General features: G+C 40.5%; 5 protein-coding genes, 1 long non-coding RNA gene and 1 other non-coding gene across 11 annotated transcripts in view; 1 reads left to right on the forward strand and 6 right to left on the reverse strand.

The window, feature by feature from the left end:
- Positions 1–1,450: 1,450 nt before the first annotated feature.
- On the reverse strand, positions 1,451–30,725 carry nectin4a (nectin cell adhesion molecule 4a). 2 transcript variants are annotated; one of them, XM_034676170.1, is made up of 11 exons: positions 30,180–30,725; positions 22,473–22,670; positions 20,175–20,342; positions 18,971–19,249; positions 17,671–17,788; positions 7,771–7,925; positions 7,503–7,662; positions 7,029–7,104; positions 6,572–6,634; positions 3,960–4,136; positions 1,451–3,801 (listed from the first exon to the last, which is right to left on the reverse strand). In XM_034676170.1, the coding sequence occupies exons 1-11, from the start codon at positions 30,232–30,234 to the stop codon at positions 3,409–3,411; spliced, it is 1,842 nt and encodes a 613-aa protein (XP_034532061.1). In that variant the 5' UTR covers positions 30,235–30,725; the 3' UTR covers positions 1,451–3,408. The 2 variants fall into 2 exon arrangements, with proteins under 2 accessions (XP_034532061.1, XP_034532060.1); XM_034676169.1 differs by having other exon boundaries at positions 3,936–4,136.
- A 1,351-nt stretch (positions 30,726–32,076) lies between these two features.
- On the reverse strand, positions 32,077–43,914 carry fcer1g (Fc fragment of IgE, high affinity I, receptor for; gamma polypeptide). Of its 2 annotated transcripts, none has more exons than XM_034676845.1 (5): positions 43,686–43,914; positions 37,237–37,346; positions 35,521–35,568; positions 32,434–32,457; positions 32,077–32,314 (listed from the first exon to the last, which is right to left on the reverse strand). In XM_034676845.1, the coding sequence occupies exons 1-5, from the start codon at positions 43,750–43,752 to the stop codon at positions 32,261–32,263; spliced, it is 303 nt and encodes a 100-aa protein (XP_034532736.1). In that variant the 5' UTR covers positions 43,753–43,914; the 3' UTR covers positions 32,077–32,260. The 2 variants fall into 2 exon arrangements, with proteins under 2 accessions (XP_034532736.1, XP_034532737.1); XM_034676846.1 differs by having other exon boundaries at positions 37,237–37,328; positions 43,686–43,912.
- A 203-nt stretch (positions 43,915–44,117) lies between these two features.
- On the reverse strand, positions 44,118–63,983 carry ndufs2 (NADH:ubiquinone oxidoreductase core subunit S2). The gene is made up of 14 exons (XM_034676844.1): positions 63,842–63,983; positions 61,394–61,497; positions 58,529–58,719; positions 57,958–58,078; positions 57,501–57,613; positions 56,970–57,044; positions 56,798–56,875; positions 56,636–56,721; positions 55,692–55,811; positions 53,602–53,731; positions 48,921–49,016; positions 48,569–48,652; positions 48,121–48,178; positions 44,118–44,333 (listed from the first exon to the last, which is right to left on the reverse strand). The coding sequence occupies exons 1-14, from the start codon at positions 63,946–63,948 to the stop codon at positions 44,296–44,298; spliced, it is 1,401 nt and encodes a 466-aa protein (XP_034532735.1). The 5' UTR covers positions 63,949–63,983; the 3' UTR covers positions 44,118–44,295.
- A 1,379-nt stretch (positions 63,984–65,362) lies between these two features.
- kirrel1a (kirre like nephrin family adhesion molecule 1a) lies at positions 65,363–118,306 on the reverse strand. 3 transcript variants are annotated; one of them, XM_034677243.1, is made up of 15 exons: positions 117,999–118,306; positions 93,973–94,122; positions 85,799–85,948; positions 85,555–85,712; positions 85,317–85,467; positions 84,645–84,750; positions 82,819–82,967; positions 82,495–82,622; positions 79,626–79,752; positions 79,266–79,366; positions 76,039–76,255; positions 73,204–73,311; positions 72,832–72,959; positions 72,437–72,550; positions 65,363–67,962 (listed from the first exon to the last, which is right to left on the reverse strand). In XM_034677243.1, exons 1-15 carry the CDS (start codon positions 118,042–118,044, stop codon positions 67,246–67,248), a joined length of 2,550 nt encoding a protein of 849 aa, XP_034533134.1. In that variant the 5' UTR covers positions 118,045–118,306; the 3' UTR covers positions 65,363–67,245. The 3 variants fall into 3 exon arrangements, with proteins under 3 accessions (XP_034533134.1, XP_034533136.1, XP_034533135.1); XM_034677245.1 differs by having other exon boundaries at positions 72,437–72,514; positions 117,999–118,280; XM_034677244.1 differs by having other exon boundaries at positions 73,207–73,311; positions 117,999–118,272.
- Positions 81,996–83,093, forward strand: LOC117807837. Its single transcript, XR_004630036.1, has 3 exons — positions 81,996–82,088; positions 82,520–82,793; positions 82,861–83,093. It is a non-coding gene; the product is annotated as an uncharacterized LOC117807837 (long non-coding RNA).
- A 6,108-nt stretch (positions 118,307–124,414) lies between the features above and the next one.
- trnar-ucu lies at positions 124,415–124,488 on the reverse strand. Its single transcript has one exon. It is a non-coding gene; the product is annotated as a tRNA-Arg (tRNA).
- Positions 124,489–129,699: 5,211 nt separating this feature from the next.
- Positions 129,700–144,179, reverse strand: part of il13ra1 (interleukin 13 receptor, alpha 1) — a 24,876-nt gene continuing 10,396 nt past the window's right edge. Inside the window, exons 3-10 of the mRNA XM_034676078.1 lie at positions 140,436–140,562; positions 140,215–140,314; positions 134,574–134,773; positions 134,168–134,301; positions 132,813–132,942; positions 132,502–132,598; positions 132,335–132,413; positions 129,700–131,562 (exon numbers count right to left, since the gene is read on the reverse strand). Coding sequence (XP_034531969.1) covers positions 131,473–131,562; positions 132,335–132,413; positions 132,502–132,598; positions 132,813–132,942; positions 134,168–134,301; positions 134,574–134,773; positions 140,215–140,314; positions 140,436–140,562 — 957 coding nt within the window. The 3' untranslated portion in view covers positions 129,700–131,472. The remainder of the gene's footprint in view (positions 131,563–132,334; positions 132,414–132,501; positions 132,599–132,812; positions 132,943–134,167; positions 134,302–134,573; positions 134,774–140,214; positions 140,315–140,435; positions 140,563–144,179) is intronic.

A 144,179-nucleotide genomic window follows, 5' to 3' on the forward strand; every position in this document is an offset into this window, starting at 1 on the left:
CTGGATATCCCCAAAAAGTTTAAAACGTAAAAAAGTGCACTCTGGATGCCCCTAAAAAAGTGCACTCTGGATGCCCCCAAAAAGTTTAAAACGTAAAAAAGGGTACTCTGGATGCCCCTAAAAAAGTGCACTCTGGATGCCCCTAAAAGAGTGCACTCTGGATGCCCCTAAAAAGTTTAAAACCTAAAAAAGTGCACTCTTGATGCCCCAAAATTTACAAAGCGTAAAAAAGTGCCCTCTGGATGCCCCTAAATTGTTTAAAATGTAAAAAAGCGCCCCCTGCCCCTAAGCATAAAAAGGGCACTCTGGATGCCCCAAATTCTTTAAAGCGTTAAAAGGTGCCCTCTGGATGCCCCTAAGCATAAAAAGGGCACTCTGGATGCCCCAAATTCTTTAAAGCGTTAAAAGGTGCCCTCTGGATGCCCCTAAGCATAAAAAGGGCACTCTGGATGCCCCAAATTCTTTAAAGCGTTAAAAAGGGCCCTCTGGATGCCCCTAAAAGTTTAAAACATAAAAAAGGGCCCTCTGGATGCCCCTAAAAGTTTAAAACATAAAAAAGGGCCCTCTGGATGCCCCTAAGCATAAAAAAGAGCACTCTGGATGCCCCTAAATTGTTTAAAGTGTTAAAAAGTGCCCTCTGGTTGCCCCACCAATGTATAAAACGTAAAAAAAAAAAAAAAAAAGTTTGGATGCCCACATTTTCTGGGGGAGGACCCTCAGATTCCCCTCTTGTTTACCTCTGCATCAATACATTTTAATTAATCCTAAACTGTTCATATTTTGTTCCACCCCAACGTTTTACATTCCTCCGTTGTGAAACATTGATACGTTTAAATTGAACTGACTTGTCCCCTTTGAAAAACATATTAAAGGTGTGATCAGACAAAAGCGTATTTATGTTTTTACCTTGCGTTTACTTAAATAGTTTGTGCACAGGACTGTTTGTTTTCAATTCCAATCAGGTTAACATTTCCCCAGAATGATTCATCGTCCAGATATTTCAGTAAATCAAAGTCATATTTGGGACACAACATTACCTGAAGGCATACAGCTCTGAAAATTCCCCCATCTCCTCCAGGGACTGGTGTCTCTCCAGCTACAGGAGGCTGCACAGTGCATTAAGTTGATATCCTCTATTTTCAGATGGTTATCAATTACTGGTACTCTGTGCATGTGTGCATTGATTTTCACAATAATAGCTGGAACAGGTTTAGAGTTGTGAACTAAAGTAGTAAAAACCTGACTACTGTGATTAAATTAGAGTAAACAAGACGCTTAATAACTACATCAAAACAACATTTTCATTTCAGATACATTTCGAGGTGTTGGGAAAACGTGATTATTGTTGGGCTTCCCAGATTTTGGTCCGAACCAAAGAGTTGATGCGACAAAAACTCGACCAAGATTAGCAGACAACACACAAGGAAGGAGGGATAATGGGACTACAATATCAGAAACAGGTGTTTAATGGAGCACGTAGCTCATTTTGCAATCAGCAGCATGATCCAACCCTGCCCATCTGACAGTTCAAAATGTAATACTTACAAAAATGTCACTATACCATTTTCTAACAAACTGAAAAAAGTATCAGTGTACACACCCAAGATTTCTTAATGAATTTTGGTCTGCATCAAATAAAAACATGCACATTTATTTCAACCAATCATCACAAGATGTTAGCCCACATAGCCCTCAAAAGAAACAAAAGTCCAGACACGTGAAGGAGGAAGATTAGTTTCCAAAATCACAGCGGGTTGTAGAGTCTTTCATAGTTTGTTAGGTTGTAGGCTCGTTCAGGTCCCTGCACTATCCTGCAGTATACATCAGGGGGCACAGTCTACAACAAATACAAACTACATTCTCACAAAATACCCATCATCCACTCCTCTTACCTGTTAGGTGCTCGCAAATCACATTTAGCACATTGCCTCTGCCAAAAGTGTCATCTTAAAGCGACAGGTACATTTACAGTTATGTTGGAAAATACTAAAAGTTACAGAAGGTAAGGCAAAAATAATACTTCATATTTGCCAAAAGGTTAAAGATTTTGTGTTTTCCTATTGGCACATTGATTCCAATTACAGGGCTGTAAAACAACCCAACAATACTCAGCACACATTTAGTATAAACAAAGACGTTAAGTCATCGGCACACACATACAATACAGACATGGTTATGCCACAATGTCAACAATCTGTAACAGTTTATGTCAGAGACCTTGTGGAAAGTCATCTGTCTGGAGAATCATAAAAATACAGCCAGCAGGAGAAATTTGGCAAATCCCAGATACAGCATGCACAGGGTTGTGATGTAGGAGTCCAGATCAAGGAGCCATATCGAGCAGCACGATAACACAAATCAATTCAATGAAACAGTTTGACAGTGAAGTGTACAGTAAAAATGTCTGGCAGCATAACTAGCTTGCATCCATGTACTGTATGTGAGCATTCATGACGGCTCTTATTTTGTTTGTTGTTATGTAGGTTGATGAGGAAGGGGTCCACTGGAGAACTAGGACCTGACTGAACTTTTACATGTTTAAGGACTGTGTTATTGATTATTCAGATGAAAGTAATCCAAAAATAGCTGCAAAAAGGTTTTATAAAAAGGAAACTATTTGCACATATATACAAATATACACTTAGCCAAATCATTACACCTAAAGGTCATGTTCAGTTGTGTTTTGACAGTATGATTTCTTTATCTAATCCCAACTGTCTCAATGCTTTAGGCGGAGGCATGAGGACAGTAAGACAATACAGAGGTATGCATGTTTCAGGTGTGGCTAGAGAGGAACCAGCCCATGGTTTGGATCAGAGCCCACACTCTGTTGTGCAAGTAAAGAAACTTAACGCAGGCACAGTTACTGGTAAATTGAACAACACTGGAGCAAACGTCCACCCTTAGTACTCAGGTGTTGCAATGTACTTCTCTGGTGTACCAACGTCCACAGCTCCTGCAGCCGAGGTTACTGTTCCTGCATTTCCTGAATTGCTGTGCCGGGTGCTTTCAACATCCCCCACAAAAGGGTATGTGCACTACAGTCACCTGTTAGGTATGGCTGGTAAGAGTAGCCAGTGCTATGAGGGGAAAGAAATTAAGAAGCAAGGAATTGAAGGCTGTAGTAGCTGCACTGAAAATACTGCAACAACGTCTTTTTAATGTCCAGGTGGATTCAGACCACACGTCACCTACCGTCCTGTGGATGCATTGGAGCACATTTTCCTATGAGGACTTAGTTCTATTGCACTGTGTTCCCACACAAAAAAGAGGATGCATCATGTAGTGTTTTTGACAACCCACCCAGGACTGGTTCTTGTAGGTTTTGACCTGTAAATCCCCCAAGAACTACCCCCAAGCCCAGAGATGGCCCCTCTTGTAGTTCGGAATGTTAGTATCAGCTGCCTGCTAAACTATCTGGGCCTTGTGGATCAGGGAGGCATGAGGGTTGACCCCGTTGGGGCTCAGTCGAGATTTAGGTCTGAGTGTGCCATTAGTCTGCTGGAAGCGCATACTGTGACCCTCAGACACATGGGAGCTGTTGGTCTCACTGTCTTGATCATCAGGATGCTCCTGACTGGCAGGACCCCCCAAACCTTCATCCACTTCATCCTCATCATCTGTTACCGGAGGGTAGGTGCAGTTTGGAGGGGGATGCTGGAGAGTCTTGTTGACACTTCCTGGTCTTGATCCCCCTTCAATTGGAATAATCGCGCTGCCGTGCAGCTGTCTGACAATCTCAGTGGACTGCACCACTGGGTAGGGTGATGGCGTGAGAGGAGGGTGGAAACGGGTTTCCTGCTGCAAACAGAGCAGACACACTTCTTAGTTGCATCATCATCATCATCATCACCAGTTAAGTACGCAGAGGTTAATTAGTCAGGCTTTGACTTGCCCAGATAAAAATAAGACCCAGTGCAGTAAGACTCTCTTACCAAAGATATCGTGCTGTTTCTTACATATGTTTCCACTCTGAGGCGGTTCTCCTCATCTCTATCCAGAGGCCGCTCTCTCCCCCGCCGCGAGTTGTTGTGCAGGACTGGTCTGCCCAGGTAGTCGAACGCCCCTCCTCCTCCTCCTCCTCCTCCTCCCCGACCTGAGATAGTAGATCGGCTGTCTCGAATGTAGGCCTGTTCCTGTCAGCAGAGGAGAAGACACAGATCAGTACTCACACATACCCTGTCAATAAACAGAGAAGACTAGTGACAGAGTGTTAGGTCTATTTATGTGAAGCAAGCCAAGACCTGTAAACTCCATTTACCTCCATTTTGTTTAGCTACCATCTGGAAAAAACTACTTTCTTAACTTTATTCTAAAAATAACAGAAGAAAAAGATGTTTAGCATCGAATAGCATAAAGACTGGACGCCTGAAGGTCACAGCAAGCAAGCTAGCAAACAACAAACTATGACACAATGTGTAAGATCAGAACTTGTTGATTTAAACTCTGTATTTGGATTGAAAGGACTAACTAGACAAAGAACAACTCTTATACCTATATGCTAGAATCAGGAACTCCCTCTGTGTTTCAACAGCTGTGTAAACTCCACAAACACTGACACGTTCAGCTGAAGGTCTCCAGTTTACAGGGTCACTTTTAAAACCATAACACCGGGAGAGACGCATTCACTGAGAGAAGACTACTGTTACAAGCTACTAAATCAAGAGAATCACAGCTTCTTCTTTTGAAAAGTACACACGCATAAAAAAAAGTAGATCAAATTTTAAAAAAAGGAAGAAAGAGAAATCAAGTGAATCACAGATGTGTGTGATGTTATTGTGGACGGCGGGTGGAATAAAAACACTGTGGTTAATCTACCAATCAGACACGGGACCTTTGAAAAGTACGACCCCCCTAGCAGGGGCTTTTAGGGGGGAGATTAATGACCCCTGAACTGAAAATTTAGACCCTGGGTCCACCGATCGAAACGCACTTTTCTGGGGTAGTTCATGCGGTCAAAAAATGCCTTTATTAAACGGACAGATAGGAGCAAAACAGCCCATAACTCTTTCCATTTAACCTCCAGCAAGAAAGAAAGTGAACAAGCATATTTTTAAAATACCAAACTATGAGAAAATTGATTCCACTTCAGTGTGTTATAAGGTTGTTAGAGCTGCTGCATGGTGAATACAACTAACATTTGTCAGTCATGCCATTTTTTACCCATTTCCAGTCCTTATGCTAAGCTAAACTAATTAGGTACTAGCTATTCTACGTATTTATTAGACGGATGATAGAGTGGTATCTTTTTTTTATTTTTATTAAACCTTTATTTAACCAGGTAAATCGTTAAGAACAAATTCTTATATCCAGTGACGACCTGGCAAAAGGCACAGCATTTTGAGGGGTAAAGGGTCAGGGAATCCTCTCATGAAACATAAAATCTAGATTAGAATTCAAAATCCTTCTTCTGACCTACAAAGCTCTTAATGATCAGACACCTTCGTATCTTAAAGAGCTCATAGTGCCCTATTACCCCTCTAGAACACTACGCTCCCAACATGCAGGCCTGCTGGTCCTACCTAAAGTCTCTAAAAGTAGTAAGGGAGGTAGAACCTTCAGTTATCAGGCCCCTCTCCTTTGGAATCATCTAGCAGTCAGGGATCGGGAGGCAGACACCCTCTCTACTTTTAGGAGTAGGCTTTAAAATTATAGTTAGAGCTGGATCAGGCTTGGACCAGCTCTTAGTTATGCTGCTATAGGCTTAGACTGCCGGGGGAACTGGCGTACTGACACACTGGGATCCTATCTCACCCCCTTCCCCCAACCCCCTCATCACTTACTTTAACTCTTCCTGTCCCATTAAAGTTACTAACCATAGACCTTTCTGGAGTCCCTGAGCTCCCTTGTCTCGTAGGTTCCTCTGAGCTGCCGTAGTCGTCCTCCTGCTGTGGACGTTCCAGACTCCAGCTGATACAGACGTGCTGGACTCCAGCGGCAACAGCTACTACTACTCGTCTCATCACTATCACCGCTCCCTCTCTCTCTTATTCTCCTCTATCCCTCTTTCCAGACCCAACTCGGTCGAGGCAGATGTCTGTCTAACATGAGTCTGGTTCTGCTCGAGGTTTCTGCCTGTTAAAGGAAGTTTGTCCTCTCCGCTGTAACTAGCTAAATACTGTGAGGTGCAATGCTCATGGTGGATTAAGGTGGGGTCAGACTGAGTCTTACCCTGTCTTGGTGTTGGGTCTCTGTTCATAATTTGACATAGAGTGGTCTAGACCTGCTCTGTTTGTAAAAGCGTCTTGAGATAACGTTTGTTGTGATTTGGCGCTATACAAATAAAGATTGATTGATGAAACTCTTGGTAAGACAGAAAATTAGTGTATAGTCAAACTGTTAATTAAAGATCTGTGGAAACAAGTGGTGATGTTTGAATAAATATAAAACCTTAACAAGAGAAAAAATAACCACCAAGAAAAAGGAGCATAGAGCCTAAAAGCTCAATATCTGAGATTCACTGCATTCAGATTTGAACTATCAAGTCTCAGAACTTAGCCATCTGACATCCAGACAGTAAAGCCCCTGACCCTGACTTTGCATGCAGAGATAGATAGATATGAAGACTGACCCCGAGGGATGACAGGCTGGTCCTCATGGTCCCCTCCACTCTCAGAGGGATGTTTTCTTCCGTCTGCATTGAAAAGAAACAAAAAGTGAGATTTGAAATGAGAACAAGGATACGGACACGGTGAACATACCCTGAAACAAGTGTGCATCATCCTTCAAAAAACGTCCTCTCCCACTCACCCATCATCCGTAGAGACATGAACAACTGATTACCACAGCTATCTGACATTTATAGAGCACAGTATTACGTATTCATTATGTGTTCATAATGTATTCATCAAAGTAAAACTCCTGAAGAAGAACCCTTGAGCATGTGATGCTGCAAAAACATATGGGACCAGCATGGCTTTGATAGATGGTGTCATCCCATCCTGAGTCGTGCTGTGCGGGCGTCAGAGGAAACATAATATGATGCTGCAGTAGGCAGAAGTCTGAAAATAGTAATTTAATGATCATACCGCTCCTCTGACATCTGTGCTGACAGAGTTCATCCTCCTGAATGAAGCTTGCCTGGAGAGAGTGCTTATTTCCTCCCTGTGAGGAAGGAGAAACAGAGAGAAGAAGGGGAAACATATTTAAAGGATGGAGATTTAATATTTCAATTACAGAGCTCCATTGTGTATTTTTTTGAGGATGCAAAGATTGAATGTAGCTCACACTGCGCTCTTTTAAATTCCTCTTTCATGCTTGTGTTTGTTTCCTTGCCTCTGCTTGCACATCTCACACACCATCATGTATCCACTGAATTTCACACTTGCTGCCCTAATTCCATTTTACACACTCTACACTTGTAGCTGTCAGTTATAATCTGCTTAACTGACCTAATTTGCTTCATTCTTAGTTATTCTCTTTGGCTCAATCCCCCCTGGGAAGATCATTAAAGTTTCATCTTATCTCTTCTAAATTACATGTCGTGTTATATCTCAGCGTACTTCCTCTCCGTCAGCTCCCTCTTCAGCTTCTTGTTCTTGCTTTTGTGGTGACAGGTCACGCTGATGACGACGATGAGCATCAAGATCAGCAGCCCGCCAGCCAAACCTCCCACGATCAACATCAGCATGTTTTCCAGCATCGACTGCGCCTCATGAGCTTCTGTGAAGCAGAGCGTCAGGAGGTAAATTGGCAGGATTAATGGATGTATCTGTTATTACTATGGCAGGTGTGTGAGTGCGTGATGTTGATGACAGTGCTGTCATTTACCTGTAACACCAATCTCCACCTCCGCCTTCCCTTTTCCCACTTCATTCGTCGCCACACACTGGTAGGTGCCTCCGTCCGACATGCTCAAGGGTCGCCCAAAAGCTAGTGTTCCATTAGGGTGGGGGATCACACCTTCTGGCAGCGCTCCACCAATCCTGCAAACAGAACAAAAACACACTCAATGAATCTGTTTTCAAACAGGGATCTGTTTCTGTATCACCTGGGTTCAGTTGTTATCTTGATCTTTTGTGTTAACATCTTAAAATTGCTTAGTTTCGTGAGCAAAATTTCAAGAATATCCAACATTTTTAAGGATGAAAGATGTGTGCTAAAATTATTTTTGAATTCTTTGACGACCTGGCTCCTCACAACAGACCTGTCAGTCACCAACATGTCTAAATGCTGCTGCTGACTGTTTGTTTTGTTTTTATTAAAGGTGACATATCATGCAAAATTGACTTTTTAATGGTTCTCTACCTGAAATATGTTTCCCTGGCATGTCTACATGTCAAAAAAATCCATTCTGCCCCTGTTTTGATTTCTTCACCTTTATGTAAATGTGTGTGAAACGAGCCGTTTCAGTTTTCAGTGTTTTTGTTACGTCACAACAATATCCGGTCTGTCACGGAGTCAGATCTCGGAGCTTGTTCAGCCCATAGACTGTATAAAATAATACTGAATCCCCCCTCCGTTTTTCATTACCTGCACAAATGTGTGCTAACAAGGAGCTTAGGAGGGAGGCATGCTAGTTGTAGGCTGTCTTAATAAACACAAAGGTCGGTTTACTCCCCACGTCTGCAGATTTGAAGATCTAGTGGATGATTTTTATTTATCATGGATAAGTGCTAGCGCTAGTTAGCATAGCTACATAGCTACATGTCGTAGCTGTAGCTGTAGCTGTGTACCAAGACACACGTCGACATACTGATAAATAAAACAACAAGAAACACAGAATCTGTGACCAATCCTTCAGAAAGGTCCTGCTGCCTTTCTGGCAGAGGTCGGTTTTTCTCCCCACGTCTGCAGATTTGAAGATCTAGTGGATGATTTTTATTTATCATGGATATGTGCTAGCGCTAGTTAGCATAGCCACATAGCTACATGTTCGTAGCTGTGTACCAAGACACACGTCTACATACTGATAAATAAAACAACAAGAAACACTAAATCTGTGACCAATCCTTCAGAAAGGTCCTGCTGCAGGCGCCTCTCCGTCAGGATCAGATTCTGGATCAGATTCAGAGGGTTGAAGTAACGTGATCTCTGAGCAGCCGTGTATATTCAGCCAACATGTAAACATTAGATCAACGTGCTGGAGAGCCAAGGGCTCATCCACTTCCTGAGGGGGCGTGGTCAGAGAGAAAACAGAGTGTTCTGAGGAGGACTGAAGAACAGGGCTTTTCAGGCAGACCAAAATCTGATTTCAAAGTGTTTTTTTGAGCATAAACTTTAAAGACATGTTTTGGGGACCTCTTAGATCAATATATATTGATGAAAAAAGTGTGATATGTCACCTTTAAAGGTCCGAAGTCTTTGCCGGATTTTTTTTTAAATTGTGTGTTGTTGATTTAATGTTGCATCTTTCTGCTGCTGCCACAGTCCTTTTAAATGTCAAACAGAATTGAAATATCACGGACGCACTTTCAGTTTGAGCTACTACTTACAAGCTAAGCAGACAGGTGCAGCTAATCAGACTGATGCTAGCAGGCAACCACATCACAAAAAGCCAGCAGAGCGCTGCTTTTGTGTGAATCTCCCCAGACCTGTGGATGAAACTAAGTAAACTACAGCTCTTGCTTAACTGACTGCAGATCAGTCAACACTGTGGAAGACTCTTCAACAATAGTTTCAACAACAGCTTCACGCATGCAGGACCTATATGAAAACAGAAAGCAACCAAACTGGAACTCCTGAAAAGACACTGGTAAGAACTGCTTTACATCATTTATATGGACTTAGGTTTAGAAATGCAAAATGATGGGACTTCAAACATGGGATTTAAAATGTTATGAGCCTTGAAATGTATTGATTAAATGTAAATAAAGAACTCATTTGTTTTCAGCCCTAGTTTAGGGGGCTGTCAAATTGTCCGTGGTTCAATAAAGTTGTTTGAATCTTGAACCTTTAATCTTGATATTTCATACGGTCACTAAAAATCTCCATTTCCTCTCCAAGATTTAGAAACCTACTCATTCAGCTGAAAGAAAAAAATACAAAACTCATTTCTATCTGAACTCTTTAACCCCTTAAAGCCCCTGTGAGGGTTTTGACTGGTTATGAAACAGACTGGATTTCACAGTGATGCCTCATTATGACCCACAGGAGCAGAAAAGACCATCAACGACTGACTGAAAACTTCTATATTGCAGTTCTAATGCCTGTAACCACTGTGAGAGGGTTGGAGTCAGATGAAATCATACACTGCACCTTGGAGAAACAGCATGTCTTTACTTTTCCACAGCAGAGTGAGGGATTCAGGATCAGGGTCAGAATAAAAGGACCTTTGCTTGCACAGGACGAGATCTTTGCCCACAGGGGGCACCATAATCAACACAGACAGTTCCTCACTGAAGCTTTAACCCTAGCTTTGCATTTGGACGGTCTCTGATGTGGTTGAAGTTTCTGTAGGTGGTGCAGTTTCTTTGTTCAGGCATGTTGCCTGTTGCTTGGCCCGTGTCCACTATCCAGTCCTGCTGATTGTTTCAAACTAACCCGTAAAACCAGGAAAGCACCAGGTGTTCAGAAAATATTTTAAATCATTTCCTAAACATGTAAAGAGGGCAGCCACTTTTATTAAACAGGATTAATCTATGAGAATGATTAGAAAGATATACATTGATATTGAGAAATGTTGCATTACATTCTGCAGAGGTGTTTTAATAATGTCTTGAATTGGGGACTACCTGTAGTTCCTGGCAGTGTGACTCAGGGAAACATGTCAGTGTCTTAATGAGTAACACGGTCCAGGGTGTTGCCTCAGTGTTGTTGTTTTGACTGCATTTGATTTAATCAGCACTAAAAGACTGGATGCCTGCCTTTGTTGTAAACAGTAGCACATTAGAAACACCCTGTGCACTGACATTATGATGTGAACATACACACTGAAGTAAACCTGCGTCTCTACACTGTGGTTGTGTTGCATACAGTGCACTTTTTCAACACCAGGACAAAGGAGGAACTGTGTGTTTTTAAGTACGCAGCAGTCACACCTCTGAGATAACATCTCACACAGACCTACACATTTAGTTTCTTCTTCTTCCTCTCTGCCCCTCACCTCACATGGGCCCCTCCGACTACCTGCTCCCACCAGTTTTCCTCCCTCCTTATCAGGGAGGCTCATCCCTTTCCCTTTTTGCTCTCACCCCCCTCTTCCTCCCCCCTTCGTGTGAAACTGTCTCATCTGTCTGCTCCGAGCACAAGCCGCAACACGACACTGTGACACCAGCTATTACTTCACCTGCCGCCTTTTATTGACAGAGCCAACAGGTTCACCCACTGCTGCTGCAGCAGCCGCCGCTGCACATGTGTGTGTTGGTGTGAAAAAATGCGTGCGTGTGTAAGGAGAGGTTGATTGTAACTAGAGATTTTGAGGGCTGACTCGTGTGTGTGTGTGTGTGTGTGTGTGTGTGTGTGTGTGTGTGTGTGTGTGTGTGTGTGTGTGTGTGTGTGTGTGTGTTGGGTAAGCCTTACTCACAAATACTGATTTCCCAAGGTGTGTTCCTGTGACTAACAGTAAGTAATACTGTCATCATTTGGAAAAAACAAACTCATATCAGGAGGAACATCCCCAAACATTTAACCTATTTCATTGTTATATTTCAGATGTGCTTTTGCTTCATCTAAGCATGAGGAATTTCCCCCTCTGGGCCTAACTGTCACTTGTCATGATTTCAATCAGGAGCTATTCCTCTTCCAGTCACTTTTCAAGGCTCCCATGTTTTTTATTTTCATCCATCGCTCCACCACACCCTGATATCTTGTGTTGTTGCACCAAAGGAAATGTCTTACAGACGACACCAGGTGACTCAAGCAGAAGAAGTGGAACCCTGGTCTGGGTTTAAAGCCGGGCTGCTGCGATGTTCCACATTTTAAATGACACTCAAACATTAGGAGCTGTCAGCAGGCAGCAGAACCAGGAGGTGACAATGCCAGGACATGTTTGGTTAAGACATGTGAGAAGGGTGGAGCGCCATCCTCCCTTCATGGTTGAAGGTTCAGAATCAAAAACAACTTCACGAGTGAGCAGGAAACGAAGAGGCTTATACTAAAGACTTTTAATCTATTAAATATATCAATTCACAACATAACTTACATTTAAAGTTACACTTAAGCTGCAGACACTGGTGGTGCTCTGAGGAGTTTTCATGTTAACAAAAAAGGTTATTTTAATGGTTTTGTTATGTTTGGTTCCTCACTGAAATGCTTTGTCTGTCTCCTTGATACAATTTAAAGTAGCACACAGACTTCCCTATTCCAAAGCTAGACTTCATGCCATATACCCTAACACTTCCCCGCTTTGTGATGAATGTAAACAACACACTGGAACACTTGCCCATCATTTTTGGTATTTCCCTTAATTAGTCTCCTTCTGGAACCTTGTGTTTGATTATATATCAAGAGCATTTAATAAAACTATTACTCCAGACCCACTTCTTGCTATCTTTGGCTCAGTAGATACAAACCCCTTCATAGACAAATATTTTGGGCAATCTATTTCCTTATGTACGTTGTTGGCTAAACGCCTTATTTTACAAATGTGGAAGTCAGAAGCAAGTCCTTCATTTCAGCAATGGCTCAAAGATTTAAGGAATGTATTGCATTTGGAAAGATTGAGATACAAATTGGCTAACAGATAAAACACTTTCATGACAATATGGAAGCCCCTTTTGGATAAATGGATGACCTCTTCCAACATACCTCCCTCTTAAGCCACCTCACATTGCGCTTGAACCCTCCAAAAGGCTACTCAGAAGACACTTGTTTTTAGAGCTGCCACCAACCCACATTGTAACAAGGTGATGCCTGTTTTGTTTTGTTTTGTTTGTTTGTTCTGTTTGTCTATTTTTTCTTTTCGTTTTATATGACTGTATGACTCTTATATTTGTGCTGTAAATATCACCACCTCAATTACTGTCAGCATTATAGCATCTTTCTTTTATTCTTATTTGCTTGTTTATTTTCATTATGTCCTTCATGTTTGTCTTGTTTTTTGTTTTATCTCTGCCTAAAAATCAATTAAAAAGAAAGTGGAAAAAAAGAAATGCTTTGTCTGTCTTTGAGTTCTAACATCAGCATGCTGAGTTTATTTTCTTGTTCATTACATAGCTGATTGCTTCCTTATACTTTCAGAGGATCATAATTATGTTTACTTTATGCAGGAATGTGCACGCCATGTGCTGGAAACACCATGTGCTGGAAACTGCAGTTCTTCCATTGTCCTTCCAAAAGTCCAGAAGACCCCATGAACACTGTTCTAACATTTATATTTACAGCAAGCTGACCTGCTGGTTGGTCTGAGTATCTCATTTCTTTATTCATGCATGTTGAACAGGAGTTAATTTTTCTTATCACTCAATGGTTTGGACGATGTCAGGGCTACAAGTTTTGCATAGTTAGGCATAATTAGGGGCGTGGCTGACCTGACTGACACCTATCTTTATCACTGGATTATCATAGCCAACTTTTCTCTTCTTGTAGCTGCTGTAACATGATACGTTTTCTGATCCCCACAGGAGAAATTCCCGTATCTCACTGCATGTGTTGCCACATCTATTCTGTGGAATACTATCAAGATATGGAGGGCACTGTCAAGGCCTGATGAAAAAACAAAAACAAAAGTGTTTCACAAAGCCTCACCTTTTCACTATTGATAAAAACTTCACAGAGTACATTTAACTGTGGCTTCAACTCCTAGATTTGAATTTCTCCAGATAAGATTTTCTCCAGTAACATCCATAATTTATATGCAAACAAGTACATAGTCAGTTCTACATACAGCTGGAATTCACACTGGAGTTTCAGAGAACCAAACACATGCCTGAGGTAATTCTTATATTCCTGTACGGCTTATCCTCTCATATCTCATGATAAGAAAGTATGAGAAAGTAAAATACAATTAGTCTCTGTTCCATTTTGTTAAGCTCAGACTTGTTTTGTCAGACTTGTCACTTACTCAAGGTGGAACGCTCAAACTTCCCTTTTTTTCCAAAGACTGCGCATTTTTAAACGTTATTGACATCAACACACTTTAGCAGATTCACTGTGACTAGGTCTCAGATTCACAGTTGCTAGGTCTCAGATTCACAGTGACTGGGTCTCAGATTTACTGTACCTAGGTGTCAGATTCACTGTAACTAGGTCTCAGCTCTACCGTAGCTAGGTGTCAGATTAATTGTAAAAAGGTCACAGTTTTACTGTAACTAAGTCTCAGATTCACCGAAGCTAGGTCTTAGGTTCACTGTAACTAAGTCTCAGATTCACCGTAGCTAGGTCTTAGGTTCACTGTAACTAAGTCTCAGATTCACCGTAGCTAGGTCTTAGGTTCACTGTAACTAAGTCTCAGATTCACCGTAGCTAGGTCTTAGGTTCACTGGAACTAGATCTCAGGTTCACAGTACCTAGGAGTCAGATTCACTGTAACTAGGTCTCAGCTCTACCGTAGCTAGGTGTCAGATTATTTGTAAAAAGGTCCCAGTTTTATTGTACCTAGGTGTCAGATTCACAGTAACTAAGTCTCAGATTCACCGTAGCTAGGTCTTAGGTTCCCTGTAACTAAGTCTCAGATTCACCGTAGCTAGGTCTTAGGTTCACTGGAACTAGATCTCAGGTTCACAGTACCTAGGAGTCAGATTCACTGTAACTAGGTCTCAGCTCTACCGTAGCTCGGTGTCAGATTAATTGTATAAAGGTCCCAGTTTTACTGTACCTAGGTGTCAGATTCACTGTAACTAAGTCTCAGATTCACCGTAGCTAGGTCTTAGGTTCACTGTAACTAAGTCTCAGATTCACCGTAGCTAGGTCTTAGGTTCACTGTAACTAAGTCTCAGATTCACCGTAGCTAGGTCTTAGGTTCACTGGAACTAGATCTCAGGTTCACAGTACCTAGGAGTCAGATTCACTGTAACTAGGTCTCAGCTCTACCGTAGCTCTGTGTCAGATTTATTGTATAAAGGTCCCAGTTTTACTGTACCTAGGTGTCAGATTCACAGTAACTAAGTCTCAGATTCACCGTAGCTAGGTCTTAGGTTCACTGTAACTAAGTTTCAGATTCAAAGTGACTAGGTCTCAGATTCTCTGGAACTAGATCTCAGGTTCACAGTACCAAGGAGTCAGATTCACTGTAACTAGGTCTCAACTCTACCGTAGCTCGGTGTCAGATTAATTGTATAAAGGTCCCAGTTTTACTGTACCTAGGTGTCAGATTCACAGTAACTAAGTCTCAGATTCACTATAGCTAGGTCTTAGGTTCACTGTAACTAAGTCTCAGATTCACCGTAGCTAGGTCTTAGGTTCCCTGTAACTAAGTCTCAGATTCACCGTAGCTAGGTCTTAGGTTCACTGTAACTAAGTCTCAGATTCAAAGTGACTAGGTCTCAGATTCTCTGGAACTAGATCTCACCGTACCTAGGTGTCAGATTCACTGTAACTCGGTCTCAGATTCACAGTAGCTAGGTGTCAGATTAATCGTATAAATGTCTCAGATTCACTGTAAGTAGGTCTCAGATTCATCATATAAAGGTCTCAGATCTACTGTACCCAGCTGTGAGATTCACTGTAACTAGGTCTCAGATTTACTGTAACTAGGTCTCACATTCACAGTAGCTCTGTGTTAGATTCATCGTATTAAGGTCTCATCTTCCTTCTTGCAGACTTTTTATGAACACCTAAATCTGTTTTTATTTTGTGACAGGACCTTGCAGACAGTCAGAGATGGGTGCTTCCTTTTATGAGCCTTTGGGTTTCTTTCATGCCACTTGTGCATTTTGTAAGTAGATGGCTGTTTCAGTCTTGTTTCAATCTTTTCTTTTGCGTGAAAACAGAATGAATGAATGATGGTATAAATAACTACTGGAGCAAGGCAAAAGTAGAGCTTAATGTTAAGCCTCATGAAGACGTAAGAGATGCAATGCAAAATTAAAGCCGCAAGCGGCGATGCACGGGCCCTCGCACACCCGCGGCCGCCGCCTACGCGAGCCGCCGCCACATGTAAACCGTTGCCTGATATTTGCCATCACATGATGCGAAAGCAAGATCTGAGAGTATATACTGCCTCAGGTGGTGCAAATGTTCCAAGTTTTTGGCAGATTGCCAAGAAAACCTCAAAACTTGACAGTGTGCCACACCCACAATTTCAAAGCTGTATGTGCGTTTGATGCCCCGCCTCAATGCCTGCCATGCCCAAATTTTTTGTCTGATCAAAATTTGTTCTGATAATTTTTTCTCGTCAAGGTGTCTACTATAGGTTGCCCTTGGTTTGGACTGAATTGGAGAAAAGCTCTAGAAGTTAATAGCGAAAGTATGCACCCTTATTTTGGCCCCGTTTTTCATGTTCAAAGCTAGGTGGCGCTCTTCCTGTTGAGTTTGGGATATGGGTGCAAGAGGCTTTTTTATGCGTCCTGATGCCATGAATATGCGCCAAATTTTTCAAGCATGTAGCTCAAAATAACCCCTATGGGGAGGGGTTTTTGGAAACTGTAGGGGGCGCTAGTGAGCAAATTTTTTCAACTTTTTTTGCGAAACCCATAAAATGTCGCAATTTTTCCCTGAACTGACGAGTGTGTTGGATGAGGTGAGGTTACGTGCATTTTAAAGTCACAAAAATCAATTTTCCGACATTTTTTTTTGATGCCCCGCCCCAAAGTCCGACCAGCCACATCTTTCGTCTGAACGGAATGCCTTTACTTTGTATTAATCGTCAATGGGTTTACTATAGAATGTGTCTAGTTTGGACTGAATCAGAGAAAAGCTCTAGGAGAAATGAGCAAAAGTATGCACCCTTGCACGGACCCATTTTGGCCCAATTTTGCATGTTCAATGCTAGGTGGCGCTCTTCCTGTTGAGTTTTGAATATGGGTGCCGCTGACTTTTTTGTGCGTCCTGATGCCATGAATATGTGTAAAATTTTTCATGCATGTAGCTCAAAAAACTCGATGCGTAGGGTGTTATTTTTACCTCTAGGGGGCGCTACTTCGAATTTTTTTGCGAGACCCATAAATTAGTAAAATTTCCACCAGACCCGATGAGTGTGCAAAAATACTCGCGCTTTCATTCACGTTCAGGGGTCCAAAACTACAATCTCCTATAATATGAAACCCTTAGGGTTACAATAGGGCCTTCGCCACCATCGGTGCTCGGGCCCTAAAAATCCACCGTGTAAATGTTGATCCTCAAACAAGGCCAAGTTTCCTCACACAGTTTCTCAGACGTCATTCAGCCTGAGTTTTGAAGTTACTCCAACTGTGTTATAAACTAAAATCACTCTGATGAGTAAGTTTACTCGACAGAAACCAAGTCATTCAAATCAAAACTGATTCTGATGATTCAAACTGCACATCTGTTTTGCTTTGAATTATTGATATCTGAAACAGCCCCATATAAATCTCAAACACACACTCACAATAGAAAAGACCAGAAACAGAAAGAGCACTATACACATGGAGGCATTTTCAAATGGAGCTGATATTTCTAGTATAAGTGATCATGGTCGTACAGAGAGTGTTTGACCTGAGTTAAACCCCCTCTGAACTCCCTGTTAGCATTCCTCTCTGGTGAAATCATTGAAAAATAATCGTGTTAATTGCTCTCAAAGTTACGAGAACAGTTATTTTGTCCAGACATATCACTTAGTCACACGAGTACCAGACAGGCAGACAGAGAGGGAGGGGGCGGGGTCTACTGTACCTGATCCAGGTGAAACTCTGTGGTTTAGGGTTTCCTCCACTCACACACCTCAGGGCAGCATTCTCCTTACCCATGGACCAGTCTCCATTGAAGCCAGTCACCTCTGCGTGTGGAGGGTCTGAGAGGAATCAAAAAGAAGGACAGTATATTAGCAGCTTACCAGATTACTTTGTTTGTATTATTATAATGAAGCTAATGCTGAACAAGGCTTTTAGCTCATGTGGTTCTGAATGGAAGCTGTCTATGATTTTTACAAACAGCCCAAAACTCTGTCACAAAACTGAGCAACATCTTGCAGCCCCAAAAAGTTCATGTATTATGTTTTAATATAAGAAAAGCATCCAAATAATTTATCACCTTAAACTGACATGGACTGGAGTTGCTCTGATGTTTGGTTCTCATCCCTTCCTAAACGCCTCTTCAAGTATTTGTCTGAATCTGAAGCTTTGTATAGATAAATCTCCCTTTAATGGAAGGTATGGTTGGAAAAAGGCACGGTCACATTAGGGGATCTGTGTCATAATGTTTTTTAACATATTTTAAGGACTTTAGTGCAACAATTTGAAATCCCCAGGTTTCAACTTTTTAGGTACCTGCCACTCTGCCTTCTGTTAACAGAGATCTTTGGATCCAGTATCTGTGTATTATTCAATGATGATTCAGAGTCTGGGTAATGGGGCCCTTTCAGCTTTGAGGAGGGCATGGGTAAGGGGATCTAAACCTGACACTGGATGATGAGGGGTGAGATAGGATTTGTAAGAATGTCAAAAAAGTGTCAAGGTCTTTGTATTTATCCCTCCAGATTGGTTAGATTAGGGTGAATTGCTGGCAAAGCAAATCTGAGGAAGGTCATCTTAATTATATCTAATAGTACTGTCACAAAGTCCAAGAATTCTGGGTCAGAATACAAAATCATCTTTGTGAGATTTCAGTGACTCAAATAATGGAAGGAGATAAACACATTAGAAGTTGGATCCAAACTAATATTATGCCAGATTCTCTTTAGGGGATGAAAGACAGAGAGGTACCCTCAATGCAAGAATGGGCTGCAGAGATAGTGAGAGCAGCAGCCTTTGAAATAATGTCACAGAAGCGACTTTGAAGCATGAATCAATATACTGGAAAGTGGGGCAAATATTTAACCTTTTTGAGGAGACGCAAACTCCAAGTGTTGGCAATATGTATTTGTGCAGCTCTATTTCCCTCCGTCTTAAGGGGTTTGTTAATTAAAAAAACAAAGAAATGTACGAACATGAGAATGTCACTTCACAGTGTCTGTATTTTCCTGACAAATACTCACAGTGAACCACCAGTTTGTTTTTAATCCTGCGGGGGCTCTGTAAAGTCGGATGCCACACCAGGCAGTCCAGCTTCTTGCCGTTCATACTCCTGAGGGGGTGTATGGAGTAGTGTGACGAGACCGCCCCGTTGTCGGCGGAGCGATTGGTGGACTGGCCATTTAGGTCCGTGTCCCAGGAGAGGTTGGGAGGCGGGCGGGCTACTGCACGGCATGAGGCGGCCAGTCCGTAAGACTGTCCCTCCACCAGAATCACAGGGTCCAGGGAGGAGATTGGGAAGGCTGGAAGAGAAAGTGATGATTGTTTGAGGATCACGCAAACATATTTTCTCAATTGAATGCATTTACCAAAACAATTGTTTCGTTAACATCTTCTTTGCCCAAATTCTGAACTGCGCCAAAATATTCTGTACCTTGTGTTAATGCAATCTGATTGAGACAGACAGACACATGGCAGCTCTGCAGCTCATCTGTCATCTCCTGTGCTCTATCAGGCCCGTCAGGCTCCAATTAACAAGCTTGTTATCAAAGGTTGGAGCACTTCTTAAAAAAACAATACAAGTCTAAAACTAGTTCTGCTTAGGGAACCTTTAATCTGAGAATTCAGAGATTAAAGACAGAATTCTTACTTTAATCTCATGTTCAACAAAGTCAGAATTTTGACATTTGTTTCCCTCAAAATTCAGGGAAAAAATTCTGACCTCAAGTTCAATCTTCAATCTCATACCACAGATTTAATCCAGGATGTAATCTTGTACATTGACCCTTTAATATTCTCTGTTTTGTAGAAACTTTGAGTCTGTGACTTAAACGTTTATAGATGTGAGAGGGGGTCTCATTTTAGTTTTTAGAGTCTGTTCATCGTCCTGAAAGTCTGGTGTATAAGTTAGCCATAACATGCTTTAAGAGGGTTGTCATAATGAATGCTTTGATGATATGAAATCACAGTTTGCTATGCTGGTGATCATTACCTTTAAAGGACTGTAACAAATGGTTCACTACAAATGTGGAAAACAAATGATGTGACGTGATGTAAGGTGAATATATATATTAGTCACTCAGTAATCTTCATAAACCAAGAGGCTGCTTACAGTCATATCCATCCTCTATGTCACTTTTGAAAACACTATCAGATTCTCACTCCTGTTGCTGCATTAACACACTTTACTTTGCTGATCTTTTTCGACTGTATGACAGAGAGACTCACTCCACACGATGAGAGACACCTCCGTGTCAAAGTTGCCGGATGGGAAGGTGCTGATGTGGCAGATGTACTTCCCCTCATCAGAGACCTCTGTGCTCATGATGACCAGAGACGAGTCTATGGTTGGGTCACTGCTTTTGAAGCGCACATGTCGTGACCAGGTCCCAAATGCTGCAGACACAGAAAAAGGGGGACAGTTAAAAGACTGTGTGGGAAAGGACGTAACATAAAACATTAAGACTAGATAGTTAATGATAAACATCAAGGTTCTACATGTCACTTCTAGTTCCCTACACAGGCCTGCACTCCAGCTATAAATACATTCTGGGTTTATATCACTCTTAACTAGGGGGCATCACACTTGCAGATTGGTGCAAGGTTCACAGAAACCTCATTTTCTGATGTCAAAACATTCGGTAGAAAAAGCTGCATGTTGGAGTAGCCACTTGAGGCTGGCTCTGAAAGCCAAAACAGAAACCCTGACTGGCCCAAAATATATACACTACCAGTCAAAAGTTTGGACACACCCTCTCATTCAATGGTTATTATTTATTTTAATTATTTCCAACATTGTAGATTAATACTGAAGATATCAAAACTATGAAATAATCTGGTTTTGCCATAATCTGGATTACAACAGTAGTCAAATAGGGCTATCCATTGTGTACTAACCCTACCTCTGAACAACACAACTGATGGTCTCAAACACATTAAGAAGGCAAGTCATTCTACAAATGAACTCTTTACAAGGCTCATGTTCATTAGAAACCATTCCAGGAGACCACTTCATGAAGCAGACTGAGAGAATACCAAGAGTGTGCAAAGCTGTCATGAAGGAAAAAGGGGGCTACTTTACAGAATCTAAAATATAAAACATATTCTGCTTTGTTTAACATTTTTATGTTCATTCAATTATTCCATATATGTTCTTTCATAGTTTTGATGTCTTCAGTATTAATCTATAGTGTTTACAATCATTACAATAAATACAAACCCTTGAATGAGAAGGTGTTTCCAAACTTTTGACTACATTCTGGGTTTATATCTCACTCTCAATCAGGGGATGTCACATTTGCAAATTGGTGCAAGGTTCACAGAAACCTCATTTGAAAAATTCAGTAGAGAAAGCAGCAGTTGTTGGGGAAGCCACTTGAGGCTGGCTCTGAAAGCCAAAACAGAAACCCTGTCTGGCTCAAAATATGTATGTCAGTGTCTACAGCTGAAGTAAACATGTTTACAACCTAGGAAAAAAACTGTTTTGGTCCGTTAAGCTTTTATTTTTTCTATTCATGACAACTGTACTGTGGTTGAATTATAATATAACGTACCTGTTTTAATTACATAAGCACAAAGGCTTAGGGGCATGGTTGTTCTATGGCAGGGGTTCCCAAACTTTTCAGCCAACGACCCCCAAAGTATAGGTGCCAAGGACTCATGACCTCCACTGTCCCTCTAAGTGATTTAATGTGTCTTCATTTAGCTGGTCTGTAGAAAATGACCCTACCTATATGAGCATGTGTCTGTGTTTCCTGTGCTGTTATGAATGAACCTGCTGCTACTGATGCTACTGATAATTAACTGTTCACTAACCCGAAACTTAGGAGTCATCTGGGAAAAAGAAAGGCAGAAAACTCATTACATTTTATATTTTCAAGGTTTTATTTCAAATTTAGCTACTATTTTTTACTATAAAGGGTAAAATTTACTAATATTAGATAACTTAAAAAAAACAAACATTCTGGAAGACATCTCGCAACCCCCAGGGGGTCCCAACCCACACGTTGGGAACCCCTGCTGTATGGTATATCCAGAGTGTAGCAGACCGGACTGAAATTCTTATTTTTGGCACTAAGTAGCAGGAATACTGCATTTGACTTGTTAGCTATCTATCTATCTATCTATCTATCTATCTATCTATCTATCTATCTATCTATCTATCTATCTATCTATCTATCTATCTATCTATCTATCTATCTATCTATCTATCTATCTATCTATTGAATATTGTCAGAGATTATTATCAGTGTATTTCACAGACCACAGTTCTTCATACTCTGTGAGTGATACAGTTGCCTTATAAGGAAAATAAATAGCCTCCAACTAACACTCATCAACTGAAACTGACAAGGCACTAATAATACCTCATCAAGTCTGTGACGAGGGGCACCACAAAAATACATTTCTCACGATTGGAGAGAGGAAGTTAAACAGTGCGAAGATCGTCTTCTTCTTTTTGTTCACATGCAGAGGAGGATGTAAAGTCCCCATGACTTGTGCAAAACCACTACGGTCCCGACTGACCTGTCTGTCCATTTGTATGGTGTGCAGTGATGATCTGCTCCTTGTTGGCATCAGGTTTCTCCTTGTACCAGGTGACCTGCACCACGACGTCTCCATCGATTGGCTTGTAGCGACAGGGTAGGGTGGTTTCCTCCTCGGCTAGGGAGCGTAAAGGATCTTCTAAAGGGAGATCCACAAATCCCCCCTGTATCACTGGAACTAAGAGAGGAAGAGAGCCATGAGATTAAAAAATCTTCAATGTTTTAAAAAAAATAATAATTTAAAGATGAAAAGGAAACGAGGTATGCCTTCCAGGGATCCTAGCTGATGTGGGTAAACCTTCACTGTATATTGTATATAAACTTCTCTAGCTCAAAGGCTGCTGGCTATGGGGCGCCGTTTGTAAAGTTGTGCACACTGAAAATAACAGCAACCCTTCTCCACATTCAGCTCCAAAACATCATTAAAAATGTAGAGTGAATTTTTAAAAGTCACTTTTTTTTATCACATTTAGAGCAATATTTGTGATCTTCACATTTAATTTTGTTGTGAAAAATATATTAAGTTAAATCATTGTTAAATCCAAATGCTAAATATAAATATAAATTTTAAATATAAATCCAAATGTTAAATTTAAATCCAAATGTTAAATATAAATGTAAACGTTAAATGTTAAATATAAATGTTAAATATATAAATATAAAAGTTAATTATAAATGTTAAATATAAATGTTAAATATAAATCTAAATATTAAATGTTAAATATAAATATAAACGTTAAATATAAATACTAATCTATCTATATCGCAGAGCAACATTTAACATTTAACATTTACCATTTATATTTATATTTAATATTTGGATTTATATCTAGCATTTAGATTTAACGTTGAACATTTAGATTTAGATTTAGCATTTCGATTTTATAGTATTATTATCTTAAATATATTTGTGGTGAGAAAAATAAATGTGAAAAAGGTTACAAATATTGCTCTAAATGTGATAAAAACATAACTTAAAAACGTGTTGTGATATTTTCAAAGATGTTTTGGAGCTAAATGTTGCTGTTATTTTCGGTGTGCACAACTTTACAAACGGTGCCCCTGGTATGCTGACTGTGACCTTTCTCCTGCAACCTCAACCTGAAGCTACTTACAATAACAATAGCTCCAGGTGAAAAAGAGAAGATCAGGCGGTCATATTGTTTGCTAATTTTTGCATTTTACCACCAAAAAGAAAACAGTTCTTGGTATTGTTTTTTTAAACTCAAAAGCAAGTAGCTATAAGAGGAAATAGCAAAAAGTGAATTTGCAACATCTTAAAAGAAAACGCAGGTCAGGAGATCACGCTGTTTGGTAATAGACACATTTTTTTTAGCCAACGGAAATAGCTCTTGCTAACTTACTGACCTGAAAAGCTAGCAGCTACAAGGAAGAAGCAATTACAAGCATTGTGACCTTGTTGCTAATGCGTTATAACCTTTCACATTTAGTCTTTCTGACCTTTAGAGCTTCAAAACGATACCCACAAGCTACATATATTGCTACTACAGCTAGCTGAGTATAGCTTCTTCTTTGTAAGCTAACAAGATAACTAGCTTGTGCTCTAAATAATATCTTACACTGAATTTTTTTTTAATCTTATTTTACCAGGTAAAAAATGTTTGAGAACCAGTTCTCATTTACAAACATGACCTGACCAAGAGGCGCTAACAGGAACACATACACACACATAGACATATAAACATAGAATAGAAAAAAAGTGAAAAGGTAAGAAACATTGTGCGTGAGGTGTAAAAATGTAGGTGTATATAAAAGTATGCATGTAAGTAAAGTCTGAAGTGATCAGCAGGAGCAACAGTCAACTACAATCTGTTGAAGTTTTAACTTAAAGGTTGTGAGTGGAGTCAAAGTTGAGAGTTTGAGGGTGTTTTTTAAGATATTTCAGTCGCTAGCTGCTGCAAAACCAAAGGAATTACGACCAAAAATAGTAGAAGTACTGAGGATGATGAGCTTGATGTATTCACTGAACCTAGTGCAATATGAAACATGGGCGATGTGAAGAAGAGAGGACAGGTAGGGAGGTGTCTTGCCCAGGATTGACTTATATACAAAATGAAGCCAGTGGTGAAGCCGCCGGGTATGAAGGGAGGGCCACATCACCAATTTGTAGAGATCGCAGTGGTGAGTGTGGAAGGGTGCATTAGTGGCAAAGTGGATAGCTGAGTGAAATAGTGTCCAGTTTCCTGAAAATATAACATCAATAGTGCTGCATAATTTCTTCACCTTGGTTTCTCTCCAAGTTTTCAATAAGAGGTTGTTACTCCTATCTTTATCTGTATGTTAGATATGAAATGAAAGCAGGTAGTTAGCCTAGCTTAACCAAAACAAAAAAGCAGCTGTTTGAAGTGTACAAAAATGACCTACAGAGACAACTAAAGCTACCTAATGTATATCTTACTGCTATAAAAAGATAGATAGATAGATAGATAGATAGATAGATAGATAGATAGATAGATAGATAGATAGATAGATAGATAGATAGATAGATAGATAGATAGATAGATAGATAGATAGATAGATAGATAGAAACTTTATTAATCCTTTGGGAAGGTTCCCTCAGGAAATTCAGATTCCAGTAGCCAGGTGTAAAAAAGTGTAAAACATCTGGAGTACCAAACTTTGTCTTATCTAGAAACAAAAAACCAAGCTAGCTAACTCCCTCCATTTCAGTCTGTATGCTAAAAAGCTAACCTGTTACTAGTTGAGGTAGGAGATCTATGATTTCTTAGCTTCAGTTGCATGATGCCCTGGTGGTAGATCAAGAACGTTTAATGATAACACAATGACAGATAGGAACCTGTGTGAACATTCAAACTAAAGTTTTGAAATGTAATGTAAGAGGAGCAGAGATGGGTTTAGTGAGTCCACACTGAGAGACAGGAAAGAGGGAGGAGAGAGAAAACAAGTCGTCTATCAGTAAAGCTGAAAACAAGTCAAGATATGTGGCTTAACTAGTTGCTCGAGATAAGCTTTCAAAGGGAACATACAGAGGTTTACCTTGGTGTCTGGACTGTCCCAGACGTTCAACAAGGCCTCAGGAAACCAGTATACAAGACACAGTCTACACGCAATGTGGATTGTGTATCTCATACTGTCTCAATCCAAACCACAAATATCTCTCATTTTCTATTACAGTATTCTCTCCTCCAGGCTGTCTGCTTACAGATCAAAGCTGCTAATCTTTCTCATGTGCACAGACAATATGTCACTTTATGTGCTGTCCTCTAATACACAGCCTAGACATGGTGCTACGTCATCCCTGTGTATCAACATGCTGTGGCTCTTACAGGGCGTATTACTCTCAGAAGGGATAGCCTCATGTTAGCTTTGACGGTGTTTCTCTGTGCAATGAATTCAGCATATGGATTACTCCCAACACTGACTGACAACATGGCCGACCATGCATACCGTATCCTAACCAACACAGCTGGCCTTTTTAGCAGTCCCCGTTCAGTTTCAACTACTAGCATGCTAGTGGCTATCTGATGCTATGTGGTAAATTCACACCCACAAACTATTGTAACAATCTAACATCTGAATCGCACTGTTATTCATACTGTTTATGTTTTTAATAACCTGGTGCAATTTTATCTGTGCAATAACTTACCTTACTATCTATTCAGAAGGTAGAAGTGCACATAGCATGTATATATCTGTAATATTTGCTATATTTTATTTCATTTTATTTTATTTCATGTAATTAATTTATTCGTTATTCTATTTTATTCTATTCTATTTAATTTAATTTAGCTTTATTCTATTTTATTCTATTTCATTTTATTTCATTTGTTTTATTTTTACGTTTATCATTATTATTTTAATTATTATTATTATTATTGTTATCATTATTATTATTATTATCATCATCATCATCATCATCATCATCATCATCATCATCATCATTATTATTATTATTAATATTATTATATTTTGAACTATGTTAGTACATTGTTGTATTCCCGTCCCCTATTGTAAGCTGCTAGAACAAATAATTTTTCCCAATGGGGGAGTTATAAAGTATATCTAATCTAATCTAATCTAATCTAATCTAATCTAATCTAATCTAGACACAGAGGGAAAATTTTGTTTTCCTGAAATGTGATTCACTAAAAAATGATGCATACAGATGTCTGTTTCCTTATGTGCATAAATTAAGTGTGCATGATATTTTTCCACACACTTCAGCTTGATGCTAGTCATTTCACAGACATTACACAATGAGACTTTGGTTATGTTCTTACCCAGTAATATATCAGCACTATTTGCTTTGACTCACCGTTTTCAGGAAATGAGTGTAATCATACCGTCAACATATACCTTAACTCACCTTGCTTACAGGCACAGCAGTGCTTTGAGCTAAATGTTCATGCTAGCAAGCTGCTAAACAGGTTTAATGTTTTCCATGTTTTATGCTTTCTTAGCTCACATTAGCATGCTAACTCTTGCTATTTGGTAACATACACAATGTAAAGCTGAGCTGATGGGAACTTCAATAGTTTTACAAATATTTGGTCATTAACCAAATATGTTTAACGCTGACTGTAGTGCTAGATAAGAGATGAGTGATTGAGAGCATTGTCAAAATCTAGTCCTACAGACAGAAAGCTAAAGGATTCATCCTATAGGGACAACAGGTATTACAAAATGTTTAGGCAGTAAATCAAACCTATTTTCAAAGATAGAGAAAGACTGAGTCAAAAGTTTGGAAACACCTTCTCATTCAAGGGTTTGTATTTGTTTTAATGATTGTAAACACTGTAGATTAATACTGAAGACATCAACACTATGAAAGAACATATATGGAATTATTTAATTTTTAAAAAAGTGTTAAACAAAGCAGGATATGTTTTATATTTTAGATTCTGTAAAGTAGCCCCCTTTTTCCTTCATGACAGCTTTGCACACTCTTGGTATTCTCTCAGTCTGCTTCATGAAGTGGTCTCCTGGAATGGTTTCTAATGAACATGAGCCTTGTCAAGAGTTCATTTGTAGAATGACTTGCCTTCTTAAAGTGTTTGAGACCATCAGTTGTGTTGTTCAGAGGTAGGGTTAGTACACAATGGATAGCCCTATTTGACTACTGTTGTAATCCAGATTATGGCAAAACCAGATTATTTCATAGTTTTGATGTCTTCAGTATTAATCTACAATGTTGAAAATAATTAAAATAAATAAAAACCATTGAATGAGAAGGTGTGTCCAAACTTTTGACTGGTAGTGTATATGTTTGTGGTATTGAAACTGCATGCATAGCTCATAGGTGGTAGCTCAAACTCAAAGCACTTTGGTCATATTTTGTTCCATTTAATAAAATGCATATAACTCAACCTGGTAACTGAGCTGTATGAGAGAATTGACAAAGTAATCTGTGTTATTCAAAAACACTGTAGTGAAAGTATTTTCTGGTGGCAGCAGAAAGCAGGATGAGTCTGCAGCAGCTTAATTATGGTGCACTGAAAGAGACAAAATAGCACTCACTCAAAAATAAAACGTGACAATTGTTGACGCAAGTTGACAATGACAGCACTTGCAGAGAGACATGCTTATAGGCCATGAAGTGAATGTACTTCAACATAATCATGACAAATTAGTTTCTGCACAATACCAGCACCTTTTTTTTAAAGCTCCTGTGAGGAGTTTTTATCTGGTTATGAAATGGACTGAAATACACGAGTGACTATCTCTACATCTACATTTACTAACTGAAGCTGATGCTGGAGGGCAGGCGTCAGATTGAGTGATTACCTCCACAATGCCTGAACAGTATGTTTTACATTGCAAAGATCCACAGTGACTGATGTGTTCAATAGTTGAATAAAGGCAGAAGTAGACTTTTTGGAAAAACACTTTACAGAGGACAAATCAGCAGAGGGATACGAGGTATGACTTTGTCCACAGGGACAGTGGTCCTCACAGGAGCTTTAAGTGACAGATCTGGGGGGTTTCTACGGGGGCCCTTAAGGCCAATAGTAATAAATATTTCAAAAGCGCAAAATATATTTCAAAAAACACAAAAACATCTCACAAATCCCAAACATATGTATGTCCTCAAGTCAAGCTCCTCTTCCATCCTGCTAAACACTTGAAATGTAGCGCTGGCTCTGCTATTGCGGTATCCTGTGTAAACAGGAAATAATAAATGACTGATGCCGGACAGACTTGGGTTTAGCCAATCACAAACAAGTACCATGGTGCTACCCTTTCCGGTTTTGTGAAATGTATTTGGGATCTGTGAAATGTTTTGTGTTCTCTGAAATTTAGTTTTGTTCTGTAAAATGTATTTGTGTTTTGTGAAAGTTTTTTGTGTTTTGTGAAAGTTTTTTGTGTTTTGTGAAATGTAACGTGCGCTTTTGAAGTATCTATTACTTGGCCTTCAGGGCCACCGTAGTTTTCTATTCTGTATTATTTTAGTTTGTTTTGCTTTTATTGAAAGGACAGCTGGAGAGAGAGACAGGAAATGTGGGGGGAAAAAGTCGTGGACCAAATTGGGATGGGACCAGGAACTGATCCTACAACCAGTGCAACATGATACACCAAGGACTACATTGTCAGAACACCTGACATGTGATTTTGTTGACCCACAAAATCCTTGTGGAAACATTGGCAAATACTCCAAGTCACCTACGTGGCTAACTTAACTCTAGACTGCTTTATAAGTTCCACAGTTTCAGCGCTCACGTGTGGCAGCCTCGTTCTCAGCAACTCTTACAGGTGTTGCTTCAATACCTGCTGTGGGAGAATCTGTTCAGATATGTCAGTGGGTAGGATGTGATTCATGCATTTACCATCAGTCGAGATGAGTGTACGCTGCAGACAGGTGTGTTTTTCCATGAGTGTGTGTGTGTGCGTGTGTTTGTCACCCTGAGGTTTGAGCCTTCTGTGGAATCTGCCTGTTCTGCATTACTGGCATAACATTTAGGCTCTCCTGCCTTTTTTGTATGGGAATGAAAACGAGCTCATGCCACACTCTTCTTATCACTGTCTGTCTTGTGTAGCCTGCATTTCTGCAGATGCATCCATAGCTATACCAATCAATGGGTTAATGATAAAAAAGAATTGTGTAATATTATGAGAGAGTCAGTTTTAAGACTCTCTGAAGCAGATACTAAAGCACCACGAGGGTCCACACAGCTCCTCTGAATCAAGCAGGAGGGGGGATTGAAAAACAACCGTAACAGCAACCTGTTTTTCCTGAAATATTAGACAGCGCCTCAAGTGTTTTCTTTACCAGCACTATTCCAGCTGAAGCCATTCCTTAGAAAAGCTGTACACCTGCCAAGAGTGAGCAGAACTTTGCTTATTATTATGGATGAGATACAGGAGGCCAGCTTTATCCAACAAAAAAACTAAAAGTGGCTGCAAGTTCATGTCTGAGCTCCACCTGTCAGTTAATGTGACTCCAAACATTATCACACAGCAGTCAAAGGTGTAAAGCATTATGAGAACAGAAACAGGAGTAGGCCTATTACAGGACTATAGCTGAGGTGTATGAAATAAAGCAGAGTAAGGTTTCTATTTCATGGAATCCTCATGAGAACTACAGACGTGTTTTGGCCCTGAAGGCATCCCATAGCAGATACAGGACAGACATATTGTAAAGTTTTGGATGAGATTTTTGAATGATAGTTTAACAGACGACTTAGGAGAGAGTCTGACGCCTTCTTACCACAGATCCGGAGGACACAGAGACACAGAGAGAGTGTGTTCAGCAGAGATGTCATCCTCCTCAGTTACTTTCAGTTCTGCGCAAATTGGTGCAATTTCTGCGCTGGAGCAACGCACATCAGTCCAGGTGGTATCCTCAATGACAGGCATGCATGGAGCAACGAGGCGGACCCATGCCTGCTACTGCCGGATCATCTTGAACCGTGTGTTTTTCTTTAAAAGCAGGTCCCCTCTAAAGTTGTACTTAAACTCAGTCCTTGGAACGCGTAAATCCTTCAGTTTGGTTGCGTGTTGCTTTGTCAAGCGAGCGCCATCATGTTTGCCCTTTAGGAAAAGTAGGCGCAGCTCTACCTGCTTCATACACCTGTTTGTGCTACACCTCCCTCAGTCCTTCTCACCTTCCTTGTCGCGCACATACACACCCACCAACCAACACACACAAACGCACGCGCGGATGCGCACACGGCCGCGGCAAAAAAAGTCACCTTTCCGGTTTGGCAAAGACAACATGACAGTTATTTTCTCGTCTTTACTTGCTCTGCTCAGAGGAGAGGCAGGTGAGAAGCACGCATGGAGAGCCAGTTCAAAGTGAATATCATAAAAGGTAACCATACCAGGCTAACGCCAAATACAAGGCGCGTCCTCTAACTGGGAAAACAAATTAATCCTTTAATTCTGAAAAGGCTGCTGACAAATACCAGAAACAGGAGCTCCGAGTGTGCTTTCTTTCTTTATCAGTAGGACCTGATTATGGGCCGGGAACCATGTATTAGCAGCCAAACCACTTTCAGATAATAATTATTATTTCTTGTCTTGTTGTTTACCTTACAGGACTGGAGGTTAACCACTCCCTGGATAATCATTAGTATCAGGGAGGCAGGGTTACCCTAATTTACCCCCAACAATTTAAACAGAGGCAGATTTTAATATGAGGTTTGTGTGACAGCTCTGTGCTTCTTATGGGAGACATGTATGTTCAAACCTCTGCTGCAGTTTGCACCAGTCCTTAATTCATATCAGGTTCTTCCTGCTGCTGGGAGAAAAGTGTGAATGTGATGAACAAGTAAGAACTTCACGAGGACACCTTCACTGCCATCCTGTGGTGTGACGAAAACACTGCTGAGTATCTTTGAGGTGTTAATGAGGCTGTGCAGCTTTATCCCATCAGAGCTTTTAACATTAAAGCAGTAGGTCTGTCAGAAAGTATTTGAATAATTTATTTATTTATTTAATTTCATTGAATTGATTGATTTTATTTTAATTGGTTTTATTGAATTGTATTCAATTGATTGATTTTATTCAATTGATAGATTTTTTAAAATTGATTGTATTTCAATTGATTTTATTTAATTCCATTTAATTGATTTATTTTATTTTAATTGATTTTATTTAATTCCATTTAATTGATTGATTTTATTTTAACTGATTGATTTTATTTTAATTGATTGTATTTTAATTGATTTTATTTAATTCCATTTAAATTGATAGATTTTATCTTAATTTGTTTTAATTAATTGTATTCAATTGATTGATTTTATTCAATTGATTGTATTTTAATTGATTTTATTTAATTCCATTTAATTGATGGATTTTATTTTAATTGGTTTTATCTAATTGTATTTAATTGATTGATTATGTTTTAATTGATTGTATTTAATTTTAAGTATTCATATCAAAATCTTAGTTATTTGTTGCTGTCTTTTTCTCTGTCTGTGTTTCTTTGTGAAGCACTTTGGGGTGCATGCTTGAATCTATGAAAGGTGCTATATAAATAAAAAATGATTTGAAGAATACAAAAGGAGTATAAAGTATATTTTATTTTGATTACATTAATTTTATTGTAAGCATATGTTCCTTTTTTATTATTTATATCATCTTGCCTCGTTCTCTCCTCTCTCTCTCTCTCTCTCTCTCTCTCTCTCTCTCTCTCTCACTCTATTTATTTTACAAAAGCAAAAGAGAAATAAACTCTGACTCTAACAATCTCTCACTCTCTCAAAAGTGAAGCAGGTTATAAAATGCAATATTTAAATATAAAATAAATGCTGTTAATAGAAAATGCTTGAGTTGGATATCAGCTCTTCACTTCTTCATGCCGATAGTTTCATATGTGTCCTGGGCATGAGGAGTCAAACCCTGGGAGGGAAACAGAGATAGAAGATTAATAAAACTCAGTTTAGCAGTGAAATAATTTCAGTTTAAAGTGATCAACCATCCTTCATCTCCTCTAAATCATCCTCAGAGCAGATACTTACCGTGTAGATGCCCTCCTCAGCAACCTGTCAGGGTGAGAAAATAAAAGAGTACAGTGAGAAAACATACAAACTAACCAAAGAGGAAGTGACTTATTGCGCCTGAGAAAGACATTAAGAGTGTATATTCTTATGTGTCACAGTAGGCTGGGCTGTGTGCAGTTTGTGGCTGCTTATAGGAAATAAAGGCGAAATAAGATAAAGCAGTATAACCGCTGTTAGTTCCTCTAGTAGTGGATTTAAAAAGAAAGCACTTAGTGAGCTCATTTTGATAAAAAAACAGTGCCACACTATGACCATGCTTGCAAGAAATGTTAAATCATTTCTTTAAAATGTTTAAATCCAGCAGTTAAGACACCTTGGAGCATCAAAAGCCCGGCATTAATGTGAAGAATAGACCATTTATTTTTATTCTAAAAGACACACCCAGGGGTTTGACGTGTTTCCAGAAAGCGACCACTCACATCCTTTAACCCTTTATTTGGTCTTACTTGAGCCCACTTCTAAAAATGTCAATTTCAGGACAGCCTGACCGGGGAGTTTTACAAAGATGTCATTCACACACACGCCCCTCACAGCGTGAAGCTCCCCCCTAACAGATATGGGGTGTGTATGGTGGCCCTGAAGGTTCACTGAACACCAAAAATACTTCATTAAACACACATAATACAGAATGCAAAAACATTTAAAGCTCTTGTGAGGAACTTTCTGGGTAGTTTCGATTTTGGCGCCCCCTGTAGACAGTCTTTGGTGTTGACACACAAACAAAATGTTATTCTGCTTTCTTTACAAAGTCAAATGTGTCCCTCATTGAGCATGTTAGCTGTGGAACTTGTAAAAAGAAGAGTGCATCAGGAGTGTGTAGTTAATCACTTACACCTACCCCTCGCCCTCCCTCCTCCTCTTCTTCAGCAGTTTCAGACGTTTAAAATAATTCTAGAGAAGATAATAACTGTTCTTGTTAATTATGTTTTTTTGCTATTTTAGATCGTAAAAGGACGTCAGAATTGTTTGTTTCAGAATCAGCTGAAAACTCTTTACATGAGCTTTAATAAAACATAGAAACATTAAACTTAAGACTTCTGCTTCCTGATTGTATTGCTCCATGTATTTTATGTCCATGGCCACTTTCTCAAAGACTGTCATCTCCTTATGTAGCTTTAAGTCATTTATAATGGTATGGTGTTATTGGTACTTTTATTTTCTTCTTTTCTTTTTTGTTTGTGTTTTGGTTTCTCCTCTCCTTTTTTTAATTTTAATTTTAATTTTAATTTAATTTAATTTAATTTAATTTAATTTAATTTAATTTAATTTAATTTAATTTTACTTTACTTTATTTTATTTTTTGTTTAATCTTAATCTTTTTAGAGAGACTTTTTCAAGTTATATTTTTTGCACTTTTTGCCTTTATTGATAGGACAGCTGAAGAGACACAGGAAACATGGGGAGTAGAGAGTGGGGGAGGACATGCAGGAAATGTCACGGCCGGGAGTCGAACCAGCGACCTCTGCGACGAGGACTATAGCCTCTGTGGGGCGCTTAGACCGCTGGCCACTGGCGCCCCTATTTTCAACATTGTAGATTAATACTGAAGACATCAAAACTATGAAACAATCTGGTTTTGCCATAATCTGGATTACAACAGTAGTCAAATAGGGCTATCCATTGTGTACTAACCCTACCTCTGAACAACACAACTGATGGTCTCAAACACATTAAGAAGGCAAGTCATTCTACAAATGAACTCTTGACAAGGCTCATGTTAATTAGAAACCTTTCCAGGAGACCACTTCATGAAGCAGACTGAGAGAATACCAAGAGTGTGCAAAGCTGTCATGAAGGAAAAAGGGGGCTACTTTACAGAATCTAAAATCTAAAACAGATTCTGCTTTGTTTAACACTTTTTTAAACATGTTGTCATTGAACATATTCATATTCAGTGAAAAGGAAATATAATCAAGAGATGTTTAGTTTAACTAATTATTTGAAGATGTTGTTGTCTTTTGTTTCTCTGAAGGTTATCAACCTGATGAATCCTGCTGTTGAAAACCGATAAACTGAATGTGAAAAGCTTAATAAACGGAAACAAGCAGATTGAGTTGTCCTGAGCACCCTTTCATGTGTTTCAGGCCTTTTCAAGTTTGGGCAGGAGCTGAAAAAACCAAACATAACCTGACAATTATACTGGCAAGCAGAACAGTCTCTGAAGCGTCCTGATTGTGTGTGATCGCAGTGGACTAATGATAGAAACATCAGCCCTGCTGTCCTGTCACTCACAGGGAACTTTCTACAATTCTTAGCGCCTGCATTTATGCACCAGCTTGCCCTATTACTTCCAGAAGTTTTACTGAGAGGCTGGCAGGAAAAAGTCCAGATAAAGTGAAGGTGGAATCCTGGAAATGTCAGCCAATTTTCAGGAGCTTGGTAATGTGTGAATGCAGCATTTCTTATGATTTAGGAACTAATGATGAAAAGCTCACAAAACCTTTAAAGCCCTTCAGTTTATTCATCTGTTCAACAGGTTTTGAGCAGCCAAAATTTAAATTTGGCAACACATGCATGACTTAATATTACATTTTAAATTATTTTCACAGACCCCCCCAAAAAGTTGCATGGAACAATTTAGATATCCGTCATTTATAATGACTTTGAGGTAGAAAAAGCACAATTAAAACAAACCAAGAGAGAACAACGCTCGGTTAAAACTGCAGTGAAGTGGTTAGAGATCATTGTCTGTTTCTCCAAGTGAATAGAGAGCCTCAGTCTTGTGGGTGATTTGAGGTTACTTTAGTTAAACTAGGAAGTAAAAAAGAGTTAAGTCATTGGGGGAATATTCTGCAAACATTGTCTGGCCACCTGGTCTAAAGTCATAACCACAAGAGAGACAACGAGTTCGGTCAGCCTTCCAACTCCACCACTGTTTTCATTTCTTGCCAGCTTTCTATCTCTCCACTCTGACCGAGGCTGTGTCTCACTTCGCTTTGTTCACTCTGTGGTTAATTACTAAAAAAGGCTTGACACAAACCTTAGACCACCTGACACATTTCTATTTCAGTCACATGTCGACAGTGTGTGAGAGAATATTCTTACCTTCTTCCCCTTCCCTTCCACTCCTTTGGTCTCCTTTGCTTGGTGGATCTGCAGAAGAGAGTTTGAGAGATTACACAGGAGTCCTACTGTCGTTCAACAATCTATGGAGGATTAACTTGTATAATCTTCTCTTTAGTTCACTGGCATGAGAACATATTGGTACGCTACACTCTTAATACAACATTGATGCGTGGAAACTAAACGGTGGCACACTTTTGGAAGACAAAGCTGTAGTTTTAAGCAAAAGTTTATCATCCCTTTAAAGTAAATGTGAATAATATCACAACATAACCTTGACTTTTGTCTTCTGACTGTTCACTTCATGTTACCTGCAGCCCCCTAAGCCAAATTATTTAATTTCCTATTTTAGATTTGGATACAGTAGGGTGCGATTACAATATGACGAGACGAGACATCACAATATGATAGTAACATACAATCACATTGTACTGTATTGTACCACCTAAATCTAATATAAAAATAAAGACATCAGTCTAACCATCAAATAATTGCCAGAAAATTCAAATTCTTTGAACATGCAGTGTTTATTGAACCTTCTGACAAAAAAACTAACAGAAATTAAATAGAGATTTTCGTATATGAGTTTTAAGTTGTGTCATATTTGATACATCAGGTTTTTTTGTGTCAATTTATTGCTGAAAGTTTCTTATTTTTTAAACAAACTAAAACATATAAAAACAAAATTCCCTTCCCAAAGTAATTTCAAACCTAAAATTTGTTAAATTCCACACTGCACAACAACATCATACATATTCTGTGTCTGCTACACAACAATAAATGTATTTATTGTATATTTCTTCTCTGAATTGTTAATTTTTTAGTGGAAATCTGAGCTAAAGACAATTATTTACTAGGGAGCCATGGCAACAATCAACCAGTCATCAATCATCATGATACAGCAGGTTACATATATAAAAATACAATATACTGTACCTTATAAATATCTCAATTTATACTGTGAATATACTTCATTATGTCATTTAAACATGTTCTTAAATAATAAACAGACTGTATGTTACTTTATGGAATGATTAAAGTATGAAATGTGATAAAATGATGATTGACAAATGATTCTCCAAATAAATGTCCTTATATACCTGCTGTATCTATTTTGATACACACATTTACAATAAATTAAGCTATCAAATATTAATTAGTTTCACATTGCATCAATCCAGTAACTATTCCTCTTGAAGTTTCAGGAACAATTTGAAAGTTTTTTTCATCCAAATTTTTTCAAAATTGTTAAAAATATCCCTGAAAAACCTCGAGTGGGTCTCTGATCCACAGCTGACATTTTGGATGTTTCAAGTGACATCCTTCTGGTGCATGAGTTACTCACACCTGGTGGATTATCCGTGCACTGCATGTATCTGATTGTATACATCAGGTTTTATCTGAACAAATATATCACACTGATGATGTAGAGGTCTCAAAAACTGATGTATCAAATATGATATGCTTGGTGTTATACTAAAATCTAAGTTTTGAAATGTGAACGAAGATAACGTTTTAAACTTATCTGATTGTGCAACATCCTCTTTTCGCAGACGACACTGTGTTTTCCACCCGTGCTTTAATCATGAAACTGATCACTTTTTATCCCATTTTCTGTCTCAGCTTCAATGAGTGTCTTCGTGATGACTCTTTTCACATAAATATGTTTCTGCAAAGGTTAAAAATGTAAATGCAAACCTTGATTCTGCAGTAGAGCGCTGTGAGGATGATGCCGTACAAGAAGAGGATACCATCCAGGATGTAACAGACCTGAGGCTCTGCGAGAGCAGCTGTAAGGGGGGAGGACACTGTCAAGAGCAAAATCATGGATTACATACTTTTAAAAGTATACTAACAACTTATAGTTTAAAGCATTATATCAGATAATTTATGTTTCTGTGGTTAAATCATGACCAGTTCTTCCTCTTAGAGCTTCTCTTAAAATACAGCATGCGTTCATCAGGCTTTAAAAGGAATTTGTGATGGGACGATAACAACTGTGAGGATGACGGGGCTGGTTTGCTGTTATCCAATAATGTTGGTTTCATGTTTTCATGTTAAAATAAACAGAAAAAGAAGAACCAAACAACAACAGAAGCCCTTACGTCAGAAAATAAAGAGTCCAGGGCTTTTTAGAAGTGTTTTTTGTACGTGTGTCCAGGCGCTTATGTCTCTACGCTCTCTGTCTTTACATGGCTGCACGCAGTATTTCACAGCTCCTGGGGCAGGAAAGACAAAGTTAGACTAACCGTATGCATAGAGGAGAAGGACTTCCGGCCGATGTGATAGAGATCAAACTTTACTTAAGTGCACACAGAGATGTGCCAAGGACAAGGTGCATTAGAGTTCATATAGGATGCAGCTATGAGGATGTTGGGGTTTATAATATGTCTTGACTGACCCATTGATACACATCAGTCATGTTTCTTTGACATTTTCAAGGGGAAGTACGAGCTACTAAGATTACAGATCAGTATCAGCACAGCTCACATTTTTTAAATACACTAGACCTCACTTTGCAGCTGTTCAAACCAAAATAACTTTTGCTTCAGTGTTTCATGGAAGCAGGTGATGGTCATACTTTCTGACAATGTATATGAATTCATTATGCTTTCAACTATCTTGTCTACAGCTTTTCAGAAAACAAAGACAGGGAGATGTATTCAACATATTTTTAAAAAGATTAAAAATCTAATTTAAAGTTGATTTTTACAGAGACCTCAGAGTAAAGTAAATAACATGACTTGTGCACAGGATATAAACTTGTTCACTCAAGATAACATGACGTGCACACAAGATAAAAACATGTTCCCTCATAATAACATGACGTGCACACAAAATGTTAACTTGTTCCCTCATAATAACATGACGTGCACACAAGATAAAAACATGTTCCCTCATAATAACATGACGTGCACACAAAATGTTAACTTGTTCCCTCATAATAACATGACGTGCACACAAGATAAAAACTTGTTCCCTCATAATAACATGACGTGCACACAAAATGTTAACTTGTTCCCTCATAATAACATGACGTGCACACAAGATAAAAACATGTTCCCTCATAATAACATGACGTGCACACAATATGTTAACTTGTTCCCTCATAATAACATGACGTGCACACAAGATGTTAACTTGTTCCCTCATAATAACATGACGTGCACACAAGATATTAACTTGTTCCCTCATAATAACATGACATGCACACAAGATATTAACTTGTTCCCTCATAATAACATGACGTGCACACAAGATGTTAACTTGTTCCCTCATAATAACATGACGTGCACACAAGATGTTTACTTGTTCCCTCATAATAACATGACGTGTACACAAGATGTTAACTTGTTCCCTCATAATAACATGACGTGCGCACAAGATATTAACTTGTTCCCTCATAATAACATGACGTGCGCACAAGATATTAACTTGTTCCCTCATAATAACATGACGTGCACACAAGATATTAACTTGTTCCCTCATAATAACATGACGTGCACACAAGATGTTTACTTGTTCCCTCATAATAACATGACGTGTACACAAGATGTTAACTTGTTCCCTCATAATAACATGACGTGCGCACAAGATATTAACTTGTTCCCTCATAATAACATGACGTGCGCACAAGATATTAACTTGTTCCCTCATAATAACATGACGTGCACACATGATATTAACTTGTTCCCTCATAATAACATGACGTGCACACAAGATATTAACTTGTTCCCTCTCAATAACATGACGTGCACACAAGATATTAACTTGTTCCCTCATAATAACATGACGTGCACACATGATATTAACTTGTTCCCTCATAATAACATGACGTGCACACATGATATTAACTTGTTCCCTCATAATAACATGACGTGCACACATGATATTAACTTGTTCCCTCATAATAACATGACGTGCACACAAGATATTACCTTGTTCCCTCATAATAACATGACGTGCACACATGATATTAACTTGTTCCCTCATAATAACATGACGTGCACACAAGATATTAACTTGTTCCCTCATAATAACATGACATGCACACAAGATATTAACTTGTTCCCTCATAATAACATGACGTGCACACAAGATATTAACTTGTTCCCTCATAATAACATGACGTGCACACAAGATATTAACTTGTTCCCTCATAATAACATGACGTGCACACATGATATTAACTTGTTCCCTCATAATAACATGACGTGCACACATGATATTAACTTGTTCCCTCATAATAACATGACGTGCACACAAGATATTACCTTGTTCCCTCATAATAACATGACGTGCACACATGATATTAACTTGTTCCCTCATAATAACATGACGTGCACACAAGATATTAACTTGTTCCCTCATAATAACATGACGTGCACACAAGATATTACCTTGTTCCCTCATAATAACATGACGTGCACACAAGATATTAACTTGTTCCCTCTCAATAACATGACGTGCACACAAGATATTACCTTGTTCCCTCGTAATAACATGACGTGCGCACAAGATATTAACATGTTCACACTCTGATCATACTCTGTGTATGTAATAAACTTTGTTCCCACAAGATATTAACTAGATACCTCAAGATTACCACGTTGTGCGCATTAGTTATTATACAAGTATACAAAGTGTTACTTTCTGGGACCTTACGACTCATTTTATTTACATTATGTGCAGAATGTTAAAAAGGGTAGCTGACCAGTACGTAATCAACAGAGAAATGAATGAGTAACGTAACAGATTTTATTTTGTAGCATCATCCAATCAATCCTACGCAAGATTTTCTTGTGTGGAATTTCAGTGACTCAGTGATAATAAACCACATGAACAAAGACACATGAGGGTCACGTCTTCAAAGAAACATGGTGAGTTTTTTTCTCTATTTTTAGTTCCATCAATCGTGCCCAGTCACACAAACTCCACGCTAATTAGAAGCTTTTTATAATAAACACATCATTTTGATTACATTTGTATATGATTGAATTAGCAGAGCTTTTCATGCGATGAATGTTTAATCCCAAATATTTTACTGAACTATAGACGGTACTGACTTTATTTGTATGAACTCAGAGTGGTAGATTATAGTTTACTTTTACTTATTCTACCAATTTCTCCTGTTTCTTCTTCTTCTTCTTCTTATATTACATAGAAGAATTGTGACAAACCCTCTATGATGAAATTTCCTGAGAGCAGACGTCAGTTTCAGTTCTGTCCTTTAGCTTCTCATTTTCTTTAATATCTTGAATTCAAAGAAATGAGTCATCTCTCTAAAATCAGGGATTGAAGAATGATCTCCTCCATACAAAATGACTCTGGAGTTTGTCCCACGGATCAGGACTCTTTTAATTAATACTATTGGACAGTTTGGGGTTTCAGGTTATTCATGGACAGGAACTTGTTTCTGCGAACTGAGCGAGTGTGCGTGTTAGCCAGAGAGAGATGTGGTGAGATATCTACTTTAACATCTCCCCCCCGCAAGAGGAAACAGCACACAGTGTGCAGGCCACCGTAAATATACACGCAGTCTGATATTAAAATGAGAGTAATAAAAAGTCTGTTTGTGTCCAAATACATTACAACTATGTAGCAGAGAGCCTTTTCTGGAGGGCTGCATCAGGTGGTGGGATAACTAAAATATAGCAGCTCTCTGTAAAGGTGAACAACATTTAGGGGGGAAACAAAGCAAACAAACCACTCTTTTTTTTATATATATATATATATATATATGGCAATAAATTAACTGCACATTATAGATGATCTTCCTCTTTTAGAAGTGTTCATCAGTTCTGTTTCTTTACAAAATGATACTGTAATCTAAAGACTCCAGAAGAAGGCTGCAGTTTTTTGTGGCTTTAAGTTACTGTAAAAGTGAAATACTTCAGATGCATAAATAATAAAAAAAAAACTCACCTGAGTTTTATTATTATTTTTCAATTATTATTACTATTTTGATTTAATTTGTTTACATTTTTGTATTTATTTTACTTTATTTTGTTTACTTATAGATGTGAGAATCAATAAAAACATCTGTGAAAAAAAATATTACTATGAATGTATAAAATGTATTTATTCTTTCAATTTGTTGTTTTTGTCATTTAGTCCAGAAGTGAAAATTTGAATCAGAATTTCCCAGAATCCAAGTTAATTATTTGATTTTCTCTGTGCAGTTTAAATCTTTTAATAAACATAGTGAATGTATAATGAAGTAACAGTTAATATGCTGTCCTGTTAGACACTAAACTCTGTGAATTGGCCTTCATTGCATAATAAATGACCCAAATCAGGGGTGTGAAAATGGTTTCAGTTCAGGGGCCACATACAGCCCACGTTAATCTAGAGTGGGCCAGACCAGCAAAAACACAACATAATAACCACAGCTCTACATGTTCCCCTTTGTTTTAGTGCAAACAAGTACATTCTGAAAATGTTCACATTTAATGAACTATCTTTCTACAAAAACAGATACTGTATTTTTCACTGTGATGAGTCTCATGGTGGGCCGAATATTTTACTCTTTAAGTCCTGAAACCTGCTGCGAACACACCAAACACACAGGTTACCCATTCACCTGACACAGAGTGTAATGTTTACTGCAACAGAACAGAGATTATAATAATGAAGAAGGTTAAGTGGTCTATTTTGGACCCCCTGCTCCAGCATGGACAGTTTGCTTGCAGGGGTGCAGGTTTAGTGTGAGCGCACCTGTAAGGCATGCACATGTATGGTAAGCACACGTACAATATGTGGCTCCTTTCGAAGACTGTGGATCCACCGTTCAAATGTGACAAATTTACATATATGTAAACTTTAGTGTTGATTGGATCATGAAGCAAAACTCTAAAAATTCATCATAAATTTAAACCGAATTATGAAAAACTGCAAGTGATCAATTTTTGCCATTCTGGTGGTTTGAAGTAGTAGTTACTGTTATTGAAAAATTGCAGTTAATGTTTCTCTGTAACTGTTTTACTTTGAAAAGTCACCCCGCGGGCCAGATTGGCACCTCTGGCGGGCCAGTATTGAACTTTGGGCCGTATGTTTGACACCCCTGACCTGAATGATCCTGAAGAAGTTTAACATTATCAGTAAATCAAAGAACCTCAACCTGCTTTTTAAAGTCTATTACATTTATCATACTTTAACACATCTTTAGCCTGATAGAGCTCCTGCTTTTAGATTTGAATGCTGATTGTTGTTTGAAGAATTGAACTGGAACTTTATGTTTTTGCTTTTTTTTAATTACAATTAAGTATTTTCACTGGAGCTGGTTGAGAATCAAACCTTTGACTAATCGATTTCTGTGTTGTTTCTTTGAAACACATTTTAATAATGGAACTCATACATCAGAGTTTGTAACCCTTCGTCTGTGGAGATGATATATATTGTTTTGTACTGTTGAATGGTCTGGAACAACCTCCCTTTTATGTTATTTCCTTTGTCCTTTTTGTAAACCTGAAATTGTAATAAAAAGAAAGTAAAAAAAAAAAAAAAAACACATTTTAGTACGCCCTAAAAATCTGCTGCAAGGAAAAGCCTTTTAAAATTACAGAGTAAACTTTAGGAACCTGAAAGCTTTTGGAGGTATCAGGAGGAAGTGTGTGTGTTATGTGTTGTGTGCTGTGTGTTGTGTGTGTGTGAAAACAGGCTCAATAAGAGAAGTGGTTAAAAAAATGAAGAGACAGAAGCGGCATTACCCACCAGCCTCAGTGGCCGCTCGCTGCACACTAACAAGAACCAACAGGGTCGGCCTCTATTTTCACAGGAACTGGGACGTGTGACTACGTTTCTGCTGCCTGAGAAACACCAACAAGAACGAGGCCAGATGTCTAAAACCCTCAGCGCTCTACATAAAAACAACACTCTGACATTTCTTTAGGATTTTATATGGCTTTGTTTGAATAAACAAACATCATTTGAATCTAAAATACTTCTTCTTTTTACACCGACAGTCTATTACACAACCTGACAGCACAGGCTCTGTTCACTCACACTGATCTAAATTAAGTTTGTTGAATTAGGAATTAAATTGTGGTCTTAATTTGGAGGTTTTCAGACATTTAACCATCTTAAGAATCAAAAGAAACAAAAAAAAAACCCTTTCTGTAATTTCTCAATTTGACGTCCCAACTCACCAGCTCTCCCAAAACTCATCCCCAGAGTGACGGCGAGCAGCAGCGGGCTCCTGCCCCACACAGCCATGACAGCACGGGCTCAAAACACACGACCAGGCTCCTTCAGCGGGCAGAGATCAGCGAACACGATGCAGCTTCTGGCTGTTTTTTTCTCTGAGTTCTGATGAAAACTGTTGCGTACCTCATAGCCTGGAGGGGAAGTTGTGGTCTGAGCCTTTCGTCCATTAGTCTGAGATCTCGTCAGACCACTCCCCCCCTTCAACACTAAACCAGAGGAAGGACCCATGAGGCCGAGGGCTTGGTCTCTGCTGTCATCTTTAATACTGTTTTTTTTTTTTCTGCTTGTTTTTAGTTCAGTGAGGAAATGAAGAGTGTCAAAAATAACAAGAGCCACTCTACTCCTGTGGGACAGTGAAAAGCACAAAGCATGTGTTCGGTCATAAAATATTTATTAGGTTTATTTGGACATTGTACATCACTGATTATAAGAAGAGTCATCCGTCACAGCCCCACTGAAAGAAATGGTGAACAGGAAGAGGACTCGACTAAGAGATGTGTGACAGAGGTCGAATCCTGCTCTTCAGGGAACACACAGGTTAGCGGCATCACATTAACGGTCCACCTCTCCAAACACTATGTCCTGAGTGCCTGTGGGAGGAAGAAGAAGAGACTCAGCACCTCTTCTGGAAAGATGAATACTGCACAGCTGAGGTGTCGCTGTTGCTTGCTCCACATCAAGGTCTAATTCACAAGGTGCATCAGACCTTGAGGTGTGCAGGCTGGGTAGCTGTGCAGTGTGCTCTGTTTCGTGTCTGTGACCTGTGCGCTCTCCTCCTCATGGAGCTCAAATCCGTCCACACGGATGATGAGCTGAATTTGGAGGGGACACTTCCTGCTAGTTTATAGTGAAGTCAAGTCATGACTGATGTGATTCAAGTTTCTGTTTTCATAACAAAACTTCCAATCCAGTGCAAACCAGCAAGAGCAGCTGGTACAAGTTTATAAAACATGTCATGCATGTTAAAATGACCAGAGGTTTGAGCATGACATCACTTGCCCATCCTGCAGCGTGCTAACCACCAAGTTTCAGAAGGTGGTATAACTTTCTGACTTTCAGTCTTATTTCTGTTAACGCTGCTGTGTTTTGCAATGAGACTCGTTTGCATACAAAAAGGTCAATTCTGCCACAGTTAAATGCAGAATAGCTCAGAGCATAAATGATTTTAAAAGCAAACTCAAGATCAACCTTTTAAGTCTCGCTTTTAACTGAGCGTTATTCTTATACCAGTTTTATTTCACCTTACTTTATTTATTTATTTATCATCTAGTTCAAATTTTAGTCACTTTCTATTTAATTTAATTATTTAATTTATTTGTTTTAAGTATAGCATCTTATTTTCTTTTACTGGTTTAATATTTTAGTGTTTTATTATCTAAGAAATGTATTTTATTTTGGTGAGTTTAATTTCCTGTGTTGAGTTTTAACATCTTGTGTTTCCTCCAGTGTTTCCTCATTAAGATATCATGAGAGTTTCCTCATTAAGATATCATGAGAGTTTCCTCAGTTTGTTCAGCAACTTCTTCTTTATTTTTTATAGTTATTATTATTATTATTATTATTGTTATTGTTATTGTTATTATTATCATTGTTGCATATATTGTGTTCTTAACCTTAGGGTTGTGGGGTGGGTTTGGGGTCGAGGCTGAGGTTGGGATGAGGATTTATTTTTATTTATTCTTTTTTTTTTTTTTTTAATGTACAGCACTTTGTGTTACAATGTCATTGTATTAAAAGTGCTTTATAAATAAAGTCTGATTGATTGTTTGATGGTATGTTTTGAGACATGACTCATTTGCATACAAAGAGGCCATTGTGCCACAGTTGAATGCAGAATAGCTCACTTAAATATCCGCAAAAAGCACTCATGCACAGAGGTGCTGCTTGTTCTGCAGCGCTGTTTAGGATGCATTTAACCCTTTGCATGCGCTTTGTGATTAGACGTGTCTTTGGTTCAGCAGGTGCAGAAGCTGTGCAACCCTTTTAAGAATCAGGCCTTCAGATTTTTTTATTAGGGCCCGAGCACCGCTGGTGGCGAAGGCAACCCTAAGGATTGTTCTTTCTTCCGCCACTTAAAACGCATTTTTGGACCCCTGAACGTGAATGAAAGCGCGGATATTTTTGCACACTCATCGGGTCTGGTGAAAGGTTATTATAGGTCTCGCAAAAAAAAATTTCAGTAGCACCCCCTAGAGGTAAAAATAACATGCTACGCATAGAGTTTTTTTGAGCTACATGCACGAAAAGTCCTACACATATTCATGGCATCAGGACGCACAAAAAAGCCTCTTGCACCCATATTTGAAACTCAACAGGAAGAGCGCCACCTAGCTTTGAACATGAAAAATGGGGCCAAAATGGGTCCGTGCAAGGGTGCATACTTTTGCTCATTTCTCCTAGAGCTTTTCTCTGATTCAGTCCAAACTAGACACATTCTATAGTAAACCCATTGACGATTAATACAAAGTAAAGACATTCTGTTCAGACGAAAGATGTGGGCGTGGCAGACTTTTGGGCGGGGCATAAAAAAAAAAAGTTGGAAAATGGATTTTTGTGACTTTAAAATGCACGTAACCTCACCTCATCCAACACACTCATCAGTCCAGGGGAAAAGTGCGACATTTTATGGGTTTCGCAAAAAAAGTCGAAAAAATGTGCTCACTAGCGCCCCCTACAGTTTTCAAAAACCCCTCCCCATAGGGGTTATTTTGAGCTACATGCTTGAAAAATTTTACGCATATTCATGGCATCAGGACGCACAAAAAAGCCTCTTGCACCCATATCCCAAACTCAACAGGAAGAGCGCCACCTAGCTTTGAACATGAAAAACGGGGCCAAAATAAGGGTGCATACTTTCGCTATTAACTTCTAGAGCTTTTCTCCGATTCAGTCCAAACCAAGGGCAACCTATAGTAGACACCTTGATGAGAAAAAACTATCAGAACAAATTTTGATCAGACAAAAAATTGTGTGCGTGGCAGGTGTTGAGGCGGGGCATCAAACGCACATACAGCTTTGAATGTGAAGAATGACGCCCAAATAAGGGTGCATACTTTTGAGAGCTCCTCCTAGAGTTTTTCTCTGATTCAGTCCAAACAAGGCACATTCTATAGCAGAAAATTATTGTTAAAGGAACTCTGTTCAGACTAAAATTGTGGGTGTGGCACACTGTCAAGTTTTGAGGTTTTCTTGGCAATCTGCCAAAAACTTGGAACATTTGCACCACCTGAGGCAGTATATACTCTCAGATCTTGCTTTCGCATCATGTGATGGCAATTATCAGGCGACGGTTTACATGTGGCGGCGGCTCGCGTAGGCGGCGGCTGCGGGTGTGCGAGGGCCCATTCATCGCTGCTTGCAGCTTTAATTTTATTTATTTATTTGGCCCTTTCGCCTTTATTTGATAGGACAGCTGACGAGAGACAGGAAATGTGGGAAGTAGAGAGTGGGGGAAGAGATGCAGGAATTGGTCGACCGGCTAGGAATCGAGACGGCGACCCCTGCAACGAGTACTGTAGCCTCTGTATGTGGGGCGCTTAGACCGGGAGGCAACCAGCGCCCCGGGCCTTCAGATTTTGCAGCCGTGCATTACTGTATTTTCTTTTAGAATGGATTTTAAGATGATTTTATTGTTTTTTAAATCTCTTAATGGTCTTGCTCCTTCTTATTTATCAGATTTGCTTTTATCATATGAGCCAGTGAGAGCCCTCAGGTCTTCAGGTAGTGGACTCTTAATGGTACTTTAAATGTAAGAACAAAGACTCACAGTGAGGAAGCTTTTTATGATAACAGTCCTGAGGTCTGTGGAACACCCTACCTGATGATCTGAGGGCTGCACAGAGCATCAACATTTTTAAAACAAACTCAAGACCGACCTTTTTAGACTCACTTTAACTGAGTTTTATTCTTATACCAGTTTTATTTCACCTTACTTTATTTATTGATTTATTTGGTGCCGTGGTGCGCTTCCTGTGTGAACATGAGCATCGAGTAGAATGGGACTGTCTTGGCTGCACAGCCGTAACGTTACGCTGCGCATCCTGTGTAAATTGGGGGTAAAGGTGAGGGGAAGGTTTGCAGAAAATCTTTAGGACAAAGACACAGCCGTTAAAAAGAGGGCTCTCTAAAGGAGACAAAGTTGAACTCCTTAGCATCACTGATCTCTGCTGTGTGGGGGAGAAAGGGTGAGGCGTTCAATCCTAACTGCAGTGTCCTGACCGTGCAGCACAGCGAGGATACGATCATGTGTTTCTTGGCTTTGGTGGAGGAGGGACTTGTGCATCCAGAGGAAGGACTACAATTACTGTAGCAAAAGAAACCTTTACTACCAACAGCTTCACTTCTACAGTCGGATGATTGAATAATTTAATTTCTTACCAATAATAGCCACGACGTCAGCGAGCATGTGTCCTTTGGCCATTTTATCCAGACCAGCCTAGAAAGAAGAAAACACGTCTTAATAACAGCTCCTCAGATGAGCTCCTATCAAAGTGAATATTCATACTCTGTGAGATTACAGCCTGGAGTCAATGCACTTACATTTCTAACAGTTTGATTGTGCTGCTTTAAAGACGTTTTAGCCCAACAGACTAAATTCAACTGACTGTGTTCAACATTCCTTTACCCACGAGCTACGAGACGAGCAGGAAGGAGGGATGTGAGGGAGGGAGAGTTATGTACGCTGTTAAAAATGGTTCCATAGTGCTTGATAAAATATACTTAATGAAGTTAAAGTAGCCTCGAGGACAAGCCGTTAAACAAGCTGAATAATTGATGGTGGTGTGTTTAATATTTCACAGTGTTTTGTGAAGTTTGGAGTGTGTACCAAGTGAGCGAATCCAGGGGCTTTGATCTTGCAGCGATAGGGTCTGCTGGAGCCGTCTGATACCAAATAAACACCAAACTCTCCCTGCAAGCGACACACACACACAAAAAGACACACACTTTAGTAAGCACATTACATCACAACAAGTCCCAGGAGGCCCACAAAGGCAGGGTAATTAATTGGGACTGGGACACCTCGTGTATACTGAGGATCAACAGAGTACTTACAAAAGTAGGATTGTTGTTTGCAAGGATAAGATGATAATGATCAAGTATGGAGAGTCTATTGAGCCAACTTAAGATTATTTACTCGGGAAGATATCCAGATATTAAACACATTATGTGAGTCTCACCTTGGGGGCCTCCACAGCTGTGTATGTGGCGCCTGGAGGGACCTGGTAGCCCTCTGTGTACAGTTTAAAGTGGTGGATCAGAGACTCCATGGACATCTGGGACAAGACAAAAAAGATGTTAGGACTAAGCAGATGTTCTGACACGCCACATTTGATCCTTTTCAACAGTCAGATGTGGTTTTAATTATTAAGGGGATAGATATATATATAGATTTATTTTTATTTATTTATTTATTTTTCTTTCTATTTTATATCTTTATATAATTTACTTTCTGATTTTGTATGGGTTGAGGGTCAAAAAATGTCAAACAAAATGTTGTGTTAAAATTTTTTGAACCTGTAAGAAATGTATCTCATGCATGCATAATATGGACAAAATAAATTATAAAAAATAATAATAATAATAATAATAATTAATAAGGGGAAATAACTAACATCTCATCAGTGTTACATTTGTTAACGAAAATTATGGCGATAAATGTTTAATAATAAAACATTTTTTCAAGGTGAAAACGAGACTATGACAATCTAAAGTGCATGACTGATAATAAAAACTCTGACGAACATATGATAAGTTTTTGTTGACGAGACGAATACTTTAGTGGCCGACCGGACATTCAGAATCCATGTTTCCCCCGCTGTGCGTCTAATCTTTAGAAATAAAAGTGATGCATTTCTGTGACAGGCTGAGTTATTATCTGAGGTTGTTAGCTAACAGTGTTAGCTTGGTCGCTAGCTGCAGCAGGTGTGCTTTATGAACTAGCTCTCCTCACCTCCATGCATCTGTCTCATCTTCATTGATGATTTTTACCCCCCGGTGTGCGTTAGTGACAAAGACACAACCGGGGGACGTCTGTTTAATATTTGAGGTTTGACGTTGTTGCCGCCATCACCGTAAAAAGCTCCCGTCATCAGCTTGATTTAATCCAGTTTGGTGAAACATCAGACACATTTAGTAAGTATGGATCAACTCCAAGTCATCAAAGATGCAGATCCATTTCAGAGTGCCGTGAACTGACTGTCTGTCCAGTGCGCCTGTCACTGCAGGTGCATTCAAATGCAAATTTTAATGTAGTTTTTAATATATTCTAATTTTCCTTTTCTTTTCTATGTTTTATTATATCTGTCATTGTAATTGTGTTCTTTTATGCTTGTCTGAATGTTTCCAATGCTTTTAATGTTTTAATGTAAAGCACATTGAGTTGCCCTTGTGTATGAAATGCGCTATACAAATAAAGCTGCCTTGCCTTGCCTTCAAGGACCGTTGTAAATGTGCAATGCAGCCCTTATATTGTGTTCATGGTATTTTTCTGTGAATCATGAGACTCAAAATACAGTCACAGTGGTCACATCAAGAATGTTTTCTTTTGACATTTTAGCAGGGACATGCTGAATTATTTCACTTGAGATATTACACAAGCAAAAGTTTTAAAGGAGTGAAATGTTGACTGTTTTAACACTTGGTACAACCCTGATACCGTTATCTGATCGACTACATGAATCATTTTAAAGAGAGAAAATGTTCTGGTAAAAATCAAAGACTATAATGTTTTGAGTTTCCGTTGACTAAAACTAGATTAAAACTATAAAGGGCTGAAAAGACTCAAATTTGACTAAAACTAACAGGCATTTTCATCTAAAGACTAAGACTAGATCTAAAATAGCTGCCAAAATTAACACTGCATCTCATGATACATTTTTTCTCTGCCTGAATAGAAAACTTTCCATTTTCTTATTTTCCATGACGAAGAGTAAGTCTGAATCTGTGTGTCACCTGTCTGTTAACCTTCATGCGATGCAGCCACTGTCACAGGTCATACAGGCTGAGAGAAGCAGACGTTCCTTTACGCAAGGTGTAAAACTGGCAGGATGCATATCTATAATAAGACTACATCTCGTCAGCACAGTAAAAAAGTACGTCACTCAAACGTCAGAGTTTTAGATTACGTGTAAATAACACAACTTCAGGAATTTTATTTAGTTTTTAATGAAATCTCTTTGCTATCTTTCATGTTGTGGCAAAGTCTCAGGAAAAGGACTGAACTTCTGTTTAAAGAGGGGGTATGATGCTAATTTTTCACATCTGTGATTCACTTGATTTCTCTTTCTTTCATTAGTTTTTATTTGTTCTATCTTTTTTGTATGTGTGTGTACTTTTCAAAAGAAGAAGCTGTGATTCTCTTGATTCAGCAGCTTGTAACAGTAGTCTTCTCTCAGCCCACCGTGAATGCGTCTCTCCCGGTGTTACAGTTTTAAAAGTGACCCTGTTAACTGGAGACTTTCAGCCAGATGTATCCCTCATAAACGTCTTTAGACAATCATTAAATATCTGATGAGGATATTTTGAAATCTTAATAAAAACTAAACTAGTTTGCATTCCCAGGAACTCCCTCTGTGTTTCAACAGCTGTGTAAACTCCACAAACACTGACACGTTCAGCTGAATGATGCTCATTTTTAGGCTTTCCGTTGTCCACATAGTTTACTCACAGGCTTTATATGATTTACAGCTCAAAATATTCTTTACCTTTCTCACATTGTGTTTGAAAACCCTCATTTACATCCTCCGTCTGAAACACTACATCTCACCTACTACCTCTTTAAAGGCGTTTTTCAACCGCAGGGACTTTACCCCTGAACTACCGGAGGAACCAGGGTCTAAATTTAGTTCAGGGGTAGTTAACCTCGCCACTAAAAAGCCCCTGCCTGGGAGGGTAGTACTTTTCAAAGGTCCTGGGACTTTCGGGGGGGTCAGGGCCTGCAATGCTGAACATGTCTGATTGGTAGATTAACCGCAGTGACATAAAAAGCACAACATCACCGACTGTCTCACCAACCTCTGGTGGCATCTTGTCATGCAGAGAGTCTTATTTCCAAGAAGTCTTTAAACAGCTCACATCAGGAGTTGAATTAAACGTTCCTGTAGTGCTCGCTGAAAATACTTTTTAAAATTTGATAGCAATTCTTCACTCTGCAGGCCGGGAGTAGTCTCATGTCAAGGTAATCTACAGTCAGCTCTTTTAGCCATCTTCAACTATATCAAAGTTCCTCCAGTGTAAGGTTGGTTATCAAATCAAGATCAGACATCAGGACGTTGTTTTGAGGGAAGAGATGCTTCTCTTCAATTTTTCAACATTTGCTTTTAAACACAGCGTGTGCTGCAAGGAAATTCCATTAGCCTCTGTTAGCTGCAAAGAATGCAAAGAGATCTGATTTTATTTGTTCTGTCTTTTTTGTGTGTGTGTACTTTTCAAAAGAAGAAGCTGTGATTCTCTTGATTTAGCAGCTTGTAACAGTAGTCTTCTCTCAGCCCACCATGAACGCGTCTCTCCCGGTGTTACTGTTTTAAAAGTGACCCTGTAAACTGGAGACCATCAGCTGAACGTGTCAGTGTTTGTGGAGTTTACACAGCTGTTGAAACACAGAGGGAGTTCCTGGGAATGCAAACTAGTTTAGTTTTTATTAAGATTTCAAAATATCCTCATCAGATATTTAATGATCGTCTAAAGACGTTTATGAGGGATGCATCCGGCTGAAAGTCTCCAGTTAACAGGGTCGCTGTTTAAACCAAAACACCGGCCGATCTCTGCCACGGCTTTTTGAGTTCAAAAGGATTTTAAAGGCGTGTTGAAACGTCTTTGCTACTCGCGCTTATCTCCTCTCACGTGTTGATTCAGTGAATCCATCTGTGATGAAATATAGCACCATCTAAAACAGCGCCAGCTGAGTCTCTTCATGCTAACAGGCTAACTGTTGTGTTGCTCATAATGATACTGGCCTGTCCGTCTGCTTCTATGGTGTCATCTGTGATGAATGTCATTCCTCTTTGTTTTACTGCCCTCTACTGGTCTGGTGCTGTAGTGCATTTACTTTTTTTCTCTCTATACGTCACTGGCCTGATTTGCACAATCTACCCGGGACTTCAGCCCACGATCGTAACGCAGACAACAATGGGGGCACAGGAACCTTTAAGTTCAGGGTAAAGTAGTTCTGGGGGCCAAAAGACCCTGGAACTCTTGGTCCAAATGCACCTTTATGCTCCAATTGATCGTTAATCCACTTCCCTACGCCTCTACAGGAGTCACCTTTTCTCGTCTTTCTTGGACAGAGGTTTGAATTCGGCTAAGTTTTCCCTCACTTTCAACATCAATGGAGAAGTGTTTCCTCCAGCTTTGTTAAGAAAACTTGTTACCCTGAGAGCATTCAGATTCCACCATTTTCTCTGTCCCATTATGTTGATCAGTAAATGTAAAGTGTGGCGTTTGGGTGACATTAAAAAATCTGGCACTTCAAAGCAACGTTGTGAACACATGTTGGGATGTAAAAGTGTAGACTCTGAACTTCTTTCCAATACCACGCCGCTGATCATGATCAAAACACAAGTTAGAGAGAGTTTAATCTGTGAATGCTCACTTAAACATTTTAAGATCTATCTCTGAGGTGAACCAGAGGTGATCTGAAACCCCGGGGGCAGCCAAATTAAAGATAGCTCCACTCGTCTAATTCTTTCAAGATGGCCGTTTGAAGACGAATTAGTGACAGCGCTGAAATTTAATTAAAAAGCCAAAAGGGATGAAGCGGAGAGGAAACCCCGCCGATGAAATGGGGTTCAACATTTAGAAGATTTAACAGCCTGCGGGCATTAAAGAACCATCTGACAGAGTCGCAGAGTCTGAGCTCACCTTCATCTCAGATCTCTTGGGTGGGGCCACCTTGGCGTCATCCACCTTAATCTCTCCTTCTGGCATCATGTTGAGCGCCTGGTGCATGATCCTCAGGGACTGTCTCATCTCCTCCACTCTGCACAGATACCTGCACCACAAACACACACACAAACACAAACACACACATAAACCCGTTGTTAAATCAGCAAAAAATCATAACGCCAAGACCAGGGGTGAGGAGTTGTGGGTCAGAGAGCTCCTGATAAACAACTTTGAGTTAACTCTGTCTGTTTCATTTTAATGATGTTTAAACTCAGAAAGAACTGAAGTGATTGTAATTGGCCCCAAACACCTCAGAGAGACCTTTTCTAATAATATAAGTACCTTAGACGGCATTAGTCTGGCATCCAGCACCTCTGCTAGGAATCTAGCAGAGTCCTATTTGATCAAGATTTATCCTTCAACTCTCAAATTCAGTAAATTTCAAGGTCAGCCTATTTTCACTTGCGCAATTTTTCTAAAATTAGACACATCCTGTCTCAGAGTGACGCAGAAAAACTAGTCCATGCATTTGTTACCTCCAGGTTAGATTACTGTAACTCCCTCTTATCAGGCTGCCCCAATAAGTCTCTAAAGATTCTTCAGCTGGTCCAGAACGCTGCAACTCGAGTACTGACTAGAACTAGGAAGAGAGAGCACACCTCTCCAGTGCTAGCTTCTCTACACTGACACCCCATAAAATCTAGACTAGAATTTAAAATCCTTTTTCTGACCTACAAAGCTCTTAATGATCAGGCACCATCGTATCTTAAAGAGCTCATAGTGCCGTATTACCCCTCTGGAACACTACACTTCCAACATTATGGGAGGTAGAACCTTCAGTTATCAGGCCCCTCTCCTTTGGAATCATCTACCACTCAGGGTCCGGGAGGCAGACACCCTCTCCACTTTTAAGAGTAGGCTTCAAACTTTCCTTTTTGATAAAGCTTATAGCTGGGTCATGCTTGGACCAGCTCTTAGTTATGCTGCTATAGGCTTAGACTGACACACTGGGATCCTATCTCACCCCCTTCCCATAACCTCTCATCACTTACTTTAACTCTTCCTGTCCCATTAAAGTTACTAACCATAGACCTTTCTGGAGTCCCTGAGCTCCCTTGTCTCGTAGGTTCCTCTGAGCTGCCGTAGACGTCCACCTGCTGTGGACGTTCCAGACTCCAGCTGATACGGACGTGCTGGACTCCAGCGGCAACAGCTACTACTACTCGTCTCATCACTATCACCGCTCCCTCTCTCTCTTATTCTCCTCTATCCCTCTTTCCAGACCCAACTCTGTCTCAGCAGATGTGTGTCTAACATGAGTCTGGTTCTGCTCGAGGTTTCTGCCTGTTAAAGGAAGTTTTTCCTCTCCACTGTAACCAGCTAAATACTGTGAGGTGCAATGCTCATGGTGGATTAAGGTGGGGTCAGACTGAGTCTTATCCTGTCTTGGTGTTGGGTCTCTGTTCATAATTTGACATAGAGTGGTCTAGACCTGCTCTGTTTGTAAACGCATCTTGAGATAATGTTTGTTGTGATTTGGCGCTATACAAATAAAGATTGATCGGTTGTTCACCACTGCACATTTTCTTCATGTGTCTCTGTGTGGTGAAGTGATGATTATAACTGGACTCAGCAGTCTTTTCACTTCCTGTCCAATCATACAATTCATTTCTATATCTTCTAATTTAGCTTCAAAGACTTAAAAAATATATTCTCTTCTCAAAAAGAAATGCCTGTATTTGATTTAAGGAAACTAAAATTCTCAGTCCCAAAACAGGCAGCACATCAATACACATTCAAACAGCACCCAAAGGTGCGTCTATCAGCGACTGAAAACTTGTCACTGATGTGTTCCAGTACCTGACTAAGGAAGAGTGTTGAGTGTTGACCTTGGACCTGTTTAACAGATGACTCTGAGTGTGGGTGCTACAGACTGAGAAATGTCAAAATTAACATGAGAGGAAATTCTCTCTGGTTATGAGTCACAGCTTGAATAACGCTGATTCAGAAGAACAACAGAGGGAGGGCGAGAGAACAATGTCTTTAACCGTCGGCTGAGTGTTTACCTGTCGTAGCAGTCCCCGTTGCTCCCGATGGGGACATCGAACTCCACCTGGTCATACTTGTCGTAAGGCTGAGACTTCCTCAGGTCCCACTTGATGCCCGACCCTCGCAGCATCACTCCACTGGTGAGGAAGACGAGGAGAGAGAGATACTGATCTTTTTAGACATTTGCAGAGATGAAAATATTTATTCATACTATACTACTTTTAAGAGTAGGCTTCAAACTTTCCTTTTTGATAAAGCTTATAGTTAGAGCTGGATCAGGCTTGGACCAGCTCTTAGTTATGCTGCTATAGGCTTAGACTGCAGAGGGACTGGCTCACTGACACACTGGGATCCTATCCCAGCCCCTCCCGTATCATTCATTTGAACTCTCCCTGTCCCTTTAAAGCGACTAACCATAGACTGGAGTCCTTGAGCTCCCTTGTCTCGTAGGTTCCTGCTGCTGTGGATGTCCCGGACTCCAGCGGCAAAAGCTGCTGCTGCTGCTACAACTACGACTATCGGTCTCCCCACTATCATCTCCCCCTCTCTTCATCTCCCTCTATCCCTCTCTCCAACACGGTCTCAGCAGATGTGTGTCTAACATGAGTCTGGTCCTGCTGGAGGTTTCTGCCTGTTAAAGGAAGTTTGTCCTTGCCACTGTAACTTGCTAAATGCTGCAAAGTGCTCTGCTCATGGTGGATTAAGATGAGATCAGATCCAGTCCTGTCTGTAAGATGGGACTGGATCTGATCCTGTCTTGATATTGGGTCTTTGTTAATAATAGAACATAGAGTACGGTCTAGACCTGCTCTGTTTGATAAAGATTGGGCGCAGAAACTGTTCCCACAATCTGTTGGATTTATTTTGAATAATTGAATATTCAAAAGTCTCTAATGTAGTAGTGTTTAAATCTGTGTTCATGTCCAAAAGTAGGTCTCTTATATTTTCATTAGTGGGCTACCTGAATCCATAGTTGAGAGCCTCCTCAGCAGTGACGATGCCGATATCAACAGTACGATTCTTCCAAATACGATTGTTGGTCAACATCTGCAAGAAAAACACAACTCGTATCACTCACAGCTCATCACAGCATGCTCATCAGAAAGCAAATCAAGGCACTCACCTCTTCTACTTCATCGATCCTGATGGAGAAATTCTTGCACCATTCATAGATGTCGTCCATCAGGCCGAGGGGCATATCCTGGAACGCATTTAAAACCATCGTGACCCTTTTTATCTTAAACTTGATGCCTCACTCTGAAATCTGTCGTCAAACAGACTCATACTGCTCTCACCTGATGGACACCACCAGGTCTGACGTACGCGGCGTGCATTCTGGCTCCGGACACGCGCTCATAAAACTCAAACATCTGTGAGGAAATGAAGGACACAGTTACAAGACTTCAAGAATCAAAAAGTAAATCTGCTTTAGAGTTACTGCTCTGTTTGGTTGATGGGTTTATAAAATCACAGCCTGTTCCTTTATGAGGTGACCAAATGCACCTGTTTGAAAGTTCAAGCTAGTTTATCTTGGTATAACTAAGATACTCAGTTGACTCGAGACCTCTCTCACAGAGGTCACAATAAAATCTTCCTGAAGACAGATGAAGAGCAGGATTGTTGTTTTAGGTGATATTGGTTTAGCTAGCTGTGCAAAACAACTAACTTCCTAACATCTGAGTGTTAACGAGGAACGGTCACAGCAGAAACTCTGAAAACAGCGCCCAAGAAATAAAAAACACAGATGTTCTCAAACAAAAGGACCGACTGTTTCAGAGCTGCGAGTAAAAGGAGTGAGCTTGACCCCACACGGCAGCGCTCCTGACCTTCTCTCTCTCCTCGAACAGCCAGAAGAATGGGGTCATGGCACCGATGTCGAGGGCGTGCGTAGTGATGGCCATGATGTGGTTCAGGATGCGGGTCAACTCTCCGTACAGAACTACAGACGCAACAAAGACAGCATCCAAACATTTCAAATTAAATTGCTGAAATGAACATTGTGGCTGCTATCTTCAGTCCAAGATTGAGCTTCTGAATGTCATGCGACTATTGAAAGTATCGGACAGCTATGATACAGCGGATAGGTGTTGTTAGCCAACTGACAAGAGACTGTAGGTTCTAAGTATTGTGCTAAATGTTGTGAATCTGGAGAATTGGAGCTCCTGCAGCATCCTTTAAACGTTGCAGGAACGCTCTGTGTCAGTGAATCTATATCTGGAGGTGTTTTATGAGCTTCTCTCTTATAGACCTTTGCCATACATGCAGACCATCTCCACTTCTTACCTCTGATCCACTCAGCACGGGGCGGAGCTTGGATGTTGAGCAGCTTCTCCACAGCCAGAGAGTAGGCCTGCTCGTTGCACATCATGGAAACGTAGTCCAGGCGGTCGAAGTAGGGCAGAGCCTGAAACATAAAGAGGAAGCAACGCTCTGTGGGTTAGGGATTTTCAAATATAATGCAACACTTGAGTCACTTCTAAATATTCCCTTCATTATCACTGATCAGAGTCATCATCATCTGCCACCCTGAACGTAACATGTCGTCAAGAAACCAGGGGAGACGTTCTCTTGGTCTCACACTCGCTAGTTTCAACACAGTGAGCTCATGAAGTGTGTGTCGCACTTGTCATCACTTTGCAATACGCTTTGTTGCCATCTACTGCCCTGCTCTTAAAATACACCCAATCTGCTGTCAGTCAGTCTGCTTAAAAGAGAAAGGAGCACCTCTGATTCTCCACTTTCACATCCTTCTTTTTAAGCTAGCATAGAAAAAATGTGAGTTAGGAAATATAAAAACAACCTGTTAACTCAGAGGTTACTCCGAACACTGTAGATGTGGTGAGTGGTTGAGTACCTGCAGGTAGGTCTTGTACTCGATGAGCTTCTCTGTGCCGCGGTGGAGCAGCCCGATGTGGGGGTCACACTTCTTGACCGACTCTCCACTGAGCTCCAGTACGAGGCGCAGCACGCCGTGAGCCGCAGGGTGCTGGGGTCCGAAGTTTATGGTCAGGTTGGACACATCCTTCTCTGCATTAGGGTCTTTGTCTGCAGAGAGAAAACAAAACAGGACGGGTAAGGAAGAAGAATGCTGATTGAAAATATAAACTAATCAAGGAAATATCTTTGTTCGGTGTTTCTTATCAGCGTGCTCGTTTCAGCTGCACACTGCAAACACATCTTTAAAAAAAGCTCAGATATGAGATCTATTTATGCTCAATGTATAAATGTGTAATAATACCTATATGTAATAACCTGATAACAGAATCTGTGGTTTACTCTTTAAAAAACATGCACTGATAAGACAGCATTAGGATAAAGAACCACGTGCTGCAGGAATATCATCCCCTATAAACCATGTTTCCATAATTTAACAAAATCCAGAAGTGTCACGTCAGAATTATTTCTTTCAGTGATTTATTTTTAAGTGAAAGTCATAACAGGACCAGATAATTCCCACTAATCCAGAATATTATCAGATTTCAGGTGTATGTCGAAATAAGGGCAAAATGTTTTCTCTACATATCACACAAACAAAGGTCAAATTTAAAACATCTTTTATCATGAAAACTAGAAAACTGATTTTTCTATTGATTGTTTGACACTGAACTAGAGATGTCAACAATGAATGGAGTATTGATAATTGATTGTTAAGAACTTACTCCAACACATTTTTTTGTTTGGATTTTCTATCACATGAACAAACATCATGTGGTCTTCTATTTGGTTCATCTATCAGGGAGGTGTTTTAAGTTTAAAGCATGTTTCGATGTGAATCAGCTGACTGAAGGTGTTGCTCACGGTGGAGACGCTCAGCTGGGGGCTGCGGCTGAGTGACAGGTCTCCACGAGCGCTTTGTTTCTCCGCCACCGGACTGATTATGACCCGGTTGCACTCCCAGCTGACACCTGACCGCGTTCACATGCTTAATGTTCTCAATATGAACGAGTAGACAGAAAACTGGACTCTGTGAGTCTGAAATATGTTTCTGTTCAGTTCTCTTGTTGCAGTAAATCCACATGTTGAAGTCTGAGCCTTCACTTTTATGACTGTATGTCAGAGGAGATTATCTTTATGAGCCTGCTCCACACGTTCATATTCAGTGTGTTTAACATTTTGAACACCTCAATACGATCCGTAGATATTCAATACTGTCAGTTATATACATTGTGTCATGAAGGGAAATTTGATTCAGGGAAAAAAAACACATTTGGCATTATTTTTGACATGGAAAACTTTTAAGTTTTTTTTAATGATTAATCAATAATTGATCGTTAACATTTCCAAACATCAATCAAGGAGAATACTTCAAATTTACATCCCTACACTCAACAATTCAATTCAGAGTGTTGTCTATTAATAAAATATGTAACAATAATAGAAGAAGAAAAACTGTAACCATCTATCACAGTTCTGTCGCCTTGTAATGGTTGGACCAGAATCATCAGTTGATATGTCATATTTTTATAAATGTATGTTTTAAAGGTGACACATCATGCAAAATGGACTTTTTAATGGTTCTCTACCTGAAATATGTTTCCCTGGCATGTCTACAGACCCCCCGAGAATGAAAAAAATCCATTCTGCCCCTGTTTTGATTTCTACACCTTTCTGTAAATGTGTGCTGAAACCAGCTGTTTCAGACTTCCGTGTTTTTGTTACGTCACAACAATATCCGGTCTGTCACGGAGTCAGAGCTCAGAGCTTGTTCAGCCCATAGACTGTATAAAATAATACTGAATCCCCCCTCCGTTTTTCATTACCTGCACAAATGTGTGCTAACAAGGAGCTTAGGAGGGAGGCATGCTAGTTGTAGGCTGTCTTAATAAACACAAAGGTCGGTTTTACTCCCCACGTCTGCAGATTTGAAGATCTAGTGGGTGATTTTTATTTATCATGGATAAGTGCTAGTGCTAGTTAGCATAGCTACATAGCTACATGTCGTAGCTGTAGCTGTGTACCAAGACACACGTCGACATACTGACAAATAAAACAACAAGAAACACTAAATCTGTGACCAATCCTTCAGAAAGGTCCTGCTGCCTTTCTGGCAGAGGTCGGTTTTACTCCCCACGTCTGCAGATTTGAAGATCTAGTGGATGATTTTTATTTATCATTGATAAGTGCTAGCGCTAGTTAGCATAGCCACATAGCTACATGTTCGTAGCTGTGTACCAAGACACAGGTCGACATACTGACAAATAAAACAACAAGAAACACTAAATCTGTGACCAATCTTTCAGAAAGGTCCTGCTGTAGGCGCCTCTCCGTCAGGATCAGATTCTGGATCAGATTCAGAGGGTTGAAGTAACGTGATCTCTGAGCAGCCGTGTATATTCAGCCAACATGTAAACATTAGATCAACGTGCTGGAGAGCCGAGGCACATCCACTTCCTGAGGGGGCGTGGTCAGAGAGAAAACAGAGTGTTCTGAGGAGGACTGAAGAAGAGGGATTTTCAGGCAGACCAAAATCTGATTTCAAAGTGTTTTTTTGAGCATAAACTTTAAAGACATGTTTTGGGGACCTCTTAGACCAATATATATTGATGAAAAAAGCGTGATATGTCACCTTTAACATTTTCATCTTAGGTTGTTTTTGGAAGCAGACATTCCTAAAGGTTAAAGTAAATCAAGGCTAATAAAAAGTGTTGTTATATTAAACCCAGATTCCTTCCCCAGGTCGCTCTGAACACGTGACTGTGTGTTGAATCGTTGATGTTACCGTTCCATGGAGGGGGGGTCCACTTGTCGTTGAGGGCAGTGGGATACATCACTGCCCCAGCAAACTGCTCCGTCCACTCCACGTCCGGCTGCCATTGTTTCTGCCTGGAAGAAAGATGTAACAATTATTCTCAACATGGAGTCAGGCTGATGGACAGGGACCTGGACTGAGCCAAGACTAACAACAAACACAGCAGAGGGAGGCAGGTGCTACTTCTCACACTACCTGCAGGGCGCCAGAAAGAAGGCTTTAGTCTTATTGTGTTGGGCTGCTGTTTGGATGAAGGAGAGCAGGTTACCAGCCGACATAAACAAACACTAACCAGAGATATCAGAGGGATTGATCACGATAGAGCGACTCAATCTGTTTATGAACACCAATAGTTGTTCAATGATCAAACATGACGGATTCAAATAAATCACTTTAAACGTCCTGATGATAAAAACTGATGAAGGTTTGGGGAAAAGACTTTAAACAGTGCTGAAGTTAGCGTCTTATTCACAGCTTCTGTTACAAGAAAGATTATGGGAACAAAGCCCTGATCCAAAACCACAATACCTAGACATGTCAGGTCTGGACTACATCCTCTAACAGAGTCTACAGATTTCCTGAAACACAGTTTTATGTTTGTGAAACATTTGTTTTGTTTGAGAAAATACAAAAACATCCACTTTCACTGCTTTTTATCCATCTAGACCACAAAAGACCACATCCTGGTCTAAACCCCCACAAAACCTAACCTTCTCAGATCTGGACTACATTATTCTAGAGAGAATCCAGACTGTTAAAACCCCAGTTTCAGATTTAGGAAACCTTTAATGTATTTATTAAAAAGCAAGAAGGGGCCAATTTCACTGCTTTTCCTGTTTAATCCACATTGGAGCCGGGCCTGATCCAGAACCACAATATCTCAGAGACATTTCAGACGTGGTCTGACTCTTTCTAAAGAGTCTACCAACTCTTTTACACATTTTAGGATTTTAAAACATTACGTTTATTCGTAAAAAAATGCTAAAAATGTCGATTTGACTGTTCTTTCCCCCGTCTAGACCACATTGGACCGGTCTGAGAAGCATAGTTATTAAGGGTTTTGGATCAGGACCTGGTCCACTGTGGATTAGGCAGAAAAAAAACCCTGTGAAATAGTATGGACACAAAATCATGGTTTCACAAATCCTAAACTGTGTTTTAGCAAGTCTGACCTCTCTCCATAATCATTTAGACCAGATCTCACAGGGCTAATTATTTAGGGTTTTTGATCAGGACCAGGTCTTAAGTAGTCTGGACAAAAAACCCATTTGTTATTACATTTAGCATCTATAATACAGTGTTTAATAAATCTAAACATGTGTTTAAAAATGTATGTAGACTCTATAGAATTATTTTAGCCAGATCTTAAAAGTCTAGACTTTATGGTTATGGATCAGGACCTGGTCCAATGTGGTCTAGACAGAAAAAAATAGTGAACTAGTATTTTCAGAAACAAATTATGGTTCATAAACTGTGTTCTGGTATGTCTGAACTCTCTCCATAATACATTAGACCAGATCTCACAGGGCTAAGCATTGTGCTTCTGGATCAGGATCAGGTCTTATGTAGTCTGGACAAAAAAAACATTTGTTATGTCATTTTAACATCTATGATAAAGTGCTTAATAAATCTAAACCTGTGTTTAAAGATTATGTAGACTACAGAATTATTTCAGCCAGATCTTAAAAGTCTAGACATTGTGGTTATGGATGATCGGGACCTGGTCCAATGTGGTCTGCACAGAAAAAGAGCTGTGAAGTCGAGCATTATTTCATTCTCTCAAATGAAATACAGGTTTCACAAATCTGAAACTGTGTTTTAAGAAGTCTGTAGACCCTCGTACATACTCTAGTCCAGATCTGAGAAGCCTGGGTGTTGGGGTTTTGGATCAGGAGCATCTCAAGCTGTGAATAAGAAGCAAACTTCTGCCTGGTCTTCTTTACCTTGTGTAATGAACTCAGCCTGTCTGGTTGTAAACAGACTCCCTCACTCGTCTACATTACTTAACTAAAGGACGTTCTGACTCCTCGCTATGTCACAGAGAGCTGTTTCTACATGCATATAATTCTACTTTAACATTAGACACACTTTGATCCAGCATAGAGACTAAAGACGAAAACAGAGTGACATAAACACTGACACACTGGGGCTAGCTACAATGCTTGAACACTGACGTAAGCATTAAGAAGCTGATCTACCCTGAATGCGTACTTTAAGATGACATTCACACAACAGTTATATACATTATCTATAGTTATATGATAAAGTATCCTTCAAACGAAATCATACTTGAACTCAGCTTACACTGGAGTCACCTAGTCGGCTTGTTTAGCATCATGCTAATGAGCCTGTGAGCTTCTTCGTCTGGCAGCATGTTTGTCACACACAGTGTGATGTCTCGCCTCTTTGTGTTCTTACCTGTTTTGCAGAACACTGCAGCTGGGGCTCAGTAAGTTATTATTTAATATGAGTTTAGTTGAAGGACGTCCTAGTTTGGACAGCGACCTCAGCATCGTGGCGGCCATCTTGGCTGTTAGACAACCTCTGCGCGATGACGTAGTGAAGCGTGTTCTTCTGTGGTTTCTCAATACGTGTATGAGCTCTTTGCTGCCACCTATCGGTATCATGTATACATACCAGCAGCTACAACACGTTTATTGTATCATTTTCAGAAAGCGGATTTAAGAGTGATCAAATTATGTTTCACATTACAGAATGTAATTATTCCTTTAAGATATAATATCTGATTTATTTATATTTGTTTTTTCTTCACTCTCACCTGGAATTATTCAGTTTTCAAACCTTAATTGGAATTTCTTAAAAAATATCTGTATTATTGCTACATCAACATGTCCTATGTCATGTTTTTACTTATTAATATCTAGCTTTGTTCTAAAATAAACAAATAAAAATAAACAGATAATCAAATAATAAATAAACCTAATTTACAACATAGCAACTTGAATAATTACCACCAAGGAAAAGAAGCATGTTGTTATTATTATTATTATTATTATTATTATTATTATCATTATTTTTTTATGATAAGTCTTTTTATTATTTTTTATCATAATAATCATTAGTGTTACTGTTGTTGTTGTTTTTATTATTAATATTATTATTGTTATGAGAAGTCTTTTTATTTATATTATTATTATTATTTCTATTATAATAATTATTAGTGTTATGTTGTTACTATTATTATTATTGTTGTTGTTGTCATTAGTCTCATTATTGTTATCATTATTATTATTAGAATTATTAGTGTTATTGTTGTTATTATTACTATTATTATTATGTATTTTTTTATTGTTGTATTTATTAATGTTGTTATTGTTTTTTATATTATTATTATTATTATTATTATCATTATCATTGTTATCAATTAATATATTTTTTGACATCAACATGCCTCTCACCTCTTATTAGTCTTCCTGTCACAGGGCGTGTCCAGACCTTATTTCTTACTGGGGTTGCCAAAATGGGACACTCGTCTTATGCAGGGGTGTCATAAGCAAATAAATCTAATTTATTTAGCTGTTTTTTTCCCATTAATCATATCTATTTTACAAACAACATGGTATAATACAGATTCATTTAATTTCTTACTCTAAAAAAAGGTAACACAGCAGAGTGGCAACATTATCCCCTAAGTTCAAATCTTTAAGAACTCAAAAAGAAGATGTATTTCTTAAGTGATGGTTTAGTTAAGTACTAAAAAAGTACTCTAAGCATAGCCAATACGTTCTGACAGTCTGTAGGAGATGCTTTCATTTTTTAACTGTATTAGTGAAGTAACATTACCAATAGTGATGAAGATAGGATTGAAAGACTGATAGACTGACTTCTCTCCTAGCGGGCCTTTGCCACCTTTGGGCACCTTCTGCCCCGCTTCGATTGTTCGTCAAACCATCTCCCAAAAAAGAGGACAAATCCAGATTTCTTATAAAAAACAGTGCTTTTATTTATGTAATACTGTGGAAAAATAATTACATACCATTTTTAAAAAATATTGAAGATAATGAAATTAAAAAATGAGAGTTTGATAACGTTCGTTGTACATCTGTTGAACAGTTTTCTCTGCTACGAAGAACAGTACAATAAGATAAACATTGGATTTCCTAAATTCAAAGACACAATAATACAGGATACAGTCCTACCAGAGGTATAAAAGTACTGTAACAGGATTGTGAGAGAAATGATATGGACATATACTGGAACACACATACCCGCACACTTTGACAGACATGCACACACACACGCACACATACTGTATACCCATCGGGATGCATACAATAGTCACACACAGCTGAGTTGGGCACTGCGTGTTTACAGTACGCGTCCCATACACACGCAGTCATTCACACATCTATACAAACACACTGTACAAATCGATGTGCGCGCCTACACCCACACACTCCCTCTTGAACTCTCTCTCACGCACACACACTTGCACACCCACACACTCGCAGTCATACACTACTACATGTCAATATTGTGGACAAGCCTTCATTGAACCTCTCCTTACACATTCTCCTCTGGCCGTTTTGGCAGACAGACGATGAGGAATGATTCAAAATGGAAATGTACGACATGTTCCCCTATAAGGCCACTCAGTTCTAAACCCAACATCTGTGTTTTTCTCTCTGTCTGCACCAGGCGTGTAGTTAAGAGCTCAGAGAAAAAGGCTCCAGCCTACAATATGTCTGGGAATGACTCAAGGCCCCTAAGCCTGGTTTGTAAAGCAACAGTCACCAATAGAAGGAGCTTCTACTGCATATACATGGTCTAAGGTGAAGAACAACATGAACACTTGGCACTAGGTTTTCTTTTATACACTGATATACCCTTCTGATGTGAGATCAATCCTGAATCCAGGATCTTCTGTTGGCACAACTCTTCACCCTGTCTCAGTGGAATCACCCAGGAAAAGTCCCGAGTCCTGTGCGCTCACGTTCAAACTTTTGGTCCATACATACACATTTACATGTTTTACATTGACAAAAATAATTCTGTAATGTTAAAAAATAGAATACAAAGCTCTAGTCAAGTGTGCAAATAAAAAGAAGACATTACACAGATATAGATAAGGGACGTCTAAGCATGAATACTGTAGATGAAGTGCAAAATGATGACAACCCTTCAAACCCCACCCCGGTTCACACCCCTCCCCCCAATCCCTACGCCGCCTAACAGGCATGATGGCATGTACCAATGTACAGAAGGGCATGATGGGAACTATATATATGTGCTCTATGATCATGGATAAGACAACCAGCAAAAAAAAAGGTTTAAAAAATGGCGGCCAGAAATGAGTTCCACTGGTTGAGGTTTCTCCCGATTGGTGTGTACCATATTCGACAGTCATTTTGCCTTAAGACGTTCTCTCCCATCATTTACAAAGTCTGTTCATAGCAAAAGCTACGCTCCAAAGATCTGTGATCTCTCGTCTTCTCTCCAGTTCTCGCCCTCTTTCCTAGTCTTGATTGTGACTTGCGCCGTCTGCTCTTTCAGAGCTCAGATATACAAACACATTGGGAGTTAGGGAAATCAAAATTGTGTGGAATTTCCCTTCCCTGTCTCGCTAAATCTCTCCTCTTTCTCTCTTCTTGCCTCCGTGTTTCTCACACCCTCCCTGTCTCATGGGCATGGTCTTCTGACTCGGTGCATGTGAGATGTTTTTTTTGTGTTGTGTAGGGCGTTAGTGTGTGAAAATGTGTGCGTGTAACTATGATTGTGTGTGTTTTTTAAGTGTAACACTATTTATAAGATGCGTCCTCATGCTCTGCTAAGACTGTGAGGTGTTTTTGCGTCTCTCTGTCTCACACGTGAGTTTGCATCCTCTGTGTGTGTCGGCTGTGAGAGTAGTCAGAGTGTTGTGAGGTGTAGGAGAAGCGAGTGGAGCTGCCGTACTTTCCTAGTCCAGTCTCTGTTCCTGGGGGAGCAGGAACCCCAGGAACCCCAGGAACCCCAGGAACCCCAGGACCCCCAGGACCACCAGGACCCCCAGGACTTACGCTGACCCCTGGGCCAGCAACTCCAGATCCCACCCCGTACATTTCATAGGAGGGGCCGGCCTCAAGTGGGGCAAGGCTGGACGGGGCGAAACCCATGCGGTAGGTCTGGTAATGCGAGGGGTATCCATAGTTGTCATAGGCCAGCTGGGAATTGGAGTCCATAAGGCTGCAGTCCCCTGGAAAGTCACCGGCCACTGAGGCGGGGTTAGCCGGGGGTTGCTGGCTCTGCCCTCCACGAGTGAAGGTGTTGAACTGGGCATAGCTGATGTGGGAAAGTCTGGAGGGGGGTCGGGGGTCATAGCAGGCCTGTGGACGGCCAGGGGAAGTGAGGGGGCCAGGGGGGCCCGGGGCTCCTCCGCTGGCTGTGGCTCCCGAGCCTCCGGCACTGCTGCTGATGGAAGCGGCTCCCCCTGGTGTTCCTGTGGGGGAGCGGTAGTCGGAGTAGTGCATGGTGGAGCGGGAGGCGGGGCGGCCTTCGTCGTGGGTGGAGGCTCGCACGTTGTAGTACCCGTTGGTGGGATCCTGCAGAGGGAGGCAGAGAGACATCATTAAGTTTGGACAGTAAGGAGGGGAGCTGTGAAATAAGAGCCCGAGTGGAGACTGCAAAGGTCAAAAGAGCTCCATGATGATGCTCCTCCCTGATACCCACAGAGAACGTCTCTTTGTTGCAGAAGGTCAGGGTGAACTGTGCGTCTATACGGTCAGCATCCAGGCTCAGATTCATTAAGATTGTGCTGTGAGGGCAGTTTGCTCTCTTCTCTGTGACTCAGCTGCTTGGGATCAGAGTCCCTTTTCAGAAATGTATGCAAATTGATGTATGGAGAAAACAAGTCCTCAACTAGAATTACCACATCGCAGTTTTACACCCCCGCCAACAAGCCAAGTTGCATTTTACATTAATCAGCGTTTCCACAGAATGACAGCACAACTGTGGCCAAGACGGCGAGGAGGGGAATATATTTGTATGTTTAAGATATTTAAAAGAATAAATCACCCTGAAACTAAACAACTGAATAAATAAGCCCACATTAGACAGAACAGGCTGTGCCAAAACCATTTACAGGTCTGACATTACACCACAGGATGTCCAGCACTCCCTGTGTGGGGGGTTCGGTTGTTAGTGGACCTTTTGCAGTAATTCTCCACCACGTGTTGCAGACAGTGATGCGAGTAACGTGAAGTATGGAGTAGAGCTAGGCGATATCAAAAAAGGTGTTATCTAATTTTTTTCATATCAGTCGATATCAATAATTATCACGCTAAATATCAAATCATTATTTTATTGAAATTTAAATTTAGATTTTGGCTCCTGAGTGAATATTGAAGACAATTTGTTAGCTTGTATCTGGATTTAGTTTTCTGATTATAAAATAATAAAGTCTTCATTTTTGAGCTGGTAGGTTTTGAGTTTTCTTCTGTGTTGCTCATTTCAGCTGTGTTTACATTCCGCTCCAAACGACTTTAAGCCCCGCCTACCTCTCACCATGCAACATGATTGGCTGTTCAATGCAGTCTTCTTCCTTTGTCTAATGTTGGGTGGCAACTAACATTTAAGACACATTAGCGCCGCCTCTCTTTCATGTGGTAGGGGGGGTGTAATTACAGGTTTCAAAATATATCAATATTTTTATCAAACATTTGTCATATTTATATTGAGAAATATGTGACGTTAATTATCGTTATCGAATTATCGCCCAGCCCTATACATGAGGACATCATTCAATCAACCAAAGGACTGATTTTATCTCCGGTTTGTGTAGATTGTGGCGCCCTCTGTGGACAAAGTGGCACCCACTCTGTGCTCCTTTTGTCCTGTACATGTGTGGCTGGATTTGTAATTCGGCGTCAAATCGACGGCGTAGCCTACACTGGAGGTCCGCGTAGCTCCCATATCTACGCAGAGGCCTACACATGTAGCTGACGTGCACCTCCTCCAAAATGTAACTATGCGTTGAATCGATGCAGACTGCAAGCCCTGTGATTGGTCTGCTTGGCCTCATTGTAGCTATTTCCTGCATTTACAGCACTTCCGGGATCCCCGCTCATCGTCCGTGTATTTCATCTCCTCCTCTCTATTCTTCATGTAATCATGTCTGTATGATAAACAGCAACATGTATCAGCTGTAGATTAACAGAACACGCTCTGAATCTCTGTGGAAAAGTAAACGTAGCGGGACCGGAAGCAGGCGAACGGCTATCAGAGAGACCACACTGCCCTCAAGTGTTTCAGAGGAGCATTGTTGTGCGTCACGGACACATCGACGCACAAGTATGTGTTGCTCATGTCCGCGTCAGCCTCTGCTGCGTAGGGGCGACGCAGAAGTATAAACCAACCTTGTGAGTTTTTTTTAGAAGAAGAAAAGATCATCCTTCTTTCTCTTAGTCAAACACTTCACCACGAGTCTTTGCCCTGGGAAGTGTAAACAAATGCTGTGTCTGCAGCCTGTGGTTAATCACTTCATCTGACACCCACCCTGAGGCAGGACTCCTGAGGCAGGGGCTCCAGACATCAAAAACTACAACATGGTAACAGTCACTCTTTCTGCTGATGGCCTCGTTTGCTTTTGACGCTAAAAAACATGCATCAATATTAATTCTAGTCTTTTTCATAATCGGCTAAAAGCTCCTCACAGGAGCTTTAAGCATACTTGATTCTATCTCAGTGTTTCCAGTATGAGCACACCACACATTCACAGCTTGTTTTAAAATGTTGCAGTATTTATCAGGGAATATAAGCTTCTTCTTCTTCTTCTTCTTCTTCTTCTTCTTCTTCTTCTTCTTCTTCTTCTTCTTCTTCTTCTTCTTCTTCTTCTTCTTATCATTGTGAACAACACAAATCGTAAATTCAGATTTGGTCATTTCGGAGTTAAAGCGTCTCTGTGTAACCCTCCAGAAGGATGGATCCATGCCAACATGCAGCGAAAGGACGGTCTTACTGTTCCCTGCACCCCCTGCTGAATACACTACTATCATATTTGACATGATTCTGCTGTCTCATTGTCTCTAACATACCCGACTTCTCCCCCAACCTAACTCTAACTCTGTATCACTGCTTTGGTGCTTCAGGCAGCCGGGAGAGAGGAAAAAAAGCAGACTGGTTGAGGCTGTTGTCGGGGTGATCTAACCACCTCCTGGGGTGGATTCATGTCTGCGTTTCTTCAAAGTGATCCAAGGCAGCACTCCAGCTAGAGGGCTGGTGTGTTTGCCCTCACAAAATATTCATGGGGGGGAGTTTCAGCTGAACATTTTGGCAGCTTTATGCGTGAAAATACATTCACCACCTAAGCCCAGCCCCACGGTGTCGAGACGTATAAATGATTCATGCCGGCTGAATGGGCGAAGTACGCCTAAACGTGTTTCATTTGTTTAAAATTTCTTTCCAGTTGAGCTGTTTTTTTTCTTCTCTAAAAATCTCTGTGATGAGTGAGCCAACTTTTGAAGTAATCAGAGGAGCGAGTTGCCTCGCAGAGAAGACCAAAAATTAAAGAAAATCAAGCCCTGCTCCTGTTAAATATCCAACTTTTAGATTCCAACTGAGAGCAACACTAACACTCACTCTAAAGGTCTCCACATGAGAATCAGTGCAGTAAGTAGAACACACTGACGCTGAGCTGAAGTGTTTTTGCCCAAAAAGCAGCTGATGCCAAAAATGCATCAACACACACCTAACACTAGAGGACAGATAGAGGTCTACAAATCCTCCAGGCCTGAGACAGCTGCACTGAGAGAGCACTTTGTACTGCTGCAGAGGGGGATTGTTGTACTGGACTGTAGTCATATTTGTTAGTCAGAAGTGATATGTCATACTTGCTGTCTAGCAACAGAGAAATAAACATTAGCACTGTTGGTTGTGCTCTTTAACACAGAACAAGAGAGAGCACGTACTGCATGAAACGCCCGGGTTTAATGCTTTTCAGGTCGACTTCTTTCACCAGCTGAGAGACGACAAATCAGCTCTGACAGATTCTGCTGACAGTCTCGTGAACTGTGATGTTTAGTGAGGTATTTGATGCATGATATAGAGAATGTGATTTAATAAAGCAGGGTCTTTAGAAGGAAAACATAACAGGATGTAAGCAACAGTCTCAAACATGGCTCCAGAGTCACCATGTGAGATAAGAAGCCCCTTACGTCCAAATTCCACCAGATCCGTGTCAGATTTACGTGACGTGCTTTTCCCAGCAGCGCTAGCACAAACTTTCCCTCACAACAACAACAACGATGGCGGACAACGGCAGCTTGTCTCCTCGGCTGACCACTGCTTTGCCTTGGAATCCATTAGTCTCTTGGCGGAAACACGTTTGGTTTGTGTTTTCGATCACCGCAGCCCCGCCCCCCTCCCCTGATGTAAGCGGTTCGCGGATCTAGACCAACAAAGAGTTGGAGCCGCTCTGGAACCGGTTTTCCCCTCAGGAGCGGGTTCACTCGCAGTCGAAACACGAAAAAACGGTTCTCAATTGAGTGCTGGCTCCGAAAAGGAGTCTGTGTTATCACCAGATTGTATTTCACTTAACTACAACAACAAACTGTCATGATGAGCGGAGCCAGGCCTGGAGTCAACAGGTCAGAGGTTTTCAGAGGACCAGAAAGACAACATGGATGAGGAGAGGAGGAGGAGAATCCTTGATTCAGTGATTACTGCGGGAAAACCTCGGTCACATGACTCCAGATGTCCGGAGGTCCTGCTCCGTGCTGCATTCCAAAAACACAACACGTTGGTGTTGATGGACGAGAGAGCATGGAGCCGGACCGCAGCGGATTGGAAACGGACCGGACACAGATCTGGTGGAAGTCCTGTACAAACGAGCTGTACAAGACCTAAGTCTGACTTTGGTTTCATGTTATTGTGAATATTTAGTTTGTTTATGTTTTGTTGGTAGGTTTCTCTCTATTTAAGGGCCTGTGATCACAACACTTTTGAAGCAAGCATACTTATATTTTTAAGACAATCCTGGTTTGATATGAATGAACACTTTATGTTTCTGTGTGAGCTCACCTTCAGGTCGTACTCCTGGCGGGTGTCCAGGGTGTCGCTGCGCAGGTCAGACTTGAGCTCAATGTCATCTTTAAAGGGCTGATTTGAAGGAGAGAAGGACACAGAGGGGAGAAACTAAACCATCAAACAACAAAACAAAACAAAAACAAAAGGAGGAGAGAAAGGTGCCGCAACAAAACAGAAGAGGGAAGGAGGCGACAGAGTTTGACAGGAGAAGAGAAAATGGAGTTAAAAGTGTTAAACGGAGCAGTTACAGGGGAAACATGGTTTGTTTTGATTGAAAATGTATAGTCCAGTGTGGGGAGAGGTTACTGAGTTAATCTGAGGGTTCTTCTATGACTACAGGCTGTGTAAACACTCATCTGCCCAAGCACACATATCCCGCTGCTTCTCACCGAGTACATGGCCTTGACCATCCGCGAAGCCGTGGACACGCTGCCGGAGTCCTCCTCTAAGCTGTGGGTCTCCTTGTTTATCGTCTCCACCTTGATGTCAGGCTTACCCAGAGTGACCCCACGCCGGACTGGAAGCAAAACAAGACCAGGTTGAATGCAGCTGGACACGCGTATCTAGGCTGGTGTGTTTTCACGAGCCGGAGGAGTAGGTTCAGAGGGGACCTACATCCATATGTCGGCGGGGAAGTTGTAGGTGTTTGATTTTAATGCTTTATTTAAACCTTAATCCTTTAAAATAACACAAACAGTCGTACTGTACAGACGCGCAGTCTTTATTATGTATGTGTGAAGCACATGGAGAGTATGACTCACTGCCTTTGCGCTGCCTGTAGAAGATAAGAACGAGGACGAGCAGGAAGATGAATAGGAAGATGGTGGAGCCCACTGTCCCACCAGCTATTATCCCCACTGGGACTTCCTCTGAAGTGGGTGAGAGAGAGAAAGAGAGAGGCACAGAGAGAGCTGGGTTAGGGATGCCAAATACACAGCTGCATAATCAAGAAAAATACATCTTCAAGCCTAAATTACGTAAAGTCAGCCTATCACGATTTACCGCTGTAATGTGGGTTCATCCTGTTTCCTCTGAATGAAATGATGCTGTTAGCTATACACAGATTTCCTCGTCTATTTGTGGTGTGAACTTCCTAGATGGATGATTTCTTCTTCTTTTGGACATTTCCTGACATATGAGTAAAGGATGGATGATGTACAGCAACCATGTGGGTCACCCTGTCAGGAATACTGATCTGAAAACGACTCTAAACTTATGCCTCAATATCTAGTTGCTGTTTCGATCTCAGCGATAAACCATGCACAGTCTTCTTTTTTCTTCTGTGGGGAAAGTTTAAAACTGCTCCCTTTGGTAAATGCACTTTGCTAGTCTTTTTGACCACCCAAGTTTTTCTACACTACTTGTAACATTCACACCTGGATGCTATTAAATGGGACCTGCTGACTGTGTCACCAGGAGCACTTTTTGGTTCAGCGTCTTGTCCAAGGACACTTAGGCATGTGACCGAGGGAGCTGTGATGAAACTGCCAACTGGGCCACAGCCGCCTCTTTATGTAGACTCTGAACCTCACTGGTAACTTCACACAGCTCATAATGCATTATAATTGTGATTTCTTATGAGAAATAAAATGAGATGAAATCACATCTTTGCATTGAAGGGATTAAAAATACTGCAGGAAATGACTTTGCAGAAATGTCATCCTCATGATTGTTTCCGTGCTCCTTTCAGCCTTAAAGAAACTCCATGTTCTCATAAGAAGACATAGATGTGTTTTCTAACATGCTGGTGCATTGAAAATGAAGTGTTGGACGTTCAGACCTGATTTCAACCACATTCTATCATGAAAATCCTTCTCAGTGCTCACTGGGAAGTCCATACCGTGTTGCATTCAGTGTTTACTTTACATTAGGGCTGTCAACGAATATTCTAAATTTGAATATATATTCGATTGTGAAAATTAATATTCGATTGTGGAAAAAAACACATCGGCGGCTGCTTTGCGAGTGGGCGCACTGCATGACGGGTCAGGGACAGGTCACAGGAGTCACACATGCACAGCGTGAAGCAGACAGCAGAGAGGAATCTTTCCGTCCCCGGATCCTCAGTGCGCTCTGAACGCGTCTTTTCCAACCCTGGGAATATAGTGAATAAAAAGAGATCTGGCCTCTTCACATGTGGACTGTCTTGTGCTTTTTAGCAAATAACCTGTCAGGCCTAAGACCCTGCATTGACAGTGGACTAAAAGAGCCCGACAGTCAGTGACACTGGGATAAAATGCAGTTTTACCTCTTTTTTTTCATACTAGCGCCAAGAATGTAAGTGGACCACTTTTTCATTTTTAACTTTAACTTCAATTAATGTTAATAATATTTGCTTCAATCACTGAATGAAGCCTGCCTATATTAGGGACAAGAGTCGGGACCTTTAATTGCTCGCACAAGTCTTGTTCAGCACTCACTCAGCGCATTGCGCACAGCGAGCGAGAGGTCTTCAAAGTGTTACGGTATAGGCCATTAGGTCATTTCCTTGTTTTGTAATGTGTAGGTATGTTTTAGGCATGTTATATCTTAAATAAAAATACATATACAAGTAGTTATGTCTCCTTGTATTAGTTTGTCCACCTGTTATTGACATAATGCGCAAATATAATATTCGAATGGTTCGAACCTATGGGTTTTTTAGAGCGAATATTCAAACGTCATTTTGGAGCAATTTTGACAGCTCAAATTTACATCTTCCTCTGCTGTTTGTTTCATTAACACTCTTTTGGTTTTTCTTCTTGTCGTTTCTTTTTCTTTCTCTTGTTTAGTTAACCTTCCACCAACTTTCATCAAGGTTTGGATTGGGACACATTTGTACCAAACAGACGTTGCCTCAGTGTTATAGGCTTAGACTGCAGAGAGACCTGGCACACTGTCACACTGGGATCCTATCTCACCCCCTTCCCCCCAACCCCCTAATCACTTACTTTAACTCTCCCTGTCCCATTAAAGTTACTAACCATAGAGCTTTCTGGAGTCCCTGAGCTCTCTTGTCTCGTAGGTTCCTCTGAGCTGCCGTAGACGTCCTCCTGCTGTGGACGTTCCAGACTCCAGCTGATACGGACGTGCTGGACTCCAGAGGCAACAGCTACTACTACTCGTCTCATCACTATCACCACTCCCTCTCTCTTATTCTCCTCTATCCCTCTTTCCAGACCCAACTCGGTCTCAGCAGATGGCTGTCTAACATGAGTCTGGTTCTGCTCGAGGTTTCTGTCTGTTAAAAGGAAGTTTGTCCTCTCCACTGTAACTAGCTAAATACTGCGAGGTGCAATGCTCATGGTGGATTAAGGTGGGGTCAGACTGAGTCTTATCCTGTCTTGGTGTTGGGTCTCTGTTCATAATTTGACATAGAGTGGTCTAGACCTGCTCTGTTTGTAAACGCATCTTGAGATAACGTATGTTGTGATTTGGTGCTCTACAAATAAAGATTGATTGATTGATTGATTGATTGATTGATTGATTGATTGATTGATTGATTGATTGATTGATTGATATTCGTAAAGCTGTCTTATACATGCAACTGTCAACTTCATGCTCTCTTGTCTCATCTTACAAAAGTTGAAAATAAAAACTTTAGTCATCAAACACACCGTTCTCCTCCAGCGTGATGATCATCGTCCCCGGGCCGAACGAGTTCCAGGCCGTGCAGTTGTATGTGGACATGAAGTCGGACTCCATCACGTTGTTGATGGTGAGGGTGGAGAGGACGCCGCCGCCCTCCGCTGTAGGTTTGCTCTGCTCCACCGTGTACCTCTCCAGCAGCGTCCCTTTCTCCTTCTCCCACACGTTCTCCTTCCAGGCCCACACCTGCCGCACATAGGACGCCATGTTAGATGATGTCATCCGATAAGCAGGGAGGGATCTCTTGTACTCAGGTAAGTCCCATCATTCAGAATACATCAGATATATCAGTGACTTCCACTCAGACACTTGAAATCTCATGTTTTCAGGTAGTAACTTCAACAAACAGACACACTGTATATTCAAAGCTCTGTTTACACTCTTATATAATGCTGTGCTACCATTCAGTAAATTACCACAATCATCCACAGTGAGGTCATATGCATCCAGCAATGCACTTAAACACATATAAACATAATAGTTGGCTGTGCTCAAAATGGGTACATTAAACCATGGTCATGATGGTTTCCAGGAATAACCCCTCGTGTAAGAGCGTAAGAGAAAGACGCCATATGATACCAAGCAAACCCTTATAGAAGAGTCTGCTTCTGAGGTCAGCTGACTCAGGTACCATACTTTAGTTATCAGTCCCAAATGTTTGTTCCAAAGTAGATCATGACACAATATAATATAACAAGGTCTGTTGAAGTCTTGATGCTCTCCCAAGTGTAGAATTAAAGATAACGTGTTTGTAGGGCGAGCAGCCGGTTAGCTAAACGTATTCAACTGGGTCAGATGATGTTGTAACCTCAATGAAAATAACACAAATTAACTTTCACATGGAACCCTTTTGTTTCTGAAGCCTTCAGTAAAATCCTTTCCAAAGCAAGAGTTCAAGAGTTTGGAAAACATGCCTTCCTGTTGAGTCCCTCCATTAAAATAATAAAGAAAGAGAAAGTGCTTTCATTGAAATGATGTTCAGTGTATTTAAGTTTTACTCACGTTAGGTGAAATCAAACTCTTAAATACTATCTTATATCTGTAGATGGAACAGCTGTACCCTGCTTTAGCTGACTTCCTGTCTCACTTTGGTTCATGGAGTGTTTTCAGTGTTTCCAGAGATACCATTAAATAATGAATGAGGTTTTTCTGGTGTGAATACTGTTAGAAACAAACATCATTTTGGAAGTGTTAGAACACAACTAAATAAGATACAAAGCATAGGTCTGGTAAAAAGTAACATGTAACTTTAAATTTAAAAAATCAACAATATTCAAAAATAGTGAAAGTTTCCCTCTCTTTCCAATTCACACACTATCAGCAGTGGATAAGAAGGTTGTCTTTATTTCAAACATGTAAATAGAATATGTTTTATTTATTTACATGTTCGAAATAAAGAACCAAAAAGGGTTGTTCTAATTTTTAAGACATTGTATAGATTTCATAAAAATACTAATGAAATCTTTATAAAGTTTGAATTACCCTCTAAGATGTTACGTCATTAGTTGCACACTTGGTATGTAAAAATCTGCATCACTTTCCCTGTGTATGTATAATCTGTAGTTTTGTATTTTGCTTTGTGTGTGAGTGTTTGTTGTTTAGAGTAATTTGTGTTTCTGTTACTGTTCAGAAATACTATTTCTCCTCAATAGCATATAAATAATACAAATACAAAATTTAATCAACGAAAATATTTGTATTATTATTTATATTTTTATTGGTATAATTACAATTTTTTTAAAATTATACAGGTTTTGACTCAAATTAAATTAATATTAAATACATATTTAATTTAAAATATCTCTTTTGAGTAAAACAGATTTTTGTACAGGTCCAATTTGAATCTTAAAAATTTTCAAGTTTTAATTTAATTAATTGTAATTAAATAAATATCTAATTTAAAATATGTTTATGGGTACAATTTAGATTTTTGTACAGGTTCAATTTAAATCTTATTTAAATTGTACAGGTTTTAATTCAAATTGAATTAATTGAAATAAATATCTAATTTCAAATAACTTTTTGGGTAGATTTTTGAACAGGTAAGTCTTAAAATTAGAAGATGTTTTTAATAGTTTAAATTAGATGTTTTAATTCAAATTAAATAATTTAAATACATATTTTTATGGTTAGGGTTTTTATTTTTGTGCAGATTTAATGTCATTTACAAGAGTTTAATTTTGATGTAGTAAAGGTTTAATGCTTGTTTTGTACAGGCTTCATTATCGTGCGGTGGTGTGGCAGATGTTTCTGGCAGATGTGGCATGTCAATTGTCTTGAAGTTACCTGTAACATTTAAGTACCTGCTGATCTATCTCTCTGGTTCACAGTATGTTCTGTGAAGAGCCATTATTGCTTAGATCTGATACATCCCGCAGAAAGACACGACAAGAATAGAACCCACAGATTTACACCAAGTACACACTCACATCTAAACTCACACATTGCATGACTTGCTGAGAACAGCAACAGTTTGTATGTTTCCGCAGACAGAGATGGAGGTTGGCGGGGTGACTGAGTCGGTGAGAATCTTGCACATTCTCCGGCTGCAAAGCCACTAAAAGCAACTGTATTATTCAGCAAAGAAGTACTGTACCAAAGCGAGTTAATTATGCATAAGCCCACATGTTCCCATAATCTGCCCACTTATTCCAGAGAAGGATAATCTCCTGGCTGTGGTGTTCACAGGGACAACTGTTCATCTCCGGTCCTTTATATTTTATAAATCTTTTTCTGTCTCAGCCTACGCCACTTGCATTAAGAGCGCGCACGGCGAGTCAGGACAGATCAGTCACAGAGGCCGGGGAGCTGAGGAACTACTACTACTCTCTCTGTGATACACAAGAGTGGAGAGAGAGCATCCAGGCTGAATTCTGACGCAGGAGCTAAAAGCAGACAGGCTTAGTGTTAGTGTTGGTTTGTTTATGTGATGGGACGGAGGAGAATTCTGGGAGAGTTTAAGGGTGAGTCACCGCTCAAAGAGGAGAAAGGGACGGTGCCTAAAAGCATTACCGTGCAGGAGTGGAGCCATTTAGGAACAGGAGGGTACAGTAAAATACAAATCGCTGTCAGAACACAGCTCTTTGTGACCAAAGCTTTTCCATGTTTGGCGTTTTTCTGTCTGGATAATTGATGCAGAGTTTAAAGTGGACGTTTCATTGAAGGGTTGTTTACATTTTTTCCTCTTTTTACTCACAATCTTATCTGGAGGAGGAGTACTCGCTATGTAGCATTTAACCTCGCCTCTCTCCCCTCTTGCTGCATACTGGACTGGGTCACTGGAGATGATGGGTGGACCTGTATGGAATAAGAGAACATGTGAAAGTGTGAGAATATAACAGCAAAGATCTGCTTTAAGCCTGGTGTTGCTCCCTTTCCTTACAGACTCTGACCCCACTAGGCCTTTTCAAGAAGAACTGCTTGGTGTTAAAAATAACTGGCAACCACTTTAGACATACAACATTTTTTTTCAATTACTGACAAGCTGACCTTTCAGAAAGTACAACATTTCCATCTACAGGCAGAGCTACATGAAACTGTGTGGATGTGTTCTGACCGTTAACAGTGAGTGTGACCTCGGTCTCTCCTACTCCAATCCGTGGGACGATGGCCTTACATACATACTGGCCAGCATCGGCTTGGCTCACCGACTTCAGATACAGCTGGTTGCTGTTACTCAGAACCTGTGGGGGAGTGAACAGAACAGACACAAATATAAACAAGGCGAACCACAGGCGAGGGTAAACACAATAAAAGCCCACATGTGCAGTAGAAGAAGAGGGGCCAACGTGCTGCTGCACCTCCACCTGAACCCCTTATTATTCGAATTAATCATGTCGTATATCTGCATGTCTGGCATGCTTTCTATCACTCTGACCCCTCCTGCCTAACAATGCAAACTTGCAAATCCACGTTTAACCCATCACAGAGGATTTGCAGTTTCCTAGCAACCTTGTCCATCAGAAAATTAGCTGTGGGAAAATTATGGCTAAATATGAAACCACCTAGAGAGAGAAACACCTGATAAAGATTGAGTTTATGGGTGTAGGTGTAGGCCAAGTCAGTCTGTGTAATGAGGCAGATTGATTAACGATGCTGTGACTGTTCAGTCCTGGTCCTGAATGTTTACTTCCACCCACGAGGGATGTCTTCAGTCACACACAAGTTGGGACTTACTGTATTCCAGTTGTATGAGCCATTTTACCTATGTTGTATTTGTTTTTTGTTTTTATCACTCGCACAATCACCACAAGGGGCACTTCAGGTAAACGGGCAGGTAAATATAAAAAGGGGCACAGGTGAAGCAGGGATCTTGGGAACTGGAAGAGCACATGGTTTTTACCGCTAAATCTTAGACATCACTGTTACCCTCATCTCGTATGTCACCTTCAAAGTAAGTTTTTTCCTGTTTTTTCCTTTGGATCAATAAATGTTAAGAAATAACACAACAATAACCTCGGATTGGAAATTGGACTCTTTTAGAAGAGCGTCAAAAACACTTCACTCCCAGACTGTGACTAAAATCCGGTCAGAATGGCCACTACACCAGTCATCAGCACAAGTTCGACTTTGTGACCTTATTTATTTACCAATAACAAAATGTCACAAATCTAAAACACATTTGTGATTATTCACACAGAGGAGCATTTCCATCATTCATTCTTCACAAACCAGAGTGAGTGTGAACAGGTAACAATGACTTGGAGGAGGGGAGAGCTTTGGTTTGATGAGTTGAACTAAATAAGGTTGATTGTGATCGTATGCTTTATTTGGAGGAGCTTAAAGTGGCAAAATGAGACTTGTGTGATGATTTAATCAAGGCAGAGCTCCTGTTAGGAGTTTTTAACTGGTTACAAAACTTACTGAAATTACTACTGATGCCTCAATATGACATCCAAAGCAAACCAGACCATCCAGACTGAGGTTCATTATTTCTATCAAGTTATTTTTTATATTTAACTCATGCTAACTGTTTTTTTTACATGTTCCACAGCAAAGATCTGCAGTTAGAGATACACGTGTCCATTAAAAGACAACAAGATCATGATGACGTCTGAAGGGGACACCAATCAATGCAAAATGAAAGTCCCTCACATGACCTATAACTTTATAACTTCATGGTATAAAAGCACTTTCTCTTTCAGAACAAGTGTCTTGTCTACTGAGCTCCAAGTCTTCTGGCTGATGTGTGTTTTTTTCCGTGTTTTGCTTTGATGATATCCAGAAGGCATTAATCAAACTATTTCATTCAAACAAGACGCTCCCTCAGGGTCTGGAGACAATTCACACACTTGTGTGTGCATGCGTTGGGGCAGCATGTGTTACTACAGCTAGCATCAGAATGAGAGTGAGTCCAAAGGAGAAGATGGTTTGCAGGTTGGTCGGTTATATTTGTTAAAAAAAATAAACAAATAAACTGAATCCAAAATTAAACTAAAGTAAAAAAAAATGTTAGCAAAGGAAATTAAATAAGGAAACGTTTGAAAAAGTAAAAACCAAATTGAATAAATAAAAGAGTAAAATAAAACTTGAAAATTTTAAAAAGTAAAATCAATACAATTAAATCACATTTTAAAAAGGTAATTAGATAAAACTTTAAAGTACAATTAAATGAAATTAATTTTAAAAAAGAAAATTTTAATTAAATACATGTTTAAAAAGTAAAATCAAATAGAATAGGATTAAGTAAAAAAGTAAAATACAACTTGAAATTTAAAAATGTTAAATCAATACAATTCAAATACATTTTTAAAAGTTAAATAAATCAAATTTAAAAAGTACAATTAAATTAAATTAATTAAATATATATATTGTTTTTTAAATGAAATAAAGAAGAAATGCTGTTGGCCATAGAAAAGGTTAACACCACTCTCATGTCTTTATGGCAAATGAAGTGGTAGCAACTCAACTTTGCATAGTATACTACAAAGAGAGAAGAGCTGGTCCTGACAAGTCATCTACTAACTAAAGCTACTTAACAAAAAAGTATTTCAAGTCAAACAACATCTAATTTCTTCAGGTTGGTTTGGTCTGGAACAGACATTTTAAATCTCAACCCTAAAAAATGTAATTATCTGTTAAGTAGAACTGTTGTTTTCTGGATGAGCCAGGTCAGCTGTTTCCTTTGTGCTAAGCTATCCTGCAGACAAGCTTCCTAGTCGCAGTATGTATGGATATTGGAGTCAAATGTGTTAAATAAATGTAATCTGACCTGAAGAGATACAAACAAAATGTGTGACAAATAAATTCAGAGTTTATAATTGGGAGAATGGGAAAAAAGGCATCTTTGTTTATAGAGAATACAGCGTCTATGAATGACAGGCTGCTTTTGTAAACACAGAAGAAGAAGTGTGAACAGTAAAAAAAAATAGTGTGAACACGAGATCAGAGGAGGGATGTGAAAGCGTAGGCTTTGAACCTCTTACCATGTTGGAACCCTTTTTGAACCAGGTGAGAGTGAGAGGAGGGTTTCCGGCCCATTTGCAGTTGAGAGTCACATCAGAGTCAACATCTACGGTTTTTGGCTGCGGCTCCACCAACAGAATCGGACCGACTGGAGACACAGAAACACAGAAAGAGATGTTCTTTGTTGTGCCTGAGTAATAATGCAGTAGGACTAAAGGGAAGACCCTGCTCGGAGGAAAAAGAAACACAACAGTGGAGTGTTTCATCCCTCTGACTGGAGAGTAAAGCGAGTGAAGTGGACCACAAGTGACTGAACAAGGTGAGATGAGCAGTGTGTGACTCACAGTGAACGTCCACAAGGATGCTGACGTTGGTCTTTCCCACAGCGTTGAAGACCAGACAGGAGACAGGCTCGGTGAAAAAGGAGTGGTCTGCTTTGGTGGTGAACACACTCTCCCTGGCACCCTGCAGTACCACGCCTCCCTTAGCCCACCTGGGGTGACAGCACACCGTGTTACAGCCAAAAAAAAACATGTTCACGCATCCTGGAAGAACACTTCTTACATCACTGGAAAGTAGAGCCTGGCTAATATGAGGGAAATGCAATATTAATGGAACAATACAGACTTACAAATCTAACATGATATATATATTATTATATTTTTATTCTCTCCCGCAAGGTCTTAGAGGTCCACTGGTCAGCAAACTTCTTGTGGTCCCTAAGACCAGGCTGAAAACCAGGGGTTGTGCCTTCTCAGCAGTGGCCCCCAAACTGTGGAACAAGCTGCCCCCCCATGTTAGATTGTCCCCAACATTACTGACTTTTAAATCCTGTCTTAAAACATATTTTTACTCCTTGGCTTTTAACCCAGCATGATAGCTGTGTGGTCTCTGTCTCTGTCTGTTCTTTTATTGGATTTTTATTTGCTCTTACAGTGTTTTTATTTATCTTTTTATTATTTTTTTTACTGTGTTTCTTAAACTATTTTTTTTTGAGTGTTTTAAGTTTTTTAAAATATGATTCTTTTAAAAATTCTTTTAATTTTTTTTTTATTATTATCATTATTATTTTTGTTATTTTAAACTATTTTTGGAAGTATTTAAAGTTTTATGATTATTTTCTTTTGTTTTTTTTATTATTTATTTTATTTTTTGTGGGCTTTTTTAAACTATTTTTAATTGTTTTAAGTTTTTTTAAATTATGGTCCTTTTATTTTATTTTATTTTATGACAGCGTTTCATGTTCCGTGTGTTTTTACTGATTTCACCTCTCTGTGCAGCACTTTGCTAAACTTCATTGTTTTTTTAATTGTGCTATATAAATAAAGGGGATTGGATTGGATAAATGTTTTCCAATATGCTCCCATATTTTCCTTTACATATTATAATGCAGAAATCAATGCTTGGGTTGATTCAATAATGGCAGAACTTGTCCAACAGCATTGTTTAACATAGTCTGCAGCACACTTTGCAGATCATCATGGCTCTACAGAGGACATTCTGCTCTAAAATGTCTTGATTATGTTTATTTTGACCCTTAAATAAAGGTATTTGTTTGAGAGAGCAGCTCTATGAGCGTCTTATCCATGGTATATTCACTGCAGTCTGTGCAGAAGAGGTCTATTTTCAGTTATGGCCAACATTTTACCAAATGAGCTGCTATATTGGTCCATGCTCTCAGTGGATTAATGTGCATCTTCTTTTTTAGGTCTCTGAAGGTAGATTTATGAATAAAATCCCTTTGAAGATATATACTTAAAAAAATAACTCTGATCCATTGAGCATTGGAAACATGGCCTTAAGATTTTAATATCACAGCAGCAACAGTCTCATGTTTTTATACTGTAGGATTGAAACTACGGAAGCCTTGATGGGCAGAAAGGGAAAAAAAGATGGATCTAGTATGATCTAAAATTTCATCCATGATTTGCAATCAGAAAAGTCTACCAAAAATGCTCAAACATTTTCAGAGATTTTATTTATTTATTTATTTTTTTAATTGAAAAAATACTTTTTTCTTCTGTTTTTTTGTTGTTGTTGTTGAGTGCTGCAGGTTTGTTTGTTGATGACATGTTAGGGTTTAAAACGGTATCAATAAAAATCTGGCCAGGTATCTGCTGCTTTAAGAAGCCCTGTTTAAATGACAGTCTGTTAGCTTGTAGATGCAGACCTGTAGCCCATGATAGGAGGGTTGGCCGAAGCCTGGCAGGTGAAGGTGACTCTGTCCCCCTCCAGGACAGAGCGAGGCTCAATGGACAAGGTCACTGTCGGTGAATCTGGAGGAGAGAGAAAGAGAGTCGCGTAACAGCAGCCGAGCTACATCTAAAATGAAGCTGCAATCTGGAGGACAGTTGGATGTAAAATGGCGTCCATGCATTACTCAATAATGACTAAATGTTCAGCTTCTGGCAGATGTTTAATGTTGCAGAATAGGACGATTTTAATTAGTTAGTGATGTAAAACAATGTTGTTTCATCAGACGATGTGAGCATTAATGTGATAAATATGAACATCTTTTGATGTTTTTTTGCAATTATATCACATTTACATAACACTTCTTGAGCCAGTCAGGCTTCTGTCTGACACGGGACTTCCACCAGATCCATGTCCGATCCGTCTCTGATGCGCTGCGGTCCTGCTCCGTGTTCTTTCGTCCGTCAACACTCACCAGTTGTGTTTTCGGAACGCAGCACGGAGCAGGACCGCCGGACAGCTGGAGTCATGTGACCGAGGTTTTCCCGGGGTAATCTGAATCAAGGATTCTCCTCCTCTGTGATGGATCGGAGACGGCCCAGACACGGATCTGGTGGAATTTGACTGTTAGTGTTTTTAGACTGCTTACGGTGAACGTTGAGGGTGACTGTTGTGCTTTTGCCGCTGGGAATAGCCAGGTTGGTGGCTACACAGCTGTAGTTCCTCCCAGTGTCAGTGTCGACGGGCTGGATGGGCAGGTAGCTGCGTGTGGTCACCCTCTTCCTGTCTGGAAGCACCTCCTGGTGACAGAAGAAGGCAGACTTGAGATTAACATCACAGATGAAACACTAGAACTGTAAAAACATGTCTTCCTATTTTGGACCTACGGTGATGCTGGCAGCCCCCTCAACAGGCAGACCATCTTTAAGCCACTCAATCATGGAAGGAGGTTTGGCCCCTCGAGACACACAACTCAGGTTGTAGGACTCCCCCGCATTCAGCAACACCTCTGGACCCCCATCGATCACCGGTTCATCTGGGGGTACTGGAGCAGGAGAGGACAGTGTTAGAGATGTCTCACATGCTTTCTGTACACACATGCACTGACAGACAACGTGCATCCAAACGTACTGAGGACGGTGAGTTTGGCCCTCCTCGACCTCAGGGCAGCATCAGGGGCCTGGCACTCGTACAGAGAGTCATCAGACAGATCAGCTGACAGGATCTCAAGGTTATACTGGCCCAACTCCTGAACACGCAGCACGCGGTACCTGGGCCAGGCTGGAACAGAGAGAGACACAGCAGATGATTAGCATTAGTTAGTCTGATGTGTAGACGGTAAAGAAATCAGTGATGGGCTTTAAGTATGGTGATATTTACTACACTGATTCTCCAAACCCTGTATTATTTCCACTCATTGTTTACATGGAAAGAAGAGAAGGGATGATATTGGGACATTTTGTGCTGCAGACAGCGCTGAGTACTCTTGAACAGTGACCAGAGTGTGCTCTCTGAGACAAACTACTCCATGGAACGAGTATTAATTCATTTCAGGCTCTGTTATGTGGCATGTGTTGTGATCCATTATGTGGTTTGTAGAAATTATATTTATTTTGCTGGTCTTCAGTGAACAGAAAGGCCAAATCTTGTATGTTTGTGATCGGGCCAATAACAGATGAAAGTGTTGGTCAACAGGCTTCATTCATTTTATTTTGAAGGTTCATTATTTTTTCAAATATATTTTGGGGCTTTTACACCTTTTATTCATAGAGGAGAGGACAGTGGATAGTGTAGGAAACTGGGAGAGAGTGGGGGGATGACAGGCTGGATTTGAACCTGGTGCACCCGCCACATAGGCACACAACTTAACCATTAGGCCAAGTCCAGGCCCAAATGCATCCATTATTAAAGTTTACTTAGTAACTAGTGGCTCCACCTGTAATAATAAATATAATAATAATAATCTTTATTTCTAAAGCACTTTTCTAAACAAAGTTACAAAGTGCTTCACAGAAAAAAACAAAAATAAACAAAGAAAAGAAAAAAATTAATATATATATAAATTTTAAAAATCTTAAATAAAAAAATTAGGAATATATATATTTTTAAACCTGTACTTGTAATAATAATAATAATAATAATAATAATAATTATAGTAATAATAATAATAGTAATAATAATAATAGTAATAATAATAATAATAGTAATAATAATAATAAAAATAAAGATAATAATAATAATAGTAATAATAATAGTAATAATAATAGTAATAATAATAATAGTAATAGTAATAATAATAGTAGTAATAATAATAATAATAGTAATAATAATAATAATAATAATAATAATAATAGTAATAATAATAATAATAATGATAATAATAATAATAATAATAATAATAATAATAATAATAATAATAGTAATAGTAATAATAATAATAATAATACATTTTATTTATTTATTCAAGTGCTTAAAAAGTTTATCAAAGGCACTTTACACAAAAAATAATTTATACAACAGATAAGCAAAGGAAAGGAAATCAAAAAGAAAAAATCAATCAATTATAGTTTAAAAGCCTTTGTAAATAGGTGGGTTTTGAGTCCGGATTTGAATTTGGTGAGTGAGGGAGAGAGTCTGAAGTGTTGGGTGAGAGAGTTCCATAGGGTGGGGGCAGCGACAGGGGAGGCCCTGTGTCCCCCAATGTTTGGTGCTTGGGTTTGGTGAGAGGGGTGAGGAGGTTGGCATTGGTGGAGTGGAGGTTGCAGGTGGGATTGTATGGCTACTCTCTCTCCCCCATTCTCTGACTTAAATTTACAGTTAATAACAAGTATAACTGTATTAATGAAATTTTAGTGGTTAATAAGTACACCAAAAAAAGTGCCATGTCATATTTTCATACCAAAGATATCATTTTTACCAGCTTTTGCTCAAACTGTATAAAAACCAGCGCCTTGGTGTTTGAGTTTATGGGAGGAGACTTTTTCTCAGAGCTTTCTATTTTTACCAACTTAAAATGTCCAAACATTTCCAAAGAGGATGTTCAACTTCTCGTTCTTGTTGTCCTCTGTGCCCGCTGCTTACCGGAGGGGAATTTATGTCACTACAAATTTAATATCTGAACTTTGAATACAAGCTGTTGTTGATCACACTTCCTGTACTCACATACTCATGTGGTTTGTCAGAATATGCACAGCTTGTCGGAGCTCTTGCATATAAAAAGACATCAGATCTGTGTCATGCATGCAGTAATAATATCTGACTTTTTTCCTCCTCAGCTTTAATGACCCCAGAGACTTGTGTTGTGTGGCCCCTAATGCGCTAGATATGCACAAACACGAACGCATGACCAAACAAACACACTCGCACACAATCACACATACAACACAGCCTCTACAATCCACTCCCCTTCCCCCATCCTACACACAGCTGTGTCACTGCCGTACATTCTCACCATTAGGTGGCATCCGCGCTCTCTCTCACACTCACCAGCAGGGGGGAAAAGACGAATGCATTATGACAGCAACGTTTTAGAGGACTCAAATCGACTCCAGTTCATGGTGCAGAATTCATGTTTGCTGCCCAGACGTAAATTGCATGTGAAATTCTCTGTGCCGCTTCCATGTGCAGCCTCCGTACTGAGCCGTGCTGCCTGCCTAACCTTGCGTGTCCTTGCCTCTGCATGCATGTGTGCAAGTGTGTGTGTGCATTGTATATACGTGCATTTGCATGTGAAATGTCGAGAGCGAGAAAGCGTATGAAAAGCCCAGAGAATCAGGGAGGGGGGGACACAGAGGGACAGAGCCTCACACACAAACACACACACACACACACATACACACACACACACACACACACACACACACACAAGCAGTGAGTGTATGTGTGCATGAAGCGGCCAGTGTTCATTCACATGTTTTTTATTTAAAAGCTTTGGCTTGAAGCACTGGAGCATTACAGTAACAATTTGATTAAAAGAAAGGAGAGAAGGAGAGACAGAAAGAATAGAGACAGGACAGGCGAGGACAGAAAAGAGGAGAGGAAGAAGGGCTGAGAGAAAGAGGAGAGTGTGAGCTCAGAGTGTGTCAAGCAAGGTGAATGTAAGGAGAGAGAAGGAGCGGCAAGGTAGGGAAGTTAAATGGAGACGAGGAGAGAGGGCTCGGCACAACAGAGGCAGCTGAAAGAAGGAGAGCAAGAGGGAGAGAGAGGAACAGGGGAGTTTGGATGGGGAGGTCGCAGTGGAATAGCATGACAGACAGTGGAGGAGAGGAGAGGAGAGGTGAGGAGAGAGAGTTATTACAGAGGCCGCAGACATAAAAAATAAGCTCATAGCGTGCAGTGTATGACAGGAAAGAGGGAGCAGAAGAAAGAAGGAATAAAACAAGGAAAGGGGAGAAATTATGACAAAAGAAAAGTGGAATATGATGCACCAATATGTGGAAAAGAACAAAACAGGGCAACAGCATGTCATGAATGATGCATCTTCCCTCTGGACCAATCAGTTAAAAATATGCCCACTTGTTTTGACCAGTAATTGCACAGTCCCCTCTGGGCTAATCAGCGCAATTCTGAACATTCTGCAACACAGCAATAAGATGCATCATTCCCCCCAGTTTTGTCAAAGTCAGACAACATCGTCTCAAACCGTTGTTGCTGACAGACAAGAAGGAGACTTAAGAAATCTAACAAGAATCTTCATAACTAGAGACAAGACTGCAACAACAGAGGGAACTACAAGTGCTACAAAGAGGAGAGAGAGGGGTGTGGATCAGCTGACGAGCCGGCCTTTCAATAAAAATCAGATATTAGCCAGGACGTGTCACTCACTCCTCGTATGACAGATTCAATGATGTGATGCTCCTCAGCCAAGTTGAAGGGTGTCAGTTAAATGTGCCCGAGGTGGCGTCCAGTCCCTCATGAAACACTGGATGATGTATGCAGAGGGTGGCTAAAGTTAACATCAACCTTAATCAGTGCTTGGTATTTCACAATGTGTGGTGATGGGAGGCTGTTTTGGTGGTCTGGTTGTATTTGGTGTGAAAGTAGCCTCTTGTGTTTCTTGGCGAACACTTGGCTAAGCAACACTCAGGAACAAAGAGAGTGTGTACGTATACGATTGCCATACAGTTAAATGTCATACCAGATAAACATGATAATAATAATAATAATAATGCATTTAGAGCAAAGTGCTACATGAATCATATCAAACTGTGCTTCATGTCCACTGAGGAAAACCGTATTTCATGTCAAAGTAGGGCTGGGCGATAATTCAATCATGATAATTATCATGATATAATTTTTCTCAATATAAATAAAACGAATGTTCAATAAAAATTAGATATAAATAAACCTGTAATTACACCCCCCAACCACTAGAAAGGTTGGCGCTAATGAGCCTTAAACGCTTGAAAAATAAGAGGCTAAAAATTCACAAAATTCTCATTTTACACAAAAGACCTGCTTCCTGTTAGCACCGTCAGAAATTAGGTATTCAAGAAGTTTATGAGAAATCTAAATCCAGATACAAACTAAAAAAACGTTTTTAACTTTCACTCAGGAGCAAAAATCTGACTTTAAATTTATATGAAATAAAGATTCGATATTTATCGTGATAATTATCGGTATCGACTGATATGAAATACTTTATCGTGATAACATCATTTTCAATATCGCCCAGCAGTATGCCAAAGTATGTTTTTTTTGTTAATGTCAGCAGCTGTCGTTGTAAAACTTATCATGATGAGGTCATAAAGTCAGACGCTCCATTTATTCATCTTTAATTTTGACCATTCCACCATCACTACTTTTGTGGTTTCCAATCATGACCGGAGTGAAATATGGACATAGTCTCAATGACATAACCCATTGAGATGTTTTGAAAAATGAAGTTACCATATTGAAAATGCTCATTCTGTCGTTCTTGATGTAGATTATCACATGTGGTGGGGTTTTTTTTATTTCTCAATTTGCTTAATTATTTATTAATTTATTATTATTATTATTTATCATTATTATTATTTTTATTGTTATTTATAATATATTTTAATTGTTATTCTTATTACTTTTTTACCTTTTCCATTTATTTATTTTTAAATATTAACCTATTTATCATGTTGTAGTTTCATTATTTTGTATTTTCCTTTTTATTTATTTATCTTTTAAGTAAAATTATTATCATTTATTATTATTGGTTGCTTTTTCGTTCATTCACTTATTGTGTTTCTTATACAAAAACATCGCTTGCTTTAATTGTTTACATTGATCTTTTGTAATGTTATTTGTGAAAATTCAAAGAATCAGATCTTTGAAAAAAAAAAAAAAAAAAAAAGGGAGGGCTTGGCGATATGGCCCAAAAATAAAATCTCTGTTTTAATCACCCCTAACTCGGCTTCCTATTTTAATCATATTTTCTTTTCCTTCTTGAAGCTGAATCAACAAATGATGAGGGAATGACTCAAAACAAGTCTGTAGCCCCTGGACGATTAGCTCACCTCTGAGGTCATCAGGGGTTTGATCATTGTTGATAAAATGAACCATCAAACTCATGTGAGGCTGCATGGTTCGACTGGACAATACGTCTCTTGTAGTGGAATGAAATGGTCTCCTCGAGCTCTTTAGTGATCTTTTCACGTGTACAGCTATCCAGATGAGGTGGGGTAACTTCAGCAGAATACTTGCGCGAGGTAGCAGCTGGGGTGGATAGTTTTAAACATGTGGATGTATGGGCTCCATATCCTTTGCCATATGCAGCGCCACTGAACCAGTGCCAGCTCTCCACCATCCCCCTTTCTAGCCAACAATCGTAAAGGTCCCAAAAGAAACAGGAGAGCCTACCCTTCAGTAGCAAAGCCTAGAGGTATAGTCAAGTGACAATGCCAGAGAGGATTGGCTTCTTTTGGCTTTGTTTCTCCATAATTTACCCAAACAACACTAAAATTTGTTATGTTTTAACCATGATCATCAAACTTGGGGGCGTAAAACATGAGATGTGAGAAGGGGGGTGCAGCAAGGCTAAATGATGCACGAGAAAGCATGGCCAATTTTGTAAAATGACTACCAGGTAAATGTGAGGCCAACAATTAATCATCACGCAATGTCACAACTACTAAAAGAAAGACAGGAAATCATGGCAACTCACACCTCGCCCTTAATTGACTTCCACCAAAGTTGGAAGTAGCATGTTGTAGTGTCACTTTTAATCGCTCCCTTTATAAATGTGGCCGGCTGTTTATTTGATGTCACTCACTGTAGTTGCGATTCTGTATTTTTTGCAGAAAATGTTCCAAATACTAAAGATGCAGTGTGTTTGCAAAGCTGATGTCTGACAGCGTGTTTCAGTAATGTGTTGATGCAACGGTGAGGGGAAGTTTGAGAACCACTGATTTAAACATCCATGCAACTTCCACTCCAACATAGTTTCAGAAGTTCTCCTTGGGCTGCAATTAGGGATGTAAGGATACTCTCAACACACGATTCGATTTGAAACCCGATTTTTGGTTCACGATACGATACACTCACGATTCTCTAACGATTTTCAAGGAAACTGGATCTAACTCAAAATTGAAATAACTTATTTTATTTCAATTCTCAGATATGGACAGTTGCAATATATATATTGTTCTCTTATATTTCTTGGTAAACAAAGTCATCCTTTTTCATTTTTAAGGTGTGTTGTACCTCAAATAAAACCACTGCACACTTGTTTTCAGCACCTTTTAAAAAAACTCAGAATGACTGCAAAAAAATACCTTGTTGGAAAATGTCAGAACAATTCTAAAGAAATGTAAAGTGAACGATTCCCAAATGAAAGTATTAAATATTAAAACAAATAAGGTCAATCTCTTTAAATAAACTAAAGAGCAGCTTCTGCTCCTGGCTGTGAATCGACATGTTGTTCTTCATGAATATCAGGGAAAGTCAAAATGCTGCCAGACCTCAGACTGTAAACACAAAGGAGCATCCTGACCTGCTCGGTCTTCACCTGCTGCCTCCATGTCTGTTACGCTCCACTCAGTGAGTGAGGAGAGAGCAGCACAAGAAGGGTTGCAAAATTCCGGGAATTTTTTAAGTTGGAAACTTTCCATGGGAATAAACAGGAATTTATGGGAATAAAGCAGGAATTTACTAAATGGAAGGTTGGCTCTTAATAGGGAACTTAATATAGTTTGGGAAAATATATTTCAGTATAATCCTGACTAAAACAACCAGATTTCATGCAAGAAGATGCATTTTTATTTGTTGAATGGGACTTTTTTGGAGGGAGAGGGTCTCTTTCCATTTAACATTTTGAATGGGACTTTGTTGGGATTAAATTTTTGTTAATTTTTGAATGGGTTGTGTCAGAGGGATGAGTAATATTTAACTCAACATTCATGTTTTTGTTCTTCAATGAAAGAATTGACTGTTCAATAAAATATTTAACACTTGTTAAAGTTCTACTTACAAATACATCTGTTTTAATTGTATTATTTTGGATGGATGTCTGCTTATAACAAAACAAATATTTATGCTTGGATATGATACCTTTCCATTACATTACCCTCAATTCCCATAATTCCCATGGAGAGTTTCCAATTTGGAATATTTCCAAAATTCCCCAGCTTAACTTCCCATGGAAATTTACCGGAAACTTTCCAGCCCTTTGCAACCCTAAGTGCAAGAGACTTCATGATGTTTACCAAGCGGAGTGAAATGCAGGTAGCACCTTCTACTGTTTAAAAATAATATCGCAAAACACATGTTGTTGAATCAATTTTAATCCACCCTTATTTGTACTGATTTTTTACCGTCTTGTGATATATCCTTACATTCCTAGCTGCATGTATCCCCGGTTTGAAATCACTGGTCCTAGAATATCTGCAGAATTGTTAGCATCCATGCATCAGAAACAGCGCGCTCTTGTTGGGTGTTGGAGTAAATTTCCAAGAGCTGCTTCAAAGTAGACTATGAAATCCCATGCTTGGTTTATACGTGTTATTTGTGGCACCACAGAGGTCTGAGCTACTGCATTACAAATGTTGTGGATGCGACTGTGAGCGTAAAACAGGCTTTAAACATTTAGCATGCCTCCCTCTGCACTCTGCAATGTGGTATAACAAGTTAAGTAAGTAAATGTTGGTGTAAAGAGTACCAAGAAGAACTCCAAAAACTTTGCAATTTTCTGCTTGTGCAACTCTCAAAATGCAGCATGATATTTTGCCTATCAGCAGCTCCGATCCAGAAGTATCAGAGTCAGCTTTGATTCAACCCGTATTAGTCACATGCTGCACAGAGCAAAGGAAGCCCGAGGAGGTTGTATGATGTCTCACCCCGGAGGTCTTCTCCGATTCCCAGGGCCAGGCCATCCTTGGTCCACTGCACAATGCCTGAGTAGTTGAAGACAACACAGGACAGGATCACCCTCTGGCCCCGCACCACCGACTGGTCTGCCGGCTCCTGAGAGAACCTCGCCGTCCACACTGAAGGAACAGATTGAGAAAAGGGGATTGGGAGAAAGAGAGGAATAAGTTAGGGACTTTTCTCATTTTCACTATGTACACACTTCAGGCAGACAAGCCACTGTAAAATTCCCCCAACCACAGTCAGAGCATATTTTTGTGTCTGTGGTTTTATAGTTAATTGATTGGAAACTGCATTCCCCCAGCAGAAATGGAATGCCACGATTGCCATCTTTGATCACACGTTGGCTTGCGGCCATTAACGGAGGGAGCGCCAGCGAGGGGCTAAGAGCTGCGTGGAAAGACGGAGGTGTCAAAGAAGAAGAAACCAGGAAGAAAAGCGAATGAAGACAAAGGGGTGGTGAATGCTGACTCAGTATTCGAAGAGATCAAACAATAAAAACTTCAGCTATAGGGTATCTCACACCCCGTTTCTGCTCACTCCTGACTTTTTATTACTTCAAAACTCTCCAGCTCTCCCTCCCGTCTCTCTCTCTCTGTTTCTTCATTCCTCCCTATGAGTCATCTCCCAAGCTTCCACTCCCCAAACGAAACTACAGTGGCTGTCATTGTCTACCAGACTCTCTCCCTCTAGTCTGAAGTCCACTACCACAGGAGATCGACCAGCGCTGCCGTCCTGGCCCACCAACTCGCGACTCTCCGAGATGAAGGCAAAGCAAGAAAGAAATGCTCTGCTATTGTTCGGCACTGTAAGAAGACAAGTTGTAATTAGCCGTCCCTTGAAGACATGACACCCGCACAATAGAGGAGAAGCAATCATCGTGAAGGATTTAGATTTTCATTCTTTCACTGTTGTCTCTCGCTTTCATTTTCCCCCCTTTCCTTTTAATCTCTAAGAATCTGGTGGAGTAGATCATTAACCCAATGCTGCATTTTACACCTCTCCACCCTCCTCCATTACCTCTCTTCTTCTTCTCTCCCTCTATAATATTGTATGTCCTTTACCCAAATTGCTTTCTCTGCTTTCCTCTCTGTAATATGTATGCATCCCCACTCGCCTCCTTCACTTTGTACATCCATAATGCTGTCTATGAATGTCCTTTTGCCTGCACTGATTTCTCTCCACCTCTCCCGCTCTACAGTATGTGTGCGCCTCCTTCTTTCTATATACATACATAATACTGTATATGTCCTTTTACCCATAATGCTTTCTATTTCTGTGTTCCTCCTCCTCGCTGGTTGGAAGGGGGTTAGAGGCGGACTGTCACAACTCATTTATCACATTAAATATCAGCCCTCCAGCATTTTCTCTCTCACTCTTTCTCATCCCCTCGTTCACCCGTCTCTCTCTTCTCTCACTTTTCTCCCTCACTCTCTTTTTTCTTCACCTCGTACCATTTACATCTCTCCTTCTCTCCACTTTTTTATCACTTTTTTCCCTTACACTCTCTCCGATTCCCTCACACGTCTCCCCTTGAGCCCTCCAGTGCTTACCGAAGGCTCCAGTCTCTCTCTCTTTTCTAACAACTGCCATATGCCTCTGTGCCCGGCCTCTCTCGTGCCCCCCATCATGACCCCTCGGTCCCTATCTCTCACGTTTTCCCGCCCTCTTGTACACTCAGTGCACTCTCCCCTTATCATGTCAGATTTGGTGTGATTTGCAGTGATACAATATGCCTGATAATACAAAAGGAGCCGGTCATGCAAAAAGATTTCCTTACCAATCATAACAATTGCTTCTGACAGTGCAGTGCATTAATATGCAGTAAAATAAAAGAGATGTGCAAGGGTACAAAAGGAAATCAGATACAGATGGAGCGTTGCAGCATGCATACCTAGAATAATTTAGCAGTGATCCGAAAAAGAAGGAAAGAAAAGCGGGCCTTAATTTGTTCCCTGAGGAACACCCAAATGAACTGGATTAATGAGTAAAGATATAAAAAGAAAACAACATAGAAACAACAATAAGCCATGAATAGTTTGGAAGTAACATGATGAACAAAGCCTTCAGCTCTCAACATGAAGAAACTGCACCACAAGAATGCACGCTTTCAGCAGCCAGGCGGATTGAGTCCATGCAGACTGCCTTTATTAAGTGATGCTTCGACAGGCCGCTGATGAAAACGACTGCATTGTGGTGCAGGAAAAACCACCAACTGAAGGATTGAACTGCAGACTGTCAATATGTTTTTGACACAACTATTAAGGATCATATCATTTTTACTTGCATTTCTTAGTGCCTGTCTTACGGCCAAATTCCACCAGATCCGTGTCCAGTCCGTGTCTCATCCGTCACAGCACTGGATCTGATAGGGGTCTATTCTAGTCGATGTGTTAACTTCCACTGGATCCACTCTGTTGCGTTCCTGCTTCGTCTCTGATCTGGCAGGTTTTGAACGCAACAGATCTGATACGCAAGACTTCTATTTTTGCCGGATGCCGGAGCACAACTGGATCGTATTTCACTTAACTACAACAACAAACCGTCATGATGAGAGAAGCCAGGCCTGGAGTCAACAGGTCAGAGGTTCTCAGAGGACCAGAAAGACAACATGGATGAGGAGAGGAGGAGGAGAATGTCACATGACTCTGGCTGTCCGGCGATTCTGCTCCGTTCTGCGTTCTGAAAATGCAACCGGTGAGTGTTGATGGATGAGAGAGCACTGAGACGGACCGCAGCTGATCTGGTGGCAGTCCCATGTGAGTTGTTTTTTTGGTGATGATGACATAAACGTTTGAAGGCCCCACGAACATACCTCCTTTCCGTTTCTTCCATTTTTGAAGGTTTAAGCAATATCAAGAAAACAAAATTCACTGGCGTTTTGGGTTTTAAATCTTTAATAGATGACATATAAGGATGTTTTTTCTCCAAACTTAACATTTCCTTGTAGCTCATTTAGACATAAATATTTCATGTCATTGAAAACATTTTTTTATCAAGGGGAGCTGCGTTTAAATTCTGTCAGGACTTGACTTTTAGTCTGGTTGCTGTTTGCTTGCTCTTATCCTACTATCCTGAACTCTCTTTATCTGGCTTTAACCAAAACCAGCGGGCAGTACCCGAGCTCTTTGGGGCCCATGATGACCCCTTCAGTTCAGACATTTCATTAAGTTCACATTTAAGTTACATTGATTTGTACCAATGTTTAAAAAAAAATTGTAATCTATATTCATCTACAAAAAAAAACAGGTCACATTCTTTATGACCTGTACCTCCAATCATTTGGAACCACTAGTAATGGGGGGAGATGGTGTCGATATGTAGTGTTGGGGCCAGCAAGGCAGAACAGCACTGTGTCTAAGTGTGTGGCTAAGTGTGTGTGAATGTTGAGCTCTAGCTGTGTGTTTATGCCACGCTGCCTCTTGTGCACAGTGCCGTAATGCAATGTGAAACCACACACTGGGACAGCAGCGTTACGTCACGGTTCAGATCAATGTGAAGTACTAAGGTGTAGTGATGGCAGTGTTTCATCGGCGGCTATTTATATGTTGTTGTTTTTTCCTTGTCAGCTAACTTAAGTCATGTACCCTTTTTTTTTGCTCTGTTTTGGTCTCCACCAGCGCCAGGAGGAAACATCTGCCTTTTTCGCTGGTCCATGTTCCCTTAGCTCACTAGCTACTTGCTAGTTTTCTTGCTTTAATAACTGGGCAGGTTGAGCACAGTGGGTTTATCTACGTTTTGTTTATCTCAAACAGAAAATAGAAACTAACTCTGATGTAATAGAAGAAAAACAGATGAGTTGCAAGCTATAAAAACAAAAAAGAAGCTAAAATGCAACATAAGACTCTTTCGTACTGCCATGTCAGAGCAGGATATCTATGGCAACGCCTGTGTAGGCGTAATGGTATTAACGGAGGCTGACTTGGGGGAAGAGGGTGGAGATGTGCAAAAGTTTAAGTCAGCAGGGCAGAGCATCTGTGTGTATGTGCACGTCTGACACTGGACTCCCAGATCCGCTCCATGCTCTCTTGTCCGTCAACACCCACCGGTTTCATTTTCAGAACGCAGCACGGAACAGGACCGCCAGACAGCTGGAGTCATGTGACTCCAGTGGTAATTACTGAATCAAGGATTCTCCTCCTCCTCCTCTCCTCATCCATGTTGTCTTTCTGGTCCTCTGAAAACCTCTGACCTGTTGACTCCAGGCCTGGCTCCACTCATCATGACGGTTTGTTGTTGTAGTTAAGTGAAATACGATCGGGTGATAACACAGAGTGTTTTATTCTGAAAATTAACCGGATGTTTTCATTTTGTTTTGGTGAAACCTGACTTCCTGTCCCGCTCCATCTGCTCTGTCGGATGCTTCGTGCTCCGGCATTCGGCAAAAATAGAAGTCTTGCGTATCTGATCTGGAGGGCTCTGATGTGCTGGATCAGCGACACAGTCAGAACGCAACGGAGCGGATCCAGTGGAAGTTAACATACTGACGAGAACAGAAGCCTATCAGATCCGGTGCTGTGACGGATCGGAGACAGATCTGGTGGAATTTGGAACGTGGTGCTCAACAAGATAAATGCCGTCATGCGATGTGAAATGTAAACTAGTCATGTAATCCTTTTTTTATTTCTGAGTTCTGTTTTAGGGGAATTTAGCTTTTACTGGATAGGAAAACAGACGAAGGACAGGCAATGTTGGAGAGTGGGAAAATGCAGCAAATGGTATAGGCCGGGAGTCAAACCTGCATACACCTCTCCATCCAACCTCTAGGCCAACAGCGCCCCCTTGTAATCTTCTTTATCTTCTTTAAAAAATGATGTCACTACATACTTATGAAAGGCCTTCTCCTCTTTCTCTTGTCAAATTAAAAAGGATGCTGGAAGCCATCATCCTGTGTGCTTACATCGTCGTGTTTTTAAATGTTGTGTGAAGATGCGGCATATAAAGCAGGATTCATGTAAGCCAACATGTAAGTGATGTAGAGTAATTAAGGTGGAGAATTATAAACAAAAGATTATTCCAGACAGCAGAGAGATTTACTTTAATTTCCTGCAACTTAATTTGTCTGTCAAATGCTAATTACAGGAATGTGCAGCGTGGATTTGCAGCATCTTAAAAAGCATGAAAAGCCTTTTCTCAGACATACATGGGTGTAAAAAGAGTTTAGCTGGGTTTAAAGTACCCCGCAACCTTGACAGTAGCCCGAGGCCAAGCAAATCCTTTTCTCCACCACTTCAGATTTGCTAGCTGGAGGTATTCCCTCAACTGCCTCAGTAAACCGTAAACATAATCCAAACTGAATACTCCGGAGTGGAGGCTACACAATCTGCGAGAAAACACCCATGCAAAGGCTGAGGACTGAAAACACTGACTCATTTGAACATGTGCTCATCGCCTTCTGATTTCCATATTACCCAGTTAACACTTGTCAACATGAGTGTATGTGCTTGTGTGCGCATGTGAGTGTGTTCAAAGACGAAAATCCACTCCCGGAGAGCAGTCAGAGCGAAGGCAAGACAGGAGAGTGTATGCAAAGGGAGCTTGTATTCTTTCATTATGTGGGTTATGCTGCAGTGACAAATTTAGAGTGTGTCCTGATTTCCTTGAGTCACCGATCCTCAAGATACCACCAAGAGACTCCAAGCACCCTGTCCACACAAAGACCATGGTCACAAAGAGGAGCTGTGGCCACATTTACATGGGTACACACACACACAGACACACACATGCACACACACACACACACACACACACAACAGGCAGCACAGTTGACCTAACCTTCACCACATGGGCTAACCACTTCCTGTCAACACACACAAACACAACCACCCTAAACCCCAAACATATAATCGACACATCGAGGCGGTTTCCCAAAACAAGGATTACACCACGTTTGGGAGCCAGTGTAGCATCTCTATCTCCGATGCGCGCAGGTCTCAGTTTAGTCTGGGATTAAGTGCAGCCCTAGTCAAAGTTTTGAAAGGGATTAGATTAATCTGAATCCTAGGACAACGGCCCCTGCAGACACAGTGACACCAACCTCGGCTTGTCAAAGCAGACACAAAGCCAGAGGCGAGCACGCACAGCTCGGTCGGGTGACTCACCAAAAGCATGGCCACCATAGTGTGAACCACCACAGCAATTTAGCCCCAGAGCACCTCTCGCACCATGCCATGGTGCTTTAATAGCAAGGTAATGAACCGTCAATTTGTTGCTGAGAATTAGGAACGGGGTATAAGCATGCAAAGAGCTATTTTTAGCTGCTCGTATGCCCTGCACTTCTTAATGTGCCACACGCCCTGCTGTTAGGTGGTGAATGTCAAAGCTGGCTTTACAGCATTTAAATCCAGGCTTGCGTCTCCTTTGAACGGGACAGAAGAAGAAGAGGTTGGGACTGATGCAGGAGAGAGTCCACTGGTTGCACTTGAATCAGATGCTGTTTAATAAAATGGCATCTGTATGGATTGTTATGCATCGATCTAATTATCTTTGTGTCTGGCCGTCTCCCCGTACCCCTCTGCACCCCTCCAACAAAGTCTCCCTGCCTGCCTCTCCCTCGCTCATCTCCAGCCAATCCTGAGCCTCTGCTGGATCACAGACTTGCGTCACCATAGCAACAGCTGACGTGTAAAGTAACTGCCCAAAAAAAGTTTTCTGTACGAGCGCACACGCGTCTGTGCATCTGTGTGTCTGATGAAACCCTCCCTTATGCTCGGTACACCCATTCTCCTGAAAAAACGTTTCTCAATGACCTCATCCTCCCTCCACCTATCCAATTAACAGGCAGGCGGCTGCATTGGTGCCTCATTATTCCACACATACACACACTCTCTCTCCTCACTGTTAGTCAATCCGCTCCAAATTGATTCTGTTATCAGTCTAATTCCATATCTCCGCCGCGTGTGGCCGACGTGTTGGTGTTGTGGAGGGGCTGCCTGAAAATGAGATGCAGGAGCGGGAGAACAAAGAGACGGCGAGGTCCACAGACACGGGGCTGTGAAGTGTGATGGAGGAGGATGACATCATTGTTTCAGGACAAAGTTGCAGCCATAGGAGTCATGCGGCATCGACTGGCCCTCCCTGTTTTCCGATCATGCATACATCCAGATGTCGGTCCGTCTGCCGGTCTATGCACCGATGGATCTGATTCGGACTTTACAATCTTTTAATTTATAAAACTTGTCCTGCAGAGATTTTTCTTTAAGCCTTCCAAGTACATCCCTCTGCATTGTAAATGCATACAAGCACTGTGTGTGCATGCAAAGCAGCCTTCTGTACATACACTTTTATGAATATATGTATGGTGTATCAACTGTATAATGTATGGAAGTCATGTAGAGCTGCAAGTAACAATCATTGTGCCTGCCTACATAATAAAAGGGGGAAACACTAGTTGCAATTTACTCATCAAAAGCAGGATTCCCCACATTTTGTCAAGATAACGTCACACTGTGATTCTTTTACTGCTAACGACATCAAAAGGTAGAAACAATTTCAAAATAATCTCCATCCTTTTAAGCAAACATGGCAATGTTTCTGGTCTCATGCATGCCTTTTTTTAAAAAATGTGGTATTTCTCAGGGGCTGTTCCTTTTGTTAATGTTCTCATAACCACAAATATGTCAATATCAGCCAGAAAGATGCTTTGAAGGATACTGCAGATAGATCATTTATTGAAAAGTTTGAACAGTAACCATTACGTAGTCTATTTTCTTTAAAGGGTACCCAAAAATATAAGACATAGAAAATGTAGATATTGCGTGTAAATGTTTGCGTATATACAGTATGTATAGAGATATATAAAAATCGTTGCCCGGTCTTTTGAGTCTCAATTTCAGCCCCGACATTTAGAAGGCAGGGTCAGAATTTGGCGTGAACAACATGAAAGCATGGATCCATCCTGCCTTGTATCAACAATCAGGCTGGTGTAATGGTGTGGGGGCTGTATTCTTGGCACTCTTTGGGCGCCTTAGTACCCCTGAGCATCATTGCAGCCTACCTGAGTATTGTTGCTGACCATGTCCGTCCCTTTATGACCACAGGGTACCCATCTTCTAATGACTACTTCCAGCAGGATAATGCACCATGTCACAAAACTCATCTCAAACTGGTTTCTTCAACATGACAATTACCTCTTTTCGACCAACGCGAACCGGGTTGTATTTCCGGGCTGGTGATCGCACTGGTTCAGAGCTGGTTGAACTCACAAACCAACACGGCACCTGTTTGTTCTTACGCCCGCTCGAGCCCGTGGAAGAGGCACGTCATGACGTCAGATTTACGTGACCCCTTTTCCCAACAGCGCTAGCGCGAACTTTCCCTCACAACAACAACGACGATGGCGGACAACGGCAGCTTGTCTCCTCGGCCGACCACTGCTTTACCTTGGAATCCATTAGTCTCTTTTATTTGTTTGCTGCAGGACAATGGCGGAAACACATTTGGCTTGTGTTTTTGCTCACAGCAACCCCGCCCCTCGCCCCTGGCATAAGCGGTTTGCGGTTCTAGACCAGCAAAGAGTTGGAGCCGCTCTGGAACCGGTTTTCCTGTCTAGGAGCCGGTTCATTCACAGTCGAAACACAAAAATACAATTGAGCGCCGGCTCCGAACCAGCCTGAAACTGCCTCGTGGAAAAGGAGTAAATGAGTTCACTGTACACCCATGGCCTCCACAGTCACCAGATGTAAATCCAGTAGGGAACCTTTGGAACGTGGTGGAACGGGAGATACACATCATAGATGTGGCAGTCAACAAATCTGCAGCAACTGCTCGATACTATCATGTCAATATGGACCAACATCTCTGAGGAGTGTATGCCACGAAGAATTAAGGCAGTTCTGAAGGCAAAAGGGGGCCAACCTTTCACTAGATAGATAGATAGATAGATAGATAGATAGATAGATAGATAGATAGATAGATAGATAGATAGATAGATAGATAGATAGATAGAATATGTGACTCAGTTGGGATTTGCATTTCTTTTCCATGGTCAGCTCTGTGTGTCCTAAACAAAGGATGGGGTTAATCTGGGCTCGCACAGTTGCGTGTAAACAGGATTATTTGTACAATATTAATTTTCCTTAGCCATGTAAACAACTAGGAACAACAAGGAATATTGTCTTTTGGAATTAGGGCCTAAACTGGAATATTTTATGCATGTTTGCAAAGTCATAATGACATTACTGCATAAGTCCTGCAGTCGAGGCAAAATGTGTCTCAGCAGTGACTTCAAGAACGCAGGAGAATTCTGATTTCTGGCAGTCCAGAAGAGAAACTGAAGACTAAAGCAAGTAAAGCACAAAACTCCTAAAAACATCCAGACACTTTAGGAGTGAACTACATGTGTGAGCGCAAACAGATGACATTTTCAGCCCAACTTTACCCTGACTTTTTCCTGCCAGCCCTGCTCAAATGTCTGCATGAAGAGTGTGGAGAGCAGTAGGAAATGTTCACCTCAAGTAAGAGGATGGAAGTGAAGGTTTATGTCATGTGTCTGGTGTGAAAGAGCGACACGCGACAGGATAAAATAAAAACATTAGAGGCTGAAGAAAGAGAATCATTTACAGTGAAGATGTTTACACTTCATTTACACGTAGCAGTGTCCAAATGGACAAACTTTACATCATCATGTGTGCCTCTGTTGCTTTGTCTGTCGTCATATTGTGAACATCACACTGCAGCTTCTGCAGCGTGCTTTTGATGTCCTGCTTCCCCAGACTCCCACAACCCCTTCAACCACCACTAGACTTGGGCACCGAAAACCGGTTCCATTTTGAAACCAGTTCCAAATGTCTCTTATCTGTCTTTTCGTTTTCAAACACAGACTCAAATCTTTCAGGATTAACCCTCAGTAAGAAGTGCAGTCCACAGAAAGTTTTTCTCATGTACTAGGACCTGCTGTGCCAGTGTAACATTACATCATGTGTTACGCAGCACAGAGAGGATCATGATGGACCACAAAAAAAACGATTTGGCTAAGATTTGGCAACGTTTGGCTAAGCTTCACTCATAATGATACTTACACACCGCAGGGGACAAAGTGCATCCATTATGACCCGTCCTGTCACATTCAGGTACAAAACACAGCTGAGCCCACGTTCACATTGATATACAGCTAAAAGAATCATGTCTACAAATATTTTACATTTGGTTTATTTTTAGGTACAAGTTCAGAGATCCCCTACATCCGGGTCCTACAAGGAGTCCCTGCAGAAACTTAGTTCACTTTAGAGATGAAGAGCTAGATCAGGGGTCAGCAACCCGTGGTTCTTTCATCCTTATGCTGTGGCTCCCTGTGGATCAGTTGTTTTTTTTATTGTAATTCTAAATTTGAGGATTATTGTGAACTTGTAACATTAAAATAAAAAGCAGCTTAATTTGTTTAATTTTTTGTTGCTCAAAATATGCGTCAAAATCTTCAAAAATTCCCGCCAGCAGGTCTCACACATCTGCACTTATATTTTGCAAATGTGTATTTTTTATTGTTCAGTGAAGTGTGCGACTTTCTAAATAAAATTTAAATGAAGGTCTACACTCGTTCTGATACATGAAGGATGACGGCACACAGCAGTTTTGTTTTGCAGATGTATAATTTAAGTTTGGCTTTTTATGACCTAAACCTTTCCAGTGTGTTTTTGTTTCCCAGAGTTTAAAATGTTCAAAATGTTTTCTTTGCATACAGAAATACAATTTTATTTTCCCTGTAGCACTTCATTGATTTCATAAGCAACACACTGTAGTTTTTTATACATAGCATAAAGGTAGAAAAACAATATATGCACTGTTATCTTCATTTCAGATGCCAAAAAGGATTTGCGGCTCCCGGTGTTTTCTTCTTTGTGGAAACAGAGTACAAATGGCTCTTTGAGTGTTAAAGGTTGCCGACCCCTGAGCTAGATGAATGAGGAGAAAAGGGAGGAAGGTCTCTGTGCAGTGGCAAAATTTTGGGTGCAGGGGTTACACCTCTTTGCAAACATTTCGTCACCAACGTTAAGGTATGCAAAATGCATTATGTATGATGATATTAGTTCATATTCTGATCTGTTTTTGGTATATTTTTCTTACATTTATTGAAATAATCATGGTTTGTAAATGTCCTTCATCTGTCCTGATAAGACAGAGAAATGTTTAATGAAGGAAAAAGAAAAATCCTTCTCACAGTCGATGGTTCACTTCTGAGAGTCTATGTCCAAACAATGAAGTAGGGCTGGGTGATAAATCCATAACGTTAATTATCACAATGTATTACCCAGCTATCTAACTGACCCCCCCCCCTCTTGGCAGCCCCTTAACACCGGTTAATAACTTTCACTAACATGAACGTCGGCCATATTGGATATGTTGAACTCATCCAAGCTTAGTGTGAAGTAAAGAGGCGGGGTTTGAGCCTCCTAGCCAACAGCTATGTGTTCCCGCCTGTCAGTCAAGTCAGTCATGTCCTTATTTGGGCAAAACTTTTAATCTTAATATCTTCTAAACTCTTGCGTTAGAAAAAAATCACCCCTACAGTGTGTGCCAATAGACAAAATTAGCTATTCAGACTGAAGCCGTTTTTAAACCAGGCTGTAAACATGTTTATTTCTGCTGCAAAGATCGTCTTCTTTGAATGGGTGTGTATGTGGTTTCCTGTGTTTCTGCAGCCAGCCTCAAGTGGACGCTCGATGAACTGCAGTTTATAACACTTCCGCACGGGCTTCATATTTTGAGACCAGAGGTTGCCGCTTGGTGAACGAGCCACTTTAGAAAACTCTGAGGGCAGAGCTCTAGAAAGTATCCAGAGTGCATATCTGAAAGAGGCTCAGGCCATTCTTTCCTTAGATAAAGTGATTCTGTTTATGATTCAGGTGGTTACAGATGTGTCTTTACAACAATATGTACATTCATGTAGTAGATAAAACTCCAACTCCACTAAAACTGTTTTTAATGAACTTTTTTTAAAGCCAAGAAGAAAACTCTATCTTTCCAGAGTTCCCGTGCACGCCGTCCCCCCTCTGTTTTAACTGCCTGTGGGAACTCTACCACCTGTGCTTGCTTTCTCTCAACAACATGGCCGCCTGCACGATGGCCACAATGACGCGTTACCATGGTGACGGGGCTATAAGAGCGAGCGAGAGACATACACGGAGAGAGAGAGAGAGAGAGAGAGAGAGAGAGAGAGAGAGAGAGAGAGACGTGGAGTGAAAGGAGGCGACCCACTGAGCGCTCTGACACCACGTCACTCAAACACAAAGGTGACTCCTGGAGGGAAGACCAGACTCCTTTCTTTGTTTGCTGCATTGTCCGCCTCCTCGCTCCCTTTCCTCTGTCCTCTCACCTTGCCGTCCTTCCCCCTTACTAGCAGTCGGTGACCTCTCTCTTTCTTCGTCTCCTTTGTGGCCTCGCCCCCTTCTCAGACCTCCTTCACCTCCTTTTGTCTGTCAGGCATCCACTTAAAGCTGATCACTCCTCCTTCTTACCTCCACCAGGCTCCCTCTCCTCCTTCAGGCGTGTCTGTCTCTCTCTCTCTCTCTCTCCCTCCATCACTCCTCTCTCTCCCTCCATCACTCCTCACTCCTTCCCTCCATTACTATCAAAATGGTTGCTGTGGAGACAGGATTATTTGGCACTCTGTCTGCCCGTTTTGATAACACGGTGTGAATGAGAACGCATATGCTGCTGCTGCAAGGTGTGCGTTAGTGCAGGCAGAGTGTGCGGGTGCATGTGTGTGTGTGTGTTACATCTGAAGAGCTTTATTTGTACCAAACCTCTGTTACAGACATTGTTACCATGGCTACAGCCGGCGAGGACCACTGACACAATGACAGACACTGTGGCCATGGCAACCCCGGGATCAGTGGTGGGTAATATGATAATTCACGAACGAGGCATCTGACACATTACGAGTGCATGAATATGCTCAGGCGCTGGAAAGCAGGGCCCGCCGCTGGTAATCCACGAGCCTTTGTGCGGCCGACACGCCGAGCGGCTGACAAAGACTCCTCTGCTGTAACCAAGGGTGACCAGGACTAACAATAGCCATCCTCTGGATCAGCTTGAACAAGGGGATACATGCATATCAAGCTGCTTCTCTGCAGCAGCATGGTTTGTAGCGCAGGGGTCGCCAGAGAATCCAACTGGCACGATCGATATCATAATGGATCAATAATTCACGGCAGTGGTTCCCCATTGATTTTGGGCAGTGACCCAGTCCTAGAGCCACTCTGCCACCACGCTCCACGTGACCACGCTAATAAACACCATCAGCTGTGCACTCAAAAAAAGCAACATGGGTGTCTGCTTTATCAACATAAGTATAACATCTAGTTTATATTATATTAATTCATGTTTAGTGGTTCAACATGTTTAAATCATGTAGTTTTAACATGACATGCAAAATCCTTAAAACTACAAGATTGCTTTATGTCAACACAACCTAATGGGTGTAGGTAGGAATCCCATCTGCAATACCCCTCCAGAGCAGAAGGTGGCAGTAGCGTGCGACAGGCCCTATTCATCAGCCAAGGTATCGTGCTTCTGGCAAAGAAGAGCCATGACGGGAGTTGGGAGAGATCGCCTGTGACTGACTGCAATTGGGGCGCTGGTGGCCTAGCAGTCAAAGCCCCCCACGTATCGAGGCTAGGGATGGGCGAGGATTTTCGAATATTCAAAATTTGTTCACGTTGTAAAAAACTAAGAATTATTTCAAATATTTTCTAATTTTAAAAGTACAAATTTTCACCATTTTTACCGGTGCTTGGTTGTAATACGGTAGACGGGGGCTATAGAGCGTCTTAAGGCTGTTTGCTAACCGCATTAAATAACAGAAGAAGAAGAATGCTAACTGCATTAAAAAGCAAAAGAAGAAGAAAACATTTGCAACAATTGCTGCAATTTTCTCCGTTTCTGAATCTCACACTACTACACACATGTTTCTAGAGACTGAGCATGACTGTAACATGTAAACACACACACCACACTGCGTCACAGAAACACTGACATAAAGATCCAGACAGACGCTGACAGCGCCCGATACTAGCAGCACCTCGTCCTGCTGCTGGTTAACGAGACTGCCATGCAAACGGGCTGTTAATGGGACAGGTGTGTGTGTGTGTGTGTGTGTGTGTGTGTGTGTGTGTGTGTGTGTTTGTGTGTGTGTGTGTGTGTGTGTGTGTGTGTGTGTGTGTGTGTGTGTGTGTGTGTGTGTTGGGGGATGATTATTCGATTAATCATCAAATAGGTGCCAATGATTATGGAATAGTATTTTGGCTTGAAATGCCCATCCCTAATCGAGGCTTTAGTCCTCGTCGCAGAGGTCGCCGGTTCAACTCCGTCGACCATCTACTGCATGTCTTCCCCCGCTCTCTACTCCCCACACTTCCTGTCTCTCTTCAGCTGTACTATCAATAAAGGCAAAAAAGCCCAAAAATCTAACTTACAAAAAAAAGTATTATACAAGTTATTGGGACCCAAGACAATCAGGTCAGATCCTACCTTAGTAAATATGTTGAAACAACCTTCACAAACTAAGTTGGACCCAAACATTGCAAATAAGTAACGGTAACGTCAATACTTTATGTTCACTCAACATATTTACAATGAGTTGGTTTGACAGAATTGTGTCTCACTAAATGAAAGCAGTTTAATTAGGTGGAAATTCTCTCAAATTATTTCTTTGAGTGATCCACGATCCACGTGACCACGCTAGTAAACACTTACACCATCAGCCAAGTCACCAATCCACCTCTCGTTACAGTCCAGCACAGTAATGGAATCCAGCAGGACTGTTTTACAAGCAGCATCCCATCAATAAATCACCTCCTCCAAGGTCTGCTTTAATTCAATCCAGTGTAATCTAATTTTATTGGTATGTACTGTAGCTTCTTGCAATGTCATCTGTCACAAACCGTCCAATAAAAGCCCGGGGCCTTGACCTCTTACAGTGGAGCAATATTCATACAGAGGCCCCTCGCCAATATCACCAGCGCTACACACTGTCGCTCCAGAGAGGCTTTCTTTGTTGATGGCTAAAGCGCTGAATGACTAGAAAGCAAAGTGAGCGGGGTGATGATAAATCAGAGATGAGCTTTGTAGACTTTTACATATTTAAGCCTTTAGAAAGCAGAAGAAGAAAAAGGGAGTGCAGGTTGCTTAATGAATGAGGAGCATTGCATCATACACATACATATACAGCAAAATCTTTGCGAAAAGTTTGATTTCTATAAATTAATATATGTTATATACTTGACATGACTTAAAGTATGCCAATAGATTATGATCCTATTGTTCAGTGGTTCTGGTGCTGTCATACCAGAGACTGTATAAACAATGGACGTAGTCTCCTTGACGTCACCCATCTGTTCCTGAGCGCTGTTTTGAAGCCAATCTTCGGCAGGAGCCATATTGGAAATGCTGAACTCATCCAAGCTTAGTGTGAAGTAAAGAGGCGGGGTTTGAGCCTCCTAGCCAACAGCTATGTGTTCCTGCCTGTCAGTCAAGTCAGTCATGTCCTTATTTGGGCAAAACTTGTAATCTTAATATCTGAACTGTTGCGTTAGAAAAAAATTCACCCCTACAGTGTGTGCCAATATAGAAATTAGCTATTCAGATTGAAGCCGTTTTTGAACCAGGCTGTAAACATGTTTATTAATGCTGTAAAGATTGTCTTCTTTGAATGGGTGTGTATGTGGTTTCCAGTTTTTCTGCAGCCAGCCTCTAGTGGATGCTTGATGAATTGCAGTTTATAACACTTCCACATTGGCTTCATATTCTGAGACCGGAGGTTGCTGCTTGTGTCATACAAAGTTTTTATTCAGCTTGTTGTTTTCAAGTTTTGGGGATTTTTTTCTCCTGTAGTTTAGTGACATGCATACAGAGGACTACAGCGACTAACCAATTAGTCTTACAGTTAAAAAACATTCCAAAACAACAGTCCAAATTGAGAATAATTTACTCAACACACCATAACACAGGAGTCTGCAGGTGAGTATGACTAATGTTAGCATAGCTAGCAACACCAGCCCATGGACCTCCTTTAGAGGTTAACGCCCTCATGTCCGTGCTGGTGGTTATACATCACTCCAGTTGAGTGGTTATACAGCAGTTTAACCAGACACAGTCTACATACAAATATGTCTCTATTTTCCAGATCAAACTATGACAAACCACAACGCACTACAAGATGCCGTCTGTCATCTGTGCTTGTTTACATCCAGATAGAGGAGCATTAAAGCAGTGTCGCAGTAGCTAGTAACTGAATCCCTTACTAGTGGTAGGTGGCTGCACCACAGCTTAGACTCCACATATGACCACCATTTCAGGCTTACTATTAAGAAAAATACTCATTTGTTTAACTGACTGGTAAACCTGGTGCTGACTAGCAAGGCTGGCAATGTTTAATTGTGTCGCCTTAACCTCCCACACCGTGGGGAAGACCCAGTCCTACTTTAACATCAGCAAACCCCCAATTACCAAGGACAGGTCCATAAATAACATGTTTCACCAATGTCAGCAGCAGTGGTTCATTCTTCTTGAAACTACTCCAGTAGAAGATTTAGTACCAACTGTTTATACGGGATGTGATCTAATACAGTCTGGTGTTTTCATGAGACAATGAAATTAATTAGAGCTGTGTGAAATGTGAAAAAGGATGATGAATACATCATGCATTTCTATTTTTCAAGGGGTACCCTTTAGCACCAAAACATTCCTCTTTTCCACATGTGTCTCATCAGCCCACTATAGACGGATTTCTGTCTGTTCAGGGTGCTAGATGTCATTTCAGTAACACTCTGAATCAAGCCACAACTTACAACATGGACTGTTTCTCATAACGTGCTTCACTGAACTCCCTGAAATGTGTGCAAGTTTCTTCAGATGGAGGTGCTTTAATTCTGATTTGGGCGTTTTGGCTTATTCTCATTGGTGAACATACTTTTTGTTTGACCTCACTGACGCTCTGGCAGCAGAGCAGAAACCTGAAACCATCTGAAGCCAATAGAGTGGACATGACAGGCCGAGATGTAAACTAGGCCAATCAGGAACTAAAAATATAGGAGGACTGAGTTAAGGTAAGTATGGCCTCAAGGGTATCGTATTTGGTCGGCAGTGGCAGTCTTAGCATCTGCACGAAATGCTTTTAATGACTGGACTTTGAGGCCATTAATGATTACAACTACTAAGAGATGCCTCACTCATTATTTGTGGTCGGCAACAATTTCGCCTGCAGGCTTTTTTACTACATGGCGAGGGGATGGCGAGCGTTGCAGTGCTGTGCTTACGGATTTAGTTGGACGGCTGACCCTAATGTTGTTATCGTAAAGAGAAGATGGATGAAGCAAGTCGAATATCTCCCCCTCTCCGCCTCCCTCGGCCCTGTCCCTGTAGAGGACCAGAAACTGGGAGAGCAGAGAAATGAAGTGACATCATCAGCGTCAGCCACATTCCTGCGGAGGGAGGGGGAGGGAGGGAAGAAGAGGAGGGGGAGGAGAATGTCCCAAAACTTTTGAGGTTACAGGACCGACATCCCCCCTCCCCCATCCCCTTTAATACACACACATTCACACTCACACACACACAAACGCATCCATTCTTCTCCCCTCTGCTTGTGTGCGAGTTCCAGCGTACGTTTGTGTACCTGTGTGCGTATGTGTGTGCCTGTCTGAGTGTGTTACAGTACATGAGCTCCTCTTCCTCATCATGCGCTCCCTGTTTTAATTCATGTGCTTCTCCTCCTGTCCCCTCCCCCCCGACTCATACCACCCCCTCCCCTCCCCTCATCTCTTTCTCTCTCCACCGACCAGAGGAATGCAGGAACCACATCTGGAACTTATTAGAGAGCAAGAGAGAGAAAGGGGTAGATGGAAAGAGAAGGAGAAGTAATGGATGTGGTGGTGGGGTAGGAGGTTGAAGAGAGGGGGGGTTCAGAGAAAAAAAAAATCAGATGGAAGAAAAAAAGCAGTCCAGGAGGGGACAGAGAGGGGAAAGGAATGAACTTTGGTAAGCAGAAAAGGCTCATGTTGGGAGAGAGGCACAAATGCGGCAAAACAAAAGTTAACAGCGACACTTATAACGCCAATTAACCTCGGCATAAAGGGGGCGAGGGGGTGGGCAAAGAAAAAAGAGCCTGATTCAAAAACAAAGTCCAAGAGCGACAGTCAGAGGAAAGGAATGAATTCCCTATGAGCAGAAAAGGCTAACGCTGAGAGTGGGACCCAAATGTGCAGAAAGAAAGCTAATAGCAATTCTGATTAGTGCGTATTAACCTTAACAGGGAGGGGGCAGGAGGGTTAGGGGGTTAGTCAGATTCAAGAGGGAGCAGGAAGAGGGACGAATCAAACTCGGTGCGCAGACAGCTCATATGAAGAGAGGAAGCCATACGCGCCGAAGAAGAAGTTAACAGCAACAAGAATTTATGCCAGCTGACCTCGATAGACTGGGAAAAGAAAAAGAGGGTCAGAAGGCCAGAAGAAGTCCATGAAGGGAGAGTAAGAGGAGGAGAACTATCTACGGTAAACAGAAAAACAGCTTGTGTCGGAGGAGGGACCCAAATGCACCAAAGTGAAAGTTAACACCATCACTCATTAATGCCAGTTAACCTCTGCAGGGACAGGGCAGCAGAGGGATGGAGAAAAAGAGTCCCATTTAGATACAAGGAAGTCCATAAAGGGACAGAAAAGAGGAAAGGAATGGACTTAATCAAGAGGGAAAAGAAGCTCATGTTTGGAAATAGACCCAAATGCGCCACAGTTTCTGCCAATTAACCTTGATAGGGAAGGGCAGGGTGTGGGCAATATACTGGGGCAAAAAGTTAAGAAAGGGTGATAAAAAAAGACTGGAATAACTTTGGTAAAGAGAAAAAAAGGCATGTTAGAAGATGGACCCAAATACACTAAAAGATAGACCTCAGATTAATGCCAAATAATGGAGCGGGTCAGGGCAAACCACAAAGGAGCAGATTGAAATTATTGTGAAAAGGTTCAGTAATAAGAAAGGATACATTTCGGTTAGCAGAAAAAGACTTGTGTTGTAAGAGGGACCCAAATTCACTAAAAAGGAAGTTAACATCAATACCGGTTAATGCCAATTAAACTTGATGGGGACAAAGCAGGGTGTGGGGCAATGAAGTGGAGCAAAACGTTAAGAAGGGTGGTAAAAAAAGACTGGAATAACTTTGGTAAAGAGAAAAAAAGGAATGTTTAAAGAGGGACCTAAGTATGCTTAAAGATAGTAAACAGTATCTCAGAGTAATGTTTAAGAATAGAGCGGGTAAGGGCAAAGAAAAAGGGACAGATTGTAGAAATATTCTGAAAAGGTTCAGTAATAAGAAAGGATACCTTTCGGTCAGCAGAAAAAGACTTGTGTTGTAAGAGGGACCCAAATGCACTAAAAACAAAGTTAGCATCAACACCGCTTAATGCCAGTGCAGGGTGTAGGCAATATGGTGGAGCAAAAAGTTAAGAAAGGGTGATAAAAAAAGACTGGAATAACTTTGGTAAATAGAAAAAAAGGCATGCTGGGAGAGGGACCCAAATCCACTAAAAATAGACCTCAGATTAATGCCAAATAATGGAGCGGTTAAGGGCAAAGAGCAAAGGGACAGATTGAGATTATTCTGAAAAAGTTCAGTAACGCTTTGGTAAGCAGAAAAAGACGTGTGTTGCAAGAGGGACCCAAATGCGCAAAAAGAAAGTTAACATCAACACCGGTTAATGCCAATTAACCTCGTAAGAAACGGGGCAGAGGAAGAGCTCGTCTGGCGACGCAGCTTGGGGTTCAAGCAGTCCCGATTCCAGCGCCCTGTAGCCTTTGAACCGGCCTCGACCATATTCTGTCTGAATGAGCAGCTTCACCGTCCCCACTGAGGGAGCAGTCGAGCCTGAGTAATAGTCCCTTTCTCTCCGCCACTGGCCTCCCAACCACTCCTCCTCCTTCTTCATCCACGTCCCTCGCTTCTCTCTTGTGGCTCTCTTTTCCTTTTCACCCAGCACACCCTCCTCCCGCACCACCCGCCTCCTCCTCCTCCACCTCACCACCTCTAAATAAACAAAAAAAAGTCTAATCACTCTCAATCAGGCTTCACCCACCTGCCCACAAGACTACCCTCTTTGTCCACCCTCCTTCACCCCCAACACAACTTCTGCAGTAACAGACCCAAACCACCCCCCCCCCTCTTCAGCACCCAGAGTTGGTCGTCCCTGCAGAATGTGGCCATGCAGTTTGGGAAAACAAGGCCAATAGATTCAGTCAGATGTGATAAAGTGTTCCTCTCTTGCTCGGGGGACTCTGCATAAAGAAACAATTTTAAGGGGATGTTTTTTTTGCCTTCTTCTTTTTATAACTTGGATGCCCCCGGCCTGTCAAACACAATCAGACTACAAGGCCTTTTAATCCTTGGGCTGCATGTGGGAAGCGTTTCTGTAGCTGTTGGGGATGCTGAAAGGAATGTTGCACACTTTTTGAGTGAATTTACCTGACCACAAGTTTGATAATGATTTATCTGACTCTTATGTACCCATTCAACTTTTTTACACATCTTACTTTTTCTTTTTCTGCACGCACAATTTTAAAAAACCATAACCATGTCCCGAGGAATGCCCTAAAACAAACATGTGAACGGAGAAAAGCAATCATCATGTCACACTTTGACAAACACCCGCCGGGACAGAAATGCCAAGAATTTGTTGATTGAACGGAACCCAACAGAGAACAGGCGTGGACGTATATCATAACATTATGGGCTCCATTCCCAGATTAAGCTTGACAACTGGTTCAATGATTGCTTTCAGAGGCTGATGTCAATTAGAGATGCTTTAGTGGTAAAAAGATTTCGTAAAGAAACATGTTTAACCCAACGGTAGGATGCTCCAGAGCCGTATCTCGCTCACTGGGATCCAAATTGAAAGCAGACTTCTGCCTCGCTACATACGTCGCTCCAGATTTACACTGGAAGCTGCAAAAGGGTTCACTCCTGCACCACAGGGTAGTTCGTTAGCCTTGAGACCATTTCTTTCAGGAAGGTTCATGACGCTATAAATAGATCCATATAGAGTAATCTACAAGATCCTCAATGGAAGATCTGGGCATGGAGCTTCTTTTGTTGGTGTCTCTCTCTTTCTCAGCCACTTTAGCTTCTGCTTAATCTTAAACAGCCATTATCTGAAAGTAAAACAGTTCTCCCAAGTGCATATTTAGTGGTTATTACAGTCCCCGTTCCCTGGAACCAGTTTCAGTGGATGAATTTCTCTAGCTCTGCACCGGCTTTATGGAGCGGGGGTCCTGGCTTTATGAGATTAGCTGGGGCTAACTGCACAGTTGTTCCTTTATTTCTTATGAAAGCATAAAACAAATGACAAGATGAGTGCTGAGGAGTTCTTCCTCTGAAAATGTGATTTTAAATACATTCAGAGTTACTGATTGTGACTTAGGGACGGAGAGTAGAGACTTTGGAATTTGTTTGGGTTTCAGTGTTACACATTTTACCAGAGAATAAGAAATGAAACTGTGATTTAGTGCTGCACTGGACTCTGAGTGTCCTCTTATTGTTCATTGTTATTTGAACGGTTCCCGCTCACTTCTGAGTCATTAAACATATAATAGTAGATCCACTACTTTCTTGATCTAGGACCCCTTGGGGATTTCTTTTTTCTGGGTCTGAAAGCCCCTCGAATGTGTCTGATTCTTGCAACATCTGAATCTTTCCTTTGCTGAGCTCGACACAGGAATTCGTCTGAGGTCTATGATTCACGTCTCGGCTGTGTGATTCAGAGCCTGAGCGTACAGTACAAGGCGGCGGCAGCAGCAGCAGCCCGTGGCCTCGGTCCGTACAAAAGGACAGAGGCTGACAAATGGTACACCTGCATCGGAGCCTTTGTCCGAGTCAGCACTTGAGTCTGGGCTATAGGTGCAGCACTGCAAGTCCAACCTCAAGGCACCCCTGCTCATTAGGAAGTGAAAGGTCTGCAGTGATTGATTATGCAGTAACATTTAACAGCTGCATTAATGGTGGCGCCTGCTTGGGACTTAATACCAGGTTGGTATGTAGATAGATACAAGGCTGGGGTACTAAATCAATCCTTCCAGAGAGACTGAGTTAGTCCTGGTTGCGACTGTATCACTGAATCTGAATAGATTAAAAACATTCAGATTCACCAAAGCTTTAATTAGCTGCTGCACTAATAACCATCCAATCATTAGCACTAGTAGGCAATTACATGTGTGCAAATTGCAGGCCATGAAATACTGTTTTACTTGTCTAATGAAAAGATAAGAGTCTGGGAGCTCCTTAGAAAGATCCTAACATAAGTATTATCTCTTTTCAGGCAAGATTCATCTCAGCATTTGGGATTATGTTTACTACTCTTATGTAAAAATCGACAGAGCAATGCTTGAGACCTTCTACGTATTACATCATTCAGATCTGTGTGAAAAAAGCAGCCGCATTAACTGCTAATCTTGTCTCCAGGAAAGCCTTTGATAGTAAATATCTTTGTGTTTGTGTGAGAGTCCAATGTGAAGCAACAATGGGTTTTACAGTTGTAGCAGCGTAGCATCAGACAATAGGACACATGGTTTCACTCGTGCATGTGTGTCTATGCGCATTTGTAGGTGTGTGTCACTGGGTTAGTCATGTGGACTTGACTGTTTATGAGTGGACAAACAGGACAACAGCATGTGACAGTATTAAGGGGTCTCGACGGACCGAGCGAAGGGGGGGTATGTGTTTTTGCATCTCGACCTTTTTTACTAAGTGTCATACGTGGACTCATTAAAGGCAGATCTGCTCTCGTCTGTGTGTAGAGAACTGTTTGTGTAGCCTGAACCCTCAGCAGCACACTATGGGTGGACTCTAAACGCAGTGAGCCCGACTGAGCGACACAAAGCCTGGCAGACACGGTGACATCATCCCTTTCCATACCTTCCCTTCCCCTAACACGCCCCCTACCTATGATGAAGTGGTCGACTGGTGCGACCAGCAGCCAGCCGTGCACGCTCAGTGTCAGCCGAGGTAGACAAAAGGGTGGATAAAAAAAGGAGGGTACACACGTTTACGCCACACAGATATGATTGATCAAACAGGTAGCTTATAGAAATTACAACCATCCTCCTCCTCCTCTTCCTCTTCAGCCTCCTGTCTCCCAGCAACTCAGCTACAGCTGTGATTATCCTAAGCCAATAGCCTACCTGGCACCCCACAGGTACGGAGGGGGAACAGATGCATGGCTGCTGCTGCTGCTGCTGCTGCAGCTCATTGTGCTGATGAAATGCACACAGTGAGGCAAGAGAGGGAATGAAGTGGGCTTTGTGTCAGGCACACAGGTAGGACAGCAATACAGGAGCAGCAGAGGTGTGTGTGTGTGTGTGTGTGTGTGTGTGTGTGTGTGTGTGTGTAGGTGTGTGTGTGTGTGTGTGTGTGTGTGTGTGTGTGTGTGTGTGTGTGTGTGTGTGTGTGTGTGAGAAGGGAGGGTGAGACAGAGGGAGAGGTTTATAAGCTATCTTTGACTACAGGATCAGCACATAGAGCTGGCAGCAGTGGTCTCATTGATGATAGCAGCGTGGTAGTGCTGCTGGCATGTAGAGCAGCGCTGGTCAATCACTGTCATTCCCGTCACGTCCTCAGCGCCTCACCACGGCCCGTCGGAAGAACGGCACCGGGGGTTCGTCATCAGCAAAAGGTCATTTGCGCGTGCACTAGTCATGTTCAAGTTGGACAAATGCGTGCAGCTCGAGGCGCGCGACAAGGATGATTAAAAAAAGTGTGGTGAAGCAATGCTGGGTGCGAACAAGCGCACACAGACGCGCACACACGCCTAAGGTGATCCATTACTGCGGCTCATCTGGGAATGATATGAAATCATGTTACACGGCTTTCTCTCCTTCTGTGCACACACATGCGCTTTAAAGGCATACCAGCACACAGAGGGCTCAATGTGACTTTAACTCTGTGTAGCTCAAACAAATTCAATGAATGACATAATGTGTCATGTATGTGGGATAAAAAAAAAGGGGATGAATGCAGTCTTACCAGTTTGAAAACTCAACACCAAACTCAGGAGCAGCAGCCTCTGCATGGTTCAGCCGACCAATAAGTCCGTTATTGGCTCAAACCTCCGTGAGGACAGCATCAAAAAGCGGGAGTTCACTGACTTCAAGGACAATTTGACAAAAAATATTAAATCCTCCTGCGGTGTTCCTCCTCGGCTTGTCCCCTAACTCCTCTTAGAGTCGCTCAGTTTTCACACCATTTCACTGCTTTTACACCTCTGTCCTCTCCTTCGCTTTCCAGAGACAGTCCGTTTTCTACTCTACATTTAGGTGACAAGTTAACAGGAACGACAGATGGAACTTCCGGTCTCTCCCTTCAAAATAAAATGTACATGAAGAAGTTTACAGCGCATTGGCAGAGAGAAACTGAAAATCAATACATCAGACAAGTCCTGATTTATCAAACTCTCTATACTAACAGATTCATGGCCGTGGGAAGTAGGGGTGCTGAGGGTGCTGCAGCACCCCTGTTGGAAAAGGCATCACAATATTTTCTGGATGCATAAATAAGTTGAATGAATCCATTAATTAACACACTAAAACAGTTTTTTCAAATTATTTTCATTGTATTATTTTCAGAAAATGTAATGCCTGAGGAAGATTTGAGAAATAATTATAGCAATTTTAAATAATTATTCATTTTTTGATAACCTGATGCGTGGGCCCTGTGTGTGTGCATGCATAAAAACTGAACGTATATGGATAAGTTCCGTTCAATGCACACTACAGCCTTTTGGGCCTGTTTCACCAGGTTTGGCTTGTAAGCTCTTTGCTGTACAACGGGGTATGGAAGTTGCAAGTCGGGCATTTGATACATATTATAGTAGCCTGTATTATATTTGTTATTGATGTGAATTTATAATGAAAAGGTATCTTGAAAGCTTGTATTCAAACCAAATAAATACAAATAAAATGTATGTGTGCTATAGCCTATCAATTGCATACGTAACACAAATGCAAAGAGAAAAAAAATTGCATCTCTAGCACCCCCAACTTAGAGCTACTTCCCACGGCTCTGAACATAATCCCATTTCACTGTTTGCCAAGCGGCAACCTCCGATCTAAAAATATGAGTCCAATGTGGAAGAGTTATAAACTGCAATACATCGAGAATCCACTTGAGGCTGGCTGCAGAAACACCAGAAACCACATAGACATGAATGGGAAAAAGACGATCTTTGCAGCAGAAATAAACATGTTTACAGCCTGGTTCAAAAAACGTCTTAGCCCTACGAAGCTAATCTCTCTAATGGCACACACTGGCTACGTTTACATGAGACTTTTAATTCCTCTTTAATTCAGAATAAAAATTTAATTCTCTTTAAAAAGATTCAAAATGACCTTGTGAACACCTTATTCCGAATGAAAATGACCACTCTGAATTAAACTTAAATCAGATGTAAGTAGCTGGTTTATTCTGATTTTAAATCTGAATTGAATAATTCCTCGATCATGTATACGTTCATTCCGCTTTAAATTAATTCCGGTCGTTCTGCTCATGCTCGTTCCCTTGTCCTGTCGCAATGATGCACATACTCCGTGCTGGCGGGCACATTTTCAGGCTGAGGTAGAGCAGCCGTTGCACTAACTGTTGGCTTTGATTCGCCAAAGTACGGTCTTCTGCCTCCCTTCTCCGGTCCTCTATCTCTCTTCTCCTCCTCAGCTGACAGAAGTGAAGCAGTATGTTTGTGTCCAGCTGCTTTTTAAAAACTATAGTCAAAATCAAAGCGAAATTTGAACTTATTGCGTGGTCTTCTATGTTGTAACCGAAAATGAAAGAAGCAGGAACTAGAGTCTGTTTTCTTCCGGTAAACGTAAATATGTCACGCCCGCTCCTGTCCAATCAGAACCCTTTCCAACCCCCAGACATTAAGAGGAATTGAATAAAGACAATTAAACATGTTTTCCATGTAAACCTCAATTCAGAATTACTATTTCCATGTAAACACGAAGGAGAAAACATCATGTAAGCGTGGCCATTGTACGGGGGGGGGATTTTTTTTCTAACGTGACGGTTCAGAAGATATTAAGATTCCCAGTTTTACCCAAATAAGGACATGACTGACGTGACTCCCTATCAGGACCACATAGCTGTTGGCTAGGAGGCTCACACTATGTCACACTCTGCCTGGTTGAGTTCAGCATTTCCAATATGGCTGCTGCCATCGATTGGCTTCAGAACAGCTCTCAGGAACAGATGGGTGACGTCACAGATACTACGTCCATTATTTATACAGTCTATGGGCTGGCTCCGGAAGTACCGGAAACCACATACACACCCAATCAAAAAAGACGATCTTTACAGCAGAAATAAACATGTTTACAGCCTGGTACAAAAAAACTAGTGTAGTCTGGATAGCTCTTTTCTCGATCGGCACCATAGATTAAATAAATTATGGACGTAGTATCCGTGACATCACCCATCTGTTCCTGAAGAGCTGTTTTGAGGCCAATCATCGGCGCGAGCAATATTGCTGCTGTCAAGTGAGTGTGAGGTAAAGAGGCGGGCTTTGAGCCTCCTCGCTCACAGCTACAGTGTTCCCGCCTGTCAATCAAGTCAAATGTGTCTCTCATTGGAAGACTCCTAATCTCAATATTTTCAAAATTGCTGAGTTAGAATTTTTAACCCCCTGTACAGTGTGTATGGGGTAAATTATTGATTATTGGTTATTATGATATTATATTATTTACGCTCAGAGCATCAGAACAAAACAATAATGGTAAATCATATCAAGTATGAAACACTTCTAACATCAAACAATTAGTAAGTGATGAAAAATCAATGTGTCTTTGAAGGATAATTGATGTTTAATCTTATTTGAGAAAATAAAACAAAGAAATCACGAACAGAGTGTTACTGCGAATTACTTCCGGTATCCCTATGCTACAATATTTCTTACTTGACATCATTTTCATTAACTGGGCATTCCTCTCTCTCTCTCTCTCTCTCTCTCTCTCTCTCTCTCTCTCTCTCTCTCTCTCTCTCTCTCTCTCTCTCTCTCTCTCTCTCTCTCTCTCTCTCTCTCTCTCTCTCTCTCTCTCTCTCTCTCTCTCTCTCTCTCTCTCTCTCTCTCTCTCTCTCTCTCTCTCTCTCACGTCAGCAGCACCACAGTACTGCCCCCTTTTCTCTCTTTCTCTGGATCTCTCTCAGGCCAACAGGCAGGGGGAAAAACTACAGTACAAATAAAACAAAGTGAACCAGCATAAAGAGGCATAATCAGTTTGACACTTCTGCTGTAGTCGGGAAAAATACTGCTTGTTTTTGCTCTTCATTGCATGTCATCACGCCATGAAGTCATTGCAGACACCTTGACTCCCCTCTCATTTTATCATTCAAGTGAATCAAATACATGGGGACTTTATATGCTGATAATATGTGTAGTGGTTTAATGTCAGTCTGAGCTTTAAGCTACAATAAAGGTCCTATATTTGAAATGTAGGTTGCAGTAGGTGTGACAGTGAGAGAAACATGCTGTAATACCCTGACACCATGATGCCAGTGTAATCTTAACTATTTAAAGGCACCATCCCCTGTCACATAATGTAAGCTCCAGATTTTGGAGATGCTTCCCCCTGACACCGTGCCTGTCACAGCTCACTAGGTCTGTACAGTGAGTCGCTTCCTTCACAGCTTGGGAAGGTGACTTACCCTGATGCGGGAGCGCCCCCTTGCGGCCGCGACCTAGAACGTCCCTGCATGTGCTGTGAGCACAACTGGAGCAAGGCGCCCAAAATACCTGCAAATGCACACATGCGCGCACATTTCACTGGCACTGTTGGCTGATGTAAGACCCTGATAAGAGATGCAAATAATTCTTACCTGAGATTGTCACCTTGTATCACAGAATACAGCCTGTGTTCGGTGTTGCCATTACTGCTGACTGAAGATGCCTTGATGAAGGGCTACAGAATAAAACAATATCCCAGCTAGTAGGGAGTGTTCTCACAACATTGGCTAACATCCCCTATAAGTTTAGATTATGTTTCAAGACAAGGTTTTGAGTGTAACATTCAAAGAACATCTGAAGGATGTTTATCAGTTTAAATAATGTTCCTTTTTTATTAACTATCAATGAAAGAAGAACATTTTGCCTTTAACATTCAAATGATGCTTTGATAACATTCTTTAGGTAACAGATTATTGAATGTTTTCTATAAAGTGTTCCCATAATGTTACTTAATAACAAAGCAACATGTAAAAATGTTTTCAGGATGTTTCTGACACCTCAAATCACAAAATGTTTTATTTAAGAATATTCTGGTGATATTTAATTAGAACAAAGATAGAATGTTTTATCTTTAACATTCAAAGGAAGTTCTGATAACATTCTTTGGGTCACAGATTATTGAATGTTTTTAGAGTACGTTATCTGGGAACAAATTGTGAACATTAAGGAAACTCCCCGTTGAGAATGTTTGAAGAACATTAGGGCATCATATTCAAGCACTGTTGTCACTTAACATTTTATGAATGTTTATAAAACATTTAATTAATGTTTTTAGAGAATGTTTTAGAGAACATTCTTTGAAAACAAAGCAAACTTCCCTGCTGAAAACATTCCAGTAACATTCTCTGTAACATTAACAGAATGTTTTTGGAACAGAACATTGCTTGCTGGGATGTGATCATATGTGACAGCAGCATGAGCAATTGTTGATTTTTAGTTGTGTCATTTGGTCACAATATGATGCAAAGCCTTCTACACCTTTCTATGTTTTTTTTATACAACATAATGTTTGGTTTTCTTTGTGAGGTTTAATTTTAATACAACAACCATTGACTACACTGGAACACAGACTGCAACACATTTGAGGTTTTGCTCAAAATACTATGAGCTCTGTTATCATTAGCATTCTTTCCTCATGTTATCATATTAGCTTCTTTTTTTCAGTTTAAAAAATGCTGAATTAAAAAAGAATATCCACTGCAAGGCGAGACAAGGCAACTTTATTTGTATAGCGTATACACGAGGGCAACTAGATGTGCTTTTTTTTTTTTTTTAACTTTGTTTATTAAGTTTTGGGTTTATACAACATATAAACATGAACATACACATATTGACAAACTCAACTCCTACAGACAATACTCACATTAACCCCACCCACCCCCCGACCAAGAGCACATCCTAGATACAGAGCAACAAAGGAAATTCAGGTAGAGGAATAAACAGAAATAAACAAGATGACAGGGCAACAGATGGTAATAAAACATTTTAAAAAAGAGACAAACAAACAAATAAATAAACAAATAAAGATCCAACACATAAGCATCATTAACAGCAGCAAACAGGCCAACCAAGTGGGCATCAGTCAGCAGGCATCAGAGTCAACTCCTTTACAAACTCAACACATGGGGACCATACTTTAGTAAATTAGTCAGGGAAACCTCTCAGTGTATGTCTCATTTTCTTGAGTTGGAGCAGAGATAGCTACTCATGGACCCATCTTCTAAAGGGAGGGGGTTTATTACATTTCCAATTCATCAGAATCTGAGTCTGCATGTGATGAGGCTACTAAATGCTACTGCTTTCTTCTGTGCATTTGTGGCATGAGTATCTATAGGCATCACCCAAAAAATGGCAGTGAGTGGGTTGGCTTAAGAGGCGTATCACACAGAGCAGAGAGGCAGTCAAAAACCAAGGACCACAAATTGACCAAGGAGGGGCAAGACCAGAACATATGGCCCAACGAGACTGGGTTATTGCACCTGGGACAGTTGGGGTTAATAGTCGGATATATTTTGGCTAACCTGTCGTTGGAGTAATGAATTCTATGTAAAACCTTGAATTGAATTAACCCGTGTCGTATACAAATGGAGGAGGTGTGTAACTAGATGTGCTTTACATTAAAACATTAAAAGCATTGGAAACATTCAGACAAGCATAAAAGAACACAATTAAAATGACAAATAAAGTGAAACATGGAGATGAAAAGGACAATTCGAAATATATTAAAAATTAAATTTAAATTTGCATTTAAAGCAAGTTAAAATTGAAAGGCAGTGGCAAATAAAAGGTCTTCGTCTTTGTAAGAGGCTTCTGGATGTGAAAACCTTACTAAGTTAACTGTGGCTCCCAAAATGTAAAGAGATTTCAATTCCTATCCCTGACAGTACAACGTGTTGACAGTCTGAAATGACTCAGCCTGTTAAAATCAGAACAAATCCCTCCTCCTTATTATTGTGCATTTAAATCAGCTAAAAATGAAAGTTCCTTGAAAGGAGCCTCTGAAATGCTGTGTTGCCTCATGTTCCAGGTTGCTCTATCTAACTCATGTTATTGCACCCACAATGGCGATCAAACATCTCGGTGTAATAAACCGCTTCAAAACGTTATCCCCATCACTGCCATCAGATAAAAATGACCGCAGGTCTGCCATGTGGCACACAGAGTGACTCATCTCTGCCGGGACTCGAACCCGGAGCCTCTGGATTAGAAGTCCAGCGCGCTATTCCATTGCGCCACAGAGACTGCGCCAGGATAACCCAGGTCTGGCACGGTTTAGATACTTCATATCCACCCGTATCACTGCTTTCTGCATCCCCGCAGCATCAGGACCAGTCTTGGCGGACATATTGGTAGTATCAGGGCCGGCCACCAGAGGGTGCTGTTTGCAGTCAAGTTTACCATTGTGTAACAGGAAGTGGACTGTATTAGCGTACAAAATAAAAGCCATGACATCAACACAGCAGGGCTTTTTTAATGGAGCTTTTATTTTGAAAGGGTTCTTACAGGAAGTGTGTTGCCTCAAAGGGAGCTTGATATGTGTCGGGCAAAAGAGCGTCCTCCGAGCCAAAATGGAGCATCTTTCTCCTTCTTCTGCACAATATTACTAGAGTGTGTCCGCCTTTTTACTATTATGCGTAAGGGTGCAGGACTGTGTCGAGAAAATCTAATTGATAACCATCCAGCGTCCTCGTATCTGTTTATTTCGATTATGGAATAACGGACTCTGCCTGAGACTCGATTCAGGCAACATATGTTGCGTTTTTGTCCTCACTGCAAATCTTGGTCTTATTTTATTCTTTAATACATAGGAGCGGTCACTTCCTAGGACCTCCTGTAATATGGAAACAGCTGGTCACACCATAGACTGTATAAAGAAGGGTTACAGGGATATTGCATCAGATAACCAGCACACACGCCCTTCACCACAGCGTGACACCCACAGCGTGACATCCCGGATCATTTCATGCAGCAGGCTTTGAACCCACTTTTGTCACAAGAACACAACGGAACACTAAAGCAGGGTTTTTGATCCGTGCTGCTGAGTCTGTGGAGGTCTGAGTTAGGCTACCACAGAGAGGTCTCAAACGTTATCTCTGCAGTGTCAGAGGGATCTTAAACAGCTATTTATACCCCTCCATTTAAAGCTTTGCACCTTTCAGTCAGACCTTTCACTTAGTATCAGACAGAAGATCTATTTCAGTCATTGTACGGAAGCCCAAAGTGGACATATCCTTAATGTATCGGCTCCATTTTCTCAGAACAGTGAGTGATTTCTGCTACCAGACTGTCTAATTCACTATCCTGCAGAGATGGAGGGGGGTCTATAAGCTTACCTTGTTTATATAATCTGACATACACTACCAGTCAAAAGTTTGGACACACCTTCTCATTCAATGTTTTTATTTATTGTAATTATTTTCAACATTGTAGATTAATACTGAAGACATCAAAACTATGAAATAATCTGGTTTTACCATAATCTGGATTACAACAGTAGTCACATAGGGCTATCCATTGTGTACTAACCCTACCTCTGAACAACACAACTGATGGTCTCAAACACATTAAGAAGGCAAGTCATTCTACAAATGAACTCTTGACAAGGCTCATGTTCATTAGAAACCATTCCAGGAGACCACTTCATGAAGCAGACTGAGAGAATACCAAGAGTGTGCAAAGCTGTCATGAAGGAAAAAGGGGGCTACTTTACAGAATCTAAAATATAAAACAGATTCTGCTTTGTTTAACACTTTTTTGTTCTTTCAATAATTCCATAAATGTTCTTTCATAGTGTTGATGTCTTCAGTATTAATCTACAGTGTTTACAATCATTACAATAAATACAAACCCTTGAATGAGAAGGTGTTTCCAAACTTTTGACAGGTAGTGTATATTGATTAGATTTTGTTACTTTATGAGTTAATTGTGCATCTACAAATTACTTCAATATACTTACCTTAGTTTCTTTTAAGACTGTGACACTGTCCCTAACTCCACACCAACCTCCGGCCTCCAAATATGAAGCCATGCAGAACTGTTATACACTGCAGTTCATGGAGCGTCCACTAGAGGCTGGCTGCAGAAACCACATACACACCCATTCAAAAAAGACGATGTTTACAGCAGAAATAAACATGTTTACAGCCTGGTTCCAAAACGGCTTGGGTTTGAAAAGTTCATTTCTCTCTCGGCACACACTGTACGGGGGGTCTGGGGATGTTTCGTCTGAGGCCGTTTCGTCTGAATTCTGACACATGATGAAGGTTTTCCGAAGATATGACGGTGTTTTTCCGGAGATATGATGCTTTTTCATCTGAGGTCTGACACCTCACTCTGAGACCTGAGGATGTCCTAATATGTATACCATACACATCAGCCATTTTCAGTTGCAAGTTTTGCAATATTCTGCAAGTTTCATTGTATTTCCAAACTTCCTCATTTTCCTTTAATTACTAAGAAAATACATAGTGTCTGTGAGTTTCAATATGTCGATAAAAGATAAGAGAACTGAGAGTCTCTTGTGTCAGTAATGGAATGTTCTCTATCCTCAGATTAACGAAAAACTACCACTTGTACTGTTATTACACCTCATTTTCTTTCCATTCTGTCCCCTGGGCTATGATCTGCTTTAACAAATTATTTCATCTGCATGGTAAAATCTTATTTGTCTGCACCCCCACCCCCCTAGGCATAGCTAATTCCATAATTTAACACAGACGTTTCAACTGAAGGTCAAGGAAACAGGCAGAAAGCTGTCGTTTATTACTGTAATGCTTTGCGTAAGTGGAAGTTATGAAATATCTTGATTCTAAATTCTGGTAAATATTGGGAAATTCTTTCATCCTGTACAAGCTCTTTACAAATCAGACTCTTATCAATCAGTCTGCCATGAGAGAATGCAGTCTTGATAAGACTACTGTAACTCTGTATGTAGATACTGGTGCAGAGTTTTACATATCAATGATTCAAAGTGGAGTTGGAGACTTTAAAGACGCAGCTCCTGAATGAAGGGTGACCACAGGAAACTGTCTCAAGTTATTTTCACCATTTAAAAGAAACTCTACTTCAACTGCAGTCAACTAACTAGCTAAATAAGGTCCTTCGATAGCATTGAAGAACTTAACATGTTTTTCCCAATGGACAGAAACCCTCAAAAATCTATAAAGTAAAAGTTGCACATGTTGACAACACAATGTTAGCTGCTAGCTAGCTTAGCTAACCCTAGCCAGGTTAAAGAAGGAAAAGCTAGCTTGGCTCATGTAGTAAACCTCAGAAGTAATGGAACAGTAGAAATAAGATGTAACATGTTTAAATGATAATTTTAGTGGTGCTGTTGGGCAGATCATTACCTTTGTTAGGCTAGCTGCTTAGGGTTTCCACCTTGGATTTGTGAAAAAGAGGGACACTCGACCAATTGTCGACTTAAGATTCGGACATAGGACACTGGTAAGCTCTGCCGCTGCAATCTTGTCTTCTTCTGGTGAACCTTTTTTGGTCATCAAAGTTCAATGGCTGCCTGTTTTTGTTTGTTTGATTCCACAGCATGATGCTTTTTTGTTTTTGCGTGGATTTCCAATGTGTTTTTCCCTTCATGTTTTACAGAGATTTTCACTGGACACAAAACACATGGCAGAAAAATTGTACCCCTGGGTCGACCGCACCCGTTCAAACTCTGACAGTGTCGCCAAGTCAGGATTGTAACTAGTATATGTTTTATTCAAATTCTGACAGTGTCACCCAGTCAGGATTGTAACTAGTATATGGTTTATTCAAACTCTGACAGTGTCACCCAGTCAGGATTGTAACTAGTATATGGTTTATTCAAATTCTGACAGTGTCACCCAGTCAGGATTGTAACTAGTATATGGTTTATTCACCTAGGCAGGATTGTAACTAGTATATGGTTTATTCACACTGTGACAGTGTCACCCAGTCAGGATTGTAACTAGTATATGTTTTATTCACACTGTGACAGTGTCGCCCAGTCAGGATTGTAACTAGTATATGTTTTATTCACACTGTGACAGTGTCGCCCAGTCAGGATTGTAACTAGTATATGTTTTATTCACACTGTGACAGTGTCACCTAGTCAGGATTGTAACTAGTATATGTTTTATTCACACTGTGACAGTGTCGCCCAGTCAAGATTGTAACTAGTATATGTTTTATTCACACTGTGACAGTGTCGCCCAGTCAGGATTTTAACTAGTATATGTTTTATTCACACTGTGACAGTGTCACCTAGTCAGGATTGTAACTAGTATATGTTTTATTCACACTGTGACAGTGTCGCCCAGTCAGGATTGTAACTAGTATATGTTTTATTTACACTGTGACAGTGTCGCCCAGTCAGGATTGTAACAAGTATATGTTTTATTCACACTGTGACAGTGTCACCTAGTCAGGACTGTAACTAGTATATGTTTTATTCACACTGTGACAGTGTCACCCAGTCAGGATTGTAACAAGTATATGTTTTATTCACACTGTGACAGTGTCACCCAGTCAGGATTGTAACTAGTATATGGTTTATTCAAACTGTGACAGTGTCACCCAGTCAGGATTGTAACTAGTATATGGTTTATTCAAACTGTGACAGTGTCACCCAGTCAGGATTGTAACTAGTATATGGTTTATTCACACTGTTACAGTGTCGCCCAGTCAGGATTGTAACTAGTATATGGTTTATTCACACTGTTACAGTGTCGCCCAGTCAGGATTGTAACTAGTATATGGTTTATTCACACTGTTACAGTGTCACCCAGTCAGGATTGTAACTAGTATATGGTTTATTCACACTCTGACAGTGTCACCCAGTCAGGATTGTAACTAGTATATGTTTTTTTTCGTGCTGGTGTCTTGCATGTATTTGCTCCATCTCCTTCCTCGTCAGTCGTTTTTCTTCCAATTTCAAATGGAGACACCAAAAGTTGTTGAAAAGAAGGCCTCAGCGCGGAGTACGTCGGACAATTCAGCTTGCTGTCTCTCTTCGGTCAAGTTTCCCTCCCTGCGTGAGACGCTTTGAGCGCTAGGGCACACGCATGTGACATACGCATAGACGGGGAGAAAATAGAGACAATTTTAAATAGTCGCAGAAGCTCGGGGGACAATTTTAAATAGCCGCAGGACGAAGGAAATCAAATGAGGATTTTGCAATTTCCCCAGAAAACAGGACAAAATTGTGTCCCGGGAGAGATTTTTATTTTCCTGGGATAGCTGGTGAAAAAAGAGAACAATCCTGGGTGAAACGGGACGGGTGGCAACTCTATAGCTGCTGCCTTACTGTTTTCAGTCTTGACGCTAAGTTTAGCTCACTAGCTGCTTCAAGACAGTAAACTGAATCCCTGAATGTAAGATGTAAAACTGTTAAACTGGTACCAATGCATGATATCAAATGTTAACATGCAGACAGGTTGTTGAAATATGACAAACAAAAGACCAATTTTCATTGTATTGAGTGCAAAAAAGTAACCGTTATTTATTCATCAGAAAATCATCAAATCAAAAAGCATTTAGAAAATAAAATTTCAAAAGAAGCAATCAGATCATTAGGGAAAATATTCTCTATTTAACATTATGGAATGAGGAACACAAACCTAGCTTGAAGTGTGAGATATTTAAATTCAAACTCATTGTTGGTCTTCTTCCAAACCACTAATTTAAACCAAAGAGCAAAGTTTTAAAAAACTTTAAAAAAATCAATTTTCACAATTATACAGAAAATAAATATTCTTCAGTATATCATAAATCTAATATAATCTCTTATCTCACAGTGCAGCATGTTTGCTTACATTCCGTAAAAGTAGTATGGGAGGTAGAACCTTCACTTATCAGGCCCCTCTCCTTTGGAATCATTTACCAGTCAGGGTTCGGGAGGCAGACACCCTCTCTACTTTTATGAGTAGGCTTCAAACTTTCCTTTTTGATAAAGCTTATAGTTAGAGCTGGATCAGGCTTGGACCAGCTCTTAGTTATGCTGCTATAGGCTTAGACTGTTAGGGGAACTGGTGCACTGACACACTGGGATCCTATCTCACCCCCTTCCCCCCAACCCCCCCATCACTTACTTTAACTCTCCCTGTCCCTTTAAAGTTACTAACCATAGACCTTTCTGGAGTCCCTGAGCTCCCTTGTCTCGTAGGTTCCTCTGAGCTACCGTAGACGTCCTCCAGCTGTGGACGTTCCGGACTCCAGCTGATACGGACGTGCTGGCAACAGCTACTACTACTCATCTTATCACTATCACCACTCCTTCTCTCTTATTCTCCTCTATCCCTGTTTCCAGACCCAACTCGGTCGAGACAGATGGCTGTCTAACATGAGTCTGGTCCTGCTGGATGTTTCTACCTGTTAAAGGAAGTTTGTCCTCGATTAAGGTGGGGTAAGACTATGTCAAATTATGATCAGAGATCCAACATCAAGACAGGATAAGACTCAGAGTGGTCTAGACCTGCTCTGTTTATAAAAGTGTCTTGAGATAATGTTTGTTGTGATTTGGCGCTATACAAATAAAGATTGATTGATTGGTTGTTAATAACTGCATGGGCCCTGCTAATCATGAATTAAACAAAGGGGGACAGCAGTAGACGACAAAATATCCCTCTTTGGCCGCTTTATCATTCAGAATCAAGGCATTAGGAAAGGAGGTTTTATGTACAACCAACCTTTTCTAATTGTATGACCAGCAAGCTGCTGAGTTATCAATAGTTAAACCAGCAAACTAAAGTAGATCAGCAGGGTTCAGTGAACTATTGCCTGTAAACTATCTGTATCAGAAACATAGACCAGAGCTCTGGCTGAAACAATTGGGAAAAATGAGGACAGATTTTTTTTTACTGCTAAAACAATTATTCATGAAAGTAGATGTAACTTTTTTTTCCTTCTCAAAACAGAAGTTGCATCAGGGATTCTAGGGTCATATAGATGATACAGTTCTCTTATTGCACTATATTGCTGATCTCCTTCCACTGAGCCGCTGGGCCCATGACAACAAAGTGTGTCTCAAGGTTCTTGCATAATTAGTTCCTGAAGCCCCATAGTGCATAGTGTTGTTGTTTTTTTTTAATACATCAAAAGATTCAGTGTAACTAACGTCTGCATTCTTCTAACCAAATACTAGCTTTGTGAAGTTTGAGTTCAGCAGCAGTGGTGTGGGGAAAACCGAGTGCAGAAGTTTCTGTAGCTGCCACTGTTTGAGTTCCTCTCCCCTGACGTATAAGAGATTTGTCAGTTGTAGAGTTTGTCTGTTTGGGGGTCCACCACTAGAGTGATTTCACAGTTGTCTTCTTCCTCTTCAGGGATACACAGGTTGTGTATCTACAAACAAAAAGGAAAGGGAACACATCTTTACTGTGAAACTGAGCCAAACATAGTTCAGCCTTTCAAAACACAATTATTAAGAGATAAGGCATGCAGAGTCACTGACATCTTTAAAAAAACTATTTTTACAGACTTGCTTTTATGTGACTTCATCCCTCTAACTGTTTTTACTTCTAATGTATTACTATATTTAGTTTTTATCCAACTAATTAATTGTTTTCAATTGAATTTGTTGTTTGAAATTTTTATTTTATTTATTTAATTATTTTAATGTTCCTAATTTATCCTTTTCACTTTTTCTAATTTTCTCGATGTGATGTCGTCCTCTTATTCTGAAGACCTCTTTTATTGTCCTTTTAATGCTTTGATTTACTTATCCATTTTTTATTTATTTATTTTATCCATTTCTTTTTGAAAAACTTATTAAAAAATAATTTATTGGTCTATTGTCACACCACCTTATTCTTTTTAACCTCAAGTTTTTTGTTTTTTTTAACCATGCTTTGTGTCAAAGCTCTTTGTAAACATTTGTTTTTACAGGTGTTATATAAATAAAGTTATTATTATTAATATTCTTATTATTATTATTCTTTTTTTTAAATTATAAAAACGGTGTAATGAGGTTGCAAACTGACGATGATATACAAAACAGGATTGATTATTTTTATTTTGAACAATTCATTTCCTGGTTTCATAAAATGTATTTTTGTTTTTCTATGCTCATTGATACGGAGTATTCGTAAACCAAGGACGAAACCATTTCAATCACCTTGTTGTTGTTGTTGTTGTATATATCAGTGATAAGGAACTTAGGCTCAGGTATTTCAGGGAAAATGTGTTCCTTATTCCTGCAAAGACAAATATAATTATAAGAGGCACACAAGAAGAAAACTACAATCCATTTGTGCCAAGTAGAGAAGTGAAGACTGTACATACTTCCTACAGAACACAAAGGCAAAGGCTGCCAGGCCAGCAAATATCAATGGGATGATAACTGCAGCATAAATCATTCTGTAAGGATCTGTGTCCGCATCTGAAAAAACAGCAAAGTGAGATCAACATTCACACAATAATTAAAAATCAAACCTTTCTTCAAGGGGAAAACAGAATTTGTTTCTGTCTGCTTGTGTCATTTTTTGTGTCAACCACTAGATGGTAGCATAAATGTCATTTTCAAACAATGTTAATCCTGGCTTGAAATAACTGGACAGTTCATTTTTGCAGTTATTAATAGATAGTAACCATACCAAAATACTTCTCTTCAGTCCATGGTGTCTCTCCTCGGCCATCAGCCACTGCTCTGATAGACATCTGGTACTGACAGCGAGAGACCATGGGCAGCTTCAGAGATGTCTCTCCTGGTATCTCTTTCTCCGGCTACAAAATAAATAAATACATAATTTGACATAGAGTGGTCCAGACCTGCTCTGTTAGTGAAAGTGTCTTGAGATAACGTTTGTTGCAATTTGGCGCTAAACAAATATGGATTGATTGATTGACTGATGGATTGATTGATTGATTGATGGATGATACTGAAGCTGATGATATGATTTGGATTTTTTGTTCCTGTTTTGAAGTCTGTTTCCCTGCTGTGTGTTTTGTGTTTGGTTTTTTTGTTCCCCGTGCTCCTGTTCAGAGGCTGGGCTACTCTTGATTAGCTGCCATATATAAGCTCTGGTCTTCTCCCAACTTGCTGCCAGATTGTTACCGTTCCTCTAGTGCACATGTGTCAAACACAAGGCCATGTCATTTTGCGCGAAAGCTTTAGGCTCATGACTGTTTATTAAAAAACAAACAAAATCTGTGCCAAAGCTTTCATTGACCATAAACTACATCTCCCACAGTGTATTTCGATTATGTTACCCGCAACGCAGCATACCCACAGTGGTATTTACTTCAGTGACTACCGTTTGAGTCTGTAGAAGTGCATACAAATGACCCCAAAATGTCCAGGAAGAGAAAAGTTGATTCAGATGGCAGTTTTAGAAGGCAGTTTCAAGACAGATTCGGAAGGGGAGTACATGTTTGTGCTTCAAGGTGAAAAACCGGTGTGTCTTTTGTGTCATGAGGCAGTGTGGTTGTCAAAGAGTACAATCTACGTCGACATTTTGTCTTACGGTTAAGACTGGCCCTTTGAGGGCAACCATAATGCTGATGTGGCCCTCGGTGAAAACGAGTTTGACACATCTGCTCTAGTGGTATAGTCAGCTCCTTAAACATGGATTTTGTTGTCCAATTTTGTGTTACCTGTTGCTTTTTCCTGTCCCTAAAATCTTGCTTTTTTTTGTCACCATTGCCTCCCTCCATCGAGCCTCAGCGCCTCACCACTTCTTACCCAGCCTCAGCCACATCCAACGTCTCTCAAACCGCCTGTCACAACCTTAAACCCGTCTGTGGTTAGCATTTTGGGTTCAGTTAAAATACTTTGGTACAAACCATAAAAGCTGACCCCTACTCTGCACAACCTGGCTCCAAATGTGTGATATATCCGCTCACGACACAGCTGTCCATCTTTATATAGAGTCAATGAAATTATAACTGTTCCCAAATGTAGTGTGTTCATTATTGTCAAACATGAAAGCATTGTTCTCTTTTGTCACACCTTTAGCTCATTGCACTCCGTGTAATTCACCACAAACTTCCAATCAGACAAATCTAGGACTTCAGGAGGAATCCACTTTATAATAAATTCTTTCTTAGTTTTGGTGACCGTCCAGGTAAGGGCAGGAGGTTTCACTGCATTGAGGAAGACAAGACAGAGAGACACTTATTTACAAACCAGTCAAGATCATGTAATAGTGTACAGAAATAATGGCTGATTTGTGTATAACATACCAACTAACCAGTCAAATATTTCAGAGTGTTTGTAACTTCTGAAACACTTCCAAGTAATGACAGTGAACAACTTCTCCAATAATTCAGATACCAAATGAGGAAATGTGACATATTTCGACAGAATGCTTACTTCCTAGAAAACATGATTCTAAATGAGTACAGTTTATGCATACCATGAAGTTTTCTACTGAAGGTGTTCCTGAAAGGCTTGCTGTCCAGCGTTCCAGTGATGATGATGATCATTGACTGGGTGGTTTTTGCCAGCAGGTCACAACCTGTTCTGATGCCGCCAGGGTCTTTGTATGGTTGGCACTCTTGTGTGATGGTTTTAGATTTGTTGTTGTAAGATTCATTTGAACTAAGATCCTCTAACCTAGGAGAAATAAATGGAAAAAGGTGGTTTACTGACATGCACACCATATCGAAGCCACAGCTAGAATAAATTCAATACATAAAAAAATACATTCCAATGAGCCCAAATCTGCCCATCCACAAGGGGACATCTTCAAAAACAGACCTATAATATTGAAAATAGAGTTAAAGGTTCAAGTAATAGTGTAACATGTTTGAAAGAGTTGAAAGAGTTGAAAGAGAAAGTGATAGAACTTTATGAATGAAGGTGCAAAGTAACGAGCTGAGTCAGCAGGTTAGCTTACACAGGACTTCCACCAGATCGTGCCCGGTCTGTCTCCGATCCGCTGCAGTCCGGCTCCGTGCTCTCTCGCCTGTCAACACCCACCGCTTGTGTTTTCAGAATGCAGCATCCTGACGGTTTGTTGTTGTAGTTAAGTGAAATACGATCTGGTGATAACACAGAGGGCCTGATCTACTAAGATCCCAAATAACGAGCGCTAATTTGCGTGTGCAAATAATAATTTTGCACGTGTTATTTCTGGGCGTGTTGCGGGTGATCTACTAAGACTGCGTGCGCAAATGATAACGAGTGCAAAAGTGATGCGGACCGCCCTTAAATGAGTATTTTGTGTGTGCTATCGGCTGTCCCCATGGAGAGTTTGAGAGAACAGAGTGGTCTTAAGGGATAAATGAAGTTTGGAGCCATGCAGTTGGAGGTCTTTGTGGAGGAGGGAAATAAACTCCAGCAAAGGTGAATGCTGTGAGAAAAAACAGAAGATCTGCCGATGAAATAAATGCATCTACTCTACTCCAAAATGCAATCAGCGTTTTGATGGAGTTTAGAGAGCGATTTGATGAGGCCTGTCCCTGCTTTTATTTTTTACTCTTCCCGTCAACGTTGCACCTTCTGAGCGCTCATTCTGCAAGTTAAAACTAACTAAAAACCCCTTGAGGAGCACGGTGGGACAGGAGAGACTGAGTGGACATGTCATGTTATCTATTGAGAATGACAGATCAAAGAATGGACATACAGTGCATCATGGACAAGTCCACGGAGCTTAAGGCTCGTCCAAATAGAGGTGAGTAGGCCGAGTACTTCATGTTGATGTTTTGTTTATATGTGAAGATGTGAGCCACTGTATCAATTTGACTAAACTTTATATCTGTTGATACAGTGACCTACTGTGCTCTCATTAGTTGAAAAAGTTAAAGTGGGTGTCAGAATGATGCGGTTGCTATCCGTGGTGCTGAACTGCTTTGAATTTGTGTTGTTTTATTTATTTATTTGTGTTGTTCTCTTGGTTTGTTAGACTTCATGTCCGTTTGATTGACTAAAAATGACATAAACTGTGTGTCAAAACTGTAGTAATGCTTGTAAGCCCCGCTGTTGCGGGCATGTTGTAAAGTTATGATGAGCTTTACAGTGACCGCAGTCATGTGTGCATAACGCTGTGCCAGTTTGCACCTGCCTTTCAAACATGCTAAATATAGACGCAAAAATACAGCTCGCTATCTACTTCAGGTTTGATAAATCACATTGCGTGTGCTAAATGTTTACATTTGCATCTCCTCCTCCCAGTATTTTGCGCGTCCTGATGATCTACATGTGTTCTGCATATTCATGAAGGCAAACACGCTAAATGGATAGCGAGTGCTATTTTGCTCATTTGACAGACGCAATCCTCGTCGTTAGTACATCTGCTTTGCGCGCGCTATCAAGTTTGCACGTGTTTTTATACAAGCAAACCTTTAGTAGATCGGGCCCAGAGTGTTTTATTCTGAAAATTAACCGGATGTTTTCATTTTGTTTTGGTGCCTGACTTCCTGTCCCGCTCCATCTGTTCTGTTGAGATTGATGAGTCGTGCTCCGGCATCCGGCAAAAATAGCAGTCTTGTGTATGAGACGCAGCCGGAACGCAACGGAGCGGATCCAGTAGAAGTTAACACATTGACTAGAATAGAAACCTATCAGATCCGGTGCCTTGATGGATCAGAGACGGACCGGACAAAGATCCAGTGGAATTTGGCCCTAACCCGCCACAGCTCTTGAAACTCCTACAGCAGGAAATGAAACAGCTGTGTGACTGTCCCCACATTTGGAAGCAGTAGGGTCTATGTGCAGTGTTGGAGACTCTGTCCCCCTTGTGTTCATTTATCTGGGTATGACAATATCAGAACATTCTTTCAGTCTGTGTTCACAGGGGTTATTTCTTTGTAGTATTATCACCAAAGTCAGTGGAAATCTGTCTCGATGCCTCCCTAAAGGCGCTGATAATATTGTTGTTACTTCATGAGTCTGTTGCCTCTGGTGGAATTTGGCCGTTAGAGGTCACACATTAAGTCTTAGTTGGCTTTTAATGCAAGGTTTTTTTTACTAAGTTGAAAAAACATCAGAAATTCAGCCTTAATTGCAGGATCTGCAGCCTCTCATATCTAACCTTAATATCCACACAGTGATGTGCTGGGATGCTATGATAATGAGGCACTGCACTGATTGGCTGCCTTAATATTGTTTAAGGGGGGAGGATGCAGAGGTGGAAAAACACCAAAACAAGCATGGTGAGCGCTCCAGAAGAACTTCTGCCAGTCCACTATACATACACTACCATCAAAAGTTTGGACACACCGTCTCATTCAATGTTTTTTATTTATTTTAATTATTTCCAACATCATAGATTAATACTGAAGACATCAAAACTATGAAATAAGCTGATTTTACCATAATCTGGATTACAACAGTAGTCAAATAGGGCTATCCATTGTGTACTAACCCTACCTCTGAACAACACAACTGATGGTCTCAAACACATTAAGAAGGCAAGTCATTCTACAAATGAACTCTTGACAAGGCTCATGTTCATTAGAAACCATTCCAGGAGACCACTTCATGAAGCAGACTGAGAGAATACCAAGAGTGTGCAAAGCTGTCATGAAGGAAAAAGGGGGCTACTTTACAGAATCTAAAATATAAAACATATTCTGCTTTGTTTAACACTTTTTTGTTCTATCAATAATTCCATATATGTTCTTTCATAGTTTTGATGTCTTCAGTATTAATCTACAGTGTTTACAATCATTACAATAAATACAAACCCTTGAATGAGAAGATGTTTCCTTCTGACCCCTGTTGTAGCTGTGGTACAATAGGATGTCTCTGAGCCCTCATAGTCCAGGCAGACAAACTAATAGATTAGCACCAACTGAAGCATGTATGTTTTATCTCATAAGATAAAAGGAAACAGCTGTTTTCTTTGGACCTCTGGTGCTGGAACAGAGTAAAGACATTTGTGTTGGTTGGTGCTACCAACAACAGAGTAGTTGTTGGTAGCAACAACCAACTTGACTCTTCAACACTGAAGCGAAACCACAGCAGCATGGGAGGAAGCAGGATAACTCGAGGAGTGGGAGTGGTTTTACATGCAAATCTCTCCTGCCGTTACCTCACCACTGGAGCCAATTCAAATCACCATGTCGAGGTTATATGTTTTCACAGTGGAAAAGCAGAGGCTTTTTTGTCCCCCTATTCTCAAGGTTGTGTGGCTGGAAAATGACTTAAATACAGATTTTTAACATGGAATAAAGACTAGAAACAAGCAAATAGCAAAGACCTGGCTCAATGACTTCCATACAGTTACCAGTTTTCTTTAATCCACAAAAAAACCCAACCAAAAACCCCTTTCATTGGTCAGTATGGGGAATTGGGGGGTTGAGTACAGTATTTCTTGGCAAAGTGCAGTGACTTTCTGGCATGTCACTTGTTTGCCTTAAAGCCTCATGGAGGCAGCCATGCAGCCAGTGCAGGCAGCCAAAAATATCACATTACTGAAGGGGAACTAATCCTTCAACAAGAACGATGTTGTGCTGGTTGAGCGAGGTCTCAAATGTGGCATCCATTGAACCAACACCTCTTTTACACTGGTAGTTGGCAAGATTGATAAACAGCCTGCGTCTGTTGGTAACTTTTCCACTAATGGGCTCAAATATGGGTTCTGAATGCAAGTTAAGGAAAGTCACGAACTTTTACTACATGCACCACAAGCAGAAACATTTGCAGTGAGAAGATTGATATGCAGTCGTAACCATTGAATGTTCACTACCAGTCAAAAGTTTGGAAACACCTTCTCATTCAAGGGTTTGTATTTATTTTAATCATTGGAAACACTGTAGATTAATACTGAAGACATCAAAACTATGAAAGAACAAATATGTGAAATTATTGAATGAACAAAGTGTTAAACAAAGCAGAATATGTTTTATATTTAGGATTCTCTTTGAGACCATCAGGTGTGTTGTTCAGAGGTAGGGTTAGTACACAATGGATAGCTCTATTTGACTACTGTTGTAATCCAGATTATTTCATAGTTTTGATGTCTTCAGTATTAATCTATAATGTTGAAAATAGTTAAAATAAATACAAACCATTGAATGAGAAGGTGTGTCCAAACTTTTGACTGGTAGTGCTTATGAAGACGGTGGACATGTCTCCACGTCCTCATTGAATTTTTCACGTGTGAGTATTTCCTTCAAACTGACACAAGAAGCTGTTACACTTCAGTCTGTACCGACCTGAAAGATCTTTGCTGATTTATTGGTTAGCTCAGTGTGTGTTTTGTTTGGCAGAGGGGGCGTAGTCAGTTGTATTTTTTCTATCTTAATAATTACAGATGTCTCTACAGAAATCCAGAAGTCTCTTATTTTTATCATTATTACTATTATTATTTTTATTATTATTTTTATTGTTATTATTATTATTATTATTATTATTATTATTACTATTATTGTTATTATTATTATTATTGTTATTATTATTTTATTTTATTATTAATAATTGTGTTATTATTAATTGTTATTATTATTATTATTATTATTTATTTATTTATTTTAATCATTGTGTGTGATCAAATGCAGAACAACAGCAATCACTCATCAGCCGACTTGCTCTCTATTTATCGAATCTGCCTGAAAAACCGACATCTGTCAACCCCTAGTCAACTACGGCTCTGATCCTCACTGTGCAGACTCAAGCTACAAATGTCATCGCCAGCAGATGTTTTTTGACCACATGTTTGTATAACAGCAGGAAGTGGAGTCATGTCGACCACCCTTTAATTCAGCACCACAAGACTCAAAGTTCAGTATCTTCACACGGTGATAAAACACTGCATAATCAAACAATGGAAATGAGCCACTTATCATGGGAATGTGGCCTTACTTAAACCATGGCTCATTTCCCCTGCATAGATTCAGAGTGCCCGACTCTTGGGTTTGGTCTGTTATGTGACCAAACATAAACGTACCAGTGTATCGGACAGTATCAGGAAGTATTGCAAAGTAATTACTCAGACATCTTTTGTGAGGGGGAGTTTCAGAGACAACTATGGCTCAACAGCACTGTTTCCTAACGTGCTATTATTCAGATGGGACAGAATGCTTCTAAAATACAAATTGATGTACACATACCGATAAAAAAAGTGGAAATCTGAAGCTTTAGTGGCATTGAGCCAGGAGCAGCGAGTAAGTTTTGAGGAGTGGATGAAGCACTGCAAATCTTTCACCAGAGCTGGAAAGAACAAAAAAAGCAAACACACGTTTTAACAAGGTAAAAACTCCAACTCTAATGGTTCATCATCAAGCTCTAGCCCCTTATTAGTAATACAGAGCATCGGCATGCAAAATAATACCTGTTTCAGGGGTTTTGTTGGAAACCCAGTTACTCCTATTCTCACCACAAACAGTTCGGACAGACAAGTGTAGGAGTCCACCTTCCAACACTCTGAAACGTGTCAATGAAGTTTGGTTGGTAATGGTCTGCAACACATCAAATGAACAAAGTTAAACAAAGTAATAATACAACTCTGTAAGAGGGCTCTTAATAAGTCAAGTTCACCATTGTAACACCCCTAGGACTTTAGTTCTTTGCATAGTAATACTGTTGCGTCACAGCAGCAAAAGAACGGTCATAAATATTGTAATAAATCAGAGAATACAAGATAATACCAGGTGGATTTTTTTAAACACCTATCTTTCTTCTGTCAATAGAAGAGTTTCAGAAATAGATGCTTTTTAAAACTGAATGACTCCAAATCTGAAGTCTTTGTGTTCGGCCCCCCGGGAAAAAGGGATCAAATCTTGCCAAATTTAGGTGAACTGACAAATATTGTTAAGCCCTCAGCTAAAATCCTTGGTGTCATTTTTGACCAGAATTTGTGTTTTGAACCACAGGTGAAAAAAGTTGTCTAGTCTTGTTTTTATCAGCTCAGAAATATATCAAAAGTCAAGTCCTTAATGTCAGCAAAAGATCTTCAGAAACGTATTCATGCTTTTATATCCTGCCCTCTCGATTATTGTGATTCTCTGTACACATGTCTCAGTCAGTCTGTCAGTCTGTCTTCAAATAGTTCAAAACGCAGAATAAAAATTAAAAATGTGCCCATATCACCCCCATTTAGCCCAACTACACTGGCTGCCTGTTGATTGTAGGATTGATTTTAAGATTCTTTTATTGACTTTTAAAGGCAAGGCAGCTTTATTTGTATAGCACATTTCATACACGAGGGCAACTCAATGAGCACAATTAAAATGACAAATATAATGAAACATAGAAAAGAAAAGGAAAACTACAAATATATTAAAAAATAAAATTTAAATGTGCATGTTAAACGAGTTAAAATGAGCTAAGATAGGAAGGCAGAGGTAAATAAAAAAGTCTTAGTCTTTGATTTAAAAGAGGTGAGAGTTGGAGCAGACCTACAGCTTTCAGGGAGTGTGTTCCAGATATGTGGTGCATAATGACTAAACGCTGCTTCACCATGTTTCCTTCTGACTCTAGGGACTGAAAGTAGACCAGTCCCTGAGGACCTCAGAGGTCAAGATGGTTCATACAGTAGTAGCAGAACAGCAATGTATTTTGGGCCTAAACCATTCAGTGCTTTATAAACCATCAGCAGGATTTTAAATACTATTCTCTGACAGACAGGAAGCCAGTGTAGAGATCTAAGAACTGGAGTGATTTAAAGCACAACGTGGACTTGCCCCTCTCTATATCTCTGAGCTTTTATCCCCCTACAAACCTGGATGCAGTCCGGGATCCCCTGGCAGTGCTCTGCTAGCTGCTCCAAGGACCCGACTGAAAACTAAAGGGGGACAGGTCTTTTTAAGTCAGAGCTCCTAGACTCTGGAACAGTCTGCCAGAGGAGATCAGACCTGCAGAGTCATTTTCTTGTTTTATTTCATTACTCAAGACACATTTTTACAGGAAAGCTTTTATTGTGTGATTTTATTTAATTTTAGCTCTGATTTTAAGGGTCTGTTTTTTAAGTTTGTATGTTTTTAAAAAATTTTAATCCCTTCGTTTTGCTTTCCATTTATTCTTGTTTTTATTGCCCACTGTGAAGCACTTTGTTGCCTGTATTGAACAGTGCTATATAAATAAAGTATTATTATTATTATTATTATTATTATTATTATTATTATTATTATTATTATTATTATTATTATTGTTATTGTTATTATTATTATTGTTATTATTATTAAAGCATGTGTTGACTTTTACCAGAAATGTTTTTGTTCCCACAGATTAGCAGTGTTTCTAGAAGTATTTTACAACTGAAGACACTTCTGTGTCTCCTGATGACACTGGGCTGATTGAATCACTTTTTAACTGCATGTTAGATATTAAAGCCTGGATGTCACAGAACTTTTTACAGCTCAATCAGGACAAAACAGACGTACCTGTCATCGGCTCAAAGGCTCAGAGAGAGAAACTGGCCTCCACACTAAATGTTCATGGACTTAATCCAAGCCAAAAAGCGAGAAATGTAGGTGTTTTATTTGACTCTGATTTTAATTTTAAACCACATGTTAATAACGTAAACAGTATTTTATCATTTAAAGAACATTTCTAGAGTGAGGATGTTTCTCTCTCTGAGCAACACAGAGAGACTAATGCACACTTTTATAACCAGCAGGCTAGACTACTGCAATGCTCTCCTTTCTGGTCCCCAAAGAACACAATAAACAATCTGCAGTGAATACAAAGTGCAGCAGCAAGAGTTTTAATGAAGACCAGAAGGAGAGCACACATTACGCCTGTTTTTAAATCTTCACATTGGCTGTCTGTTTCTTTTTGTGTTGATTTTAAATTATGTCACTAATTTTTAAAGCGCTGCATGTCCTCACACCAGACTACATCTCAGAGATGCTTTTAGTGTATGAACCAGGAAGGCCTCTCAGATCCTCCAGTTCCTCTCTTTTAGTTGTTCCTCAGAGGAGAACAGAAACTTTCAGTGACGCTGCTTTCAGCTGTGATGCTCCTAAACGATGGAACAGTCTGAGAGGATCTGAGAGGAGCTGATAGAGATATTCAGACTTTTAAACATAAACTAAAAACATATTTATTCAGTCTGGCTTTAATGTAGGGTTTAACAATTTTATTACTTACTTTTTACTGTTATATTGATTTAAATGTTGCTTTATTATTTTACTAATTTTAACTGTTTATTTTGTTTTATTTTTTTGTCTATTTTTATTTATCTCAGTTTTATTGATATTTTTAGCCTTTATTTTATCTTCAACTCTTATCAATCAATCAATCAATCAATCTTTATTTGTATAGCGCCAAATCACAACAAACGTTATCTCAAGACGCTTTTACAAACATAGGAGGTCTAGACCACACTATGTCAAATTATGAACAGAGACCCAACACCAAGACAGGGTAAGACTCAGTCTGACCCCACCTTAATCCATCATGAGCATTGCACATCGCAGTATTTAGCTAGTTACAGTGGAGAGGAAAAACTTCCTTTTAACAGGCAGAAACCTCGAGCAGAACCAGACTCATGTTAGACAGCCATCATGCCTCGACTGAGTTGGGTCTGGAAAGACAGATAGAGGGGAGTAAGAGAGAGAGGTGAGAGTGATGAGACGAGTCGTAGAAGCTGTTGCCGCTGGAGTCCAGCACGTCCGTATCAGCTGGAGTCCAGATCGTCCACAGCAGGAGGACGTCTACGGCAGCTCAGAGGAATCTACGAGACAATGGAGCTCAGGGACTCCAGAAAGGTCTATGGTTAGTAACTTTAATGGGACAGGCAGAGTTAAAGTAAGTGATGAAGGGGTTGGGGGGAAGAAGGTGAGCTAGGATCCCAGTGTGTCAGTGTGCCAGTTCCCCCGGCAGTCTAGGCCTATAGCAGCATAACAAAAGCTGGTCCAAGCCTGATCCAGCTCTAACTATAAGCTTTATCAAAAAGGAAAGTTTTAAGTCTACTCTTAAAAGTGGAGAGGGTGTCTGCCTCCCGGACCCTGACTGGTAGATGATTCCAAAGGAGAGGGGCCTGATAACTGAAGGTTCTACCTCCCATACTACTTTTAGAGATTTTAGGTACAACTAGCAAGCTTGCATGTTGGGAGCGTAGAGTTCTAGAGGG

Source organism: Notolabrus celidotus, chromosome 23 (genome assembly GCF_009762535.1).
Source record: "Notolabrus celidotus isolate fNotCel1 chromosome 23, fNotCel1.pri, whole genome shotgun sequence".
Lineage (NCBI taxonomy): Eukaryota > Metazoa > Chordata > Actinopteri > Labriformes > Labridae > Notolabrus > Notolabrus celidotus.

Excerpts from the sequence above, each read along its gene's own strand:
- nectin4a (XM_034676169.1), bottom strand. The coding sequence starts at position 30,234 with ATGACATCTCTGCTGAACACACTCTCTCTGTGTCTCTGTGTCCTCCGG. Across the intron at positions 20,343-22,472 it reads CCATACAAATGGACAGACAG|CATTTGGGACCTGGTCACGA; the intron begins GTCAGTCGGGAC and ends CTGTGTCTGCAG. Across the intron at positions 7,663-7,770 it reads GGTGGAGATTGGTGTTACAG|AAGCTCATGAGGCGCAGTCG; the intron begins GTAAATGACAGC and ends TCTGCTTCACAG.
- fcer1g (XM_034676845.1), bottom strand. The coding sequence starts at position 43,752 with ATGGCTGTGTGGGGCAGGAGCCCGCTGCTGCTCGCCGTCACTCTGGGG. Across the intron at positions 32,458-35,520 it reads TGGAAGGGAAGGGGAAGAAG|GTTGCTGAGGAGGGCATCTA; the intron begins GTAAGAATATTC and ends TCACCCTGACAG. Across the intron at positions 32,315-32,433 it reads CTGAGGAGGGCATCTACACG|GGTTTGACTCCTCATGCCCA; the intron begins GTAAGTATCTGC and ends TTTCCCTCCCAG.
- ndufs2 (XM_034676844.1), bottom strand. The coding sequence starts at position 63,948 with ATGGCCGCCACGATGCTGAGGTCGCTGTCCAAACTAGGACGTCCTTCA. Across the intron at positions 58,079-58,528 it reads AGTACAAGACCTACCTGCAG|GCTCTGCCCTACTTCGACCG; the intron begins GTACTCAACCAC and ends TTTATGTTTCAG. Across the intron at positions 57,045-57,500 it reads TGTTCGAGGAGAGAGAGAAG|ATGTTTGAGTTTTATGAGCG; the intron begins GTCAGGAGCGCT and ends ATTTCCTCACAG.
- kirrel1a (XM_034677243.1), bottom strand. The coding sequence starts at position 118,044 with ATGCAGAGGCTGCTGCTCCTGAGTTTGGTGTTGAGTTTTCAAACTG. Across the intron at positions 79,753-82,494 it reads TCAAAAAGGGTTCCAACATG|GTTCTGAGTAACAGCAACCA; the intron begins GTAAGAGGTTCA and ends ACTCCCCCACAG. Across the intron at positions 76,256-79,265 it reads CTCCTCCTCCAGATAAGATT|GTGTGGGCCTGGAAGGAGAA; the intron begins GTGAGTAAAAAG and ends TATGTGCGGCAG.